This window comes from Accipiter gentilis, chromosome 1, assembly GCF_929443795.1.
Source record: "Accipiter gentilis chromosome 1, bAccGen1.1, whole genome shotgun sequence".
NCBI lineage: Eukaryota > Metazoa > Chordata > Aves > Accipitriformes > Accipitridae > Astur > Astur gentilis.
Window position 1 is genome coordinate 38,335,645 of NC_064880.1, and position 127,274 is coordinate 38,462,918.

A 127,274-nucleotide genomic window follows, 5' to 3' on the forward strand; every position below is an offset into this window, starting at 1 on the left:
CAGTGAAGTCCAAGGCACGAAAGCCAGGCTGTTTTGGAGGGAGTACTGAAGGCATTAGCCCTGTGAGCACTGGACCAGTCACCATTCAGTCAAGTCAAAGGACAGGATTTCTCAACATCCACCAAAACTCTCAGGTCTGGGGACATCTCAGATCACCCACACCTATCTTTAACTACCTTGAAGAACAACTACCTTCAACCAACAAACCAACTTTTGGATGTGTAAAGAGAGGTGTGATGGAGCCTGCAAGCATAGCTAGTTAGGGGGTACAGGCTACTACATTGATTTGGAAATCTTACAGGACTTTCACTGTGACTCCTCCAACATCTTGCAACACTGCACTTGAAATATGTTCAGATTTAGGAAGGTTTCAGTGGACAGTGAGACATACAGTACAAGGTCTGAAAACTTTGCCTGCTCTTTGAAAAGATGAGATTTTAAGAGGCAGACAAGAAGGTCTTCAAGAAGGAGATGGATAATCAGGCAATGTACCATCCATAGACTTGGAGACCTCAGAAAAGCATCAAGGATCTGGCAACAAGTAGTGACTTCAGGCATAGCTAGAGTGGAGAGAATAGCTGCAGGAGCCAATCACCTGGGAAAGCTGCTACAGTAAAATAGCAGAATCAGGCTGTCCTGAGGGATTTCTGCAGGAAGATTGAAGAGGCTGCTGAAAACTCCAGAAAAAGAGTGCAAGTGGGCCATAAAAATGAAAGGAAGTGAGAAGCTTGATCTTTCTCCTTTGGCCTAAATTTGTGCACAGGCTTTTATTCACAGATGAAGTTCTTGTCCTGAGGAAGAATCCTTCACTCTGGTATATGAATGTCAGCAGAGTTTGCATTATTGCCATGATGCTTGTTTACTGTGCTGCTTCCTAATGTAGCATTTCAACACCAAGAAAGGGCTCTCCAACTTTCTTATGCTGCAGGAGAGGGAGATCCCTGTTCTTCCTCCTAAGTCTGTTGTAAACTGCCTGCTCTTCATGGCACTACGTCCTCTAAGTCGACCCTGTTAAAATGGTCCACATTTCTCTTAAGCCCTTAACCCTCTGTTGCCCATTTTGTACACACTGGTTCAACCCCAGGCTCCCATCTGAAATGTAAAAATTAACCGCCCTAGAGGAAGCCCAATGTCTTAAGGTATCATTTACACTAGACTTGCTCCAGACAGAAGGGATGATGACCAAAGGTCCATGGATCTAAGTGGAATGTGAGGCCCACAGCTACAGACAAGCTCTCCTGGAATTTCCCTTCATAGGAGGGCTTGGCTTCCTTGCCCTGTTCCCATTACCCTCCTCTTGCCAAGCAGCACACAGTTGGCTGGTGCTTTCCCAAGACTGTTGTGAGAAGTGCCTTCAAAGACGCAATGTCATGTGTGCCAGAGCATGCCTCCGGTCTGAGTGAGTTCCTGTCAGCCTGATGTGCGGGGGCAATACTGAATCAATTCCTGATGCCGTTATATGCATCACAATACGAAGATGTCACCCACTGGCATAAGCGTATTGAGTCACTATGTTTCCCCAGGCTGCAAAAGCACAAAAATCATAACCGTTTCCCAGCACAGGCCCATGAGGGTGCTGGCTGCTGCCGAGAGACCCGTGTGCTCCGCTCAACCTCCCAACGACTTTCCCAAGGAGTTAGCACCAATGCAAGGCACAAGCAGATCTGTATTTCCCTCTCCCTCTCTCTCAGCCTACCATGGCATGGCTGTGAAAAAAAAATAGGAATAGTCCAGAGAAAGCTACGTGCCTGCCCCAGGTTGTGAAATTTTGTTCATATGAGGCTGTGGAGATTCCTCCCTCCAAAAAAAAAAAAAATAAAAAAATGGTTTGGACCAAGTTCAGGCCTTTGATGTGTGCTCTGAGTCTGGGAGCCCAAGAGACAGTTGTACGTTTAATGCCCCACTATTTCTGTACTGGGCACAGACTCTGTTTTCCCTCACCACCTCCTGGATTGCATCTGATCTTGTTTCAACTACCTTTTTTATGCATATGCTTTAATACTACTTTTTATTATTTCTTTTAATATCAAGTGAAACAATGATAGGTTTTACAGGCCAGTCTCAACCCTATGGACCAGTGTGTCCCGGGGCTGTTCATCAGAGAGTGGCAAGGACTCTTGCTGGGTCATCTGTGAACGATGCTCCACTCTTTTGGGAGGGCCAGCAGGGCAGAAATGGGAGTCAGGATGCTTCCTAGGGAAAACAAAGTGCAAGAGAAAGGATGTCTTGTTCACAGGGCGAAAACGCCTCCCCTCACCAACAAGGCAAGGGAGTTAGGGTAGCAGACTGGTAGAGGGGCCCTACAGCTCTTGCTCTATGTACTTTTGCTACTACCACACAAGAAGGACAACGAGGGGGACCATCGCCGCAAGACATTTGTCAGGAGTGCCAGGGAGATCTGTCCCTGGCTTACAAACACCACCCATGGCTCTCTGCTATGATGACTATGCCCGTCTATGTTAAGGAAGCCGGTAACTGGAGAGCAGAGGAGGATGACGGAGAAGGGGAGGCAGGAAGGCTGTTGGTCCTGGACAGACAGACAGACAGATAATTATTGCCTTTAGGATCCTGGGGGACAGGTAAATTGTAAGGGAAGCTGTAATATGCCATAAACCAAATATCTCTTGTTGGGGCTGTGATTTGTCACAGCCAGGAGAGTTATGAATTTTAGTTCAAGAGTCAGTATTATTTTAACTTACCCTTGAGGATCAGGATTCACAGGCTGGAGATGAAGTGAATGTTGTATAAAAATGTTTCCCCACTGGTAAGTGGGTGTTTCTGCTCTTCACTGAGTGGTCTGCGTGATAAGCAGTTTTAGGGAGGGCATTTGGCATAAGGCATAAAATATATCACATTACAGGTGAGAATACGTGGGATCCAAAGCTTTTGATGGGTCTGAAGTGAGACAGCTCTGAAAATGCAGATAACTGGGTCAATGACAAAATGTGTTATTTTAATGCCTTTGAGGTTTTGCTTCTGATGAGAATTTGGGTCCCCACACCTCTGGCTTAGGATAGGAGAGGGGGTTCCAAGCAGGAAATGTCAAGCAGAAGCAATGAGAGGAGATAATAACTTGGGCCATGGTGCAAGGGGGAGACTTGCCAGGGATCTCAGCACTGCAGGAGACCGGGGAGGACAGTGGCCTCAGAAAGAGGCACCAGAAGAAGGGGCTGCTTGGAGGAAAGCCAAGTGCCTTTTGACATCTCTGCTCTCTTCCCTAATTGTTACACCCATCTGGATAAATCAGTAACGGTCTGACTCACAGGGGCTGCTCCGAATCACCGTGTTTATCCCTTAGACTCATCCACACAAAGGAATGCTCCCAGGAGGTCTGAATGAAGCACAGCTCAGCCCATAGCCAGGAGACGGCATCCCTTAATTCTTCTTTGCCTTGAGTAACATCTTTAGACAGTGACTCCCAGTCCTGCATCCTGCACCCTGCCTCTGCCATGCTCCAGACTGCCAGGGGATTGGGTTAGCGAAACATGGCACTGAAATTTGGCCTCACAGGAGGTGGCAAATTGGCAAGCCAAGCTAGGACCCATTCGCAGGAACAAGATCTGCCATCAAGGGTATGAAACCATCTGCCCTCCCTGCACATGCACATTGTCCTCTCCATCCCACTGGGGACGGAGGTGTCCCAGCAGCAGCTGCGAGTCACAAAGGACTTGTTCTAGAGGAAAAGCAAAGGCTGAAATGCGCACACAGGTTCCCCTGCAAGAGCTGATCCTCCTGCTTGTCAGCAGTGTAAGCGTCCGGAAAAGTGTAATCATTGTAAATGTAATTAATAGTGATCTGGGAAGATTATAACTTTCTCTCTCTCTTCTTCTTCCCCCCTCACCTCCAAACTTTCTGGTTGTGCTTTTTTTGGCAACCCCAAAATAGTAATTTGATGCAAACTCTGGCCACAAATCCAATGGAGCTTGATAGGCTTTAAACAAGGGGAGGGGGGATAGGCAGGGGTGATTGCTTTAATAACTGTTCTTGGAGAAAGGCCATTGCTGTGTTTTCATTACTCGGAAGAAGAAGAAAGCCAGAAAGAAAACAAGTGGCAGGACAGCCATTAGAGAATAACTATGAATAATTACAGAGTGGGGGTAAAGGGAAGTCCAGGGAATTACTTCAGGGATATAATCATGAGCCCACATCCAGGCCAGTTATTGGTGGCTAAGAAAAGGATGTATCCAAGCAGTGTTTAAGGGCCCCTCTGGTTTGGGTCTATCTCCATCCAGTCTTGCATGAGCCTGCATCCCCATTACAGAACCTGTTGTCCTCGGTGTCTCAGCAGGACCCTGAAATGCTACACGCATTCCTGAACTTACAGTGCTCTGCAGACCTTCAGGGATGGGGCTCCATGCATGTGTCTGGGACAGGATGGAGACAGCATATTTTCCTTTCACAACGGGGAAGCTGAGGGTCTAAGCTGCAGCCTGGATTAGTTTGGTGAGGCGCTTAATTGTCCTTTGAATGATACCATTGCTCTACTCATTGTGGGTATTTAATGAAGGAGGCCAGCAGAAAGCTCTGCAAGAAATCGAGGTGTGATAGTCAAAGGGAAGAGAAAGGAGAGTTTTCCTTAGTCAAAAGGACTATAAATGGAAACAGCCAGTTTTTCCCATTCCCAAATCCCAGAGTAGTTTGGATGTCCCTGGGAACTTCTGTGGCACCTCAGCAGAAATGACAGCCTGGTTTCTGAGCGCTCTGCAGAGTCAGGCTGTAGAGGTTATGTCTCCTCATCTCTAGAAAGCCTCCAAACCATCCATACCCACTCCTGTCAATGGTGCAGCCAGACACCCACCCATGGGGCTCTCCATGAAAATTACACCTCCCTGCCTTTTGGAGAGGGGTTTTGGTGTATTGCTGGTGGTGATATCAATTCAAGCAAGAGCATTTCCAGACACGTGGCAATACAAAAGGAGATGAAAAGCCCAAATCCATCTTGGCTCATGCACAGAGCAGGAGGGAATCCAGAGTGGTTGAAAGACAAAAAAAGAAAAAAGAAAATCATCAGGGTGCAAGAGGTTATTTTCATGCCAACTCCTCGGTTGCTGTGCAAAGGTTCAGGAATGAACGTGCACAGCAGGCTTGGAGGGAGGTGATGGTCACAGCCAGGAGTCATCTCCTCCAGGTAAGGCACTGCTTACTGCTGCTTCGCAGGGCCAGGCAGCAGGTATGTGATCACAGAGGCAAAGGGCATCCCACGTCACACCCTGTAAGGGGCCTCTGGATTCTCGGTCAACTCCAAGCATATTTTCTACCCTAAATCATTACCCTAATGCTCACAGCAGAACCTGCAAAACCCTACAAGGGCAGAAAGGACCGTCCTTCTGAGGACAACTGCTTCTTCCAGAAGACACCCCTCTCCCACCACAGCAACAATCCATTGTATTTCTGGGTCACCCATCACCATGGCATCCCACTGCACAGCAAGGTTTCTAAAGCTCCTTAGTCTGTGCCAGAGAGACGCAGCAACCCCCTGTATTTTATTGTGCTACAAGGTAAATAATTAGACAATACCTCCAGAAGACAGCAGGCTGGGGCATCTGTTCAAGTTTCCCAGAGACCATCTGAATTTATACTCTTCCTTTTATTTACACCATTTTTTCTTCTGGTTATTGATGATGTTTCTCATTTGTTTTTATTAGATGCAGGTGTTTTCTGCACTTCAGCTGGGAGCACTTTCCCTTTTCAGCCAATTCCAGATCTACTTTGTGTCTCAGTCACCTTTTGACTGTGATACTGGAGAGGCAGAGAAAGAGAGAGAAAAAAAGAGAGAGATACTGGGTTTTGCTGCCTCAGCAGATGTGCATTAAAGTGTTGTAGTGATTCAGTCTGCCTGAGGCCAAAGGAGAGGCATTGTCTGAATCTAAAACAATTAATAACAAAAAAAGAATGTGGGCAGCATGGAGCGGGGGAAGGTAGAGGTGGAAAGCGAGCGAATCACAGGGATATTTCCAGCTTGCAGAGCACCTCGACAAGATCTCCAACCACTTTCAAAGACAGCCCTTTAAACCCACCCAGTCCCCTCTGAGATACAGAAGCCTCATCGGCCCTGTTGCACAGAGAGGCGAAAATGAAGCTGCTTTTGCAATTCATCCCCAGTCATCCAGCACCTCTGGAAGAGGGCCAGCCTCCTCCCCAGAGCTGGACTGCACTTTCCTGATGCCCCAGGGAAGCATGACCCCATATGCAGGCCCATGCCCGTGGCACACGTGGCCGGGGGGGGGGGGGGGGGGAGAGTTGCAGCCCCCACTCGTTGCTGGGCCTCGTGTGTGTGCTGGGAGGGACACTGAGCCGCTCGCCCCATACCCGGGGACCGCTCTCAGGTCCTTCGAGAGCCACCAGCAATGCAATGACCTCTGGTCTCTGCTCTGGCCGGGAAGATGCAGAGGGGAACCTCTGTTGTCTGCTCATGATGAAACATCTGTCTTTCCCCGTTAGCAAAAGAAACTAATTTCGTCTGTGCTCAGGCAAGAGGAATTTGTTCCCTGAGCCATTTCTGCCTCTATCATTTAAACATCCAGTACAGCCTTCACGCTTTGGTCCTTGTGAAAGACTCTGAGGACCTCCTGATGCTCAGGATCTGATGTCCCTCACCAAATCCCCCCACCTTGCAAGCTGACTCGGGTGGGCCACAGGGAGATGGAGGCACCCCAGTCACCAGTCACCGCTGGAAAACTTGGCAGCCAAGCCTTGATAATGTGAAACAGAGCCAACACAGCCCTGCAGAACACCCAGGCGCTGATCTGGTGAGGAGAGACTCCATTTCTACAAGCGGTTTAAAATTGATACCCCCATGAGGCATGTTAGAAAGCAAAACATTGATGCTGTCTTCACTGGAAGCATCGGTTGCTTTGTTTTTTTAATGACACAGAAAGCTGCTTGCAAAGAGATAATTTCATTCAGCCTAGCCCTTGCTGGATGTGGAAGTCCTTGGAGGTGACTCTCCAACGTATCCAGTATGCCACCTAGCCCTCGCTAGCTCTACTACACTCACTGCTGCAGGACGGGCTGCTCACTCCTGCTGGAAAGGGGCTCCCAGCATGAAGCTGTGAACACTTGTTGGGGTTATCATCACAAGTAGAAAGGCACTGTCCAAGGGAAGGACAAATATCTTGGGAAGAAATCGCGTTTTGCTTCTGACATTCAACCCAGTCTCCATGCAAAGTGAAATATTGTGTTGATATCTGCACCGCCTGCTGTTGCTCATCTTTCCTTTCTGCACAGACTTGCCCCATCAGTTCCACTTTTGTCACTTGTCATTTTCCCTCCAAGGATGAAGTATTGGCTTTTTTTCATAACGATGCTTCAGGCACCTGATTTCACAGCCTGTTGGTGTTTTCTAGTACTTGCACATGAAAAAAAACCCAACATTCTCCTGTATAAGCGTTTTTTTGCTAATGAATTCCAGATCTACACAAACTGGACAGTGGTTTTGGAGGGAGAAAAAGAATATCTCACTCTTGTATCTCTGATTCAGTTCTTAATCTTTCTAGATTGCCTGAACTTGTTTGATGTTCTAAGTGCCTCCAAAACACACAGATTAGCCCAAACTGATTAAAGCATATGTTCCATCCTCTTTATCATACCCAGGAAAGTCAGTGCTTTGGCACATTACAGAGAGTATCATAACGAAGTGTGACGTATCTGAGATGTAAAGAACAGTAACTGCTTTCCAAATAATTATTTCTCTTTTTTGCAACAGAGCCATATGTAACACATGAAGCCTATAGCAACGAAGTATATTAGAAGACGCTAACAGAAACCTTGGTTTCCTCTGGATGCTCTCTGTTCACTCCCCCCAAAAAAGAAAGCATGTCTTTCTTATAAACATAAAACATGATTGTGATCTCCCTTGGAAAAGCACAAGCCAGGAGAAATGTGATCTTTGTTAGCTGCAGAATCTCCTACAGCTCATGACCAGCCGTATGCTGCACACTGCCCCATTGCTGTCTCACCTTCCCAGGGTAGTGCGGTTTTTTGGTGTCAGCAAAAGGTGCCAAAAAGACAGCCCCTGTGAGGAGCATGGACGGCACACACCAGGTGGTCATCTGCAACTCCATCCCAGCTGCCGGGCTCAGTGGTTCAATACGGGTGGTAGCCCCAAGATCCCCATGGCTGAGACCACTTTCATGATGTGGGAGAAAACCTGCCATCAGGGCACATCTCATGGCTAAAATCTTGTCATCTTCTGGTTGAGGATATGACTCCGTTTCCAGGCACGCTTTTGTGGATGAATGTCCTCACGGCTCAGCATAGAAGGGAAAAGAGGGTGGCCGCAAGACAACTTCACACCACCTGCATTTTGGCCTGCTCTGAAAGCCCAGGAGAGAGTTCCCGGAGAGCCCTAAATTAGAGCAGCTTCCCCAGGGATCCCTCGCACGATCTCTGCCCCATGGCAATCCAGCCGTGCTCAAGACTCCTATGCCAGGGCTTGCAGTTAGGCTCGACGGAGGCAGTTCTCTACACGCCTCACCATTTTGTGTCTCGCAGGCTGGAGTGGGAGTGAAACCTCTCCTCTGCCCCTCTGGATACTCTTGCTGTCTCTGTACCAGGTATTAATATCTGAGGCACACTGTTTCTTAATGGCTGTAGGAGAGAATGAGGAAAGCAAATTCTCTCCTGCCCTAAACTCTCTCACAAAGTGCTTCCAGATCTCCACGTGAACAGTGCTCGCTCTCTGCCTCGTGCTATTTCCTGCAAAGCACCCATTCAGACCAGCGGCAGATTCTCATAAAAATCAGCAACAGGATGCAATTAATATGCTGTAAAAGTCATAAGTGTCAACTGAAGAAACCATTTTAAAACACTTCTAGACAAAATCCTAGGGGGGTTGCTTTTCTTACCTTAAGGGTGCCTATTTTTTTACAGTTAACTGTGATCTAAGCAGAGATTCAGGTAGTGTTAAATAAAACCTCTGGAAAACGTCTTGGTAGAAAGAGAAGCTAAAAAAACCCACTTAGAAATGTGGCTTTCTTCTTTGAAGGGCAGGGGGGGAAGAACAGGAGGGAGTTGATCTTTACTACAGAGTCCACATGGGGTAGGAAGGCAGTAAAACAAGGAACACCTGAGAGGAGCAAAAAAAAAAAACCCTTAAGCATGGAAATTTTGGAGAAGAAGGAGTTAACGCTTTTAAGCAACCATCCGTCCTCTTACCATAGATAAGGGTGCATTCTAGTGGCAAAACCCATGCAATGCAGCTGCATAGACGACCGATCTAAAAAGAAACCGGGGAAATATGAGGTTTGGAGGAGTGTGTGCGTATGTGGAAGGGGGGCGGGGGGGGGTTGACTTGAATCACACGTAAACCTCACCCAGAATTGGATGATCCCTTTTAATTTCCCACTCCTCTGGTAGATAACCCTGTGCTTGCGCTCCTGAGTGAACTCCCACCCCTTCGCTCAGCCATTCCTCCCGGCCGGCTTCAGCTCATCCTTCTGCTCCAGGTGTAACATCCCGGCACACAGCTGCCTGGGCGGGCCACGGGGCTGCACACTGCAATTTTGGAGATTCCCTTGCCCACGCTTCCAGCTTCCCCGCTCCTAGCAATGAATGAGCACTAAGGGAGGCAAGTGTGAAGGACCACGGCCCGGAGAGCTGCAACCCTTAGGAATGCAGCGGTGGAACAAAAGACAACAAACCCCAAGCTGTCTGGGACAGAGGATGAGCATTGCAAAGCGCCTTTTTTTTTTTTTTTTTTTTTTTTTTTTTCCTTCTCCCTCCCCACTTTGTGCAGGGCAAGAGGCAGAAGAAGAATGAGCTAAAACGTGCAAATCGGACTTCACATGGCAAAATTCCGCTTGTATTCTGGCATGCCCTAAGCAACAGCGAACTTTTCCAAAGAGGAATCTAACACAGTTCTTACAAGCAGCCCAGCCCTCCCTCCTGCTCACTGTCCGGCTGCGTTAACCCTTGCTGTTTGGGGGTGTCAGGGGCACTCCCTGGCACTGGGCAAAGCCTCGCTGCGGTTTTACACCTCGCCCAGGGGCAGAGGGGCAGGAGAGGAGAGCTGGGCGCCCTGCACGCACAAAGGCTCCTTCCCGGACCAGGGCGGGCGAGAACGGCTCCTTGGCGTGCATCCAGCCATCTCCCTCCTGCGCTCACCTTTGGAGCTGACCGGTAAGGTGTGTGCACCGGCTCCCCGCTCTGAGGGTCTCCAGCCCACCAGCTGCCCGGGCAGCGGATGGGGGTCCCTGCCCCACCAGCACAGGGTACAGCGCGCAGGATCAGGCCCTGCTAACTCAATCCCCCCGCCTCCTCCCCGAACTCAGAGCCCTGACCTCTCCCTCCCAGACTCCCTGCAGTCCAGGCTGCCGTGCAACCCAATTGCAAGCACTTTTCTCTTTTTCTTTTTTTTTTTTTTCTCTTTTGCTAAAGCCACGAAGATCTGAACTTCCCCCCCCGTCCCCCCGTCCCCTCCCCTCCCCATCCTCGGCTTCCCCTTCCCCCTCCTCCTCCCCCTTGTCTCTCCTCATAATATTATCCTTGATCACTGCCCGGGGTTTGAAGCCCAGAAGTCAGAAGCTGTGCACCCCACCCCCACCGGCTCGAGTGTGCACTGATAGGGCCCGCGCTGCTGGCACCTAGTCAAGCTGAGGTGTCATTGGGATCTCAAATTGCAGCTAGGGGCTGGCAGGCAGCCAGAGGCAGTCTATTTAAAAGACAGCCTGTTCTGCAGTATTCAGTCTCTTTAGAAACTTCTCCAGGGGAAAAGTGTTGGGAGATCTACAAAGTGGATTTTTTTTTTCTCTCTTTTTTTTTTTTTCCCCCCTTCCCCCTGTTTTTTACCGCTCCTCTGCAGACTTTGCAACAAAACACTCCAACTTTGCAGAAAACTTTTTTCTTTTTTTTGCCTTTTTTTTTTTTTGCCTTTTTTTTGCTTTTTTTTTTTTTTTTTCTCCGCTTTTTTTGCCTTTGCAAATCTTGGAAGAGGAAAGCGGGAGGGTTGAACAGAGCCGATCGAAACACAACTTTGCTTCATACCAAGCTTCCCAGCAGCTCGCTGCGTCGGGAGAGACTTTTTCTCCTCCTGCAGAAGAAGAGAGAGGGAAGGGGAGCTTTGCATCCCCTCTTCCTTCTCCTGCGTTTCCCCCTCCCCACCCCACCCCCCCCCCCCCCGCCCCTTGACTGCTTTGATGCATTAATAGCAGGACACTGGTTTTCAAGGAACTTTGCTCCCTTCCCAACCTGCCTCCTCCCAGCCCTTTGGGAAGAGTGTGTGTGTGCGTGTGTGTGAAATCGCCGTCCCACCTCCCCGAACCCCCCTGCTCTTCCACGCCTCCCCTTGCAACCTGTAGGCTGTGCAACCCCTGCAGGCTTTTCTCCCTTTCCCCCCCTCCTTCCCTCCCCCTCTCTTTTTGCGCTCCCGCGGATCGCGGTGCGAATTCCCCTTTTCGAGGCGAGCAAAAGCTGAAAGAAGGAGAAAAAGGAAACAAACAAACAAAAAGACAAAAAAGCAAACCTAGACACCCCCTCCCCCCCCTTCCTAACGCCAAAAGCAAAGCAGGAAGGTCTCGCACCCCGAGAATAAACCCCGGAGCGGGGCGCCTGCAAGCAGGGGCTGCGCTTTCCTCCCCTTTTCCTTTTTGATTTTTTTTTAATTTTTTTTTTTTTTCCCCCCGAAGGGGCAAGCGGAAAGCAAGCGCCGCCCGCCCGCCCCCCCCCCCCCCCCGCCCCCCGCCGGCGGCAGCCCCCCGCGCCCCGTCCCGCAGCATCCCCGCCGCGATGCTGCTGCGGCTCCTGGTGCTGCTGGGCGCCTGCCCGGGGCTGTCGCGGTGCCTGGGCTCCTTCGTGCAGTGCGAGCCCTGCGACGGCAAGGCGCTGTCGCTCTGCCCGCCGCCGCCGCTGGGCTGCGAGCTGGTGAAGGAGCCGGGCTGCGGCTGCTGCCTCACCTGCGCCCTGCCCGCCGGCCAGCCCTGCGGCGTCTACACCGAGCGCTGCGCCCGCGGGCTCCGCTGCCTCCCGCGCCAGGGCGAGGAGAAGCCGCTGCACGCCCTGCTCCACGGCACGGCCGTCTGCCTCAGCGAGAAGAGCTACCGCGAGCAAGCCAAGGCCGGTGAGTGACCCTCGCTTCTCCCACCCGCCTCCTGCCCGGGTGCTTCTCCGCCTCGCCGGCTCCTTTGCCATCTCTCCGACTGCCGTTCCCACCCCGCCGCCGTCTCCCGGCTGCCTTTTCCCTCTTTCCGGGGGCTCTCCCATGCCCCTCCGCTTGCTTTTCTGCCTTTCCGGCTCCCTTTCGCTCTTTCCGCCCGCTTTTCTGCTCCCTCCCACTGGCTGCTCTTCCCTGTCCCCCCCCCCGGCTGCTTTCCCATCCTTCCGGCTGATTTTCCATCTTCCAGGTGCCCTCCCGTGCCCCCGCTTGCTTTTTCCTCCTTCCCGGCCACTTTGCCATCTTTCCGCCCGCTTTTCCATCCCCACCCTCCTCAGCCGCTCTTCCATCCCCCCCTCCCCCGCGGTGTGCTTTTCTGCCTTCCCGGCTGCTCTTCCATTCCCCTCCACCACCACCAGCTGCTTTTCCATCTTTCTGGCTACTTTTACATCCTTCTGCCTGATTTTTATCTCTCTCACAGACACATACACACGCCCCGGCTGCTTTTCCATCTTTCCAGCTATTTCCCTGTTCCTTCCCCTCCCCACCCCCTCCACCGGCAGCTTTTCCAAGCCCCTGGTTGCTGCTTCTCCACCACCACCACTTCCCCTGGCTGCTCTGCCATCCCCCTATTGCTTTTCCACCTTTCCAGCTACTTTTCCATCTTTCCGGCTGCTCTTCCACCCACCTCCCCCACCCCCAGTTGCTTTTCCGTCTTTCTGGCTGCTCTTCCATCCCCCCCAGCTGCTTTTCCATCTTTGCGGGTACTCTTCCATCCCCCTAGCTGTTCTTCCATGCCCCCCGCTGCTTTTCCCATCCTGCTTTCCATCCATGCCCTGGGCGAACCTCCTGTTGCATCATCTCACAGTCGTCCTCACCCTCCCTTCCATCATCACCTCGGGGTTGTCCCATCCCCAATGGAAAGCTTGTCTTCCCCCACCTCCCAGATGCACCCTCTTAGCCACAGCTGCATCCCAGTCCTTCCCCAGTTGCATCCCTTCCATCTTTCCTGCATCCCTTTCTTCACCCTCTCCCTGACCCCTTTCCCTCACCATATCCTCCACCTTGCTCTGGGGCCCGAGCTGGCCTCTGCAGCTTGAGGTACAGGGGAGGGCAGGGCACCTCCTTGCAACCGTCTGCCCCATCCCCAACGTCCTCAGCCACCCTGGGGTTTGTTGCTCAGCCTCCCACTTTCTCCCTGAAATCGTTGCAGCCTGCTCCTCCTGGCTGCCCGCTGCTGGACGTCTTTGTTGGGCAACGGGGTTTAGCCCAGGGAGGTGAGGGGAGCAGGTGCATTAGGGACAGGGAATCTGCAACTGCAAAAAATGATGATGGTGTTGCTAAGAACCATGAAGAATAGGTTAAAAGCAAGCATGAAGGCTGGCATGGTAGCACCAGTGCAAAAAGCCAAGCTTCTGAAATGTTTGCACCTTGCACGTGACAAAAGCACGAAAGAAAGTGCTCCTTTACTTTGGCACTCATTTAACTCCCATTTCTGGATCGTGTAGCTTGTGCAAACACACTTTCCCTGTACTCCTCCAAATACATCTGTATTTCTGCCACAGTGTGAAGGGGAGGCAGGGAGGGTGTCTGTATGTCCAGGGGACCGGGGAACCACTTGGCAAAAATACCCCAGAAACAGGCCCCCCACTTTTTTTTGGCCCATGAAGAAGTCATTTTTGCTTGTTAGCAAGCTTCTGCTTATACCCACGCAATGGGAATCCATTTCTCCTTCCTAGCACCTAATAAATCTTGATGCTTTTATTATTTTTCCCCTTTGCTGCTTGCAGGCAGTGGTTGTGTTGCTATGCTCCATCCTTCACAGCAAAACCAAATTCCGTGTGTATAACCTCCCCCCTCCCTCAAATGACAACAAATGTCCAAACTTCCTTAAAATCAGCCAGAAACAGCAAAGCTGAGCTTGGTTTTTTGAAGGGGAGCTGGAAGGGGTGAGGGCTGGGAGGGGACCTGCGCAGGGAGCTGCGGGTGAAGCCAGGAGCCACGTTCCTGCCGTGGAGCCCAGGAAGCTGGGCAATAACCCGCTGGCAGTGGAGCTATGCGAAGTATCCCGGAGCGCGTCATCCCCGGTGTTTATTTACTCTGCGCGTATGTGTGCGCGGCCAGGGGCAGGCGGTGTGGTCGGGAAGGCAGAGCTATGCAGCTGAAACCCAGCGGCAGCTGGGAGAGCGGGGCCGATCCTCATGCCCATGGTGAGGGTGCCCCATGCAGACCAAAGGCCCCCAGAAAAGCTTTGGCACTTGTCTCCCCGCTTGAATCTCCTCTTGTTCCACCTGCCTCGCTCTTCCCAAGGAAGCTGGTCCGTCAGCAGGTGCTTTGCCTGAAACTTTGGCCGGTCCCCTTGTAATATCGCTGCTTCTGGTTTTCTTGGGATAGGGAGCACCCGTTGAATGAACAAGGAGAGGGATAGGAAAGAGCTTGCAGGTTTGTTGCAAAACCAACCCCTTGGCGTTACCTGCACTTCCAGTTTGGACTCCCCGAGCGCCGCAGGGGGCTCTTTTCGACAGGTTTTGTTCGCAGCCGGGAGATGAGCCTGGATCGGAAAAGCTGCTGCAAGAAGCCGCGGGAGACCGGCAGGCTCCTCTTGAGATTTGCACGATTGCAAAAAAGAAATAAAAAATAAATCAGGAATTCCTGAGGACAGGGAGGGAAAAAACTCTCTTGGCATTCGAGTGGTAGCGTGTGAGAACAAAGTATATTTTCATAGGCGTGTTTCTAAGCAACAGGGCAAGGAAAGAAATTAAGTTTGACTTGAACTTTCTGGCCTCTGCCAGTTTGGCCAGCAGTGCAGGGACCGTGTGCTAGGGAAGCTGGCCTGGCCCTCTGATCTGTCAATGACCAAAATTGGCCCTGAGCTGCGAACCACTGAGAAAGAATCAGCACTCTGCAAAATAAACTATGTGACAGCAGCGAGGACTAGATCAAACTGCTTTTCTATCTATTTCTGCTCTTGCGCTGGCTGAGCTTAAAATCGCAGATGCTTTCCTCCTTATAGTCGAGGTGGAGATGCAGCAAGCGGTATTATAAGAGCCCAAGCCTGGGAGGCCAGGCTTGGCTCTCCTGTAGACCAGAGATGTCTTGCCTGGGGGCGAGATGCTGCTGGGTACCGTGCCTCAGTTTCCTCATCTGTAAGCTGGGCACAGCAGTGCTGAGAAACGCTGGAGCTACTGGGCAGAATGTGCTCCTGGTTTGCTGAGAGGTCGGAAATGAAAGCAAGTGTGGGATTAAAGGGCTTTGCTAAGGCTCGTTTTAAGTACACGGATGTGTAGGTACTGACGGGACGGTCTCTGTTAGTCCTTCCTGGCACAACAGTCAGACACTGTCCTCTACCGAAAGCCAAACATTACGGCTGTAATTGACTGTTCCTGGTAAAAAACCATGAATGAGCTTCATTTATGGCACAGGCTGCAGGAATCTGGATTTTCTCTGTTTTGTTTAGGTTTCCTTTGAAATACACCACGTCTTTCCATTTTTCTCCCCCTGTGCTCCCACCAGACTTCTTCCTGCTGAGACAGCAAGGTCAGGCCAAGCACCGGGGAGCGGAGGGCACAGATTGGAGCCTGCTGCCCTAAAAAGGCTCGTGGAAAAACAAAGGTTGTCAAATATTTCCTTCTCCTCTCTCATTCCTGCTCTCTTTCTAGAAAGCGAGCAAGACTTGGCAAGTTTCCTCACGAAACCGTGAGCCAACGATAACCAGGAGGGGAAAGGCGGGGGTTGCAGAACTAGCCCTAAGAAAATCGTCTTTGCTGCGTCAGCTGGAAGTAGGCGGAGGAGGAGTGCTGCTGAGCCCAAGTTTCCTGCAGCTCGTGTTCGGTGCAGCCCTTTATCCCTCCCTGACATATTCCCCCCCTACCCTGTTTCTCCTTCCCGTGCTCTTCTTCTGCTCCCCGTTCAGGGATGCAGGGGCTTCAGGGGCGAGCGATGGGGACGCGGCGGGGCAGGTGGGCAGCCCTTCGCCAAGGTCTGGGGCGAGGGTGAGGGTTAGGGCAGGGGTTTGTGGGAGTGGGGTTTGGTACGTGCCAGCCTGCAAACGTGTCGCTTGGGGAGGGACCCGGCGGGTGCAAGCGGCAGGTCCTTTGTGCGAAACAGCTCCCGAGCTGTCAAGGCAAAAGCTAGTAGCAACAGGCCTGCAAAGCCTCGGATCCAAAACGGGAAAATCTCCATTTTTCTTTTGATCTGAAGTTTCAACAACAATAACAATATATTAAAAAAAAAAAAAAAAAAAAAAGAAGAGGGTGAAATCCATCAGGTGCCAGCAAGAGAGCCAGGTTTCTGCGGTGTGTGTGTATGGGGGAGGGAGGGATGGGGTGGTTCAAACAGGAAAGGAGGGGCCTTGGCTGGAAAGATTTTTCGGCAGTCTGGTTTCTAAGGAAGGAGAGAGAATATTAAGTAGTTGATACAAATGAAATTCCTTCTGGGTGCCAGCAGAGTTCACCGGAGAAAAGACGTGGCTCTATGCGTGTGTGAGTGCATGCGTGAGTGATAGAGCTGGTCCCAAGCTCCCGTGCAGCGCTGTCAGCCTGGACCCGCTCCAGGTGAACGAAGGGAGCCCCTTCAGAGCGTGTACCGCTGCAGCGGAGATCGGGGACTGGCCTTAAACAGGAGCCTCTGCAAACCTGAGGGATGTTGGAAGAAGGCTGTGTGCCTCCTCGTGTCGATATTTAAGCACCAGCATCCTGTGCCCAGATGACCGTCGTGGCTTTGGCACGTCGGTGGCGTGAGCGCAGTTGTGTGCGACTGGAAGTGTTTGCATGACTGCGGGCTGAGTTGTCCCGTCAGGCTCGGAAGAGAGGGGTAGGAGAGCTCGGGTACGTTTTGCGCCAGCTTTGGGACAGCTCCTGGTTTCTCTTGGTCATGTAGTTTGGCACACGCGTGTCAGGGCAGCCGGGGAGGAAGGAGAGGAGGATAAGCAGCGAGCGGGCGCTGTCTCGCACAGAGCGTGGTGCTCTGCTTCCTCCTAACGTCCGCTGGAAGTTTTACCCACGCTGGATCGAAAGGCGTCGCAGAAGTAGGAGCAGCTGCGAGAGCTGTTATAGTGGTGGTGGTTCCCAGCGCTCTTCACCCAAAATGGAAAGCCTGGGAGCAGTCTGGGAAGGGGGGCAGGAACCTCAGCCCCTCCGGGGCTCGTCCTCCTCTGCTCAGTGTGGCGAGCCGCTAAGAACAGTTGCAGCTCGTTTCACCTGTGCTAAGTCACAGGGGAGATAAAAGGGCCCACGGCACAGCAAATCCTGCCTATTTCTTACCAAGCACTTAGTAGTGCAAATTCAAGGTCGGAGATAAATAAAAGCGGAATTTGGCAGGAACACACCTGCCCCTCGATGTGGGCTGCAGAGCAGCAGGATTAATGTGCACGAGGAAGATATGCATGTGAGCATACACACACATGTACCCATATTCACACGCCCACACACGCCTGCACAAACATTTAATGTGTGCAGACACACACATGGAGCATTTTTGTCTCTGGGGGAAGAATGGTTTCTAGGCAGCACACACAAACCTCTCTTAGGTGCAGTAGTTCTGCTTATGACTGGCACATTGGTATTTTGCCGTCAAGATCAGATATTGGCGTACAGACCAGCCTACCCTATCCTCCCACTGAGGGCTGAGAAATGAGGTGCAGGAGGTAAGCATATCAAACAAGAGGAGGCAAGGAAGGAGATAGAGGCAAGATATTCCTCCCAGCCAGCTGTGTGGATCCAAACTCACCCCCTCCATGTTTGGAGGTGGGTTGTATCTTCTGGATGGACTAAGTCTACGTTAGTTAAATACCCTGAGAGATATCCCAGTGAAGGTGCGGATTGGTTGTGGCTTCCAGAGGGACGACGATCCTCCTGCCGCATGTCGGGGGCTGGAGGGCACGTGCGGGGGGCAGTGGTGCCTGGTGGCATTGGTAGAGGACATGGTGCCAGGGGCACTGAGTGTGCTGGGGCCCTGCAAACTTCTGTTTGCCCAGGCAGCAACAACTGGCTTTTGGGAAAGTGGGAAAGAAGAACTGAATTGGGAAAAGATGGCAAATTTGCTGAAATGTGGCGAGCTGAGGGCAGGAGAAACAACCTCCAGCACTGAGGAGGAGGAGGCAGCAGGACTTGAGGACATGGTGCATGCAGAGGTCAAAGATGACCCGAAGAGTTTGGCCTGCGTGAACTCACTGGCAGCCAGCATAATAACCACCTAGTCATTTGTAAGGAGATTTTCTACAGGTAAAAAGATAGATATTATCTGATTATCCTCAGGACGGGTGTAGCTAAAAGCACAAGGAGGCTTTGCTGGCGAGGAGGAGAGGGAACCCCAGCCTACATGCTGCAATCCTTAAGACCTGGACCCCCCAGGCCCATTTAGTGAGAGCCTCCATGCCAGGTCTCCCTGGGGTGATGTGCAGGGCTGCCTGTGGGTCACGGAGTGGCGTGGCAGCTGTGCCCACACTCCCAGACCCAGGGGAGCTGCCCAACTGAGATCACTGGGCACGGGTCATGCTTGATGCCTCTGCCCATCCAGGAAGGGCCACGTCACACCTGGTGATGAAGGAGTGAAATCCCCCATCCTCTCACCACTCAACCCCCGCAAGACACCGTCTATTCCTTCAGCTGGGTAGCCAAGGCAACTCTCAGCAAGATGTTGGTTTTGAGGTGGGTCTTTGATGCTAGTGATCAGAGGGGTCCTCCTGGTATTTGTGTCAAGCCATGGCTTGCCGTTAATCCCAGCAGAAGCCAGTGTAGTGTGTTTGCAGAATTTCGGGACTCTTGGTGGTTTGATGCAGGAAAATTTGCTCTTAAGGAAGCAATTTCTCAGCATGTTTTGGTGGACCTCCTGTCTGTTTATGTTTCCAGGAGAAGTGCGCTAACTAACCATCAGCTTCTGGCTGCAAGACCACACCTGCCTTAAACTATGGCTGCAGGAAGGTCCAAGCCTCCCTGGCTGCAGGGAGGCTCTGGTCAACAGGCTAAAACTCGAGAGGAGGCATCTTAAATTTATGCCTGTGGAGTCAGTGGGCACTTCTGTGTGTTTGCATAAAGCCTTGCTCTCACTATTGCCCTCATTCTCCAGACCCCTCTGATATTCCCATCATTTTTCCCTGTGCCTCCACCCTTTTGATACTGCCTCTTTCACACAGAATGTGGAAATGGGGAGTAAATACCCCCCACAGCAAACTGGTACATCATTCCCTATTAGCTTGGCAGGGCTTGATCCTGCAAGATGCTGAGCACCTTTTTGCTAGGCCCAGAGTATCACAGGCTTTCAAGCACCTAATCCTCTTCATGGGAGACAGCTACCTCAGTCCTGGAAGGACTCTGAGGCCAAAGCTGAAGACACTGTTGGCTTCAGTAGGATTGGAAAGCTCTTAGCAGCTGCCTGCCTTGAGGGCTGTTATTGCAGTTTGGTTTGTTTGCTTGTTGGATGGACACAGCTGTCTCACTGATGGAGATAATTGTTATGTTGATGGAGGTAACTGGTCTGGTTGCTATTTAAGGGCAAGAAGGTAATCCTGACAGATACTTAAGGAAATGATCCCCTAGCTAAACAAGAGAGGGAATGTATGTTAAAGGTAACTTTGGGGGAAAAGTTGGCCAATAGACATAATTCTTTTTGTAGAAAACCAGTAGAAATACTTTATTTTTCTAAATGCACATGGGATTCACCCTTGGAAGACAATTAAATCAACAGACCGTTTATTATTCATGCCTAAGAAATCAGATGTTATGCATTGGACTAATGATGAAGATCTAGTAATTAAATAAGCCAGTGAACAACTATGGAACCTGGCTTTCACTTTTTAATTTAAAGGAGATGCTGGAAAAGAAAAGAAGTTCTATTAGGGAGGGACTGCATGTCTTATACCTGTCCAACAGTCAATTATGGTGCCGCCAGCCACATGTATGTCTTAATACATCTTAATAATGTCTAAACACTAAGTGACATACAGTCACTTTACTTTCACTTGTGACTCCTGCTTTCCTGAAGAAATAGCAGAAATGGGTGAAATTTTACCACATCATGTCATAAGCATTTCAGTATTCAGTTATTTGGTTTTGTAATAGCAGAGGCAGCTTGAGGTTGCAGGAAAAACAAGGAAGTGCAACAGGGATTTTATCAATCCAGAAAGGCTCTGGACTGTCGTGGTTTAACCGGTTACTAAGCACCATGCAGCCGCTCACTCACTCCCCCTACCCAGTGGGATGGGGAGAGAATCCAGAAAAAAAAAGGTAAAACTTGTGGGTTGCGATAAGAACAGTTTAGTAGAACAGAAAGGAAGAAACTAATAATGATAGCAACAACAATAATAAAATGACAGTAATAATGAAAGGATTGGAATATACAAAACAAGTGATGCACAATGCAATTCCTCACCACTTGATGACCAATGCCCAGTTAATTCCCAAGCAGTGATCCCCAACTGCCCCAGGCCAACTCCTCCCCGGTTTATATACCAGACATGGCATCACATAGTATGGAATAGCCCATTGGCCACTTTGGGTCAGCCACTTTGGGTCAGCTGTCCTGGCTGTGTCCCCTCTCAACTTATAGTGCCCATCCAGCCTTCTTGCTGGCTGGGCACGAGAAGCTAAAAAATCCTTGATTTAGTCTAAACACTACTTGGCAACAACTGAAAAAGTCAGTGTGTTATCAACATTATTCTCATACTGAACCCAAAACATAACACTATACCAGCTACTAGAAAGAAAATTAACTCTATCCCAGCTGAAACCAGGACACGGACCTGTGGCAAAGGGTGATCAGCTGTCTTTCTTGGAGTTTCAGACTCCAAAATTGAGATCTGTACCCTTTGCTCCATCAAGGGACCCGTGATATTTTTTTAACATTGAAAAGCGTCTTTGTATGGTGTGGGACCAAAGGGGTTTGGTTAGTGTATGCAATGGTACAGTGCAAGGAGGGAGATGGCTAGGAGAGGCAAGAGTGATCCGTTAGGATCAAGCTTGGGCAAGTTTCTGCTTATCAATATTGTCAGAGTGTGAACATCAAACTTCTGGTACTTTTTTGTGGGACTACTTAGGTGGACTGAGAGATTAAATAATGGCCAGGCCTACCCCAGGCAAAGGCTTTCTGAGAGAAGGAGCCATTAAGAAAGTAGAAGAGAGTCCTGAGGGCAGAGGTGGAAATCTCATCACTCGGAGCTTGTAAAAGTCAGGTTGGACAGTACATGTGATGATGTGTCATCTGGTGCTGACACAGAGATGAGCAATGGATGATCTCACAGATCTTTTCCATCTGGTTTAAGGCAGAGCTGTGAAAGTCAGGCTGAAGGCCTAGAAATTAATCCAGGCTAGGCTGGAGGCTGCAATCACAGTTGCACGCCTGAAATACTTGTGGTGTTGGAGCAGTTCTCATCTAGCGCCTGACACAGGTGCATCTCCAGACTCCACCTGATGTGCCTTCACCTCTTTCTCTGGGGCGGGCAAAGGGTTTGGCTTTCTTGGCTCTTCCAGTTAACTGGCTGCTGTTGAGGCTGACGGACACCCTCAATAACATAAGCGAGGATGGATCTTGTGATGGAGACCACCAGCCTCCAGTGGGAGCAGCCTCTCCCAGATTCAGTTTCAGTAGGCCAGTTGTTAAAAGCTTCTGCTCAGTATGAAACTAAATCAGATTCAAAACCCTGACTAAAAGGCAAAAGCCACCTTCATCTATAAGCAGGCCAGAGAGCTTAGCATGAACTGTAGCGGCTACATCTCTGGTAGGACATCCTCTTCTCGGGATCATCTCCTTTAATAGAGAGGTTTCCTCTTAATTGCATGTTGTTCTCAGGGTAAAACGCTACAATATCCACAGTGACATCCCAGCTTTTGATGGCTGCCAGCAACACTCTTCTTGGTTACGGTTCTCTTTCTAAGGCCTTCTTAGCACCTGGCTCTACTATGATTTGTCATGTTTGGGTTTCAGTGATCAAGAGTAGCAGCATCCTGGCAGCATCCTGCTTTCAAGCCCAGGTTTCTTGACATCTTATGTATATTGACACCTGCCTTCAGCTGAGTTTTGGAGACGGGTCCCACATAGTCCAAGGGGGCAAAGCTACCTACTCTTCCTCCCTGGTGTCATTTCTTCCACTGCTGCTGTTGAGCTAACTCCATCCAAAAAATTCCTCCTTGTGCCCTTCTTTCTCATACAATAATGATAGTTGATGGATGCTCTTAGGCTTCTCTTCCAACCCATCACACCTCCATTCCTAAAGACACAGCAAGACTTTTTTTCAGGTGATCCCTTCCCACCTGGTGGCCAGATGAGTGGTTCAAACCCTTTTATTTTCATTCAGAAGACCTGAAAATGTGTTTGTTTTCTAGGAAGGTTTTTTTCCGTCTTTCTGCCACAGATAAACCCCACAGAGAAACTGCTGGTAAACAATTAAATTATGCTTATCAGGAGCTACTTTAGATTTTCCTCACCTTTACTGTCAGTTAGGCAGAGACTGTCATGCAATCTTCTTCCCTGAGTTTTCCTTCTTTGCTCTTTTCTGCTCTTAGTTCCTTGGCAGCTGGGTGGGTTTTTTGCCACCTTTATTACAGGCGATGGAATCTGCCACTAGGGTGGCTTTGTTGGAAAAGATGCAAGACTGAGAAAGACTGAATGATTTCATCCTTTCCAGGAAGGAAGAATAAGTCTTGGTCACTATGATATTGAAAGATGTTTTATTTTGATTTCTCTGGGTTTTATTCTTCAATTCAGCTCTCAGCTTCTTCTGCAGTTTCAGCATATGGAATGGGAAACATCTGTAGTCTCCAGATGATATGAAGGAAATATGTTTTATCTTCCTATCATCAGTGCATCAGCAACAGGAGCTTTTTGATGTAAATCTAATCCTGAAATACTTCCTTCCCTTCCACTTGCCAATTCAGTTCCCTGGAAGATAACTTTGTTCAGGAAATGTCAGGCTTATGCAAGCAGCTATCTAGAAACAGAGTGCCTGCAATTTTGCAAGATGGCGCACGTCGGCATCATTTAATCGTAAAGGATGGATGTTTGTTCATCATCTTCCCAGAGGGAGAAACTCTGGAAAGTTTCCCAACTCTTTTACTGGTTAGACATTTTGGGTTCCCTCTTGCACTGAAATGGTTGTTGCTGGGAACCCCAAGTCTCTGGCCACACTGCCTGTCCACCACAGGCCGAGACCCTCACCTGAACTTGGTGTGTCCTGTATATGCATTGCTAGCTCCCAAGCCTCTGTTGAGAATGGATTGTAGCCTGATTTAGGAGCTCTCCAGAGAGAAAGAGACAGGCCAAAGACAACAGTGAGCTGCCGTCCTTGCTTGTACATCCCAGGTCAGAACCAGCCCAATCCTCCAGCTGGTGCCCAGACTTGGCTCTTCCAGCACAGCATAGATGGTTGAAGCCTGCTGAACTAACAGCTAGCAACGTGTAGGGAAGGAGCTTACGTCATGGAGATCCCCATCTCTAAACCTGCTTTTCTCCATGCTCTAGAGAGTTGCTCCCAGGGACTTTTATTTTGCGGCTGCAGCAAGGAAGGGCAGCTCAGGAAAAGTATCATTTGGCACACAGCAACGCAAATCCTTCCTTACGGTTCAAGTTCCCATAGCCATACCTCTCCCACCTCTGTGGCACTCGCTGGCACTGCGGAGAAGTGGTGCTGACCCAGAGATCCGTTCCTACAGATAGGCCCTGCACTTCCAGAGCAGACCAAAACATGAACTAGTTCCCTTGAGAGCTCCTTTCCCACATGCTGAGCTGCATTTCTCCCCCATCAGCTCTGTATGAGAACACTGAGGTCATCAGACCAATGATCTCCCTTTCCCATGAATCCTTTGTGAACCTGGGGGCAGCCCAAGCACCTGATATTCATGCTCCGCAGGTGAGCCCTGGCTGATGCAGCAGAATGTGCATCCACAGGTTTCTGCTGAGGAGACACAAATCTCCTGAGAAAGAGCTGGTCTTCCAGGCTAGTTCAGAAAAGCCCAAACAATAACTTGAAAAAAAAAGGCCACAGTATAGCACATCTCTCTGCCATCCATCCCCGCTCTCCAAGGCTCTTCTGGTATTCCTGAGCTGTTCCCAAGCATCCTACTGGGCCTTGGCTTAATAAAATGGAGATAAGTCTTAACCTAGGGTTGAGTCCTTCCAGCCCCCTGGCTGCTTTTCCATCTCTTCTCTGAGCTTGGTCCCACTGATCCATACCCTTCTCTTTAAAGGTGTCTCTGTGGGATGAGACCGTGAGGTCCCAGCAACTTTCACCATGCTGTCGCAGGGATTTAAGGTACTGGGATACCCCAGATACCCACCCCTTCCAAAAGCTTGTGTGGACTTTGGGCCATGGACTATTTGGACTCTGATCATATGTCTTTGGTAGGGGACTCGGCATGGTGGGGCAGAGTGGGTGTTTTTGTGGGTGCTCCATGATGCTTTGGCTGCTAAAGACTTCCTTCCACACCCTGCAAATCACAAAGGTGATTTGCTGCCTTCAGCAGCCATTGAGGTACCTAATTCCCAGTGAAGGAAATAGGGTCTGGGTTTTCTTACCGCTGCTCCCGTGCCTATAAAACAGTTTGGCACTGCCGGCAATGAGAGCTGCACCACAGGCTGCAAGGGGACCAGTACTGAAGAGATGGGGGGATTTATCTTTCTTAACTTCACACCTTTGGAGGCCTAAGGGAGACCACTGGAGTCACAGGAGGAGAGACTGGTGCCTCCAGAGATATGTCGTTCCACCCTAAAATCGGTGCCCAAGCCAAATGATGGGGCTGGTCACAATTTGGAGGGTGCAGCATCTCTGCAATGACTTAGACATGGAGTCGAGCCATCCAGCGAAGCCCCAACACCTCTGTGTTAGCAGACGGGCATTACTTAACACAGATCTGTCGTAAATGCCTGTTCCAGATCGCTGGGACTTGGGGGAGGTGGGGTGGCAGTCCAAGCACGGCGGCTGTTTTTCTGTCCTTCTCGGCGTGTGGTGTCTCCTCCCAGGCTGTCATCGCCCGCGAGCATCACCAGCACGCTCCCTTGCCAGTCCCCTCCAGACCGGCCGCGCCGGCCTGCCGTCGAGTCCCCACCAAAGCACAAAAGTTCGTCGGAAGTCCAAGGCACATTGCAGCTGGCTCTCCCGCAGCCAACGCCCTGGGCTAGCGGAGGGACTGGCTGGAGCCTGCATCCCCGGCCCTGGCTGCTCCTCCTCCGGTGGGTGCCAGACGGCCTCAGGCTGGGCGGCCGCCTGAGATCACCGCCTGACTTCACCGGGGCGGTGGTCTGGAGCAGTGACTCTGGCCCTGGGCATCGCCTCTGAGCCAGCTCCGCTGCCCACCCCCGCGGAGCTGTGACGAGGGGCTGGGGGTCGCTCACCGCCACACTGGGCGCTTGTGCCTGTGACGGGAACATAAACGAGCTGTTCTTCATTAGGGCAGTGAAAGCTCCCTTCTGTCTGGGCTGATCCCGGCAGCCTCTGGGGAGCTCAGGAATGCTTTTGCTCAGTTGTGCTCTCCAGCTGCCAAAGGGCGCGAGATGAGATGACCCTCCTCGCTCCGCATCCCTTCCCTGCCTGCATTTCAAGAATGCAAACGCAGCAGCTGTCCCTCTGTGCTGACCAGGAGGGAGGGAGTTTTATTTTCCCGTCATGGCCACAGGTGTAAGTCCAGGCTGGGGAGGAACTTGCCTCCATCCCAAGAGGTTTTGGTGTAGGTGAGGCACGTCCCCTCCTCTGGAGTGAGGACAAGTGGGGAGGGCAGCTGGGGGAAATGCATGATGGGGGTTTTTACCAGCCAGGGACCTGAGCACAGGCTTCCTGTATAACAGCCAATCTGAAGAAAAATGGGTACATCTCTAACACGATTTACAAGTGCAAAAGCTGTTTTCAGGGACAGCACCGATGTTCCTTCTCTCCCAGCCACAGGGTGCCCAGGGAAGCTGTTTTGCATTGCCCAGCAAGAACCAGTACCATAAAGGATAGGGGAGGAAGGAGGAGTGGGAGGATCCCGTCCCTTCGGCAGGTACAGGGAAGAAGACAAACATTGATTTCAGCAATCATTGCCTTTGCCTGCGTGTGCGTGTAAAGTCCAGCAGGAAGATGTAAGAAGCCAGCTTGGGGCTGGGCAGATAATGGAGCCGCCGTAGATAGCAGTCTGCAGCTGTTTGTGCCGGAGAGGTGTTGTTATGGGTGAAGCTTTGAGGGAATGTCCAGATCTGGCTCTGAGTAGCACTTCGGGGTCCTGATTGATAGGAACTGCAGAAAAATCCCTCCCTCTCTCCCCCAGCCTCTCCCATAAATTTTTCCCCTTTTCTGTTGCCAGCATTGGCTGCCTAGGTGTCTGATCCCAAAAAGTTGTCCCTCTCCCCCAAAAAGACAGCCAAGGTGTCAGAGATCACCTAGCTAGGTTTGGAAAATGCCACATTGTTGTAAGCGGCAATGGGACAGAAACTGGGGTCCTCCAGAGACAGCTGCCACCAAGGCCCAAAATCACAAGGAGCCTGTTGGAAAAGCAGGGTGGGGGTTCACTCATGGAGTCCTGCAGCTGAGGATATTTTCTTCCTGGGAATACTTGGCGGTAGCTCTTCATCCTGGGGGTAAATCCTCCTCTGGTGGAAAGCAGAGACGTTGTGCACTGTTGCACTGTGCTGTATAGTGGGAGACACTGCTCTCTAAGCAGCAATGTTTCAGCCTTGGGCAATGTAAGCCTTAATTTCCATCTTGCAATGAGCACCTCTAAACAGAGATGGCTGAGTATGGGGGCAAAGGAAGGACAGGGCAACTTCTCAAGGTCTCCACCAGTGACATTTGCTGTCATTCGTATGCTAGAGGTTTAACTGAGCTCCCCATTAAGTCTTTCTCCAACACCTTCCTGCTTAAGTGGTGTATTATGCTAGTGCTCATGCTGTAAATAATAATAATCATGATAATAATCAAGAGGGCTGTTTAACAAAGTTGTGCTATGGTTGTGCTTGTCCTTCTTAGGTGCACTGTGGCTTTGGGGGCGGGAGGGGGGGGGGGGGGGTGTTGAACAGGACAGCAAGTCCTCTAGCAGTGGGCTGTGGATGTAACAAGCATGGATCATTAGCAGCAGCGGTCAATAGATAACTTTTCCTACCTTCCTGCCAGAAACCGATGAAAATGCATTACGAAAATTCAAGCCTCCTAGCCATTTGGAACAAGCTTCCTGCTCCTCTCCGTAATGTCAGCAAGCAGGGAGGTGGTGTTCCCACACGCCCCACACCCACATGTGTATGCACACACACGCCCTGTGGGGACCTCACACGTGTCCAAAACGTCTGGAGTACAGAAGCACACAGGCTGGGTTTTGGCCTAGGTGCAGGAAGGTGCACAGACTGCTCTGGGTGATGTCTGTCAAGATCAGCAGGGAGCGGGACAGGAGCAATTTGCAGTTTCCCAGAAACTGTGCCTGGTATTTTGCTACTCCGTGTCCCTTCTGTAGGGGCAGGGTGAAAGGGTTGAAAATGGCTCCTGCCAGGGAGCTCCCTCTGGCCAGCCTGGAGCGGGGAGAGGGCACTAAGCCCTCAGCCCTGAGGCAGAAAACAGCCCACACTCCGCTATGGGTATTTTCTACCTCCCCGGGCTCAGGGGACCCTGCATGAATTAGGACATCAACATCAGTCCTTCTGGCCTGACTTGTGTCGGGAGCATCTCCAGATGCTCACCCCTCTTTCCCTGGGTCCTCCAGGGGCACCACAGCATCAGACCAGACACAAAGCCGTGGGGTGGCTCTGAGTCGAGTTCAGTCTTCTGCCTTGGCTGTAGTGTCAGCATCTCCTTGAGGTGGCTACAGCCCAGGTCTCACCTCCAGACTAGCCAGACATCCTCACTTTGGCCAGCAATGCCATTCTTCTGTGTGGCCAGCGAGCCTGGGACCTCCGCTGAGAGGTCACCTCCTCCTGAGGAGTGGGGAAAAGGGATGGAGAGGTGAAAGCCAGCCACCTCCTGCTTCCCACTGTCCCCTGCCAGGGGACACGGTCAGTAGGGCCTTCCTGTGTATGCCTTGTGCCCATAGCTGACATACGGAGATGCAGCACGCTCTGCCTCTGCAAATAGCCGCCTGTCCGAAACCCAATCGCCGGGTTGGCAAGGTGGAGGGGAGTAGGCGGGAAGGGGCTGTGCGGCGGGCCAGATCCTGACAGTGAGGGAGGAGGAACTCCAGCCTCCTTCCTGAGTCTCAGACAGCCACAATTAGGGCTCATTTGGGGAAACTGGGCATTGCTCCTGCTGGCATCTCTTCGGGAGCAGAAGTGCAGCGGTGCCAGCGCTGCTTGCCACGAGCCAGCCCCGGGGTGGCAGATGGAGGTTAACGAATGAGCTGGTGAGCGAGGATGGACAGGCGGGTGCAGGGGCTCCGGAGATGCTGACATGGGTGTCTGGTCCTGGCTGCAGCAGGTGGCTGCAGGTTGATATGGATGAGCTGGCCAGGACGCAAAGCGGGGGGACTGTGTGAGTGCCGCCTGCCCCAGCTCTGCCTTTCTCTCTTGCGTTGGGACCAGGAGGGTCCCCCACCAGCTGCCCATAGCTTGTCAGGAGTTTGTGTGTCAGATACCTATGCCCTTCAGTTTGAGAAAATTGTCTTGATAGTATCAAATTAGAGAACAGATAGTCGAGTGCATGAGCAGGGGCTGCTTCAGCCTTGTTGCTGAAGGAAATCAGGCTATCAAAAACATCAGCGAGTGGAGGAAAGGCATCCCTCCAGGGCATCTGTGGGGTTTTCACTGGGAAATAAAGACCCAGACTAGACACCACTGCTGAGTAGCAGATGGTGGACGAGTCCCACCACAGCCGTCCCTTGTTATACGACCCGTGTGTGCTGGGGAGGGCCAAGGGGGTCGGTTCCAGGTGCTTTTTCGCCCCTGCAGGAAGCACTGGACTTAGGCTGGGAACTGGGCAGCTTTCAATGCATGCTGGGCCCTCGGCTCCATCTGCTGAGCACTGGGCTCCTGTGGGTCCCACGTCCCCTTGCCGAAAGGGCTCCACGTTAGTCCCCAGCTGCCAGACCGCTCTGGCTGGCTGGCAGCTTGCAGAAAGCAGAGAAATAAGGTGTTTGCAGAGGCTGAAGCTGCTGACTGTCTGAGCAGGCTCAGCCGCTGCAAACACACATTGCACTGCAAGTCCTGGGAACTGGACACCCTGTGCTGTTTTTCTGACTGAATCCTCATTGCTTTGTCCCATTTGTTTGTTATTTTAGGTTTGCCCAGGTAGCTGTGCCTCTCATGTTTGTTATTGCAGGGGTAATGAGCTGTGCCCCTCTTGTGTTATTGTAGGGTTGCCTGCACTGGTGTGAATCCTCCCCTCCCTTTAATTACCTTGGGGGGCAGCCTGGGGAGATGCGCTGGCTCTGCTGCATCCAGCCCTGGCAGTCGGTGCCAGAGGGGATTCCTGGGACAGGTCACAGTGTGTTTCATTGCCGTGGAAGGGCTTAGTCACTGTGGATGTCTCCAGTCTCCTTTCAGACCTCGAACTGCCACAAAATCTTTGTGGCAAAGGATGCTCTTCTACTGCACCTTCTACAGTGTCATTTCCTGGGGTGACAAGATCATTCCCTATTTAATCAATTCCTTCTCTATCCCTTTAATCTGTCACCCCCTTATAATAGAGGAGCCCCAGCCTGTGGGGGCCTTTGAGTCCTGCAGCAAGAAAAAAAACCCAAATGTACAAGCATCATGGGGCAAAATGGCAAGAGAATTCCATCCTGGGGATATGTGCGAGTCCTGGGGATGGTGCATGGGATTATTTACATTGCTGTGGGCAGTTAGGAAGGTGCTGAGTCTGGGATGCTGACCCAGCTCTGTTCTTGTGCAAAGAGACAAAAAAAAATATGCTGCTTTAATAAATAAGTAGCTGTGGAAAACTTTCCAGTTTTGCTGGAAGAGGGCAGGTCTGCCTTGGCAAGGAGGAAGAGGAAACCAGTAGCTGTGGCAGGCCTGGGGGTCCAGCAACCAGCCTGTCCCTCAGCTACCCCCAAGGCCACCCAGCTGGGGCTGTGTGTGACAGGCCAGTGCCACCATCTGCTGCTGAGCAGTGCATCCATCCCCTCTTGCCAGGCATCCCCTGGGCACCCCTGGGCAGCCTGGTGGGGCAGAGCCATCCTCCTCACCCCTGGGGTGCATCTGGGCTCCAGGGAGCTGCCAGTCTGCAGGGAGACTCCTGTTTGCCTTGTTCAGGGGTGTTTATCCGCTTTTATTTTCATCCTGAGCCTTTTTCTTATGTCCCAACAGTGATGTTGTGATTGGTTCCCTGCTACCTTCACCACAGGGTTGCAGGAGGGGATGAACGGGGTTCACTGGCATCGAAGTCACTGGAGACACCCTGCAGGGAGGGATTCCAGCCACTCTGATGCTTTTCCTCCCACCGCAGTGGGTTGCCCCATGCCTGCTCGCTGGCCCCAGCAAAAAACTGGCATGAGCGCAGGGCTGCTGGGAACCAGGGACTGGGAGACTGGGAGCCTCTGGAGCCTTAAACTCTGTTCAGATTTAGTCCAGAAATAACCCTTTTTCACTCCAGTGGCTGTACTAAATGTCACAAGTCATCTAAGTTTAGACTGTCACCAGCTCTCTCCTATATATAACCATGCAGGGCTCCTGACTGCATCCCGCTGGCACAGGTCACACTGGGGCAATCCGGGGGGTGTATAGGGAGGCGACTGCCATGAGCAGAGCCTAAACGCTCTCCTCCCTTGTCGTCGGTACTACTGGTGGCAGCTACGGTCAGGCAGCACTGCTCGGCAGCGTTACCCCAGGCTTTGCCAGCTCCTCAGTGGGTGGCAGCGGACAGGGGCTGGTTCAGTCCTGTGAGTGTGGGGCTGCAGACTGAGGACCCCGGAGATCCCAGCACTTGTCAGACGTGTCTTTGGCATCACTGCCAAAGAGTCTGCCCAAACACATGGTGGCTTTGCTGTGGGACTGCCCTTGACTTTGGAGTTGTCTCATCTTTGAGCATCCCTAGCTTTTGCTCTTGCATCTGCAAGGCATGGTGGGGTGTGAATTTGTCACTTCAGCTTCTCACCATGGCTAAAGAGGGGCTACTCTGCCACATTTTGTGCGTCATCTGGTCCTTTCTGGGTTTGGGATAAGCCATCCACCAGTCCTTCTGCGCTGACACACTGCAAACAATGGTGGCTTTATATGTAGGAGCCCATCCTGACTCCCAGCTCCTCCATGCCCTCAGACGTCTTCCTGTCCTGAGCTCGGGGGTCACACAAAAGCCATGCCAGGTCCCACACAGTGGGATAAAGCCAGGGCTGTAGGCAGCAGCTGGGAAAGGGATTTCTTTGGTCATTTGTTCCCGTCCCGCCTGGTGCAAAGATGTCGTCTGGAGTCAGGCAGGAGGCTCTCTGTGCAAAAGAAAGCCCCAGTCAGCTCATGGAGACCTGACGGTTTGGTACCCCTTCCCTTCCAGAACGGGAGTCCCGAGAGCACGAGGAGCCAACCACGTCAGAGATGACAGAGGAGACCTACCCACCCAAGGCCTACCGGCCCAAGCACGGGCGCCTCTCCGAGCTCAAGGCTGAGGCCCTGAAGAAGGACCGCCGAAAGAAGCTGACGCTGGCCAAGTTTGTGGGCATGGCGGAGAACACGGCGCACCCCCGCGTCGTCATCCCTGAGCTCCGGCAAGAGTTTGAGCTGGTGGGTGCCTTCGCCTTCCCTCTGCGGGGCTCCTGCGGGTGGGGGGGCTTTGCCCGCTGGGGAGCATGTGCCGGTGAGGGGGGACAGGGGACCTGGGGGCATTTGCAGCTGGAGGCTTGCTGCAGGGTGCTCCCCCTCTCACGCTCCATCTTCTCCCTGCTCGCAGGGTCCCTGCCGCAGGCACATGGAGGCATCCCTGCAGGAGCTCAAGAGCAGCCAGCGGATGGTCCCACGTGCCGTCCACCTCCCCAACTGCGACCGAAAAGGCTTCTACAAGAGGAAGCAGGTAAGAAAGAGCCCCACAGAGGGATGCTTCCCATCCAGGGTCTGCTGCCCTGGATGGAAAGGATGGAGGTTTTTCCTCTACTGGACCGGTGGGGAGGGTTGCTGTGAGCATCTCCAGGCACAGTTGGTGGTGGGTGGCCTTGCTGATGGCTGCAAGTGCCATCTGGCCTGAGGCAAGCATCCTGAAGGAGCTGGTGTGGGAGGAGGAGAAGGCAGAGAGCCCCAGGCTGGGGTAGCAGCAGGGATGGAGATGTGCTGAAAGCGGGGAGCCGGAGCTAGGTCCTACCCAGGGGATTGCATCACTGGGGTGAAAGGGGCAAAGCACAGGGCTGGTCCTGGTACCAGTGCGAGGAAGCCACGCGGCATCTGGAGGTCATCTCCTGATCTCTGCCCTTGGGTATCTCCCCAGTGCAAGCCCTCCCGAGGCCGGAAGCGTGGGTTGTGTTGGTGCGTGGACAAATACGGCATGAAGCTGCCAGGGACTGACTACCTGAGCGGAGACCTGCAGTGCCACGCGTTTGACAGCAGCAACGTGGAGTGAAGTCGCATCCCCTCCCTCTGCCCCATCACTACCTACCCAGGCTCCCTTCCACCCTCCCCTCCGCACCTCCCCGTGCCCCGGGACTCCGATTCCTTTCATCTCATGTAAGAAGAAAAAAAGAAAGGAAAAGAAAAAAGAGAAAGGAAGGAAAAGAAAAAAGAGAAAGGAAAGAAAAAAAGCAAAAGGGAAAGAAAGAAGTAAAGAAAGGAAAAGCAAAAAGAAAAGAAAGGAAAAAAGAGAAAAGAAAAAGAAAGAAAAAAGAAAAGAGAAGAAAAGAAAAGCAAAGAAAAGCAAAGAAAAGCAAAGAAAAGCAAAGAAAAGCAAAGAAAAGAAAAGAAAAGAAAAGAAAAGAAAAGAAAAGAGAAGAAAAGAAAGGAAAAGAAAGGAAAAGAAGAGAAAAGAGAAAAACAAACCCTGAAGAAACTGAGGACTCGGAATCTACAGCAGCCTCTTGACAACAAGGACTCAGCAAGGAAAGGACAGAGCCAGAGACAAACCAGCTGCGGCCACTCCACCGTCCCGCGCCTCCCCGTGCCTCTCCCCAATGCCACCCACGCACCCTTGCCATGAGCAGAAGCCACCCTGATGTAGGAAGCTCTCCGAGTTGGTGATTTTCCAGTATGGGTTTTGGGCAGGTTAATTTTCTTTTTTTTTTTTTTTGGGTTAGCTAGTTGTTTTCTAAAGGGTCTCAAGAGAAAACCTTGTGGCCACCAGCAATCCCCCTCCTCGCTGCGGTCCTCCGGAGTCTCCTCCCCACATCACTGGGACTCACTCGAGTCAATCTGACTTGTCTTCAGCCTCAAACAAACACCCCAGATCCAGGTAGATTTTGACACGTTGGGAGGAGGAGTGGGACTGCTGGCTTCGTGTCTGGAGATGAGCCAGGGAGGGAAACACAGCTCCTGCAATAGCATGAATACTCCCCCAAAAATATTTGTGGACTTAAAAAAGAAATCATCCAAAAAGGAAAGATACCCTTCTCCATCTGTTTCCTCTCAAATGGGAGGTCAGAAATCTTTTTGGACAAGCGGGACTCTAACCATTGTCCATCCAGGTGTGGAAGTGTTTGTCATGTGCATGTGTGTGTGTGCACAGATGTGGCTTTTCCTCCTTGCAAAACTTCGCCTCAAAACCTGCAACCTGGAGGGCTTAACTGTAAGCAGGGAGAGAGATGCTGCCTCCCCCCCAAAAAAAACCCCAAACCATTAATAACCTGCTGGACTAAGCACGGGAGCAGAGTTACAGAGGAGCATCGGTGCCTGCGGGATCAGGGCCCCGCTGACGCCAAGGGCTGCATCCCAGCTGACCCCACAGATACTCCATCACCGTCCAGACTGAAGCATCCCTATGTGGGAACAGGGGGATTGGGGCCAAAACTCTTCACCACCCTTTGCTGCCACGAGGAAGACCAACTATGGAGATATTTTTTTTTTTCTTTTTTTCACAGCCAAAAAAGTGGTTTGCTCCAGGGGAAAAAATATCCCAAACCTACTCTTTGTTTTGTCTTGGATTTTTGTTAAAGCTGGTTTATAACCTTTCCCATGGGTAGGAAAACGCTGGTCTCCATCCTTTTGCATTGAGGATACTGCTCACATTGCCACGGCTGATTCCTGCCAACCTACAGTAAGATCCTGTGATGGGCTCTCACCTTTAACGTGGGACCCAGCTCCTTCTTGAGTGACAGCAGCCACCATACCGCGGAGACCCACTGCCTCAGGCATGCTAGGACAGCCCTCGGCTGCCTTCTTGACTTTATTGTTGGTTTTAATTTTTACATTTGATTTTGGGACTGTTGCCTCTCGTTTCCCCATGACAAGGGTCTCCAGGATGTTGGCGCTGGGAGGAGATCCTGCAGCAAAGGAAATGAAGGAAAGGAAAGCGAGCTGTGGGGACTGGGTGCTGTGGTCCCAGTGGGCAAACATGCACCCGCCAGCTACCATATCCCACTGCCACGGCTGGAGATGGCAGCTGGAGCTGGTCAGAGGACACAGCTGATCTCAGGTGGAAGGTTCTTGCACCCCTGAAGCCCCTTTGAGCATCCCGGAGCCAAGCAGAGAGGAAAGGGGGTCTGCAGCACTACTGGGTCCCCACCAGTGGGGATGGGGCACGGGGGATTTGACGCCAAGGGGTCTGGTGGAGGCTCCTCTCCATCACCAGTCAGGCACCCTCATAGCCTCCCACGGCATGGCACCACTCCCCCGAGCACCCCGTGGGGCCCCCCACCAGGACGCTTGCCCTGATCAAGGGCAGGACTGGACGCCCCGCAGTTATTTCCCTCGGAGTTGTGGCGGGGGCAAGTTTTGCCAATGGACTTCCATGGAGACCTGGTGGGGCATGTTTGGAGCTGGGGGCGAGGTGTCTTCCCTTGCTGAAAAGAAGGGAGAGTGCCACCAAATGCAGATCTGCGCCCCCCCCCAAAAAACCTGCCAGAGCAGTGTGACCCCGTGTTGCTGGAGGGGAGCACAGCGGGTGCTGGGGGAGGGACCCCTCTGGGCTCTGCAGGGCTGATGGAGCAGGGTCGGTTTGACCAGGGTGGTGGGTTAATGGTGCCGTGAAGGTGGGGTGAAGAATGGGGTAAAGGGGGCAGGTGGAGGAGGAGGAGGAGCTTGTGCCATCCCCAAGGGCCACAGGTCGCCATTGTCACCACTGTCTCCCGTCTCCTCCGCTCGCCAGTCCTCGTGCAAAACCTCCTGACTGTTATAGGCCAGTACCACCTTCCCCAGGACCCTTCTCTCCCCCTCTTTCTTGCTTTTTGTTCATTTGTTTGTTTGTTTTGTTGTTTGATTTCCCAAAACTTGAAAGCCTTTGGCTGCAGAGAAAGGAGGCGTGCCGTTGGGGCAGGATGGGAGCGGGCAGAGGGATGGCAGCTCCCCACAGACCTTAACTTTTGGGGCTGGTGCTTTTGCAGTGTGAGGGTCAGCTCACAGGGCCCGGTGGCGTTCTCATGACGTGGCCACCATGGTGACACTGGGAGGGGGACACAGGGTACCTCCCTGGCCTCGGCCTACAAAGCAATGGCCCCAGGAGCCCAGAGCAACAAAATCAATCCCGCACAGCCTCCCCTCCCCACCCTGCACATCCAGCAGTGGGATGGCACTGTCTGTCCTATCCCCTCCAACCTGGGGGGAGGAGGATGCAGGGAGAGGGCTGCACCACGCTCGCCCCCCCCAAGCCACCTTGGCTCCCGGGATGGGGCACCGACCACCCACACCCCCCCCCCAGCCACCCGCTCCCTTGAGCATCCCTGGCAGGATGAGGCTGTTTGCAGGCTGCACTAATATTTAGGACTGGGGTTGGAGCCCGAGCGGATTCAGGAGGGGTTGGCCCCCTTCCAGGGGCAGCAGTGACGAGGTGTTCCTGTTCTCAGCACCCAGCATTTGGGGTGAGAAAACCAAAAGGGCAGATTTGGAAGCTGGGGAGGGCTGGGTGAGCAGCGGGGTTGGTCGAGGCACATGAGGAAGTTCTGGCAATTTGTGCATCAGGGAGAGGCGTGAGGCTTGGGCGTCTCCGGCCATGGTCTATGCACCGACCCCACGCCGGTACCCGGGATGCTGGTTGGGAAGGAGAGGACAAGGATGGCGCAGGGGTCAAGACAGCCCTTCCACCACATCTCCCTGGGGAGCGGCGCTCGGTGGCTGGGCTACCCCTTGTCTGTACTGCAGTGGACTTCGAAAACCACTAGTACAAGAGCATTTTGCACTATTTCTCTGCTCTCTCTCCCCCCCCTTCTCTTTTTTCTCCCCCTTCCCCATGAAAACTCTCTTTTTTGTTGTTGGGGTTCTTTTTGTTGTTGTTGATTTTTTTTTTTTTCCCAAACGGAGCATTGTATATTTAACGACTGACAGTTCACCTCGCTTCCAGACCGCTGTCCTGGCACTGGCTAGGAGCCCTGCCTACTGTGCCCCCCCTCCCCAGCCCCACCAGCCCCCCGCCACTGCCACTGGGACAGACGTCACTGCGCACGTTACCCACCGTTGTAACACAGTTGTTAAAACACACCAGATTCCGAGTTTCCTGCCTGGTTTTTATCTTTAAGCAATATTCACTACACATTTTACGGTAGCTTTTTATAGCTTTACATACATACGGTAGCTCTGTTGTTTCTTTTTGTTTTGTTTTTGTTGTTGTTTTTTTTTTTTCCAGTAAACAAGAAATACTCATAATCTTACTGGTGGGAAAAAAAAAAAGCAGTTTGTGAAAAACTGACAATGGAAGAAGAGCTTAATGCTCTGTTTAGCATTTTGTACTTAAAAAAAAAAAATCTCACATTTTATTAAAAAGTGAAGATTGCTGTATACTATTTATTCAACTTATAATTTATGTTACTCTTTGATCTTTGTCTTTTCTCATGACAAAGCATTTATTTAATAAAGTTATGCATTCAGTTAGCTTGTGCCTGACCCTCGTGGAGCGTCTGCATGCCAGGGCCAGCCAGCGAGCTGCTCCGGCCCCAAGCATCCCCTGGCCGGCTGCAATGTGCCCCTGGGGGCCCAGCCAGACCCATAGGGGTGCTGGGGGAGGTACAGGTCATGGGGTAATGTGGCGGCAGCGGTTTAGGAGAGCTTTTGATACTGGAGCAATAAGGCAGCGGTAAAATTGCAAGCTTGAGTTTAGAGCATCCATAAAGCAGAGCTGCCCTATTTATTTTAGTAATTGCTTTGCATGGATGTGGCAGTGGGGCATGCAACTGGGTTATGTGGGAGAGAGCGCCTGGCTACTGGTGATGCTGAGCCCCCAGCTGCTATCCCAAACTGAGCCCCGCAGTTTGTTATCGGACATGACGCTTGAGCCTCAGACCCCTCTGGGCAGCAGGGAGATTTGTCCCAGTGTGCGGGAACATCCCTGCGCCATCCCTGCGCAGCCCAGCCAGACCGTGGTCCTCGGATGCCTCGTGGTAGCCCTCGGTGGCCCTTCCCACTGCCCCGTGTCCTCCCTGATGCCGGCTCTGGCCTCCCCCTCCACCCACACAGCCATCAGCCTTCATCCCCCCACAGCCCCCCTTACGTCCCTCCTCCTGTGCCCCCCCCCCCGTCCCCTCCATCCGCCCCCGCTGCCAGCATCACCCCATGTGCCCAGAGCGGGGTGCGACGCAAAAACGTCTTCTTTGGCCAGGAGTGTGCTGAAACGTATCCCCCACCCTGTTGCCACTCCATTACCCCCCCCATGCCACCCCACGAGGGTGGCCCCGCTCCCCCCGGGCACCCCCCAGTGCAGGAGCCGCACGGCAGCACCAGGCGGCGCGCTGAGCCTGCCGGCGCTGCTGGCGAAGGAGGCGTTGCTGCCGCTTTCGGCCACACAGGCACTGAAAATAGGCTTTCCACCCAAAAGGTTAGTGCTTTCTTTTTTTTTTAACCCCCAGCTAGTGGGCTAGCAGGTCATAATCCTCCTACCCACAAGCTAGAGCTATATGCATGTATATAGATAGCTGTAGCTGTACACAGATACAGTCTTATACTAATTATATTATTTATGTTATACTAGTGCACGGTGTTTCTACTATACTAAAACTGTAGTTTGCTAGCATAGATAGTTTTGTGTGTGTACACCAGAGCTGCTGGGGTTTCGGCTAGTACCCTGCGTGCTGCTGGCCAGGTCCCAATGCCCGACCGCACACCTGATTACCTAGAGTACAGGAGGCACAAAGGTAGTCCAGAAGAAATCCCAGAGCCAGGATCCAAGCAGTGACACCCATCACACACACATGCAGCCTTCAAGGCTGCATTGCAACCCTGGGGCAACCTAACCAGAAGCTCTTTGCTCCCCCTGCCTTACTGCTATGTCTCTGCTGCTCTGCAAGGAGCCTGGCCGTCTGCAAGCCCCTTTGCTGGGCTGAGGGCTCCTGTCCCCTTCAGGCTTTTGACTCAGGAGCATGGCCCCAGGCATGGCTGGGCTCTGGCACCTCTGCCACCCCCAGCCCTCCCTGGGCAGCACCTGGCTTGGAGCATCCTCGTGCCCCACAGTGCTACTGGCATACATCCCACGGTATCTCCTGAGCTGCCTTCAGCTCTCCCCAGGGGCACAAACCAGGAGGGTATTAAATGTTAATTTTGCTGCTTTTCTCATGTTCTCCAGCTTATATCCCACCCTCCATCTTTCCTGTTTCCCCCCCCCCCCCCCCCCCCGCCCCCTTCCCTGCAGCCCCACACACTCACTGGCTCCAGTTCCCATACAGTTTCATGGTGCTCCCCACCACTGCCCAGCCCGTCAGCATGTGTTGATCCCACTCAACATCCTGGCACAGGGTAGGAAAAAACAAATGGGGAAGCAGCCCGCTGGTTTTGCCTTCCTTTGGGGAAGGCAAAGGGAAACCGCAGTTACCTGAATGCTGGCAGTCAGGGGCCACACAGGGCCTCTCCTTCAAGGCTGCGGTTGAATGCAGTGTGCATTGGTGGGTTTTTTATTATTATTGTTCTTTGCCTCCCCATGGTGCTCCAAGCACTGAGCTGTGCCATCATGCTCCCTTAGGCAGCACCTCTCACCCTGGGAGAAGGTGCAGGACCTTCAAGGGACCTGCCTCCACAGCCCCGTGAATTGAGCACCTCAGCCAAGCCCTGATCCCATACGCAGCCCAGGTCCCCCTGCACCTTCCCAGCAGCCTGTTCTGGGCAAAGGCTTTGCATGGAAACAATAAGACTAGCTTTTCAGCTGGCTCAAATTTTTCTCTCCTTCAGCAAGCAAAGGGGAGAGCCCTTGGAGGGTTCCTCCATAGAAACCCATGGAGGGTTTCTCCCTGCAGTGCCCCGCTCAGCCAAGGAACTCTTTGCATGGGGTGCAGAGGAGACCAGAACCATAGCGAGATGCTTAAAGGACCCTGGATGACAGGGAGGACATGTTCATGGAGAACAGGTCCATCTGCTGGCTAACAAACAGCACAGTTAGATGCAACTGCTAACTCAAGAAGCCTCTGAAATACCAAGGTTGGGAAGCTGGAAAGAGCAGAGCTCCCTTCTTCCTGTAGCCTTTGCCCAAGTGTCTACCAGGGTCCCTGAGGTCCCTGCACTGGGTAAGAGGGACCTTGCAAAGCTGCTCCCCTGCTCGAAGAGCAGGAAACCACTGCTCTCATGCAGCCTCTCAGCAACTCAGGGAGCTTCATGAGCATCACGCTGGACCTGGACAGGGCATTCATGCTGCCACCCTCTCTGCCCAGCAAAGCAGGACACAACCACGCTTTTCCACCCAATCTAGCTGCTGTCAGGCAGGGAGATGCTCTCTGCACATGTGCTGGCCAGACACTCATTCGAGAGAACTTGAGGGCACAGTTGCATTTTGCAAACTCAACAAGGTACCAAGTGTGGAGGAGGAACACAGCAGGCCAGTGGGCAAGTGACACCCGTTCCTCCCTGCTCATAGAACTGGGACCAGTAACGAAGCCCAATTCCAGTTGCCACTTGTTGGGCCCAGCATTTACAATACCCCCAGCACAAAAGCTGAACAGGCCCAAATTTGCGTGTGATGCATCCAGAAATGTGTCCTATGAACAGAGAAGTGGGGAGGGTGAATATGACAGTTTTCTGGCATCCCATTTAATTTATTCCAACTTTATGCAGCTCAGCTTTTCCAAAAGAAAAAAAGAAAAACACAAAAGAAAACTTCCTGATTCCTAAACAAACCAAAAAGTACAAACTGCAGATGAGAGCCAGCATGTGCAAGGTTTACATGAAAAAGCAGAACACCCTCAGATGTTAACAGAAAACAGGTAGCATAATTTTTACAGTTACTTGGCTTTGCATGCAGGTGTGTTCTCTCTCTCTCTCTCATGCACTCTCCCTCCCTCTCATACACATCCACATGCACACACCACCACCCCTGACTTTCCAAAGGGGGTTCTTTCCCTATCTCCTCCACTACCACATCCAAAGTCACGTGCAAAGGGCTTAATTTGCAGAGATCACCTGTGCCCTTCCCACTTGAGATCTGAAATGTGGGGCCAAGGGGGGGGGGGGGGCGGGGGGCACAAGAAAATCTCCAGAGCTCCCCTTCCCCCAAAGCCCACTAGTCTTTTTGCTTTTCCTTCTCTGGACCAAAGTCCACAGATGAGGGGGTATCAGCAGTAGGGACACCAATGTGATGTTTCTGCAGCACCATTTGGTGTTTCTGGGGCATGCTGGCAGTCTCCAGGGTCTGGTCCCATCCCTGCAGGCCACGGTCAGTTAGCTTTCCTGCCTGGCCCCCACCATGCAGGCACAGGGTGCTCCCAGCCAGCACCCACACTCACCAATGAAACCGCTTCCTCCATCCTATTCAACCTAACCCTGCAGAGGACCTGGGATCTGGAGGCTGTTTGCTACTCAGAAGCATTTCCAGAAACTGGGAGATGCTTTACTTTACTTCCCCCCCACCCCCCTTAATTTCATTTAAGGAAAACCTGAGGCTTTTTCTGTAAGGAGAGGATTTTTGCAATTGCTCTGCAAATGGTATCCGTATTAAAAAAAAAAAGGGGGGGTAGAAAATAATAAAATCTCCTTGCTTAGGCGACGGGGAAGTTATTTATTCTCAGCTTCGGTGTGTTCTGTACAGAAAGAAATCGACAGGTGAAATAACAGCAGAGACATCTCTCCTCAGAGCGGCCTGGAATCGCTTGGATTTAATCTGTACAAATGTGTGTGTGGGCAGAGGGGTGCGTGTGTGTCAGGGCCTTTACAAAGCAAGATATATACTGTAATTCACTTACAAAAAAAAAGTGTGTGTTGAATAGCAGATGCTCACTCAAGTCCCAAGCAAAAATGGAGGGACAAGGGCAGCTGCTTGGGAGTGCAGGTTTTAGATGGGTTTTTTCTTATCTAGAAACAAAGAAAGAATGAATGAGAGAGAGAGAGAGAGAAAGAGAGACTCTCTGGCTTGTTATTCTAAATCTACACAGGCATCCTTCCACCCAGCCCCAGCAAGTTCACTTTAGCTCCCTCAGCATAAGCTGATCCTAAGAAATACTGGGCAATAGCCCTTCAAATTCCCTAGTAAACCAAGCATTTAGCTTCGCCATCACCCAAAGGCCCCCTCCTCCCAGACCAGCGGCCGGAACCGGGTCCCTGTGAGGCTGGCTGTGCCCCACAGCTAGGAAGGGAAGCACACAGGGGTGTTTTGGGGTGGGGGGAGCTGTCTCGTCCTTAGCCCTTTCCCTCACTAATGCCTCCTTGGGGGATGCATCCCAACCGCACCAGCATGTTCCAGCTGGGAAGCCAGGGACTTTCCTCCTTCCCTCCCTCCCACACCGCATCCCATGCCAGGACCGATGGCTGGGCTGGGGCGCAGGGGACCGGCAGGACGCAAGAGGCAGGCGACAGTATTTACAGTCTTTGGTCTTGGGGAAGGGAGGGAAAGAGGGGGGAAAGGGTGGGGTTTTTCCTTTGTTTTTTTTTTTTGTCCCACTCCTGCCCATGGCAAGGGGTTTTGTCCCCAGGAGGTGTCGGGGAGCACACGGCGCTCTGTGCTGGAGGGTGTAGGAAGATGCCGCGAAGCAGCAGGGAGGGCAAGGCTGCGGGGCGAGGAGCAAAAAACACCAGTTCTCTGGCTTACGTTGGGTGAAAGACTATAGGAAAGCAGTCCCTTCTCCTTGCAACCCCCCCACCGCCCTTCCCCTCCTGTTATCCCTCCCCTCCCCGGGAGCTGGGCAGCAGGGGAGGAGGGCAGCACGCAGGACCCAACCCTAGTCTCTTCCAGAGCCTAAAGAGACACGCTGAAACCCATGTAAAATCCAGCACTGGGGCCACGGCAAGCCGCCTCCAGCGAGCAGGATCACGTCCGTCTACTGGCTCCGCAGGGCATGTGCTCCCCGGTCCTCCTGCTCATGGGCTGTGTAGAAGAGGTGGCACTCAGGATCCCCGCGGATGGTGGGTGCACCCTGGATCACCTTCCCGTGGATGGGGTCCACGCACCAGCACTCGCCACGCTGCCCATTCACCGACATCTTGCACTGCACGGAGAGGGACAGGGCAGGCATCAGCTGAGGAAATAGGGGGACAAAACCCGCTTCCCAGCCCCACCAGCCCAAAGCCCAAACACAGGGAGAGCTGGGGTTTCTCCAGCAATTTGGCACTAGTTTAGATTTAGGCAAGATTCAGGGATTCTGTACTCAGACACCCCAGGGTTTGTGCTGTACCAGCACCACTGCTCCAGCAGTCCCGGCTGAGGGCTGGACCTCTTCTCCCAGGGGCTGTGCCAGGGACAAGAAAATGATTTTAATGAACCACGAGGACAACTGTCCCTGAGATGCGTCGCGCCCTGTCAACTGTGGATGAAAGCATCCATAGAGTCAAAAATCCCTGGGGGAAGAGGGATGAGACAGACTGACAGAGGAGCCGTGTAAGCTTCTTCTCACCTGCCACTTGGGCTAAACAAACTGAAACATGAGAGCAAGGCTCCCACAGCCAGACACAAACATGTTTCCAAACAGGCTTTCACTGTCTCAGAACATAGGTAAGGACCATGGTGCATCTGGACCTGGACTCTGTCTGGTTAGAGAGAAGTTTCTTGCCCTGGAAGGGCTGCAGGCACTTTGAACCTGAAGCTCATCCCTCCCAGCAGATACGTCTCTGAACAGTGTAGTGGGAGACACAGAGGTTACTCCAGCAGGCCAGTCTCCGCATGCACTCAGTAAAGCTGAATTCAAGCCATTTTCTGCAGCTGGACTGAGGTCAAAATGCAGCCTTGTTCATGGGAATAAAAACCACAAAAAGAGAAAGAAAAAGCCTCCCCAGCAGGAGAGTGCATCCAGGCACCCTCCACCCGAGCACTGGCCCACAGGAGCTGGGAGCAACTGGGAATGCTTTTGTTGGCATCTGCTTTCTAGCAAACGAAAAGGAGCTGATGCTCTACTCTGGAAACCCAGATAGAGGGAAACGGATATCACTTCACATTTGCCTTGTTTGCCCTTAACCAGGGCAGGGGGTGGGGGAAGAAGAGAAAGCAGTTTTCGTCCCCTCTCTTTTTCTGTAGCAGTGACCAGTATGTCACCCGTCTGCACCCTTCAGTGCAGGCTAGCTTGTTTCCCAGGTACAAGAGCAGCAGAGACTCTTCTTTTGTAGTACACGATGCATCATTGCATTGCCTAGGCTAGTTCCCCAGACACAGCTCATCTCCTTACAGGGAATTCACCAGCTCTGCTCCATCCACTCCCTCCAAGTGTGTTCATGCTGGGGGATCCAGCCAGCCCATGGGGCTCTTCAGGGGGAGGTGGAGGGCGAGGGTCCAGGCGGGATAGGGAAGAGAAGGGATGGAGGGAGATTATCTCAGAGCATCCTACTTTTTTTTTTTTTTAATGCTCCTGATCAAGGTGTAGAAGTAGTCCTGAGAAAAAAGGCTTAGCCATGAAAACAGCAGGTTTTCTGGGGTCCCCTCCAAAGGCTCAGCTACACATGGCTATAAGGGGTGCTCATATCCAGGTACTATTCACCCATAGCTGCCAGTCAACCCTGGACAAGCTGGTGTTTTGCTGCCTAAGAGGTTCTCCCTCGTATTTTTTTCCCCGTACCTCATCTGCTGACACCTGCTGGTTTTGCATGAATGAAGTCAAGAAGTCGGAATTCAGACACACATTGAGTCACTTGAGTCCTTTTGAGTCCCATAAATAGTTTCAGAAGCATGCTGCACCCCAACACCCACCTCACCTGGAAGGAATGCCTCCTGGAGCCATAGGACCAGCCTCGATTTGTGGAGGAAAACCAGTAGAGTGTGCTAGAAACCTTCCTGACCCCAGGAGCAGTGCTTTCTGCTTCACCTGCAAGACTGGCCAGCATTCAGCCCCTCCCTGCTTCTCCCCTCTAGCAGGGCCCAGCCAGGACAAGACCTGGCTCAAGGCACATGAAAATAGACCCGGACAGATAAGGAGCTCTCGCAGGGAAGAAGGGACTCTGAACTAAACAGATTCTTCATCTCTGGGCTGCCCACAGCCACATGTGGAAATGGGTCTTGCATCTCCACTTGCTAGCCCATGTCTGCAGATGCACCTGGGTATTACTAAACCTGTCCATGCCACGTGTGGTATTTGCTGTTTACCCCACACCTCACACCATGTGCGTGACATCAGCCCGGCCCTGAGCTGTGCACGTCCTCTGTGCCTGCACATGGTGGGGACGCACGCTGAGCCGATGGCTGCTGCTGCGAGTGCAGCCAGCCCCAGGGCTCTGGCTCTCCACACTTACCTGTTTGAGATTGTACAAGCCGTGCTTGTCGCAGTTGGGGATGTGGAGGGAGTAGAGGTGCTCCAAGGGACCTCGCTCATCTGGCAGCCGCATAGTGGAGATGCGTTCCAGGACCTGATCCAGCTCCTGCTGACAAGGGGTCTGCAAAGAGCCCAGAAAGCAGAAAACAAAACAAAACAAAAAAGTGAGGGCAATAGGACCATTCAATGTCAACACTTTGGACAGCAAAAACACCAGTAGGGATGAACACCTGTGTGCACCTCCTCGTGACACAGGTTTGCTACTGGGTCCCACTGCCAACTTCACCTGCAGGCAGCCAAAATCGGAGTGCTGCATGTCCACACATGCTGATGTGTGGAGATCCACATAGGGAGACATGCACATCTCTCCCATATGTCTCGTGTGGCCAAGAGCCAACATGACACCAGGTCACAGGCCCTGGAGACACAGAGGAGAAGCCTCACAGATGCTCCCATGGGTCCCACTGGCGGTGACAAGTGATATGAAGCAGGACTAATCCAGACAGACCAGGAGGGTTTCCGTAAGCATAGCCCAGTTCCCACACCTGTGATGCAGTTTTGGCCCACAAGTGCAACACAAAGCATGTGAGACCCCACGGGAGTGGAGGGGAAGCCCTGGGAATGCAAGCGCCCAGCAAAGGCAGCCTCTGGAGGCATCCCTCTTGCTCCACAGCAGCCCCAAGCCAGGGCCGTCTGGTCGAATTACGCCTGATGTGAGCCAGAGTGAGTCCACACCTCTCCGCTTTTGCAGTTGCTGGGTTTCCGCCCCCCCCGCCGGCAAAGGAGCAGCAGCAGTGTGGGAGCTCTAAGTCGACGGTGCCCGCACCTTATTTTGAACCTTTGCCTGTTCTTGGAGGGGATGAGGGCTCTCTTTTAAAGCCCCTTTCTGTCTCTACGCTCCCCAGATATAAATACCTTATATGTTTATAGAGGTATGTATTATGGACCTTTTGGGGTGGCTTTCCATCCCCATCCCATCTAGCTGCCTTGACGAAGCTGCCCACTAGAGGGAAACCACGGCCAAGGACTGGAGGACAGAGAGCGAGAAGAGGCAGGGAGGACTTCAGTCGCTCTCCCTGCTATGTGACAGCCCCACAGCCCATCCTTGGGGCCTCTGGGCCTCCCTCTCAACCTGGACTGGTGCTACCCTGCAGCAGGCAGGCAGACGTCCCCCTCACCCCCGCCAAATCCCCTTGAGCCATCCCTGGCACTTGCTTCTGGAAAAAGGGTGTGAGAAAGCTGGTCCATGGGCAAAGGGCACGCTCACACCCCTGCGGAGGTAGGTGTCAAGCCAGCGGGACCCCCCTTCCCCAGCCCTGCTGTCAGGAGGTGAAGCTGCAATGAAAATAACACCTCCTCGCCAGCACATCAAAGTTCATCAGATGGTGTGTTCAGCCCCAGCTTCAGGCCAAAGCAAACATTTGCTTTTCCTTTTTTTTCTTCTCCCCCCTTTTTCTTTCTCTTTTTTCTTTTTTTTTTTTTCCCTAAGACAGTTTGTTGCAGATGTCACTAAGGCTTTTTGCGTTCAGTGTTTCCTGGCGAGCCCACAGCTGCCTCCGTCAGCTCCCCATGCCCCCCTGCCCTCTCACCCTGCCCGTCGACAGCCGTGACTTCTTTGAGTCCTCGTGGTTGTGATGGGGCTTGCCGACTTTGCCCATCTGCCGCTGCTGCTCGTTCACCTTCTCCCTCATAACCGCCAGCTCCTTCATGCCTGTCTTCATGGGCTTCCTCCCACCGGCTCCACTCAGGATCCCTGCAGTGCCATCCACATGGTTCTCGGCAAGGATGCTCTCGGACCGGTCATCACCGTTATCTGCAGGAGACAGGGAAGACAAGGAAAGGGTCAAGCTCAGCCAGGTGCTCTCTCACATGTTCATCCCATCCTGGATCGCTTTCAAGCATGGCCGGTTACCAAGCCATAAAATCTTTGCATGCAAAAATTTTAAATTGCATTAGCCCTTTCATCTGGAAGGTGAGAATAGATCCTTTCATTCTGGAGTTATTACCACACTAAAAGACAGTTTAGAGAACAGGGGAAATCGCTGCTGGAGAAGTTCTTTCTGGTTTTTCTTTGACCTTCTAAATTACTTCCCGAAGAATGTAATTTTCCCATCAGAAGTCCAGTTGGGTTAGGGATGCCAAGTGTACTTCGGCTCCAAAACTTAAAACCACAGTGATTAGTAACAATACCTTGAGTCCATCTATCATCCCCCAGAGTATCTCCAGGAATACTTACTCAATATTAATGTGCTAAAATAAATTCTCAGGCCTGCTTTCAAAAATACCTTGCCTCTGTTTTATGGCCACCCTAATTTCCCTCAGAGATCCTGCCATTTCAGTGATCGTCCTTGCCGTATCGTCTTTCACATCGTTTGTCATACAGCACATTACTCATCTAGCTTCTACCTACTTCTGCATTTGGCCACTTCTGCTGACCGTAGAACAGCCCCACGTGTCCTGGGCCCAACTCTGCCACTGCTGAAAGCCACATGGCCCCCAGCTAACTCAGCCATTTCAGTTAGCAGTAATGTGGGGATAAACACTGGAATTTTTTCACCTCCTCCACACTGTGCTTTGTTCATTTTCCCAGTTCACTGGGTGCCGTTTCTGAGAGCAATCCTTGCCAAAGTAGGACACAATGGTCGCGATGCTGCAGACACCAGTCCCTTTGGACTTTGCGGTGGCAATGAGGACAGATCTCAATTCCTCCTGCTTGCTCCAGAAGCCCAGAAGGTGACAGCCGACTCCTCCTCGGTGCTTGGTCTGATCTGGCTGAGCGAGCACATTTAACACTGTAGCTGGATCTAACATTGAAGCTGGCCCTGCTTTAAGCAGGGGCTTGGACCAAGACCTCCAGAGGTCCTTTCCAGCCCAAATTTTGATTCAACCCATGCACACACATCACCTCTCACCACAATAACCCAGGCCAAGTACGTCTCTGTATCTATCTCTGTTTATAGGAGCTCTTTAGCAGCTCCCCAGGTTCCACACCAGTGACAGACTAGGCCACTCTGGTCCTACAATGGTGGCAAACGTAGATGTCTTTTAGCATAGGCCAAAGAGGAACGGTAGCACCCAGCCTCCCAACATCAGCATTCTCTCTGGCACCTCTGATTTCAGATTTCCAGCACTCCGGAACTCAGGCACTTATACAGAAGTAAAGAAATCACATCAAACTGTGCACAACAGAGGGCAAGCAATGCTTTAGCTTGTGTAACAATGTTTAATTTATGGCGCTCTCCTGCTTCTTCAAAGACCAAGCACGGAGACCATTTACAGATTTTAACATTTCCTTTTCAGAAGCTGCGTATTTTATCAGGGCATAGCTCTACTGTCATGACAGAGCGTGAAAAATCATAATAGTGAGTGTTTTATTTCTGCCACAGCTTTTCAAGCTCTTTTCAGGTGTTACAACCCCAGGCTCACACAAGAGAAACTGCAAGAAGAGTGTTGTCTGAACTTACCCAGCAAATGTGTGGCTGCCTGCAGACTGATGGCAAGAGAATGGCTCAAGTGGGCTGGATCAAAGAGCCACCCCAGCCCAGCATGCCATCCACAAGAGACCATCAGCAGCTGCTTGGGTATACACATCAGAAGGACCATTCCCAATCCGTGCTGCAGACCAGCAGTAAAGGCACTTGCATGGCTGGAGAGTGTATCTGACCTACAGGGTTTAAAAGCCACCAACAGACCAAGCCCTCAATGGATTTGCCCAATATCTTTTTGAACTTCCTCACCATTTTGGCCTCAAATCTCCCAATACCAGGATTGTCCCACTTCCCAGAAATACTAGATGCGTTTGGTCTGCAGGTTTTTAGCTGCTTAGGTAGCAACTGAAAAGCAAACACGGGGCAAAACCAATCTGGCATAGTCCATGACTTTCCTCAATACTGGTTCCAGATGAGAACTAGGACCAGGTTTGATAGCCAGACGGGCCAGCTCAAAGTCTGGGCTGCTGCCTGGCGATTGCCGTCTGGCTGTCATCCTAGGAGCTGGACAAGGAATATTTTGAGCAGGAATCTTCTGTTTATACACCAGTCTCCCCGTTAATTAGAAACACATAGTGAGACAAGAGAAGGCCATGAGGCCGCCTTCAGACAGGATCAAATGAAAAAGCACCATGCAAGAGACGGGCAATGCTGGCCAGACTCTGATCCTCAACGAGCTGCTTCAGGAGGGTTTTAGCCTTCCAACATCTTTTGTGCTCCTCTCCTTGGTGTCCCACCACGCTGTCAACAACAGCAGAACCAGCGCAGCAGCAGGGCAGCATCTCAGACACGTTGAAGTACCCTGCTTAATTCAGAAAACCAATGGTACAAACTGATGGAAAAGCAGCGAACTGGAAGCAGCGCCTTCCCCCATCGATTCTTGCTCCTTCCTGCCTCCAACTAAAATATATAGACATCTGCCCAAATAAGCACTGTGCTAGTAAATGAAGGCGAGCTGGTAAGCCTCTTGTCGGCTGATTCATTCACAAAACCTGCTTCTGATAATATTTTCGCTCATTTTTCTCACTTTCCAACGCTAACAAATATCAGCCCAAAGAAAACCACTGATGGGAGCAGAGTGTGCAAGCCCATGTGCATGAACACACCCAGGGACAGGAGAGATTGGTCTTGGCTCCCTGGGCACCATCACAGGAGCAAGCCTGGAGCAGAGGCCAGGAAGGTCTAGCTGCTATCGACTGCAAGCTCTTCTCTCCAAGGCCAAGCCAGCCACGGTGAGCTATACCTTCACCCTGCTGCCAAGCTGGACTGATCCACCTGGGGCTGATACCAGAGCCCCATCACAGCTTTTCCCTCTCCCAAATCCAGTGCTGCTCTAAGGAGGAGCTCTCCTGACCTGGGGCTCGCAGGGATGGCTCAATCAATGGGGAAGGGAGATGGGACAGAAGAGGTTGGCCCCATGTGCAAAGCACCAGCGTATCCTTCACGGACAAGCTGCACGCATGGGAGAAGGCTGAGCATCAGGTGTGATGGACCACATTGCAAAGAGCAAATGGGCCAGGTAGCAACAAGAGTGGAGACATCAAGACTCAGGTCAGGAGAACACAGAGCATGCCATGAGCCAAACAATGCCTTTTACAGCCAGATAATGCTTTTTAACGCTGCCCAGAAGGGAGTTGTGCATACTTGCTTATGACTACCCATGAACCAGCTAAGCCACCCACCAACCTACCAGCATGGGATGGGCAGGTATGCAATTGCCTCAGATACACAATCCTAATTTGTTTGTCATCCTGGCAAATGCCCTTTTGCTGACCAATTTCAATTCACACTAAATATAACTGTGAACAGAGAGGTGCCAAACTCCGAAACAATTATGTTTTATAGTTCTTCCATTTTCCTATGGCATGTGGAAAACATCTCCTGTGCTATTTTGGATCAAAAGGTAGAGAGCTTTGTGCAGGGCGGGACAAGCGTGGCAGGAATCAAAGCAGATAGCTGAAGTTCTCCTGAACACTTATGTGGAACCCATGAAACACTTCTCTCCATGCCAAGAAAATGATTTCTTTATGGCCTTTTTCAAGGAAAATTCCCATTGGCTTCAATGGGGCGAGGACTTGGCCAAGGTGAAAGCATGTTCAAATAGCCATCAGCTAACATCTGTAGGGAGCTGTACAGTCTCGCCAACATTTTCAAATGCGGCTACCAATTTCCAGCACTGAAATTTTTGGGAATCTGGTCCGAGATGTCTAGGCACCTCTGCTGAGACAGCTGAGAAACAAGAGGGGCTTAAAAACAACCTGCCACCTCCAGAGCTACAAGAAGAAAAAAGCACCACAGAAAAAAAGTCAGCTGTCTGAAGTTAAAAATACATCTTTATCCCTTTGAAGAGCCCCGAAGCGTATCTGGGCTGTGGGACGGGATCAAGCCGGTAGCACTCACTTAGCACGAGAGGGCCAGCCTGTATCACGGGGAGCACGCACCATGCCAAGGACCACAGCCGCCTTCTCCAGCACTGCTCCCTCTTTGCACTTGCTTTCCTTCGATGACAGCTTTCGCAGAGGTTTCACATGCATTTGCTTATCTGCCTGGGGTGTTTGCACAGTGTTTAAGTGCTGATTAAGGTCCCAGACCCACAGAAAGTTTCATTCAAGTGGCCTTCAACGCCCTGCCCGGAGCTCTGCTAGCCTCAGGTCCTGGCTGTGTCCTGGGCTGGACGGGGCTTTACATCTCCCTCCCACAGCACTTGTCCTTCGCAGCCTGAGAGCTGACACAGCCTTTAAACCTGACCTTTAACATGCACAACAGCCGTGGCCTGAGAATTACTCACAGGAAGGTGGGGAAAGAGCAGACAAACCCTGACCACAGCCCCGGTGACCTCTGCCTCATCACTCTGCAAAGTATTTCTAGGAGAGCCCTGGGCGAAGGTTCCTGTGCAATAGCTCTAGTGTGGGTGTTGTTGACCTGGAGCTCGGATACCTCAGAAAACGTTTGCCAGCAGGGATTATACCGGCATTGCAATTTCCTCACAGCAGGAGCTGCCAAGAACAAAGTCCCCCCCAGGCCCTCCCTACCCCAAAAAGGACCCAGGGTTTGCTGATTACCGCTGCCAAACTGCAAAAGCACTGAGCCACAGCACAGCATCTGTCAGCGCTCAGCAGGCGGCAGAAGGGAAATGCAGGGGCACTGGTACATGGTCTGGCCCCAGGTGTAATCAAGCTGGGCTGGATGCAGCTCTCCAGGGACAGACGAAGCCAAAGCAGCCACTCAAGTTTCACTCTTCACTTCACATAAAAAAAAAAAAAAAAAGCACGCCCAACTGGGGAATGCCACAAAGGGAGCATGAGCAATGGGCCATGTAGGAAAGGAGGCGATGGGAGGAGAAGGGATGCAGAAGGGAGGTACAGCAGAGAAGCCCCCCTGCCTCACAACAACTCTCTCGGAGGCCAGCCGTAGATACTCAGGAGGAACAGAATAAAGGACACAATTACAGGGCAATCCCCCCCCAGCTCTCCTCCTGGCAATCAGCAGTTCAGGAGCCAAAGGTTGCATCCAGATTAGGTTTAATACCAACTAGACTGGGTTTAATACACATTGACAGGCCTAACTGGGGGGAAGTCATGCATGATCCCTTTCTGGATTTAACTATAGGGATGACCCCCCCCCCCCCATACCTCCTCCTGGTCCCCTGTCCCCAGCCAGGAGCCTGTTCTGCTTAGCCTCATCCAGTTCTGCACAGGTGACATGTGGATGTTTAAGCACTTGATTTGGTTGCAGAGGACACACAGCCAGCATTCCTGGGCAGCCCAGGGGTGTCTGTACCACCCAGTTTTTGGGAGGGCTGGCAGGAAGGCTGGTCTCCCAAATCTCTTGGAACCATGGGCTCCCATGAGACACAGAGATGGAGATCAGGTCAGAGCATCTCTCCACCTGCCAAGATGCTCCTCAGGGTGGGTTCCCAGGATCCTCTGCCTGTCTGCACTCCCCAGGGTTATTTCATCACACCAGCTCGCTCAGTAACAGCAAGGCAATTGCACACCACAGCCAGAAAATTCCTGCATCGGTCTCCAAGAGCGTGTTTTACCTCTCCGATAAGCTGTCCACAAAGCATTCGGATACTCTGGGGCTGAGAGCCCCGGGGCTCTGCAAACACCCTTTATTTTTGCTGTGAGATCTTTTCAGCCCATCTCTACCAGCAGGGAGGGCAGGACTGGGGAGGGAACGGCATGTTCTGGCCAGGGGTTGCTTAGCAAGCTCCTCTCCCTGCCCTGAGTGGCTGGCACCGAGAGGTGATCCAAGGGGCACCCAGTGCCTTCTTTTGGTTCAGGCATCCTGCAGGAAATGCTTTATGCTCTTCCAAAGTGCCAGGGACATTGACTCAGGGCAGCGCAGCTTTCAGCAGCCTGCTTCGCTCTCTTTTCTCTGCCCATTCCTGGTGGCTGGAGAGCAACTTTCCCTCCTCCATCCACCTAGGTCCAGAGCCAGAGGAAAACCTCCTACCCACTGTGCAGTGCCCTAGAGTGCACCTGTGCCCCATTGCACACAAACTCCTCTGGCACCCTGGAGCAAGCACAGAAGTGATAGTGAAATGGAGCTGATGTCAGGTGAGGAAAGAAGAGGGACTGAGATGTCCCCTCCTCTGGGCTTTACTTCAAACATACTTTTTTTTTTATTATTTTAAATCATGTTTGTAGACTGGTTTCCCAAGGATACAAGGCTTGTGCAATAACACAGCCTGCCTCTATGTGTTTCTGCATGTGCATGTGTTTGCATGACCGCCTGTCTCCTATTAGTCCTCCTCCACCTCCCGATATATCTACAAACACATCAACAAATGCCAACTACATCTCAAACAGGAACACAATCCTCAAAAATAGTAAGTTTCCACCATTTCATGGAAATGTGCAGCCAGGCTGGAGAGAGATAAAATAGCAGGGTTTGTTTTGTTAGCTTGCTTTCAAAACAATTTGACTGATGGGCCGTGTAGCACATCACCAGCCCACTGTGTGTGGACCCAGCAGAGCACAAACCACTGCTGGGGAAGGTCTGGTCCAGCCCTCCTCCTGCCAACAGCGAGCCTGCAAGTGTCATTTGCAACATCCTGTTCCCTCCCGCGCCAGCTGTTCACGGCGTGCCAAGAATGATAAGGGAAAACGCCATTCAGGTCCCTCAAAAATGCAGGGGAACGCTTCAAGTCCCCTCATTTACCCAACTTCTTCCACTTGCAATCCTGCTTTTCTTTCACCCACTTCTTCCCTCGAGCATGGGGCTGCTGGGCATCCCAGTGCCCGTGTACAGCAGAGACCCTCCAGACTCAGCTAAAAGCTGAGGAGCCAGAGGGTCTCATCTTGTGCAAACCCACTGCCATCAGCCACATGTGCTTAACATCAATGTGCATGAAGGCAGCCTGGTCAGGGGAAAGACCTTAACATGTTGCAAAGGTTTTGCTGAGTGAGGCTCTCCAAGCTCCCTGCCACTATAAAAGCATTCCCCCTTGTTAGTGAACCATATCTCAGCCCTTTCAACACACTTCTCCGATTAGCCCTCTGCAAAGCTGCAACCTTCCCAGCAGAACCAAATGAATTAACTTGAAAACACTTCCAAGCTTAAATTAATTGCACTGCAGCTTCCCGATTTGACCTTGACCCCATCTGTAAAATCCAGAGTAGTGGCTACTTAGCCATTAGGGGCTTACGCCTGAGTAAAACAATCCATTAACCTTATCAGGCCAAGTCTCTGCTCTCCTTCCCCAGTCACTCACATGTGTCTGTGTGGTCTTCGGTGACCCAGCTACCCCAAAAATCCTGCACCAACTTCTAGTATAAGCTCAGCTCCTAAATCCTCAGTTCCTATGAATTTCCAGAATGAAAACCAGACCACAAAGCCACATCATTCATTTCCTACAGGTTTTATTGCTGTGTTTGAATTACCTTTATTTCCCCCATTTGTTTTAGGAAACACAGGCTCATCTCTGACCCCGAGTCCAAGCCCATTGGGGCTTTTGCATCCCACAGTACAGACCACATAAGCACAGAAGAGCTCTCCTTACTGCAGCCTCCATGAAGGTGCCTGCATGTTAATTATTATCCAGATGATCTCTGATGCTGCACCTCTTTCCTGCAGGGGAGCCAGAGGCTGGCAGAGTCACAGCAGCTGTGACTCTTAACAAGGCTGATTCCCAGGTGTGACACTCTGCAGCCCACCAGAACAGGCTGATGAAGGACTGATGGACACGGAATCACAAACAAGAAACTCTTGTCCAAATTCACACTAAACATTTCTGCCTCCCTCACACATTTTTTGAAAAAGTATATTATACAGGACCTGTTCAGACTCTTCTCCTATTTTAAGATGACTGCCTTTCTAGGTGCAGGCAGTGACAAGCAAAGACCAAGTTAGCTGGAGACAGACTGTCAAAAATCAATTTGAACCTGTACCAAGGAAAGATGTGCTACTGGAGGAAATGCTCACATCTGTCCATTGGGGTCTTCAAACCCACATAACGTGTCTCTTGGATAGGGTGCTTTAGCCAAATACAAGACATCTTGCTCCAAGGACAGGTGGCTAAGGGAAATTTTGTGGTCTTTATCATATGAGAAGCTAGGGAAGATAGTCTTGGAGTTGTTTCTGGCAATGCTCTCCGCCTGTTCTGGCTCCTCAAGGATGGCTTAGCTCACCAGAAAGATGTCCTCTGGCTCTGGAAGCCCAGCCGTGCCCTTTGGTGCCTGCTCACAACCCCCATTGAGATCAACAGCTGGTGGGGAAGCAGCTCTGGACAGGGCACAACCAGAGGAGCCTACAGCAGGGTATTTCTGCACACCTTTTGGCCACTCTGCACGCAGCTTTCCCAGAAGTCTGACCTTCTGCCCTATAGAAAGGTGCAAAAGCTTCAAAATCAGGACAAAAATACTAGAAGTAAGGCAAAAAATACTTGAAACCCCCAAAAGGTCAGGGCAGTGCCCCACCCTGCCTGCAAGAGCTGTCTCTCGCCTATCTCCGGTATTGCTCCACTCCCTTCTCAGACACATTGGCTTCTCTGGTTATTATGACTATTGCATGCAAATGGAATGAAGTTCAGCCATTTGTATTATTAGTTTTTAAATAACATCTCACTTTTCCACAGTCGATTTTCCAGACAGCAGCTCAGTCCAGGGCTCCCCTCACCACCCACCCAAATCTCATTGTGCATTTCCTCAAAGTCTGCCTTTTTCAAAATGCACTATTATTACAGTAATTCCTTCCTACCGTCTCCTCAGAAACCCTGCCAGAGCCCAATGGCAATTACCACCAGTGTCACCTTGAGGTCTGCTGGACCTACTGTCCCCATGCACCCCTCTAGCCAAGCACCAGCCTTTGAAGGCAACCCTGCATCTGCTTTTCCCCCAGGAACCTGCATTCCCCAGGGACAAAGCACAAGCCTCCAAATAAAACCAGAATACTGAAGTGTAGGTGGAAAGAGACAGTAGCTGCTGTAATTTAGTTGTGAGTCTCTTCTGCCCACCAGCATCTCCCAGCTGCCTCCAGCACTCACATACATTATCCTTCCCTCCTCATGGGGCCTATTACCAAGTTGCCATATCCTACATTTAAGCCTCAAGTTGAGCTGTTCACAGATTGTGGGTTTTTTTTCCATTTGATGTGCAAGCTAAACACCATTGCAATTGTTTCAGGTTATGTCAAAACACTTTGTTCATCTGTTCTTAGGGCAGTATTCCACTTAGTTTTGCAGTTACTTTGCTGGATTTCTTTAACCCTTGTTTTAACCTTCTCTGAGGTAAGGGCAGAGCTGAATTTGAACCCTCATGTTAGAGTACACCATGAGAAGGGACTGAACCTGGTCTCCTGTGTATATTTATTATGCACATTTACTATGTATCTTACTATGTGCATTTACTGAAATAAGGCAACTGCCCCTCTCTAGGCAGGAAGTCTTTATTGATACAATACTGCTATTGAAATAAACAGGAGTTTTGCCAAAATTAAGACTTGCGAATTTGTCCCATGGCTGAACGACACACACGCACATGTAGCAATGCCATGAAGGGCTCAGACTCATGGACAGGCTACCAGAAGGCAGCAGTTTACTGCAGATCACCTGATCTGTAATAACTCTTTGTGGCATACAACAGCCATGCACATGCAAGTAATGCAAGTTACCTTCATGGTCCTTCAGTGACTTCCAACCTCCAGGGCCTAAAGCCTGGCCAGATAAATGTCACTTGGCCTTCAGAAGGGGAAGTTTCCTCCCACACAGGTGGGAGGGAAGCAGTGCAAGGCAGCATGCTGCTTTGCTCTGCTGTCATTGCTTTGGTCTCTTGCCTTTATAGAAAAAGGGGCTGGATCTCACTTTGCAAACGACTCTGTATTTTGGGCCACCCATGAAGTTGCCCAAGCTCCAACCTCAGGAGTATGCAGACTCCCGCTGAGCAAAAGGCAGGAAGACAGAGTCATAAAACTGTGGTAGAGGAAGGAAGAAAAGAAAGGGGAACATCAGTCAGCTGCATTCCCAAGGAGGAGGGAGGCATTGCAAAGCTTAAAAAACAGACCACCACAAAACACAGAGCGATGGAGACAGATGTGATAAGCCAGCTAAACCACTGGAAGGGAAGCTCAGATGTGCAACAGTCAGCTTTCCACTCAAACAGCTCCAGAAAGCATTTCATGTATGTCCAGCCAGGATGCTCAGCACCAAGTGCCCTGGCGTGTTTGCTGTGCACCTGATCTACACAGCACCCCTTTCCTGGTGGGAGGATCTGGCTACCACCTAAAGGCTTGGAAGATACACAGGCTTGTGGCAAAGAGCCCTTTAAAAGGGGGAGCTGCTGGTATGGGGGGGTCCCAAGTTAGAGCACACCACCCATGTCTGTGTTAACAAGCCAAACAGTGAGCTTCTGCAAGAAAATGCCAGGGAACCCCCTGGCTTCAGGAAGGATTGACATTCACATGGAGTTTACCCCCAAATGCTGGACAGCTTCAGCTGGCTTGTATCCTTCTCCAAACCATCCCTGCACACGCATGGTCTAAGCGTGGCCCAGGCGAGCCTCCCCAGTCAAAACCCAGCCAGCTGCTCTCCAGCAAGCAGCACTCACACTGTACATTGCAGGCATTGTACAGCATATGAATAACAGGTTTCACCTGGCCTTTATCCATCTTCTTGCAGCTGAAAGCATCTCAGCTTTCTGCTGTATATTTGAACCCCCAAATTTGCAAACAAAATGTGGCAGTCATTTAAGGGCATGTAACTCCCCAGGCATAGGGTCTGCAGAAGGAGCACATCAAGGAGGCCACCGCAACCTCCCAGGAGCACTAAGGTGGGAGGCTGTCTTTAGATAAATTGCCCTGGAGTGCTATAATTAACCCACCCTCACTGCTCTCAGACAGACCACCGCAACTGAAAAGCACTGTAACCGCAGCCATCTCAGGGGCAAGGGGGCAGGAGCCGAGGAGACAGCGGGAAACATCAGCCCCGAGCACCCACAGACCCTCTGAGGGCTTTCATCAGCCCCCAGAACAAAAGCGCTGCTGTGCCATTCCCGTCAGGAAGCAACAGGCACACGCACCCGCCTCCATCGCACTTGGTCCATAAAACTCCACTTCATTACAGCCACTGTTGCCACATCTGTTAGTGCTTTAAAGCACGTACATCTGGCTTAATTGAGCACTTGACTTTATTGCTGCTTTATCTCCATTTTCTGAACAAGGCCTTGGGGAGAGGGTTTTGTGCATTTGGGGTTTGGGTTTTTTCCTGCTTCCTTTTTAAAAAATTTTCCACTGAAATCCCACCTGAAGCAGGAACAAAAGCCCCTGTGACAGATGCTCACACGCTGGGGGCTGCTTTTGAGAAAGTCTCCCCTCTAGACAATGAACCCCATCCTAAATATTCTGGTTTATGTGCTCCAAAGCTGCAGAGTCTCGACACACCAATCCTTCCCTCCTCCCCCTGCGCCCCCCCCCCCCCCCCCCCCCCCCCAAATAAAAATCAGATACTGGCAGAAGGTGTTGCAGTACATGCCAGGGAGAAAAGAAAGAAGAGAAAAAGGATCTTGCTGCCCCTGCAGTCTCTGAAACTTTGCTCCTGCCAAGTTACAACAAACAGGAAAAGCAGAATCAAAACACAGCCCCCACGTCCCCCTCCATCCACCCAGCACAGGCTGCACTAGTGCCAGCTACCGCTCACAAACAATCACGCTGCGAGCCTCCTCTGGCACATCCTTCCAGGTGGCCTGAACAACAGAAAAGCCCAGCTCAGGAAGCCTGTATGCAACACACGGGGCGATTGAAGTCCCTTCCAAGAAGCACAAAGGTCCTTCCTGCCCCCAGAGAGAGGGAGGTTACCTGCAAGCCCCTTTGCCAGCACCTGTGCTGGAAGATGCTTGTGTTTCCCTGTGAACGGAGAAGCCAGGCACGCAGTAGCTGGGAACGGAGAGGAGTACTGGCTGCAAAGTTGGCTGGTTTTCCACTAAGCCACCCAAAGTGCTTCCCAGCCACTGGGAGAACAGGACAGGTCCCTCCTGCGGGAAGGAGTTGGGGCACCGTTGCTGGGCTGCAGCATCCTCCCAGGGACCCGTGCCCAGCATCTTTCCACAGCTTTCAGGCCATGATCTGGCATAGGCAGGTACCAGCAGCGTCTCCGAAGCCTGGCTTTAACACACTGCCCCAGATAGTATTTCTCTTGCTGCAGACTGCAGCTGGGACTGCTCAGTGGGCAGCCTGGCTTTCACTGAGCACCAAATGCACAGCAGATGCATTATGCTAGTTGATGCTAACACGGGATGCAGCCCAGGAGCTTTATGCCTGCTAAAAGCAGGATGACCCACTGAGACCAGGACTACTGCAGCTTCAGGGTAAATGGCTACATGAAGAGTGATGCCTCATCACACCACCACACATCATGGCTGTGATGCAGCAATACCCACAGTCTGTTTCACTCAGAAGCAAGCTCCTCAGTTACACCACTTGCTTTTTGTGCCCGTCAGGCGTGCTCCTCACCCCCACCGGTCATCTCCCCAAATGTGTGCCCTGACTGTCAGCTACTGTTCTCCTGCCCCCCACCCACAAGGGAGTCCTGTTAAGCCAGCGTCACACCTCGTAAGCTCTGGCTTTCAACTCTTCAATGGAAGCAGGCGTCGATGTCCTGCCTGTCCCCCTTCCTACAAGAGTAAGATATTCAAAGCACTGTCAGTTTTCCCAATGCCGTGTTCCAGTTTGATTTCATGCTGCAGTGCCGAGTCCAACCATCTTTTATCCCCACTGCCTAGTATCTTTTCTCAGATGTCTGAACACAAAAGCCACCCTTGAAGCGAGCAAAAAGCAAGGCATACTAGCAGCAGCCGAATGAGCTCCCCTGGTCCTTCCTGCCCCAGTCCAACAAGACTTCAAGCCCAGGAGAAGAAATATCTGAATAGTGAAGTGAAAGAAGGTCAAAATGTAATTAAGCTCTGCACTTCCTATCCCAAACTGCTAGTGGGTGTTGCTGTGGGTTTGAGAATTACTCAGGCACTCTTGTTTCACTTGAGAGGAAAACAGTCCTGTCTTTAACAAGACAAGCTCTTCTGGATTCCTTGGGAAGAAGGAAGTAAGCAAATTACAATTTCTAAATCTCCCCCTGTCTTCTTCCCTTCCTCCAGCAAGGCTCATATGCACAGGACACCTATCTTTCCTATCAAAAAATCCCTCCTTAGGCTTTCCAACTGAACCCAGCCAGGCTCTACCCATGGGAAGACCAACCCAAGTCGTCCTCACAAGGACACCCCATCTTCCAAAGTTGGGGAAAGCAGAGAATTTAGATACTGCAGTGCATAAAAACGTAACCTGCAACCGGAGCCTCTGACTTCATGTCCTCTGCTCAGGGCCCACGCACCCCATGAGCTGAGTACGGCTTACGTGCAACCCGAGTTAACCTGCCTTCAGCTGAGAGCCATGGAGAGGGGACAGGGGAGGGCATCTGCAGCGATGCTTGCCAGCAAGAGAGTGAGCGGGCTGTGGCAGTTCCTTGTGCAGAGACCAAACCACTTACGAGTCCAAAATACAAGCTGACCATGATGCAGAGGCTCATCCACATGGAGGCTGAAGGAGGAGCAGAGCAGACTGACCCATCCAGCTGCACGCAGCTGTCTGAGGCCCCGGCACGTGACTCGTCCTCATGTCTCCATGCCAAGGCACCAGTATATTCTTCCAGCAATGGGCTGCTCTCTCCATGATCCACGAGCAGCTACAGCTGTAGTCAGCAACACATGTTAGGAAGAACATAAGGACTGATCTTTTCCTCTGCTTCTGGAAACCAATGGCATAGGGACTTCCTGAGCCAGAGGCTGCACATGGATCTTCATATTTCATAGCCAGCCATCCCTCCTATGAATTTCTATACTTCCTTTTAGAAGCCATTTATATCAAGAACATTTCCAACTTCCTACAGCAATGACTTTTATGGTTTAATTCTGTGCCCTGCTCCTCCAGATGTGCTGCTTGATCTTTTCATGGGATGCTGAATGAAACTGAAAAATAGTGTGAATAGGGGGAGGAATGAGAAGATCAATTTCATAGCTCTCCGTCTCAGCCCACAGGAACAAGTCAGCAGAAAGACCTAAACACCAAAGTGCAGCTCTTCATACTCTGTTGAGGCAGGTTTTGAAGACCCCTTAATCAAGGGCTGACCTTCAGAAAGCAACGTGCACCTGCTGTGTACCACACACACCTCCATCACGCTTCCAAAAATCAATCGCAGACCTCACAAGGGGCTGAGAGCCAGGACACCTCTTCCTTAAAGAGAAAGAAAAATGCCCAGCCTTTTCACAAATACAGAAGGCCTTGGCACAAGCTGAGGGCACAGGAACAAAGCCAAAGCACATGGAAAACAGCAGCAGCAGCAGTTTTTACTGCTGCCTGTCTAACTGGAGAGCCGGGACGCCACCCCAGAGCGAGGGATTCATTGCAAGCTCCTGACAAGCTGCGCAGGGCACCCTGACACAGGGAGAGACCCCCCCAGTGCCACCCCCATTGCCGCTCGACAGCCCCAGCACATCGGCACTCACTCTTGTCACGCTCTTGCTGCTCCTCCTCAAAAGCCCGAGAAGCATGCTGGCTGAGCCCCAATGAAAGCACCTTCTAATGGGATTTTTTGGTTTTCAAGGATATCAGTGTCTGGCACAGGCTGAAGTAATTAAGAGGACGTCCAACAGACGATCTGGCATTGATTAACCGGCTATTTACCAGTGAACATTACAAGTCCCACTCTAAAACTCTGCACCAAAACACTTGCTTTCCTAATTGTTTTCTCCTTCGCCCCATCCTGCCTTTCACAAAGCCCAGTTATGGCCTCTCTCAAACCACTCCCTCAGCCTCACCATACTTTGCCTTGCTGAATAAACCATGATGGTGTCAGCCAGGCTAAAGCTGGAAGGCTTGCTGAAGGTTAAAGGGAAAAGTGTGTTGCTCTGGGCAAAGAGATAAACCCAGTTTTCACTGAACAGGCCTCAAGATGGACAGCCACATGCGCTTGCAGTCATCATGTTTGCATTTGACTCTTCCTATTGAACACCAGGGTAAGAAAATCCTTGGGCTGATCTCATTTCTACCAGCTTCACTGGCCTGGTCCCTACACAGCCACAGATCTGTTTGTCCTCAAGTTCTTCCAGACCAGAGACAGCCCTAAAGCTGCAAGAGCTGAGTTATAGACTTATTTCATTACATCTCCCTCCTACATCACTCAGAAAGCGTGCCTGGAGGAACAGCAAACAGGTAGCCCTGGAGGGAAGGGTTTGTAGTCAGCAGTGAAGAGTTACTGGTCCCATTTAACACCTCACAGGAGCAGTAATGCAAATTCTGCAGGGAGAGAGCACTCAAAGACAGGATTTGTTACAGCAGCCAAGACAGCAGAATCGGCAGGTCCAGTTTCACTGGAAGCAGGCTGGGTCCTCTGCCCCAGCAGAGCAGGACCCCATGCAGCAGGCTGAGCAAACCCTGCCAAGTTTGTCAGCGGGTCTCATCGTGCAACAGCCCAACAGGCAGAGAACAAAAAGATCGGTGGTTTTTTAGCAGCAATTGCTGTTTCCATACACAGAGCAGACCGCATAATGCACAGGCCACCTCTTCTAGACATGCCAAGCAAGTTATCAGAGTACTTCCATTCTCTCTGCATGAAATATCACCAGTAGGTATGTCCTCCCCTCTCTTTGAAGAAGCAGGAAGGTCTTCCATTCCCAGGGAACTCTAAGGGAGCAAAGTGCACCCAGCACCTCCAGTATTTGGGTCCTCCCCAGCAAAGCTGTATCATCTCTGCTCCCAATGCCCCCACAGCAGCATGCGAGATGCATGGAAAGACCAGAGGTCAGTGGGGCAAGACTCTGCCTCTTTTGGGATCTGCAGAATACCATGTAAGTTGATGAGGCAGCATAAATATTTATTATTAAGGGAGTGTAAGAGGAGGAGAATGGAAACTGCTAATCAATAATGAAAAGCAAAACTGAATAAAACCTGCAGAGAAAATTCCCCACAAGCTTCCTACTATTCCTAAAATACAACTGTAATGGAGTGTGACAGAAAAAAGCAGGATAAATTGGTCAGATATTAGAAAGGAAAAAGAACAACCAGGGAAAAATCTCACTTCACCTATAGTTAAGTATATGAAGACCAAAAAGGAATAAACAACTCGTGCAAACACTCAACTGTTACCGAGATGAAGACTATTTACTAGATGAGGCAAACATGGACGATCCAAATAATTAGCCACTCGCACAGTTTACAAAAGGGTTATGATAGCATCTCCTGTTGTGAGTGGTTTTAAAGTCACAACTGAATGGTTTTTGTAGCGCTCTAGTCAAAACAGTAATTCATACAGAAAAAAATCTGTGGTCTGAACTGGACCAGGAGTCAGGCTTGAGGATGGGACACCACCCTTCTGGCCTTAAAGCTGTGAAAAATGAACCTGGGAGCACCAGAGATGGATGCACCTGGGAGAAGGCCTGGCATCACATGGGCTGACCCCTAAACCAAGTACCTCCACCAAAGAAAAGGGTAGCGCTCAGATCAGACCTGCTACTGTGGAGCTGGTGAGCATGGGATAGAGGTCTCCAGATGATGATTCCTTACAAAAGTGGTCTTGATCGGTTGCCACGACTGATGGGGTTAGCATAAATCCTTAAATGGGACAGGAAACAAGGCAGCATCGATACAACGCAACAGCCCCAGAGGCGGACAAAGGAACAAACTCTTAATAGAGCATCAGGTGGTGGAAAACGTGAAGAGTCATTGCAGAAGTCATCCAGACAAATTAACTGGAAAGTGGCAGAAGGCTGATGACTATTTGGCACCGAAACAGCCATCAGCCTCCCTGGGATGTTCCCAGAATGAAACTGTAGAATGAGCCATAAACAGTCTGAAGCGCATCTTGCTCCTTTGCCCCAAAGGCAGCACGGCCATGCTGAGGGACCTCAGAGGTGGGGAGAAGCAAATACCTAAAAACCAACCCTCACCGAGTCATAGGAATAAATCATACTACAGCAGTCTACAAAGGACCACTGTAAACTGGGGAAGAGCCTTCTGGAGACTTTAAAGGCACGTGACACTTCTCAATTTCTCTTCTGCCAGCCTTTGTTGCATTCGCAATTAAGGTATCAGAGATGCCAGCTACCCTTTTCCTCATTTCTGTCAGGGCTGTTGGCCTCAGACAACGTACCTGATACCTCCTCTTGAGCAACTGAATCTTTCTCAAGGGCTTCTTAACTTTACCACATTATCTAGTTATTGGCATTGTACAAGGGCTTTATTTTAAAGTCTTGTCCCATTCCCCCATTGCAAATATTCACTTTTTGAGCACCTGCCATTTCTCCATTCCCCAAATCCCCTTTCATTGAAAGTTTAAGGTCACAAAGTACAGATTTCCTCATTTCAGATCCCCCCAAAGCTGGAGTAATTTGGCTTGGCTGCAGGGCAAACTCTAGAGCCTAAATAAAATAAACACATAGGACACTTCTGTTACCCTGAAATGCTGAGCAATAAAATCTCAGTAAATAAATAAATACATGGAAACTTGCTTTAGGTCAGAGCATGTCATGCTGCTTGGTTTGCTACAATTAAAAATAAAATCTATTTAAAAAAAAAAAAGAAAACAGACAGGCAGACTGGGGTCCTGCACCTAGAAAACAGTACTAACAAAGACAGCAGAAAACCTCTACATCTCCATTCCCTTTGAAAATTCAGTACAGTAACTTATTGTGAAACAGGAACACTGCTTTAGCCTAGATCCAACTGCACTTTGAACCAGACACCAATTCTGAGAGCACAATTTTATTTTGAATTTGGTGGATAAAGATTGAACTTTAACAACCACTCTCCCATGAAAAAACTTCCCTTTCACCAAACTGAAGGAACATTAGCATGGCACGGTTGGCACTACAGTTCCCTGTGCACTGACAAAACCTGCTGGGCCCACAAACAGAACTAAAAAATGTTAAAAAATTCTTCTTTAAGGAAAAAATTAAATCCTCCCTGGGACTAGTGCAAGGGCCTCCTGGGGCACTGGCCATGGGGCTTGCCATCAGCCACATCGCACCACCCTCCTCGGTGCATCTGCCCTGCCCTCCAGGTTTCACCTGGAGAAGATGTCCTAGAAGGACAGTGCTCCAGCCAGCAGAAGATGCTGTGTTTCCTAGACGGGATATTATTAGGGCAGAGCTACGGTATGCCGTCCTTGTGCCTGCACTCTTCTCTAGCTCACAGCGCTTTCTGCTCCCCATCTTTGTTCCCCTCCTGTACCTCAAGGGAGCAGCCAAGTCCTCCCCTGCCAAGCCCTCCCAGTGGCACATGCTCCCACTCCCCTGGAGCTCGTCCCTGCACCTGCGCCTGCCCACATCCATTTTTTTCAGGCTCATGACTGCAGCAGAGGGCTTGCCAGCTGTTTTCAGAGGGGTTAACACTTCCCTCCCCCAGTGGGATGCTTCTCTCAGGATATAGGGTAAGCCTGAGTGGTTTTTGCAAAGCAGGACCTGAGTGGCAGTCCACTCTCACCCTGGGATCGATTAAAACATACAAGTCTGAGTTGTCCACTGAGAGATTTTGCTAGCAAAAGTCCTATTCGTCAAAGTCTCCAAGCCTGGTCTTTCACTGCCCATCCCAGCACTCTGTGCTACTCAGTTTTATCCCATTCCTGACCCATCACCCCTCCACACCACTCATCCTAAAGAATTTTCCTGAGCTTTCTCCCTGCATGACAATGAACCTAACTCAACACAATCACAAGTATTCAACACCTTCACACCTACAGTTTCTATGAGGGCCATCACTGCAAACCCACAGCCAGGTATACCTCACTTCTTATCCCTGGGGTCCTCTGCAGCCAAATCCCACCATTCCCACACAAGCCTCTGTCACACCCTCACCACTTCTCAAACTGACTCCCCTTGTCCCTGTTTTAAGGAATGTTTTTTCCCATGCATTTGTATCTACTGCACAGACCAGATAACTGACTTTTCTGAAAAGTGCCACGTATCAGACAAAAGCATTGGCTCAGCCTGGCATGATCCACTTTTGCTTCATCTGCTTGGTGTTTACCTTCAAGTCCTTCATTACTTTGTCCTCCAGATCTGCCAGTGTCATCCACAGCTGAGGTTGGATTAATGGGTCTGTATTTGGCTGAATCACTGCCTCACCTTTGGCGATCTGAAATACTGGGTCCCTGTCTCCTATTTACTAACATGACCTAAAAATCTTTATAAGTGACACAGTGATTTTTTTTTTTTTTTTTTTTTTTTTTTTTTTTTTTTTTGGTCCTGGTCCCTTCAGAAACTGGAGCCAGTGTTCCTGGCCTCTGGTCTCCAACTGATTTCAATCAGTTTAATTCTTTGACTTTTGTTCCCCCACCCCCCCACCCCGTTCTCAAGGTTTCCATGCCTTCATCCCCTCCAACTGTACAGAACACTGAAGCAAAGTTCGATTAATACTGGAGCCATACCTAGATCATCTTTAATCTCCAGTTGGTCCTCACTGCACAGCGGCTTCAAGTCTCTTTTTATTTATATAGCTGAGAAACCTGTTGCTATTTGTTTTAGTTTCCTCTGCCAGGCCTAACGCAGCTTGACTTTTGGCAATTCTCATTTTATCCCTACTCCTCCTGACCTCTAAGACATTGCTTTTTTGCCGATTAGTCTTTTTTTCCATTCCTTACAGACTCTCTGTTTAATCCCAACTATCCTTTTTAAGGTGGCTATTCACCAGCTTCAGCAAGGAGCCCTTTCCTGCCGTGTTTTCCTCCTTTGCTTGGGATGCCTGGTCCAGACAGTTTCTGCATCTCTGAATTAGAGAGAGGCTCTGCATCCTCTGCATTCAAGTTCTCATGCTTCTCTGCCCAGATGACTTCACCCACCCGCTTTTTTCATTTTTCAAACTTTGCCCTTTCAAAGACAAGTATCCTAGTTCCAGACCCACTTTTGTTTAGGCTTCCATTTAATTTAAAAGGAATCCATTTTATGAGCACTAAGTCCAAGATTCCTCTGTACAACCAGGCCCTCCTGTAACATCAACACTAGTTACCAAAACAAAACCTAAAATAGCACCTCCATTTGCTGGTGCTATTACTATTTAGTGAAAAAAATCTGAGCTATCGCATCCAGGAATATCTGTGTTTTACCTTATTAATACAACGTGTTTGCCAATGTGTATTCCTAGATATTAAGATACATTCCTAAGTTCGCACAGCAGTATTATTTTGGTAACATTTATCTTTCTAATAACATTACAGAGATCTATCCACACAACCCCTGCCACCCCTCATTTCACAGTCTGCAGGTCTATCTGTCCTCCCATGGCTATTTCCCAAGGTACTTGGATGAACTGCAGACTTCTAACATATTTTGTTAATACCTGCAAGTGGCCCTATCAACCAGGATGTCTCTCAAAACCACCAGCCTGTCACAGGAACAACTGTACCAGCTCAGACCACAGGTCCACATAGCCTCATCCCCTACAGTAGACAAAAGTGGGTGGAGATCAAAGACTGTTTGAGGGGATTTTAACTTCCATTAACTTCCCCAGTCTCCCCTTGAGCACTCAGAAATTTTGAGTGTTCACAGCATCCTCTAGAAAGTAGTTCCACAACTCAGCTACTAATGCTATTAAAGGGCACATCCTTTTATTTGGGCAGCCTCCGATCTCTCATCCATGGTCCTCAGAAGAAACCCATAAAACACCTTCAAAAGGAGAGCTTGGAAACAAGCATTTATAACTCTGCTAGATACTAGAAATCCTGGTTTCAACAGGGAGATTGGCTTTATTGCCTGCTGTAGTTCTGTCCTGCCTCCTCCCAGCTAATCCCATGTTCAACAGATGGTAAATTCTCTCTCTTCCCCATAGAAGCTAATTTCCTTAATTTCACTTTTTTTTGCTAACACCCCTCTCATATGCAGGTATGAATTACCTTTATCTGCAACAACCTACCTGATCAATCTACCCCATGAATCTTTGAGTATTTGCTCTCAAACTGAATGTAGCTTTGAAGATTGACATCTCTGTTCCAGACTTCAACTCATGTACCTGAAAGCTTGGCCACCAGCCTAATAAGAGAGGCTTCCCCACAAAGCTTGCCTTGCCTATGTCTTTAGATTACTACAGCTAGGACAACACCACTAGTACTCCACATAGTCTACATGCTAGTGCTCGGGATGTCACTGACTCTGGGGCCCTTGACTTCTGATCACAGCCACCCAGACCCTCCTCCTTTCCGAGGATACTATTAAAGAAAACAAAACACACCACCACACAAACACACCACAGAAAAAACCCTTCACTGAAGATCATTTAAGTCTTTGCTACTGGTGTCCTCATCTTTGCTCTGTTTGAGATGGAGTCAGGAGCATTGTGTCAATGTGAGGGACTGTGAATGGACTTGCCATGGAAGTCACAGGCTCTGGCATGTTTCTTCATCAAAATCAATGTCATCCAAAAAAAGGGGGAAATGCAAGTGAAAGGATGAATTAGACTAAGACAAAAATGGATTCTGGTAGACAAAGAAAGTTCCAGTGCGCATTCTGTTACTGACTCTAAGGCCAAAGATGTTTACTTTCAGTACTGTCTTTGTTCCTGCTCCCACTCCAATTTTTGTGCACTGTGTTTCACAGTACAGTCCTTGAATGCAGCTAACGTGGCCCTGGCCATTAGCTGCTTAAGGCAGTTTACACTGGTGCAATATAGCTGACTTCAGGGAAGTCAATCCTGACACCAGGAAGGTCCCATAAACAGTCTCAGGGCCAAGTTCATGAACTGGGATTCAAGAGAATTGAATTTGAGCCCTCCTACCCTGCTTCCCCCTCCTTAGGAGACCTTGAGGAAGTAATTTTATCACTCTACCCAGCAGTACACATCTATAAAAAAAGGGATCATAAAAATCCCATCCCTGACGGAATGACTGTTAGCATCAAGCCAGCAGATAGAAGAAGTCCTTGTAACTATGGCAAGGACAGCCATATACCCACACTGAATAGATATTTAGGTACAAGTCCCTTGCTCTGACACTGACCATGTTTTTAGTGCCACATAAATAATTCCACTTTACTTTGGCACACTGTGATCTCTACACATACGGGTTAAAGTGAAAAGGGGAGGGGGGGGGGGGGAAAGTCAGGTTTCTTTCTCTTCAAGTCCTGCAAAGGCTGGAGCTGTTTAGTGAAATCCGAGAGGAAAAGGATTGTGATAATTACCTCACCTGCCTCTCTCCAAAGATTGCCTCTTCACAAAAAACTTCATGCACTGCAGCTGCCCAAACTGAGACAACCCCAGGCATTAACCCTGAGCTGTGCATCTGACTTGCTTTTTATCTCAGGCTATGCAGAATAAGCAAAGCTGACCCCAAGCAGAAACCCAGGAGAAACAGCTGCCTCTGGATGCTTAACCTGACATGGCTCCCACCCCAAACAACCCAGCAGGGTGGGGGAAATGCAGCTGTTTCCCAACAGCACCAAACACAATCCACCTAACCATACCACCTTGTTACCTGCTGAAAAACTCCTGTTCTTGGTTGGCACCAGGAACTGTGATTACCAAGTGTGGCAGAGGTTGGACACTCCTCAAACTCGGGACTTTCAGGAAAGGTTTGGGTGCGCCTTTTTCCCCCCCTCCCTTACAACAAGAATCAGCAATTTTGCAGAAGTGATTTGCATTTTCTCAACCCAGTCATTTTTCATATCAAAGAGGTGTACGTGCCAAAACACACGTGAGCCTAGGCACGTAAGAGGCAACAGTAGTCTCCAACTTGCCCTTGAGAAAAGTCAGGCAATAATAAGCTGTTTACTCGTGGGGAAAAAAGTTGCTCCCAGTCAAGTGAACAGCTTCAGAGGAACCAAGGTTTGGTCCTGAAAGTACTGTAAGACCCTGGGAGCAAAGGTCAGACTCTGCCTCCTAGAAGAGATAAATCTAATTCTACACCTGAGCCACTTCATCAAATGTTATTATCACTTAAGATGAAAATGTTGACCTGACGTCTCTTCAGGACAAGAGAGTCCCAGCATACAATTTGCTGAACAAACCCATTTAGAGATAATCTTGTCTCCTAAAGACGTCCTCATCAAAGAAAAACAGTTAGGCTTTAAGGGAAGAGCTGAGCACCCCTAATCTCATTGCTTCATGACTGGATTAGCTAATATGGATCTTCAGGTTCAGGTTTGAGCTCCCTCAAATCCACCTGCTCCTGCTGAACCTCCTGGGGCCTGGCTGACTCAAAGGCTGCAGTAATCAAGCCACATTATGGAGAAGTCCTCCATTCCAGAGCCTTCACTCTCTTTAAATGCATCAAGGTTTATAAGTTCTCCGACATCAACACTGCACCACTGCAATGCTTACATACAGCAGACAGGCAAGCTGGAGCAACTGAGGGTCATCTGCTCAAGATCATGCAGGCATCAGTGGCAGAGCTGGGAATAGAGTCCCAGGCTCCAGACTCCAGCCCTTGTTTTTTCCACAATGGATAGCGCAACTCCAGGATTAGGCAACTTGACTTGCTCAAGTCCAGCCTGACTGCTCCTCCCACCATAAAGAGCACTCTTGACTGCTCTCCATTGTATGGTCTGGATGGCCATGGGTTTGGAAGGGGGACAAAGCAAAGGAACAATACAGCAGTATAAGACAGCAGCTGCTTCTCCCATGGTGCCCTATCTCCTCAGCTGGTTATAATCTCTTCCACAAAATGAAATAACAAGGGGATGACTAACAACTGGAAATCAGAGCACCTTGCTGGAGCAACACAGCAGGGCAAAGGACCCTTGCCAAGGGCAGTGGAGAATCTTATTTCATTGCCTCTATGAATACAGCAGCCATTTACGTACCTTACCAGATCCCATCATGCCTTCAGTAGGCTGCTGCAATGAAAAGAAAAAACCCAACTGTTATCTTCCACTGAGTAATGCCCCCAAATCACCTTAGTTGCTCTGAACACATTTTCCCTTAATGAGCTAGGCCAGCTCTATGCTCTTCCACCACAGCTGTTCACAAGCACCTACTGGAGATCTCAAGCACCCAGAGAAAACAGCATGAACAGGACCAGCCAGGAAATCCCCAGATGGCCTAAGGCAAGGGAAAAAAAGCTGCATGATGCAACCTTGTGCTGAAATAAACCTGCCCTAACCAGTTCCCATCCAGAGTAATTTCTTCCCAGGGCAAATGAATTTCTTCCTGAGACAGCTGTTCGTTCATGTACAGATGTCCGGAGGCAGCTACCTCCATGTTTCTGTTGCCTTGTCTCCACCACTTGTGCCACAACATCAATTATATGTAATGTTACTTCACTCCCTGCTTTGAGCAAAACCAGGTCTTGTTTCAGGTAAGGACACTCTTTTCCTCTTTGTTTTCCCTCCACGTTTCTACATCTTAGAGGTCTTTTCCAAACTTAATGATTCTATTCTGTTCTATCTTGGACCAAGCCTTCACTGCCTTCCGAGAGCAACATTAGTTTCTGAACCTGTCCTTCCTTCTGCTCTGATGCCAAATAAGCACTAGTTGAAACCCATTCCTTAATGAGGATTCCCACCTGCATGAACCTCTGGGGACTACAGCAGTTTCTGTAGCAGCTTACTCTGAACTTGAGGGTAGCGTTCTGCTGCATGATCAAGAAACACTTGGAGAAAGGGAATTGGGCTCAGGGAGCTGAGGAAGGATAGATGTTTGATAGACATCAACCTGCCAACAGTAGGGGTGGAAGCAGCAGCAGCTCACAGAAGAATGCGGAGAACAGGAAAGAAAAGGTTTGACAAGCCAAAAAGGAACAATTGCCTTAAAATGGCCAGATTTCTACCAGAATACTCTTGGGTTGGGGGAGGATGAGGCCAGTTTCAGCATCTCTGCTGCCCAAAATGACAATGAACCTGTGGGTCCTCCAGGGAGCCAAACCAAGGAGGCCAGCTGTCCAGGGGACCAGCACAGATGAACGCTTTCCATGTGGTTCTCTGACATCATAGTACTAAAAGGGTCTCATCTCTGCCAATTTTCACAAAACGAATAACAAATAGTTTAAATGGCTTCAAAGATTATTACGCCAGGCATGCAATAGAACGACTGAAACATGGGGGATGTCACTACGTATGTTTAAAAACATGCTGAAAAAAATCACCCACAGGACCTCACTCCCATAGTCAGTCTAGAAAGACTGACAAAGAGACTATACGTTTGCTTACCACCAAATCTTTCCTTCCCGAGCATTACCCATCCCCAAAGTCCAGCCTAGCATGGAAGCACCCAGAGTCAAGGTGGGGCTGGAAAAACTCCTGGTGCCAGACAGTAGCTGTGTGCCACTGCAGCCGGACAAGCCAGAGAACCAAAAAGGACTTGGCACATCCAACTGATGGTGCAAGACAGGTCCATGAGTCTCCAATGAACATCTCCCCTCTAAGAGACATAATACCTGCAGGAAATGTGATAACACAAAGTGGTCCACAAGGTTCCCCTTCCAGTCCCCTGCTTTAGCTCCTCACACTCGCTGCTGACCACGTGATGTTCATGAGGGGAGCAGAGATGATGCTCACCCCAGGATAAGCTCCAGAGAGGCCCAGAAAACAGACATCCCTCCAAAGGGAGTCTCAGCAAGTCATCTCCCAGAGCCAGAAACACTGACTAATTAGAAACATCTTTAAATCCCCAACTGGGGAGGTGCCTGAAAAAAGCCAAAACATAATAATGATGATGATATTTGTAACTGCTGTTACTTGTTATCTTCTCAAAATGTTGACAGCAGCTCTTAGCAAGTACACACCAGTGAATAGCTTACATGCACTAATTCTCTCTTAAAAAGCACATGTTTAACCCTCATCAGAGAGAGCACTTCTCCATCCCACATGCAACCTTAGGGATTGCCAAAATGATTTAAAACCCTAGCACACAAGAGCTCTTGGAGGCGATAATCAACCCCCTCTTGCCCACACTTGACTCTCAAGGTCTGTTTCTCATGCTCTACAGTTTCCAGCTGGGACCCATCAGCAAGCTATCAATTGCCCCTTACATACAGATGAACAGGTAATTAGTAAAATGACCTAATTAATATTAATACACTGGAGTGATAGAACTAACAAAGCTTGATTTTTAAGGGTTTGTGTTTTGTTGTTGTTTTTTTTTTTTTTAAATGTAGCTCTTTCCTGAGACTGTGATTGAGAGTTGGTTGTTGGTTCTCGGACATCTAACACTGGCTGAGTTTCTGCTACAACCCATCAGGAGATGTGAACAAGGTACAGTCCCACCACCCAGCAACTATTTTCATAAAAGCTGTAGGAAACCAGTATCTTAGAGCCCCATCCCTCCAGTGAATTTTCTGGTTCAAAAGTTTTCAGGGTAGCCATAGAGACAAAGATAATCCACACGTGCCCACACACAAGGCTTGTTTGGAAGAAAGCCAGGCTCAAAATGGGACAGCCAGTACATTGCTTTAAAACAAGAAAGAGAAGTCTTTACTGAGTGCAAGAGCTAAACAAGGACCACATTTGCACTTTATGCCCTCCCGACAGTTAATATTGCATGGCACGCTGCAGAGATATTAAAGGGGAAAGATCTGCACTTTGACTGTAATCAGATGCTGTAGATGCATGAAGCATCCGTGCACGTGACGGGGATCAAAAACGTAAGATTTGGGAATTTTAAGGGGTGGGGGAGAGACAAAGAACCAGCACAGTGAACCCAGCCTCGAAAAACACATGCACGCACTCGCCTGCACTAAGCAAAGACGCCAAGAGCTTTGGTGTCAGGTCCTGGAGGAGCACGGGGGATCCCACCCGCCCTCCCCATCCCTGGGGCTCAGGCGGCGGCACGAACAAGCGGGGACAGACGTGTTATGGAGCAGCCCGCGGGGAAGCAGAAAGCCAGTTGCTCACCCCGTAAAGCCTGCAGGCAAGGCTTGCTCACCACCTGCCCCCAGCTGCTGCGGCAAGGAGACGTGGTCCCTGCGTGCATGATGCCAGCGGGGCAGCTCCACGTGGAGGAATGGGATGTTCTGCTCCCAACACCATCCAGGCCTGGAGGGGTTCCCATGTGTCCGTGACTCCAGCACATCCCTTGTGGAGGAAACCCAGGGACAGGGCTGGATCAAGCAGGAGGAATTAAGCTTGAATTCGCTTAAAGCAGATTTAGGACCTGAACAAAATACAGCAGGTCAGGGGGACCCTGCCAGCTGGCTGGGCTGGCCACACTGCAGATGAAGAATTCAGGGGCACCTTCTGCAAAATGAGAGCCCTCCCAACTCCGGTGTCTGCAAGGAGCAGTCTTAGCCCCTGTGCCACATCACCCAAGAGGCCATCAAACTAGTCAGCAATTCAAACATTCTCACATATTTTCTGCTTTCCTCAGGTCGGGACAGTTTTCAAGAAATGTTGTCAAGGCTGACGTACCCCTAAAAAAGCCCCACCACACATCACATCCCCAGCCTGAACCCTTCAAAAATGAGAGATGCAGAGGGAGAGGAGTGAGAAAGGAAAAAGCTGTGTCAGGATGGAGAACACAGCACAAAGGATGCAAGCACAGGCACGTCGACAGCCCCTGGGAAAGGGGGGGCAGGAGGGCTGAAACACAGCCCAGGCCTGCTGCTTAGCAGCTGGGATTTTAACACTTGTTGCAGCAAGAGAAATTAGTAACAGAAATCAGCACAGGGAAAGATGGGGGTGTCGGGTTCGAGGCCTGTGCTGCACCAAGGGAGAGCAGCAGAAGTGGTCTTCAGGGAAGGGTTGATTGGGTTTGTTCTGCTTTGTGTTATATTTTTTTTAAACAGTTCTTCAGACTCCTGACCCCAGCTCCAGGAGATGTACACCCTCCCTTAGATCTTCCTATTCCACCATCTTGGTGGATCTCCAAAGGCACGAAGAGCCTGGAAATGAGAACAGCAAATGATTTTTATTATTTTCTCTGCTGGAGCTTTTAGGGAGTCGAAAGAAAATGCTTTTGTGAATGGCAACAACCAGCTTTGTTATCTGCAGTCCCTTCCACTGATCCTTGCAAAGTATTGAATGGGAGGAGTAAAATGAAAAAAATAATCCACATTACCCTGTCTCACAGCAGTTCAGCTCCAGCCCACATCCCAGACATCTGCATCGCCGCCATGAATCAGAGCCAACACGTGTGTCGGTGCTGCCCGGGCATCGCCCACTGCACGGCTCCTTCAGTGCAAGGCCACCCCACAGCTCGGACCCCCCCTCCCTGGGGCAGGGGAGTGAAGGTGACCAGGAGCCACGCTCGCCATTTTCTCAGGATGATCCCATGCCCATATTCCTGCTGCAGATACTCTGCAACCACTGGGCCCTGCAGCAAGAGCAAGGGCGGAGGAGGAGCCCTCCCTGCCGTCCCGTCAGGGTGCACGTGCGCAGGATCCCCCGACCCAAGAGCAGCACTGGTGCGAGTGCATTTGGGGCACCACAGGGCACTCGCAGCCCGCCCGGAGCAGCCTCCCGGGCCACCAGCTGAGCCACAGCGGCCACCTGCCTGCAGTGCTCCCAGGAGTCTCAACACATCCAGCCCCTCACTTCCACTTCAGTCGGTTCATAAGAAACTCAAGCATCTGGGATGATTTAGGCTAAGTCATTTTGTTCCACAACTGGAGTGGAGGAAGGACAGGCTTGTGCTCAATGGCCCTGCTTCCACCAACAGGAGAAACCTCTGCCCTGGAAGATGATGCTGCTGCTCATGCCTACACACACTCAAACCCCTCACAGGTTCCCTGGAAGTGGAGGGTTATTTCTACATAGAACTAGTGAAGCAATAATCCGTTCCAAACTATGATTTTTAAACTGATGCATAGCACAGGTAGGCTCCGATTTGAGATTTAACAGGTACCACCAGCAGCTCAGGTTCCTATTGCAAATGGCAGAGCTCTGCTACGTCAGGGTAAGCAGTGAACACCTCCATCCCGCATCTGAAATTGTTTGAGCAAAACAAAACACTGAGCTCAGCTGCTGCCCATCTGAGCCAATATTACCGAAGTGAAGGCTCCTGAGCTCTTCCCAATATCCTTGTGCAGGGACCACGTTGAAGTTATGGCTGCAGAGGATCACGCAGTCCTCCGCTTCCGAGATTTCTTCCTGCAAGGAATGCGAACCACTTGGAAATGCTAGCAGCTTTCCCACACAGATGCAGGGAGGAAGCTGAGACACCAGGCAACCACAGCCTCTCAGAAAAGAATTCATGATGAAAAATGATGGCTTTCCCTCCTGGCGGGGGTAACCTTAAACTGGGAGAGACTCTAGACCCACATTCTGCACCGCAGCCACTTGCTCCAAGCAGAGATCTCAGAGCACGGAGGGTTGCCGGATCAGGACTGCACCTACACATTAGCACTCTTTCTAAAGCATGTCAGTCAATGAAGAGACTCAGCAGGAGCCTAGCTGGGCTGGTGGATAAAAGGGAGGGGGCAGGGGAAAACTGTGACAAATTGAAAATTCAACATGGATTGCATAACTGCATGAATAATTCCTTTCAAGCCAAAAAGGATTCCTGCAAAAGAGGTGGCTTGCTGCAGTCCCTCAGCTCCACTTAACGAAAGAACCCCCAGTCAGTTGGGTGGGTTTGTGTTTTGGTTTTTTCTTTGTCTGTTTTGTTCCCCCCTCCCCCCCCTCCAAAAAAAAAAAAAATGCTTATAACCCTGTTGCAAGCTGTAAGATGCAACTGATCTTCCATCAGCAGAGAAGAGCTGGGGGACCCAACCAAACAGACAACACTGGAAACAGATTTCCCTACCCTGGCTGGACGAGAAATTTGCTTGAAATGGCAAAGATGCTCATTCCCTTTTGCTAGAGGCAATTTTTCATTAATGAAGACAATGTAAGAGATATTCATAGGAGGGGGGGGGGGGGCAAGATCTGCTGACAAATACTTTCTCTACAACACTAAGATTTATAAAAGCATGGGATCACCTCCCAGCAGGAAAGAGGAATTGATGAAATGAAGGAGGGAAGGCTGGAAAAGCAGGAGGAAAAAAAAAAAGTCCCAACAGTAAGATCTACTCAAGTTACTGAGTGGCATGCCCAGAAGCGGGAAAGCCCCATCTCTCAAGCTATAGGATGCAAACCTGGAACCACCCAGCATGAGGAAGGGCCCCCCACACTTCCTGGCTGCCACAGCAGCATTAGGCTCTTTCCATATGCAAAATCTGAACCTGCGAGAACCTCTTCTGGCCACACCACCCCAAGAAATACCGGTCTCACTGTACTCCCATACAACCCTAAAAGCAGCCAAACTAACCCAGACCAAAGGCCCATTTTTGCCCTGCATCCTGTCTCCTACCAGGGCCAACTGAGATGCACGGGAGGGTGACCATACCCTGCAGGACCAGCAGCCGCTCCAAACCCGTGGGGCTGACAGTAACCTCTCAGCAGCAGCCAAAATGACCCTTCCTCAAAAGCAGCAGTCCCCAAAAGGGGAGAAGGGGATGTCCAAAGCATTTCACCTGGTGAGAATAGGAAATTGGGAGGTGGAAGAAGGGGGTAGAGGCTGTCCCTGAACTAAGGGGAGACCTTATCGCTCTCTACAACTACCTGAAAGGAGGTTGTAGTGAGGTGGGTGTTGATCTCCTCGCCCAAGTAACAAGCGATAGGACAAGAGGAGGCAGCCTCAAGTTGCACCAGGGGAGGTTTAGATGGGATATTAGGAAAAATTTCTTCACTGAAAGCATTATCAAGCATTGGAACAGGCTGCCCAGGGAAGTAGTGGAGTCACCGTTCTTGGAGGTATTTAAAGGATGTGGCACTTACTTAGGGACATGGTTTAGTGGTGGACTTGGCAGCATTAGGTTTACAGTTGAACTCAATGATCCTAAGGGTCTTTTCCAACCTATAAGATTCTATGATTCTGGTGCAGAAAGTGCACTGTTTCCCAAAGGGAGAGCCAGCCATCCCAGGCGCAGCGCTACCCCATTGAGTGCATCTTGGGCGCTAGCACCCACATAGATGCCCTGATGTCTAATATGGTAGTTGAAGCCACACTGCAGCCTTCCTCTTCAAGCAGGCACCTAGCAGGGCCCTTCCTTCTCTACCCGGTCAGTGATTTTCACCAAACTGTCAGGAGGGAAATCATCAGACCTCTGCACCACCCGACCTGCAGGGAGTTGGTCAATGGATCCAAAAACTAGTGGGAAAGGGAAAACCTTTATGGAAATCAGGCTAAAATGCATTCTCTCCGGTGGGATCTTTAGGAGCCAAGCCCACTGGCTTTGGAGCTTTCTCCTTAAATTCCACATCATATTTTACACCGTTTGCCTAAAACCAGATCCCCAACTCCCTGCCAAGCCATCCCAATCCATTGGCTTCAAGGCCAGGACTACAACCCACTCTACAAGTTCCTCCTCCCCTCTCCGGGGCAGCCCCAGCTTCTCCTCCTCTTCCCTGAAGACCAGCCCCACAACTGCTTATTCACCGTTTTCCACCTCTACCCCAGTTCCCCTTCCTCCCTCTTCTTGCTTCCCACAGGAACATTATGAGCCCTAACTGCCCTCCCAGCCAAATCCAGATGCCATTTTGCTCAGGAAAGCCTGGGTGTCCATCATGAGCTCCAGGACCAGGCATGAAGACCAGAGAAAGGGACAGGATGGGAGGTTGGGTGGTTTGGAGGCTGCTGCTCATTGGGAGGGTGGGAGAGCACCGATCCCTTTCTCCCTGCCTGTGTCCCTATTTGGGGGTAGGGATGTGTGAAAGGGGTTCAGGACTGCCTCCTCCTCTAGGCCCTTGGTCGGAAGAAGCAATTTTGCAGCTCAGCGCTTCACATCTGCTCAGGATGGCTCTGAGCACCCACAGTGCTACCAGGAGATGCTGCTCCACGTGCTCCCAACAGAACCCCACCCAGGACGGCGCTCCCGTGGCAGAACAAAGCCTCGCCACCCTTCTGTCTGGCTCGGCTGGGGCACAAGCTGCAAAACCCACAGGCTGAGCCCCAGCTCAGGAGCAGCTGGGCTGCACAAGCGCTGACTCAGGTGTGAGCAACACCAGCACGAGGGCATTGCCTGCCCTTGCCATCCAGCGCCCAGACAGCCCGCAGCTTCAGCCCAGAACACGCTCTGCCCCAGTGAATCACGCACCAACCCTGGCAAGTCCTTTCAAGACCCATCAGTCACCAGAGGGGGAAAAAAAAATTACATGCACACAAAGTAATTAGAGGTGTAACCCTCTCCCCTCCCTCTGTGCAGGCTTAATACTCCCTTTGTCCGGGCATGTTTCCCTCGCTAAGTCGTGCCTCAGGACAGCTTTCTTGACAGAAAACAAAGGTTAATTAATAAAAAAAAGAAAAAACACAAAGAGAAACCCCTCATTAAAATGGCCACCCTCTCGGCACAGCTCTCTATCCAGACTGGTCCTTCCTGGAAACAGAGCACTGACCCATGGCTGTGACCCCTACAAAAAAAGCCAAATTACACACAGCCAACTCGGGGCCGTCTCCAGCAACAGAGGGGTGGGAAACCAGCCAGCAGAGCAGAGACACAGCAAGGTGCAAACCTGATAGTTATCCACCTCACTCACTGAAATCCTAGCCTCACTGACCGTTTGTCTGCAGTTAAATTAAAGCCTTCCCCGGTAGCTTGGTGGCACGCCTCCTGTGACCTACTGTAGCTCTGCTACCCCCCTGCACCAACAGCTCTTGGGAATACATTACAGAGGATGGGATATCAACTATCAAAGATGCGCTGCTCCCATCCCTCCTCACCTAAGCAGCTGAAACCACAGCAAACCTCACCTCCCATTTACCACCTGCATTATCAAATGCTTCACCTCCACAATGGAAGTCTCTAATTACAGCACAGACACAAGCAACGCAGGTAAAAGTCTGCTTCAAACCTGCACTCTGCAAGTGCAAAAACATCTCTCCCACATACTTATCCAATTTACCTTGCACACACGAGCACTCCTGATCCTGTTAGCTAGAGAGAGGTGGTGAAAGCACACACGCACGTGCATGCTCACCAGCCAGCTCATTAAGTCTAATTAGACAGTCTTCCACAGGGAATTTTGAAATGCCTATCCAGCAATTGCTGTGCACTGCTCTTTCCTCAACCCTCTGGATGTGTGAGCATGATTACTCACCACATGAAAAATAAAAACTAATATGAAACTTAAGGGAGCTGCCATACTTGCACATCAACAGAGGCGCACTGTAATTTAATCAGTCTTCATACTTAGAGACAAATATGGTCACAGCAATACAGGGAAAGAAGAAGGCCCAAGCCTCAAATTTGGATCCAAACCTCTCCAAGAAACTGACAATCCAGGAACAGCGGAAGTTTTCCCCAGTAACTTTATCAAAAATTTACCCTGTTGACATTCTGGTGTGTAAGGTGTGGAGCCAACACACATGTGCACAAGATCACCAGCACCATGAAAACCGCTAAGCCAAAGTACAAGGGACTGAATTTTGAGGGACTCAAGGAAAATGAAAAAAACTCTCCATGAGCGTCTGGTATAGGAAAATTGTGGCTTCAGACTGATATACCATGTATAGGATATATGAGGGCTAAGCATTGAAGTGGAGGGTCTAAGGCATTCCCCAGTGTTCTCCATCCCCAGTTCCGCCAATGTTGCCAGGCAGGGGCAGTTAATGTCGGCTCCAGGGACGTTCCCTGTGCTCAGGACAGATGTCCTTTACAATTTCTGCTTCACTGCATCAATTCATCACACAACAAAATCCCTCAACTGGCTTGTTTACACAGGGGAAGCTTAAACTCAATTCACTTTCACAGTAGAGTAGCTAAACTGTGTTAAACATGCCAACTCAATACAGAGCATCCATCCTTTGAGTTTGCCTTCTTTTTTGCAGGGAGCATTCTGCTTACTTTGAACAAAGAGCATTTCAATTCTCAGTAAGTGTATTGCATTAAACCTTCTATAGATAAACTAATCCAGACTATATGCACATCATTAATTCCTGAGAGTCCCTGGGCATCCAGACTCAGCAGCCTCCCATCACGCCTAATCCAGTAGATCCCAGATGGGTTTGGTAAACTCCCAGTTCCCTTGCTGATGTGAAAGCACCCCAGCAGGTTTGACCAGGAGATGTGTAGGGATTGGCGCTCGGAAGATCTCGCGATGTACGGAAAGAGAAGGGTTAAAGGAGGCGGGATGACCGACAGACAGTATATAAGGGCATGACGCAGTTGGATAAACGCCATTTGCAGCATCCTCATATTGGTGTCAGTGCTCTGTGGCCCAGGGTATGGTGGACCCTGTGCCGAGTCCCACGGGGTGATCAGACGAATGTCTACAGAGATGCCAAGAGCATTGCTCCACTGCAGCCGCCTATGGAGGGTACTCAGGAGAGAAAATAAGCATCTCTTCTGGAGTCCATCATTTCTCTAAGCTATGTTCTTTGTTAGGGTGATTGGTCATCTAGGACTGCTCTACTGAAAGCAAAGAAATGGTGTCCATTGAAACCATTTACACACATGTAAAATATTAAAAATATATTTCTTTTGCATTGCAGGGGTCATAGTCTGGTCTCTCCATGGTCAAATCTGAACAACCAAACCCAGGCAACACACGACTTCAGACACAGAGCTGTTACACACCTCTGATCCCAGCAGCAATAGGAACTAGTTTTACCTTCAGACCTACCTCCTTTCAGGTGAGTTTTACAAATGCTTTTAACACATAGGGGTCACAAACAACTTTAAACAGATATGAACCACTGGAAGTTGAAGAGCATTTGGCGTTTCAAACCCCACCACACAGTATGGAGCCTTTCACTTCGCCAAGCCATACTCCACTCCTGGTAAGGGCAATGCTGAGCTTCTCAGAACAGTTTTGCATCAGTACAAGGTCCTGGATCAGAGGCTACAGACCTCAACTGCTGTTCCTCCTTGAAAGAAGTTGAAAAACTCGCCCTTGCTGTATCTTGAGTGCTCTGCCTCCAGCTGTCCATTCCCTAGTGGCTTTGGATGAAGACAACCCACAAACTCAGCACCCCCAGACTGCATCACCTGGCTGCCCAGTGAGCAACATTGGGGAAAAACCTCTTATGATAGTGTGTAGAGCCAAGACAGGCTCCAGTCCTCCTCTCCAAAACCTTGCACAGGACCAGCCTCGCGAGCAGGGGACAGTCACAGCCTGGCCACGCTCAAGGAGCAGCTATATTTGATGGTAACCACAGAGCCATCAGCCTTGGAAGCCCCCAGGGCCAGCACAGCCCTTCTGCCACAGTGCAATGGGATTGTCCCAAATCCAGCCATATTGATGCACAGAGACATCTGAGTGCATGCAGGGGTATAAGCAGCTGTGTGTCCGTCTGGGCATGTGACACTGGTAATTTCATGGCAGACACCCTGAAAACAGGGACACAGATATGACAGACACAAAAGCCACATACCACAATTGTGTAACAAAAAAAAGCTTCCCTAATCCTTCTCAGATATAGTTTGAGTTAAATCTTGCTGCAGGCAAGGATGGTGGAAAGGCTCCCACTGACCTTCTGGGAGTTGGATATGATCTTCATGTAGATGCCCTCGCACAGGGCACAGCTGGTTAAGGATGGTATGTTCGGTGAATTTGCAAGCTTGGCAAGTGAAGCCAAAGGGTTTGCAATTTCCACAAATCAAGCTGCTCCCAGTTTTCTTCACCCTTGCTCTTTCGGGTCTTACAGACAAAAAAAAAGAAAAGAAAACAGATACACACAAAAAGCTCCTACATTAAAGTAGGAAAAATCAGGGAATACAATGGAATAAAACAACTGTCAGTCATTCATATGGATGACATATCCATAGCATTTACCTCTGTTTTTCTTGCTGGCTAGGTATCTAACTTCTATTCCTGCTGTTGACAGTAAGAAGTGCAAGTCCTAAAATATGAAGGATGACATGTATCCAGCTAGGGTTAGTGCACATGGCTGCACTGAGCTGTTCAAATTTTATGATTATTCCAATGATACAATTTTGTCATAGTCACTACAGTTTCAATTTAAAAGATATCACAAATTAACTGTGAACTACAGCATATAAAGCTAGAGAATAGCTAGCTGTCAAAACAAGACAAAAAAACCCAAAAACACTTTCACCAGTAAGACCTTTCAGGAGAAAAATCAAGATTTCAGCAAAGTGATACAGCCAGTAAGTGATGGAAGGCAACTGTACTTAAAAATTGTAGTAGATTGTAGCAAAGACTTTAAATAAAAATAGAACCTGTAAAAATTGAGACACAATGCAACCAAACAGCTTAGCTGTATTACAGAGCTGGCTTTGCTCTGTAAAAAGTGTTGTTTCAGCAAGAAAACTAAAAGAAAAGACAAGACATTTATTCCAACTACTGGAAAATACAGATGTTAGTCGTAGATTATATCCTGTTAAAAACAAAAGCTATGGGAGGGGAAAAACTTTTTTAAAGTATTGGAGTCACAACAGCTTTTTCACAGAGACAGAGAGAAGCAACTTGCATATAAATAAGTGTCCAAAATAGGTCAGCACTCTTTCCTTGGCCACTAAAGTTTGATACTTTTCACTTGAGGTTAGCCTGGATGGCAGTGGCACACATGCTGCAGGGACGGAGGCTGAGCCCATGGGCAGCTCCTAGCTTGGTGTGAGCCCCAGCACCCCAAGCACAGCCCCACAGCGATGGGTCAGAGCTCGCACGCAGAGCATCACCAGGCACTCTTAAGGCAACAGCCACACACTTTGCAGCGGTACCCGTGTTTCCCCTGATTATACGGGTTTCCAGTATAACCTCAGTCCTTTTCCAGGAGGGTTTTGAAATGCTGTGTGTCCGCAGCCAGTTTTGAGCTTATCAAGCAAGGAGCATAAGAGACAGGGAGGTTTCCACAGCCCCTGCCAAGCTCCATGCATTTCCACCAGCTCCATGCATTCAGCCCCGAGCATCCCAGCCACAGCCTGGCAGGGAGCAGCTCTTTGTGCCAGGGCAGGATTGGACCCTGCACAATCCAGCTACTGTGGGCAAAGCCACTACCTCCCTGCCAGAGGTTACAACCCCTTAAACCAAAGCAGAGAGCAGCTTTAGACCCCAAAATCAGGCCATGAGATGCAGAGCATGCACCTCAGCTGCTCTGCTGCTGCTTCCATGGGAGAGGCTGGTGGGAGCGGTAACATCAGGCTGCAGGAGAGTCACAGGTTTTCTCTTTTTTTTTTTTAAAGGAAAAAAGTGAACAAGTTATTTCTATAGTACTGAGAGGCAAGCCTGCCAGTCCAGCCTCGGCAGCATTCCTGCCTAGCTTGGATTGTTTACCACCAATAAAAAGCCTATTAGTTGCACAATGCGCCTGTTAAAAATAACTCAAAAAAAATCATCACTGGCAAATTAGTAAGACATCAGGACGCGCAGACACCTCAGCGTGGTGTTATGGAAACCACAGAGGAGTCAGACTTCCCTCAGGAGCTTTTCCCAAGGAAGATGAGACCTAAGAGGTCTCTCCCTTTGAGTGGGCCCAGCTAATTTGAAGGGCTCGGGACCAAAATACAGCAGTCACCCAGCCAAGCAGCCCAGGGTTTCCGATCAAGTGACTTCCAGAGAACATAAACTTGCCAGGCTCAGATGCCACCGGTTTGCGCTAATGAGAGCACAAGGTCCCACTCGCACAGGGGGCAGCCAGCGGAGGAGGCTGCAGCGCTCTGGGGCTTCCCCAAAACTTCACGCCCCTGCCCAGGGTCTGATACAGCAGCAGCAACAGGTGCTGACTCAGCACTCGCCCCCTCCCTGGCCACCCAAGGATCCTGCTTTAAAAGCATCACTGGTATAAAACCAAAAGGAGGCACGGGGTGAATCATAAGCTGCCCTCCTTTAGGGACTGGTCACTTCTCACCAGACACCTGTGGGCATTGCTGGCACAAGGAGAAAGGCCTACATTTTCCCTATATATTTTAACATAACTGCCAGCTCCCAGCTCATTCCTTGACCAAACAAAACACAAAACTTAGCCTTGCCAGCTGCCATGCACACCATCGCTCTCCAGCTAAGTAGCCCACAGCGGCACAACTCAGACCTTGGAGACAGGGCTTAGAGTGCCTTTTCTGATCACTGCCCCCCAAATTTGTGCAATTCAGAGGTCACTCCAAAGCTGATCTCGGGGTTCACATAGGCAGTGGAAAGAGTGGAGACACTGTCCCACAACCCTCCTTGAGCACCCAGACTCAAGGACACAAGGGGAGAGAGAGAGTGAGCCCAGTGGGTTGCAGACAGAAGAGCTGAGGGCTTTTACAATACTGTCCCTCTTAGCAAACCCCTCTGGAGACTGGGCAGCCCTGGAAGCTGCTCTAAACTCAAGAACCATGTTGCTTTTCCTCTTGAGCCCAGCTGACTTACATGGAGGCTGCCCCAGCCGAACAGCCCAAATCCCTAGCATTGCTGCCAACCCATCCATTAACTAGTGAAGGAAAACCTGAAGATACCACTTGGCATGGATGCAACCTGATTTTATTCACTGTCTCTCCCCACAACAGTGTGGTGCCTGTGACTCCTCTGCAATTAGGGTGTTTCTGCCTTTTCCCCATGTGAGCACTCACAACCCCTTCTGTGAGCCCAGCCGCTCCTCTCCACAGCCCCTCAAGAGGAAGCTCCTTTGGGAACGTGGCAAGCAGAGATAGATACACATTGAGGACACTGCATTTGTGAAATAGGATGAGGATCCCCTTCTGCTCACAAGGTGGTAAGAGGGCACTGCAAAATCAGCTGCAAATATCCAAGGTGGTGATTTTGACTGACCTTTTCACAGGACAGAACTTTCTCTTCCCATGCCCACATTGGAGAGCAAATGTGTTTTTCAGACACGCACTCAATCCTCCAGATTTGTAAGAATGAAAATGGGCTGACATGCGCAGATGAGCAAGCACCGGGCTAAAGCCTGGCTGAAAATCTAATCTCTGGATATAAGAAATAAAAACATCTATCAGCACAGAAGGTCCAGAGTATCTGCATTACTACTGTTACTAAGAATTCTCCTACAGAGCCCTCAACACTGAAAACTCCCAAGCAAGACCCAAATGCCGTGTCAGAAACACTCACCATCCTCAGACTGGAGGAAAACAGTTGGGTAAACCACTCTTAACAGACTTACACCCAGAGAAAGAAGAGCTCCTCTCAGCCTCAGAAGGAAGACTTTGGAAGACACTGAGGAAGACTGTGGCCTCTCAAGGTCCCTACCAGATCTGTTTTCTAACAAACAGTGAAGGAGCTTCTTCAAAGCCACCAAACCATCGTGCGCTTCAAACACCTCACAGGGGTGGAGGTGGATGTGGCTACATCACAACAAGCCGCAGCAGAGCTTTGCTGGACCACTCTCCGCATGGAGACCTCATCGGCCATGGCTCGTGCTGGTGTGCCATCACCACCAGCCCCACCAGAGTTACGTATTCCCGCAACATTTTAACTAAATAGCTTATGTCGGGGTTTCTTGTGATGCTAACTCCATCCTGAGGGTGCTTAAAATCAGACCCAAACCAAGCTGGCCAGTGACCGGCTCCACGCTCATCCCTGCTGCATCCAACGTGTCCAAAACAATTTCGGGGCAGAGGGCAGGAGGGGCGACTCCGCTCCGGCAGATTTCACGCCAGATAGAGTATCGCCTCGTCTGCGCCGCTGTAACGTGACGCCGTCAAGGTACTGTCAGCCCTGCCGCGGCAAGGCAGCGCGCCAGCACAAACACCGTGTCGGGTGCTCCGGCTCGTTCCACAGCAACGCAACCGTATCCCCGGGCCGGATCCAGACCGCGGCCTGCCAGCCGAGCCGGACACATGCATCTCCGGTGCCAACGGCCACGGAAACCGAGCTTCGGTTTGCCGTCGTCAAGCCATTTTTGGGTGCGGGGCTGCCCTCTGAGCTGGCGCAGGGGAGGTGGAAGGTGCAAGCCCTGGGAGTTTGCAATAAAGGAGATCTGTGTGGCTGGCGAGTGCGAGGTCTCCTGGGAACAGCCCTTTTACTGGGTTCCAGATGCTGTGGAGTGATTGCTTATATGAAGGCGGGGGAGGCCCCTTTACTGTTTCTCATTTCCTCCTTTTTTGCTTCCCCCCCCCCCCCCACCGATTTCCTGGTTTTGTTCAGAAGCACAAGAGAGTCATTCATCATTTTTCTTCCAGCACAAGGAGCGCTCTCACCTCCCCCTCACCCCTAAATCCCTCCCCACCAGAAAAGGGCACACGTTCGGCAGCCAAAAAGGCTCGCAGCGGGGAAGGCAAAGCTCCCCGGCTCCCGCAAACAGCTCCGGCACAAAGGGCCACATTCTCAGCTGGGTTCAGTGGGTGCCAGCCCCCAAAGGGTGAAGGCCAAAACTCAACAACAGCAGAAACGCTAAGTCAGAAAACGGATATCGGCGACGGAGGAAAGCAATTTGCACCGGTTTGAATTACGGGGGATGCAAAGCAGAGAGGAATTTGCATGCTGAGGAGACAGACAGCGCCTCAGGTAACTGGAAAAAAACAGCTGAGGGATGAAGGTCTGCTTCCTTCTCAGCCCACATGTCCTGATGGTCACTCGACTCGCTGAAACCCGGGAAAACTTTCCTTGCGGAGTTGCCCCTCCGCCCTCTGGAAACTGGATGGGCACCAGTCCAAGTGCAGTCCAGGCGCTGGATTTGCACTGCTCTACGTGACAGCAAGCCACCAGCCCCAGCTTTGGGATGGGCTTCCAGGAAAGACCCGTTCAGTTTGCAGGAGAGGGGAAAAGGGGTGGCTACAGGTTGCAGACATTTAACCCATCTGGAGGGTCAACGACAACCCCAGGAAAACCTCATTGTAAGGCTGTGCTCCAGCACCTCCAAGGGCCACTTGGGTTCACAGTCACACTGCGCTCTCCATAACTTCTTGACAGCTTTCTCCTTGCCCCATCTTGGAGGGTGAGAACCAGGACTAAAACATCTCAGTACAGCTGTAACAGAGAAGAGAAGCTCTCTCCAAATGCCCTTGAGAAAGAGTGATTAGGAAAACTCTAGATGGGTTCAAATTCTTGCACACTTATTTATAAAGCAACTGTTCATTTGTGTGAAAATCAGGACTGTGCAAACACCTGGGGTCTGTTTGGGGCCTTTTGGTTTGGGTGATGACCTGGACAAAAGGAAACAAAACTGGACATATAGAAAATGTTCCATGTTTTGGGTTTGTTTGGGTTTAATCACGGTAATAACAGCAACCAAGTCAAAAAGGTCTGCTTATGGTCAAACCCAAGGCTTCCTTTTGGTGCTTTTAGAAGGAAAGGAAACAGAAAACTGCGGTCAGTACTGGGGCTGGTGGAGTGGAGCCTGCGTACCAGCAGCTCCACCAAAGAGGTGGCACAATTTCAGCAAGAACTGGAAAAGCAGTGAAAACACAAGCCACCAAGAGCCTGGCCATTTGGGACTAAACTCTTCCACACCGGCTGAGCCAGAGATCCTGGGGCTCCTGCAGCTGCTGCTCAGGAGGCTCACCAAGCCAAGCAGGATCACTGCGCTCCTCCAGGCTCTCCCCCAAACACCACTAGCTGCTTAGGTGAGCCGAAATGTCATCGTTTGGAAAGACCCAAGTGTTACAATACGGGAGCCCAGACAGCCTGTGTTCACGTCTCGGGCAAAGGAAGAGATTGGGGCCACTTCTCACACATCCTGGCTGACTAGGTAAACTGGTGGCATGCTCTTTGGGGACACTTTTGAGAGTCTGGCTCTTCATTCCCTTTGCTTTCTTTAACATGCTCAAATGGAAAACTTTTTGTGCTGCTGGTCTCCCTCAACATCTTTGCAAGCTTCTTTTGAGGTTCCTTTGTGCTCCCAAGGAGAAACGCTAATATGTCAAAGTTATCTGAATAAAACCTTATATTTTGCTCTTTTTTTCTTTTTTTCTTTTTTTTTAATGGTTTGGCAGCCAAACCAAAATGATCAGCCCCAAGCAGGAACCAACATGTGGACTTCATCGTACTCCAAACCCAGAGCGTGTCACCTCCACAGCTCCCAGACGTGCTCACGCAGAGCTCTGCACCTGACCCTCCCACCCCAGCGGGATAGCCCCTGACAGCTCCTCTCTCTGGAGGAACAGCAGGTTTCAGCAGGTCTTCACCGAGCCAGACCCATCAAAATGAGCCTGCTAGCACCCCGATGAAAATATGCAAAGTAAATCAGAGAGCAGGCATGGGGAGAGAAGGTGAGGCTGGCAGAAATGCAACAAGAGAGAACAAGAGGAAGAAAGAGAGCGCAGCACTTTTATAGCAGGAAAAAAATAAAACTGTTGACCAAAAAAACGCAATGGGAAAAATGTACAGGGCTCTAGGGAAAAAAACCAGCAGCAAAGCAAGGTGGCAAGAGAGGCTGGGATGAACACCCTGGCCTGAATGCACATGGTCAGTATTGGTATAATAGTGCATATTTTCTTCTCAGCACCAAGGAGATCCCAGAGGGCCCCCAAAAGCCTTTTGCAAATCAGGACCAAGCTTCTCCTGGGTGCAGCAGTTGCTGGATCATTCCTTACCTGTTGGGCTCTTATCCCACAGAAGTCCAGGCTTCTGCTATTGGAAAGAATATTAAAATAAACTCAAAAAAATCACCAGGGGATTTTGCATTGGAGCCTTTCCAGTGTTTTCCTCACCCTGGCATCTTTAAACTAGGCAACATGCGGCACCATCATGGTTTTTGTAGCGGTCATCACTGGAACAACTAGCAGGCTGTTCAGTGCAAAAAACTTGCTCTCTTGAGATACAATCCCATCACTGGGTCTCCCAGGACCAAAAGGATAAGTATCCCCAAGAACAACACCCCCAGCAGGACCTGCCTCAGCTTCCTTGACTTCCAGGTGGGGATTCCACAGTGCAGCAGAGGCCAAAGGCAGGTGCCCACAGCCCGTCTGTGCCTGGGGGCAGCAGAACCACAGTCGGGAAGGATGAGATTAATTACATGAACAACAAAAAGCCGGATGCCAGCCCCCACCTCACGCAGCTCAGACAGCAGCACAGGGGATGCGGGAGGGAAGTGAGCAGCTCAAAACCCAGACAAGCTCCCAAATGAGGCCAGTCTTACCCTATTCGAGCTACAGACCTGCATCTTGGCCTTCACAAGGGCCAGGAAAAGTCCTGCGCATTTTCTTTAGAAAGGAGCACAACAGTGAAAAGCCCCCAGTAGGAGAGTTTTCCTTTCAGCCTGACCTGGACCGTCCTGTGTATCCGCCACAAGGGCACGGCCGCCGGGAGCCAGCTCACCCGCTCAGGGAGGAGAAAAGGGAAGTTAATTCTCGCAGCCAAAAGAAAATAGGGAGTTCTTTTCAGATGGCAGGAATGTAACCGTGACGTTTAGTCACTTGCTATTTCTGCTTCCCGGGTATGTCTCTCTACAGGAAAGCCCCTGGATAGAAGTCTCTACAGGCAGCATTGCAACATGCGTTTGCCCAAATTTTGGTGTCTAAACCCACTGAGGTCCCCGCGCCAGCTCCTTAGGGAGCTGCGGGGTCTTCGGGGAGGTTCAGTCTTGCCCGCTCTGTGCCTTGGCTGCCTTAAAGCAGATGCATGTGTCTAGCTGGAAAAAGAGCAAACCTGCAACCCTGGCCTAAGGCCGCCCAGGGTCTGACTCACCAGCTGAAAAGGGCAAAGCCCCGCTCTCCTTGCGGCATGCAAGCCAGGGCACGACGGCAGCACTGCACTGCACGAGCCCCTGCGCTGCACCGGGCTGGGTGCGGGGCAGACGGAAACCATTGCTGCGCTTCCAGCTCTGAAATGCGGCCGTTCACCACCGTCACGACGGGGAAATCGCATGTGCTCCACATTGAGCTGCAACGGTGAGTGACCCTACCTCATGGCATTGCTCCAGCGGCGAAGATAGCAGCCCTAGCCAAACTCCCCAGCTCCATCACAGGGACGGTGCCAGTCCCTGCCAGGCTGTGGCTACGTGCCCTGCGGGCACCACGCATGCTTCCACGGTTGGGGAGAGAAGAGAGCAACCTGTCTCGGGGTTACTCCAGTACAGGGCAGACTGCACGCCTTGCGCAACAAGCCACAGGTGCCGGCATCAGGCAGTCAGCTCAGCTCAGGTCATGCCACTGACACTGCTCAGCCCGCGATTTCAGGGATTTCCAAAGCACAGCCCCAGTCTGCCAGCTGCTCACAGAGGCACCTTCTTCGTTGTGTCGCTGCACTAACTGCGGTCTTGCACTGCAGACCCTTTCTGCCGCACAGCCTGAAGTCCCACCCATTCACAGCTCGCTCTTGGACAAAATTTGGGGAATTTCACCCGTTAAAAATTTTCTTAAAGCTGATGGGAGTCCACTGCTTCAAGAGAAGAGCTGCAAAAGCTCTTCTGAGAAACTACAGAGTTTCTCAGGATGTAATTTGTATGGCAGTGAGCAGCCCACAGTGGGTTGTAAACACTCCCACAGGAGCATTCACACACTTAACACTGAGCTCAATGTCAGTCTTGAACATGGGTAATAATGATGGGAGACAAGCAAGATGCATAATTTAACTGCCAAAAAAGCAGCTTCATCACAGGACGCCATGGAGGGGATATGCATTCAGTTGACTATCCCCACATAGGCAGGGAAAATAAAAGAGAAGAACTGGGGAAAAAAAACCCAGCAAAAACAAACACAGTCTCGGTTAAATATTTATAAGGCCCTGCTGCATTTCAATTGCAAGCAGTTTTTTAGATCAGCTGGGACATTTCAGCTCTGCTAGGGCAGATCAGTTCCAAGGGACAGGACACTGCCGACAACCGCAACCTGGAGGCTGAACTCTGCTCGTAACTCGGGGGAAAAAACAGACCTGGGCAAGGTTGTGCTTCCACTGGGCACAGCCCAAGTGACAGGACCTCCCTTCTCACCACGGCTGCTGCTCCCGGACACACGAGGCAGCAAACTCTATTTGTAAGAGCAGCCCCAAATTGGCCTTGTACGTGGAGATCTTCCTATCCCGAAGCCTCAAGACACCGCAGTGATGTACACAGACAAGGGTTTGCTTGCCTCCCCCAGCACTTGAATCCCCACTGCTAGAAGTCAGATGGGCAGCTCACACAACGAAGAAGGTGCCTCTGTGAGCAGCTGGCAGACCGGGCTGTGCTTTGGAAATCCCTGAAATCGCAGGCTGAGTGGTGTCGGCAGCGTGATGGGTTTCCATAGCACTGTTCCCACATCACAAGGCTCACTCCATACTCTTTTCATAAATTCCCAATTTGTGCACCACTGGGTACCACCTAAGGCAGGGTTATGGGCTTGATGGACCTTTGGTCAGGTTGGTCCACTGCCCAGTCATATCTGCACTGCCCAGGCACTTTCAGCATGGTCTGAATTTGCAAACATCGGTTTCAGCATGTGCAGGACCAGCCTAATGGCCAGGGGTTAAGGTAACAAACCCTTGAAACCAGCCTGATAAAAAGAATAAACAGAAAAATGGAGGAAAGCAATGACTGAAATCAATAACAAACATTACTAGAAAGACAGAAGCCTTCCAACTGTCTGAGAGTAGAAGAATCTATGTCCGCATTATCATTTTTTCCCCTTTTTTACCAGGCACATTTTGTTAATGCTGAAAATTTTGTGTTTCAGCCCTTTGTCAGCTCAGCTGGCCTTAGTCCCTGTAGGATGAGGGTCACGGTTCCCAAGAGGGCCGAGCACCAAGCAAACCATGCTTTGTGCAGTGGGACCTGAAGGAAGTTTACCACCTCCCTAGCCAGCTTTGCCATGTTGAACTCACTTTGTCCAAAACAAGGGGAAAAAAATGCAAACAAGTCAAGTCCTAGTTCACAAAGGTGGGGTTGAGCAGAAAGGAGAGGTTAGACTCAAAAGGAGAACCCCCTGTCCAAACACAAGTATCTGAAGCAATATTTGTAAAGCAAACACTGGAACGACCAGCAAGCAGTGTGAATTTTGCACACCTGCCCCTTACCTGCAGGCAAATCTCCAGACAACATCAGCGCTTCTAAAAAGGGATTTAAATAAAAGTACACTGAGTCCATGGACAACCTTTGTTTAAAAGCCACGTGAGAGATGATAAGTTTCTATAGGCTGACTCCCCACAAATGTAAGCAAGGGAAAGTTACCAGCTCTGAGCTCCCAAAGTATTTACTCAATCAGTTATTCTGACTACTCTCGAGCAGACCTTTCCGAAGTCCCATGCTGTCATTTTTATGGCATACCCTTGACCAAAACTCAAATGCAGAGCACCCTTTCCCAAGGGTATTTCCAAGCACTTTACTACCAGAGAAGCAAACAGTGTCCTTGCGAGGGAGGAACAGTGCTGTGGAATCCCATCCTGTGGGGAAAGGAGGCTGAAGGTGTGCAGCCTCCACTGTGCAACATCCAAGGGTCAGATCTGAACGCTGCATCAAGCTGAAACTGTGGGAGTAATTAAGAAGCGTAGATGAATGGCTTAAGCTGAGCAAGGGCCAAGAAGCTGAGAGAAGACGTGGAGCAGGCTGGGGCGTTTTAGTGGCTGCAGTTGATCTAAAACTTGGGTTTATATCGCATCTGGCCAAAAGCCACAGGTTGGGAAGCACGTCTGGTGGAGGATGTCGGTATACTCTGTGTGTTTCCTCACAAAGGCTTGGGATACCAGTTCTTATTTTTAGTACTATTTTTATTTCTTCATGTAATGAGTTCAGTGTTTCAGGCAGCCCTGGGGGAGCAGGAAGGACATGTCCTGTAATAAAACTAATTAATTCATGTGGAATTTCTAGCCATTATTGTGAAAGTGGCCAAATTCCTCACTCCTGAAAAGCTGCCAAAATGGCCATTAATCTGGCTGTGGTCACGAGCAGGATTCCTGTGGCCTCCTGCAACACCCGACTGGCCCCCGGGACAGAGACTGCAGAAACCAAAGTGGATGTTGTTATTTCCTCACATCAACTCCCACAGCCAGAGTTTTACTAAACAAGACAGTTGCCTCAGAGAGCTCCATGCCAAATTCCTCCCATTGCCCCCAGACCAAGCATGCCCTAGTCATGTGCACAGAGGTCCGGACCTTCCTAGACCTCCAAAATCAGCCCAAATCAGGCATTTCGGCATTATTCAAAGCTCTGTGGACCAACCGTTTCCACCTGACCAGCCTCGGACATGCTCTCAGTGACAGGTGCCCTGAAGGGAGCAGGGTACTGAATTTGTCTGGGAGACGTCAGAAGTTGTATTCCCACCACCCAGCTGGGTGCATTAGGAAGCCGAGCTTTTCAGGTCCCATCTGCAGGCAGTCGGAAGCCAGGCTCCTCCACAGAGAAATTCCAGGCAAGAATCTCATCAACAGAAATCCCTCAATAATGCACAAGAATTAATGGAATCTGTCTCACTCCCTGCAAGCTGGGGGTGACAGTAGGGCCTGGCAGGAAAAAAAAGCATGGAATAAACTTATTTTAGTCACCAAAATCAACAACAACAAAATGACTCAGAATACCCACAGGGAGCTGACCTGTTGTGTAAGAAGGCACCATTTTGCCAGAGTCTCATTTTTCTCTCCCAATTCTGGACTGCTTTTCAAATTCCGTGATGGATTAGAGGGTTAGCCTTGAAATAGTACCTCTAGTGCTGTCCCACCATCCAGTCCCAGGAATGGTAATATTCCCTGAACACCACTAGAAATCCAGACCTTCTGCCCCAGACGTCCTGTGTAATGGACTATCTGTGACAACCTGGATTTCTAACAGTCTAAACGAAATCGTCCCGAAACCACCTCTGCACAAGCCATGGAGGCAGCACTGTTCACCATGGCCAAAGGAAGAGCTCCCCTACCATGGCCAACCATTGCTTTAGGCCTCCTCATCCCAGTTTCCATCATGGCAGGTGATTTACCCGTCCATTCACACCACAGTCAGATCAAGATGGTGCAGCAGTGATTTCCCTGCCTTTATATCAATCTGGTTCATATGATGTTCAGAAGAAGGAAAAGTGCCCTCTGCACATCAGGGGTTGTATCAAACTCATGCCCACTGGTTAGTGGTGGGCACTATGCTAGAAAAAGAACAACTGTTGGAGCCCAGCAGTGCAGAGAGAAAGAAGGTTCCAGCACAGGAACGTTGTCCTTGACCAGCTGGACTAAGAGATGCCTTTTCAGAGTCTGGGATGGAGCCTAGAGCAGTTCTTCCAACCTTCAGAAAGCAGCGGTAAGAAGTTGGTGATGGTGAGGTAAGTTGTTATAGTGTTATCACTCAGCATTTTCCTCACACGGGTTCAGCTCCAAACCTAGAAGAGCAAAGCAGCTACCGTGTGGAGGGTGGATTGCAGCACCCCTGACACGTGTCCCCAGGAAGCAAGACATAATTCACCAATATAACTGGAATTTCTCTTTAGCACCGGCACTGCAGCGTGAACGAGGAGGACCAGGAGGAACAAAAAAAAGAAAGCCCCAGGGCCGTTGGGTTAGCCTCACCACGAACAGACACGCGATGGTGGCCAACCACTCCGACCCTACCAAACTCTCCAAGCGGCCAGGACCCAGAGGACACAAACCAGGCACCCCGGGGAGCCCTCGAGCCAGCCACCTTGGATTATCCACAGCCTCGGTAGCTACACATCCCTGCCGGGGATACGGGGCAGAGCCCCAGAACCAGCTCTGGGCTCCAACGGCGGGGGAGGATGGAGCCCCACGCCAGCCACCCCTCCCGCTCCTCCTCCTCCTCCTCATGCCATTCCTCTTCGCTAAACCTGAGTTCCTCTCCCCATTTCTGCTTGCTTTTGAAGTGCCAGATGAAACAGCACCAGATGGAGGCGAGCCGCTCGCCCGCTGAAAGCAACAGGAGACGAGCGTTTCCACATGGGTTGTGTGGGAGGGCTGCCATCGCGCCGGTCCCAAACCCTGCATCTCCCCCCGGCTCAGCTTGCAGCCGAATGGCGCGCCGAGCACCGCAGACAAAACCTCCCGGTTTCAAACAGAAAATGACCCCCGAGCAACTTTCCAGATACAAAAAAAGGTCAGATTCTGGCCAGTTTCACTGCTTCTGCTCTTCCGCCTTCACTGGGGCCACTCAGGATCTGTCCTGCTCCCCTCAAGAGCAAAACCTGGGACTTCTAAAATACAGGGCACTCCCTACCCTACAGGAGACAGGTCACATTGGGGGACACGGACCTGATCTTTGGAGGTACCGAAAAGGTCTTGGAAGACACCCAGAACGATAAAAACACCTTCAACAACTTACTGTACCCACCAGTCCTCCCAGACTGAACAGCAAGCACTCCTGAGATGTGGACATCAGGTGCCCACCCTCTTCTAGTTTTAAAACAGCAAGAGGAAAACATGGGAAGGTTATCAGACAACCTCCTCACCAAGACAAGTCCATTAGCATGGACTCAGTCTTCTACAACTAAAAAGCTGAGAACAGACCACCCTGGCTGAAGTCTGGAAAGCTAGACCTTACGGGGAAATCCTGCTGTGGTCTGAGCAAAAATTCTGGGCAAAGCTTCAAGAATTTTCCCGACATTATAGGACTACAGGATGTCCCATAGATGATGCCATGCAAGTGACTGCAACAGCATGTCACTGTTGTAGGCAACCTGCAACACCTGGCTGCAAGGATAAGCTGCAAGGAGGCACAAAAACGCCTCTCTAAAATTGCCTCCAGCCAGTAAGGTGTTGGAAATGTTATTAATTTCAAGGGCAGAGCATTAGAAATCCCCTCGTCCCACCTGAGCTGGTTTATCTGCAGAAAATTGTAAGGAAAAGCAGGGATTTCAACACGGTCCAATTCCCACCAGTGCTTTGTGTCACTCTCAATTACAGTCCAGAATGAAATACCAAGAAATCGTTCCTCGCGGCCGGCAGAATTAATGGGATCTTTGACTACAGAGAGCACCAGGCAGTGAACTTGTTCCCTTACCAGCCAAGAGGCACAGTGCAGCTTTCTTCAGAATAAAAGCTGCAATGTCAAAGGATAGTTTAAGGCTTATAAAAGTGACCTGATGTTTCCCAGTATTCCAGGCCGTAAGAAAGGCACATGATTACTGACCCTTTCCCTTCTAAAACAATTTATTCCTACCATAAGCTTTTGCAGCAAGAGACTTTATCTTCCCACTGGTATCCAGCTAAATTATGTGTGAGGTAAAACACTGAACAGAAGACAATCAATAATGCAGTTAGAACAAGCTGCTGGGCTGCAGCAAAGCTCCGATAACTGTGCAGTAACCCCTTTCTCTTAAGCCTTTGCCTAAGATAGCCACCACATCACGTTCGCTCGTAATTAGATGTCAACGCGCACATTTAATGAGGTCACGCTTCGCCAGTTCGTGAATGAGAAACACCTCGAAGCTTGCTGGCAGTGACTGCTGAAAGTAGGCAAAGATGTTTCAGTCAGACTCAGCCTGCTGAAGGTAGTTTGTGGAAATAAGACTGGATCTGCGATCTGCTAAACTGGCAGAAAACTCATCCTTCCAGAATGGCCCACCTATCATGGCCCACCCGTGGTCCAAAGACCAAGACCCGTACGACGGAGCACAAGGATGTGCACCAGGACAGGGAGGGAGTGGGGCACGACTGCCACGAGCTCAGCTCAGCAGGGATGAAAGGCAGCCAAGAATCATCTGCACAACATTAGGACCCCCAGCAAGGATTTTTCCTTCTCTCCCAAGTCCACGCCAGGAGCACGCGCCGTGGTTAGCCTCCAAAACCCATAGCGCACTCAACACCCATGAGGCAGCATGTTGTTGCGCAGCACACAGCAAAAGGACACGTAACCCAACTCCCTCTCCCAGGCAGACGTGGGGCACTAACGCAGCTTTCTCCACAAGGCTAATGCCATCAGGTAAAGCCTCACTCTTCCACTGAGGACAAACCTGCCTCTTCTGGCAGATGCAAACAGTTAGCAAGGACAAATTGGGAAGCCAAGCCCAATGTGTTCAGTATGTGCTGGTAAAGGACACCCTCAAAAGCTGTCACGCACGCACTGATTCAGGCAGCACCTCCCCAAGGAAGAGCCAGGGGTGAAGACGGGTGGAAGCGATAGTGGAAGCACATGCAATGGCAAGGGCTTTACATCCCTCTGATATGGAAAGGGTCTCCTAAGCAGCCACTGGATCAAAGCTATGTATTTCACCCTGATTCAAGGAAAGAAACCAGGAATTCTTACACCTGGAAGCTCAGTACACCACCAAGCTCAGCCCTCCTCCTGTAACAGGAATGTTTTAAAAGCGTCTTTACATTTTACCTTGGCCTTCCTCTTACTCTTGTCTGCCTAGAGCAAAAGATTACCCTTGAAGGAATCAGAGCCCCAGCAGGGAAGGCAGATGTGGCCATGCTCAGAAAGCTGGAATTGCCCAATCCAAGCAGAAATGCAAAAAATCCACCAGGGAAACTGCTGTTCCTCCTACCTCCTTAGTGCTGAACATGGAACTAGGAAAAGCAGGTACAGGAGTGCTGCTGGCCACTGGGATGAAACCCTGCCTTCATAAATTCAGTGGTGTTTGTGGGTTAACAGTGACAGCTGCCCATCGGGCAGATAAATTAGCCCCAGCTAATACTGCAGCCAGGTCTAGTACAGAGCCATACACAAACACACCTCTCACATTCCAGTTTTCACTGTTTTGCCTCCCGAATTGTTTATCTCGGCTCAATTCCTGGATGTGGATAAAACAAACGACATGGACTTTCTCACAGACGGGGCTTCTTGCCGTTCCCTTGACAAATACCATGCTCAGCGAGTATGAGCCTGAAACCCAGAGGAAAGGAAACAACTGCAAAGGGCAAGAAGGAAACGCATCATTTGCCAAGGGACAGCATGAAAACACATTTCTCCTTTGGGCCAAAGCCTTGAAATCTTCCCAGGCTTCCCCCTCCCTCCAAATCACCGTTTTCACACCACCATCAATGCCACCACAGCAAACTCTAGTGGGACTGGGGCAGGGGGTAGCATTATTTTCAAGGTGTTATTTATTGTCTTAATACTTAAAGATGACAGCCAGCCCAGGGCCCGACCAGGTTAGCTCTTGACCAGACACAGCTGCCGTGAAGGAGCTTGGAGACCTGGTCCACCTACTGGCAAAGCCCCAGAGGCAGTGAGGACAGATGAGTTGTGGGGTTTTTTTTCATTCACCTATCATCCTTAGAGCTGTTATTAATTGCATTTCATTTGCAATAATTTCTTCCAAGGAGCTCTGCAGACGTTCGGTTTATCCTGGGCAGAGCCACGGTAGTGGCTGTGGGCATATTAACACACTCCTGTGGATTTGGTTCTTGCAGTTGGCTTCTCTGGTGTCTAGTAATGTCCAAGCTTGCATAAGCCAAGCTGAACGCCTGGTTGCAGCACTCTTAACTAACCTCTCTCTTGCTCACGTGTTTCTGCCTCAAAAGGTGTCTAGCACAGGACAAGGGGTGCACTCATAGCCTGGCTCTCCTCTACCCCTCGCCCACTTTTTAGCAGCACAGTGCCTTCAGGACATCCACTGCTGCGTTAGATCTGGCCAACTTGACTGACAGGGTCAGAAGTTGTGGGGGCAGAAGGACAGATACACACATTCACATGCAGATCATGATGGATGCTTCATTTCCTTATAAAAGCAGAAGTCTTCCTGGCAATTCAGTGGACGTGAAAAATGCACTCGTAGCATTACTGGCATGGTTTTCAAGTTACTGTTAAAATTCCACTTATATTATGCTACCTCCAACCTCAGAGTCTTCTGTGTTTTGGAGCAATACATTAAACTGTCTTTTAGAAGCTGCCTGCCAAGGGGAAATGGAGGTTTTGACATTTGACCCATAAGGAAGGATGTGTGGCATTTGGGGCTACCCAAATAAGGATTTTAGTTGGATGCTAAAACAAGCTGCGTTTTTAACAGTTAACTATTTTGATGCTGTTTTTGTATCATGGGAGTTCAAAGTGGAGTCCCTGACCAGGTGAAGGAGGCAACCCCAGCCCTGCCAGTTCAAGTTTGCCTGAGGCCACATTCTTTTCTCAGCTCTCTTTCCATTTGGAAAGGTTACTTCGCACTGGCATGGACTAAAAAAAACACATTTGTTTTAATAAAGAAGTGAGATTCCAAAGCAGGACTCAATAGCCAGCAGTGGGTTCTGAGGCAGATCCCCCTGAATTAGTACAAATATCCCAACAACAAAATAAAACAATACTGCAAACCCAACTGAACTGCACTGGCAAAGCGAAAAAAGATTCCCTTAACTGGTCAGCTTTGAACAGTGACTCAAGAACCTTTTTTTCAGAGTGGAATAAGTTTTACTCCCAGGACCTTGTCTCCATTAGGATAAAATGGCTGTTCTTCAGCTACTCTCATCACTTGGGCAAGATAATTTAGGACATTTGCTGACATCGCTAAGATCTGTCCTGCTCCACCTCCTAGGACAAGTTCCCACCTTGAAGCAGCACTGGCACCCTGCTGCACCTTGAGCCACTTCAGGTCATCGATGTGACAGAAAACCACTGACATTGTTTTCTGGGGCTGACTTTCTGCAGGATTAGCTCCTGAACCAGCCTACTCTGACACAAGGCGAGAGCCAAACCCATCAGAAGGAAGGGAGAAGGACACTGCAGCTGAGAGCTGGACAAGACCACGCAAGCCCCCGATTCCAGTTCGTGATGGCCAAAGCAGAAGGCAGCATCCCCACCCTCCGGCCGAGGCTGGAGAGGTTGAGAGACCCCAATGGTACCTGAAATGCCTCTCAAAGCAAGTTATGTCTCCAGGACCCATTTGGTCCCGGGCCACCCTAGACCTGCTTGGAGAGAAGATGGCTCTCGGGGACCGGGACATTATCTGCCAGGACACAGAGTGCTAACAGGATGTACAGACAGCCCTCACTCTGCTCCCTGTGTCCTGGTGGCCCTCAGGCACACATCATTTAGTCCACCTGCAAAACAGCATGCCGATCTCACTGAGGTGCTGAAAGAATACACACACTCGAGACCGGCATGAACTCTCTGAGCTTTGCGCACACAACAACAGCCCTCTGTCCCCAGTTCAGGCGGTGCCAGTCAGCAGTACGTGAAGTTTGTTACGCGATGACCTGAAATACACTGTAGAAGAGTGTGGTCCAGCGGCATCGGAACTATTTCAGAGGTCCTGATCCCTGGAGGTGCTGAGCCTCCGTCTCGCTCCCACCACTGGTGGGAGTTTGTGCACTCGCCTCCCTGGGGGGGGTAGACGTTCTCAGCCTGATTTCCACAGACTGCTGCTATTTTGTTCCAACATTCCCAACATCTTCAAAATACCCAAAGCCTCTTGTGCAATGAGCAACATCCCCTGCTTCCTAGCTACATGGTGGTTTATGTTACTTTCCGCCTACAATCATTTCAGGATTGGCTTTACAGACCTAAGTGGAAGACTAAACAATGCTGGAGCCACAGCAGGACAATTTGCAGAGTTTTATTCCTTGTTTCATTTGGGCAATCCTTCTGCCTCTCATCAGGGACAAAAAAACTTGCCAACCTCTTAATTTAGGAATAGCACGAGCTCTGCATTCCAGTCCTGAATCAGCCAAAGGAGCCTTTTCAAGCTGGAAAGGGGAAAAAGGGCAAATACCTTTAAGCACATTAAAAAAAAAAAAAAAAAAAAGCCTCAACACCTGCCTTTTGCAGGCAAAAACCTGCTCTCAGGGCACTTCTGAAACTAGCTTGACATCAGCATTTGAAAGCAAATTCCAATCCCTGCTCTTTTGGGTGCCAGACTGCTTTCCCTGTCACTGCTTTAAACGAAAAGTAAACTCTCCCTCCTGTATGTTCTGCAGGCACGCTGCAGATGGAAGCGACAATGTGAGTCTGAACAGAAGAGTATCAAATGAAGCTGGCAGATTTGGGGTTTGGTTTTGTTGTGGGTTTGGTTGTTTTGTGTTGTTTTTTTTTTTCTAATGGCTACAACAACCTGTTAAAAGTTTTGTAATCTGAAGACAGCAAACCCTTTTCTGGATGTCCAAGCTCCTCTGCCAAGACATGAATTTTCCAGCTGCATGTTTCACATCACACTGGTTAAGGATGTGCCAGTATTTTTATTATTCACCCCCTATGGACAATACAGAGCACCACATACATTAAAGTGTTCTTGAACTGTGCTATTTATGTGTGTGTGTATTACACACAGAGACAGGCTCAAATAAATCACATTCATTGTAAAGGAATAAAGGTAATAAAATCAAGCAAAATACCCAGTGAAGTAACATAATTCTGAAATAAAGTTCATAAAAGCAAAAAAAGCAGCATTAACTCAGAAAATCACCTCTCAAGCCATCACTGCAATGCTCTCCACCCCCCCTCAACCTCTTGTAAAAGCATAAGCCTGGAAGGCAGCGCCAGATTCCTGAAATCTAAATGCCCTTGGCTTCTTCTGGAGAGTGTAAAATTCACTCCCTTGATGCTCATATTCTGTAGTAGAGCAAGATTTCACATCAGCGTGTTCTCCAGACTCCCGGCTCTCCACAGCCCTTCGCAGCTGGGCAAAGGAGGGGGGACAGGAGTGGGGACAGGCGTGGGGACCGCAGCAGTCGCAGCCTGGGTGCACAGAAGCAGCAGCTTGCAACGTGCAAAGTTTTCCCCGCTGCTGGATTTTCTTCACTCCCCTCTCTCCATCTCTTCCCCTCGGGCAGAGCTGCGTGCGCAGGTACCCAGAGCAGCGTGCACAGGTACCCGGCTGTGCTCCCATCATCCCGGGGAGCGAAGCCGAGAGGTATAGCCCGGTTCAGAGCGCTTTTAAATAAAGCCTCAGCAAGAGGGAAGGGAGGGAATTCAAAATCGTGCTGCTGAACTCGTTATGCAAACAGGGTCAGAGCCCCGCTCGTAGACATGGGAGCAAAACTAGCAAGGAGGCAGAAGTCAAGAGGGGGTGATTTCAAAGGAGACAGTGCTGGTTTCTACTCCCAGACCTGATTCGGCAATTTTCAACATCCCACGGAAAGGGAAAGAGCTTGCGGCCGATCACAAGGGAGAGAAGGCAGTAATAAAACCAAGCTCTGCTGTATCGGCATCCCCAGGAGCGCTCCCTCCCACAGCAATCGCAGCAACAGGTCAGGAGCCTGTTGTCATCCCTGTCCTCGGGGCTGTGCCCTCGGGGGATGCTCCTCTTTCCCCAGCATGGACGAGGGGGGCCAGAAGGGGCCAGAACCCCCCCGGCAGAGCGCAGCGGCCACCCCAGCTCCAAAGTGGGCTCTGCTGGGAAGGTAGCCATAGGGAACGGGCTCCCCACCTAGCAGGGCCCTCGCAGCTCCTCAAGCCACCCCCTTCCCACCAGGCAGCACATGGTCCTCCCGCACTGCCTCTCCTCGTATCTTTGGGGCATCCGTCACCCTCCAGGGTGATTTTCCTACCCCACCAAACCCACATCTGAACCTCCACTTCCCTCTGCTCCCCGAAGGACTCCCCCTCCCCTCACCTGCATCTCCCCAAACGTCACCCTTATCTGCCCCCCGTCATTCTTCTTCTCTAGCAGACCCCAACCTCCACCCTGCCCCCCCCGGGGCAGTCCCTGCATTCCCCCTCCCGTTACACCCCACGCCTGGGGTTCCTGCCTCGTGCCAAGGAAACTTCTCTAACCCCCGGGGTAGCCGTACCCCCAAATACCCCATTTTCCCCACACCCCCAGGGACGCACTCGCACTCCTTCCCCCCACCCTCCACCCCCCCCCGCGCCCCTCTCATTCCTGCCCCCGTTGTCCCTGCCTGGACTCTCTCTCCCCCCACCCCCACCCCCACCCCCAGCCCCTCTCCCGCAGGGATCCCCCTTCCTTGCCCTGCCGAGGGGTCCCTCTGCCCCGCGAGGACCCCCTTTAGGATCCCTTCGTCCCCTGGCCGTGCCGGTGGCCCGCTGCCCCGCCGCTCGGTCCCGCCGCTCGGTCCCGGGTGCCCGGCGCGCAGCGCACAGCGCCCCGTCCCCGGTGCCCGGTGCCCGGAGCGGCAGCGCCCGGTCGCCAGTACCGGGTCGCCGTCGCCCGCTCCCGCTGCGCGGTGCCCGGTCCCTCGCAGGCAGCGCGCCGCGCAGGGCGGCCGGTCGGTGCCCCGTCCTGGGTGCGCGGCTCTCCGTGCGGCCGCGCCCGACCCGCCGTCCCCGGTGCCCCGTCCTGGGTGCGCGGCTCTCCCAGCGGCCGTGCCCGACCCGCGGTCCCCGGTGCCGGCCGCGCGGGGGGCGCCGTGCCGGGCGCTGCTCACCTGCGGGGCGCTCGGCGCTGGCGCCGTACTCGGCCGTGTCGCGGCGGCGGGCGCAGGTGCCCTGCCCTTGCACCAGGGCTTGGAGGGGCAGCTCGGCGCCGGGGTCGGGGTAGCAGCGCAAGCCGGCGGCGCAGCGCGGCGTGTAGACGCCGCACGCCTCGGCCTCCAGGCGGGCGCACACCGGGCAGCAGCCGCAGCCCGGCTCCCGCACCAGCTCGGGGCAGGGCGGGCGGGCGGCCGGGGGGCAGGCGGCCAGGCGCTCCGCCGTGCAGGGCGGGCAGCGGAACAGCACCTCGGGCAGCGCCGGCCCCGCCAGCGCCAGCGCCGCCGCCGCCGCCGCCACCAGCAGCCGCGGCCAGGCGGCCCGCGCCGCGCCGCCGCGACCGACCCCGCCGAGCGCCATGGCGGGACTGACGGGCGGCGGGGCCGGCAGGTGGACACGCCGCTCGGCCCCCCGGCGGCGCGGCGCGGCGCGGCGCGGCACGGCGCGGAGAGGAGCGGAGCCGAGCGGCGCGGCGCGGCGCGGAGAGGAGCGGAGCCGAGCCCAGCCGAGCCGAGCCGAGCCGAGCCGAGCGGGGCCGGGCGCGCCGCGGCGCCGCCGGGTCCTAGAGCCGCCCCCGCGCCCGCCCCCCGCGGGGGTCGGGGCTGCCCCGGAGGGGAGGCGGGGGGGGGGGGGGGCCGCCCCGAAGAGGAGAGGGGATCAGACCCACAGGGGGTGGCGGGGGCTGCCGCACAGGAGGTTGGCGATGCCCCAAAGAGGAAATGGGGGGGGGGGGGTGTCTGTCCGACACGGGGCGAGGGCCTGCTGCAGTGGGAGTCAGGGTCTGCCCCGCGGGGGATGGGGGTCTGCCTCGCAAGGAGGCTGGGGTCTGCCCCGCTGGGTGGAGCGGGGCCAAACCCGGAGGGAGTCGAGGCCTGCCCCACAGCGGGGGATTGGGGCCTGCCCCACTGAAACACCTGGCACGGGGAGGGATGGAGAGCCCACCCCACAAGAGGGTTGGGGTCCTGCCCCGCAGGGACACCCAGCGCTGGACGGGAACTGGGTGATCTCTGCACCCCCAGGGAGAGGTGAGAGGGGGCCTGGGGGGCAGGTGGGGGCCCACTCTCTCCCCGCTGCCCCAGAAGTGTCAGCCAGGCACGAGCAGCCATGTTTTGGGCCAGGGCCCACCATGGGGACGGGGGGGGGGGCAAAACCTGGGCTCAGGGACAGTCCCGCCATCCAGCCCCCTACCAAACGCTGGGCCTGGGAGCCACCGTGCCTCTGTGGGAGCGGGACCCTGAGGTCGGGTGAGCCCCCTTGGAGACACAAGGCTTCGTGCCCATAGGGCTGCCCGCATCTCCAGCCTGGCTCCCCACCGGGCATTTGCACCCCCAGACCAAAGCCGTCTGCGGCAGGCTCAGCGCAGCACTGCCCCGCGAGGGTGCCCAAAAGCCAGGGTGCAACTGGGGGCGCAGAGGCAGAGCTCTCCAGGCTTTGGGGTTTTGGTGTGAAATGCCCATTTCAAACCCTATCACACTCCTCTCTCTGCTGCCCGACTGTCACAGGCTATGCGGGGGATTTTAAGTACAAGGGGTATTACATAGAGGTGACCTTTTTTCACTGATAAAAAAACCCCAAAGCCCAGGGAATGCTGACGAGCTAATGAAGCTGAAAAACTCAGTTAATATCGTTGTGGGGTTGTATGGCTAAAGTCAGGCACTGAGGCAGCCTGAGTTCCCTCAGCCGCAGGAATGTCAGCTTTGGGGCACTTAATGTTTGCTGCTGTAGTTTTTTTGTTGTTTTGGTTTTGGTTTTTTCAAATTAAGAAAAATGCAAAATGCTGCTGTTGATGACTCGTGCGGCACAACTTTCGGCACAGGATTACTCATGGCCCTGGAGTTATACAACAACATGTTTGTTTGTGGGATCGACGAGCGCAGGGTGGGACAACGGTCTGCAGCGTTCAGCATGCTCCACGAAATCCCTGTGATACATCCTAGGACCAAGCACACGCTCCCGTCCGGGTCCCTGGGTCTTCCCAAGCAATAACTCGGGGTTTACAAGAGTTTAATCAAGCATGGTCCTTTTCTCTGGCTGCCCATCACGCTGTGGATACCTCATCCAGTGGAAGACCTGCCCATTTACTTTACTTTTTTAAATGTACCATTGCTTGTTTGCACCTCGCTCGAGCTGAGTGGTGATTTTAACCACCCCTGTTTCACTTCTGGGGGAATCCAGTTAGTTTTGGGGTCCCTGTGAAGCAGCACTCATTGCTGCTTGCAGCACTCATTGCTCTGAGTGTAGGGGACTCCGAAACTCCAAGCCAACAAAAATGAAATTAGAAGCAAATAATGAAGATATTTTTATTCCACTTCACGTTACAAAATCCCTTTTTGTATTACCAAACCCAAATTTTAGCCTGAGTGACTCAAGGAAGTCTCTTCAAGAAGACAACAAAAAATATGTAGAAAAAAGCCCAGCACAGACTTTGCATTTGTTACTCCCACAAATCGCAAAGTGGGAAAACGGGATGCACAGTCCTGCACACAAGCAGCCCCTCAAAAGCCTCCCTTTAAAACAGATTTGCCAGCAGATGTTCAATAGAAAATGGAGCGAATTATTTTCACCACATACTCACGACTTCTTGGGGATGGGGGGGAAGGAGGCTCTCGGTACCTTTTTTATGATCTGCCGTTGACTTCACTAATGACTCACATTTGGTTCCAATGAGATATTTTCATATGACTAATGAATCTATATTTGGAGGCGTGAGAGGGTTTGGCTAATTATCTGTTGCAGTCAGTTAAATATTCCAAGTATTCAAAGTAGGTTTTCTTCCAGTGGCAAATGTTATGCCCCCACGGTCTGTCTTCTCCTGGTGCTTTAAAGCAGCCCAGCACTTTGACTAGTACCAAGCTGACATCTGGGTTTCTGCGTGTGTAAGCACAAGAGATGGCCTGAACTTAATTATACAGCGAACCAATCCTGCATTTTTTAGGTGACCAATAGGTCATTCCCCAAGGGACGATTTAAACCCGATTTTTCAACACGCACTTGATGCTTGCAGCGGCCCGTTTTGCTGGGGGCATTTACTGGGGTGCCATTAATAACTCCTGGCAGGGGCAAATTCCTTATGAGCACCGTTGTGTAGGCTGCTTGTGCACAAATCATTTTTCCACAGGGAGGGCTCGAAATCTGATGAGAGAAGGGAAGGGAGAGAGGAGGGGGAGGGAAGGGGCTCCGTCGGCTCAGCTGCCCGAATTGCAGGAGGACATTAAACGTAATGATCCTGGAGGGAAAGAAACCGTATGCAGCTCGGATGTGGGAACGAGCCAGAATTTCCTGTTCATATGCCTCTTTAGTAGGTGCTCGGGCTGTTCTCCTTCTTTTATCGCTGTCATTTTCTTTGTCCGCCACCGAAGCAATAATGCTGGTGCAGATACAATGGCTCAGATGTTCCCCCTGCCCCTGCTGCTGCAGCCCTCAGCCGGGAGACCTCTCTGTGCCGCTCTCCAACTCGAGCAGAACAATAAAGAAGATTTTACAGCTGTTGTGAGGATGGGGGGAGGTGGGGAGGCAGAGGGAAAACAGCTTGAGTGCCCGTGGCCAGCTATAATTTCTCCAGTGGGTCTTTGCTGACAGTTTTAGGATTAACAAGTGAGCTCTGTTCCCAGGCATTTACCCCTCTGGATAAGCTGGCCTGTTTGTTCTCAAGGGTTTATTTTACCCTACAAAATATGGCATTGCCAAACAGATGTAGGCTTGTTCCTAGAAAGGCAAGTTATAGCTGAAGCTGCATCTCACAGAGGCTTTAGCCCTTGGAATTGTTTGGAAATGCTACAGTATTCCTCCGACCCTTTTCAGGGCAGTTTTTTCCCACAGACGTGCTGGTCGATTCTTTTATGGCTCTGTCCTTTGTCAAGGATGAATTAGGAAAAATAAACTCGCAAACAAAAAGTGGAGGCCCAGCACAGAGATCCTCGTGCTTGCAATGATTCAGACATATTTTACAGCTCTGGGTGTGGGGAGGGAGAAAACAATGTGTCCTCCTGTGTTTTTCTTTCCTTCATTTTTAGCTCGGTGGGTAATGGCGGGGGGGGCGCGGGGGGGGGGGGAAGAGGAGAAAAAAAACGGCAAAGAAGAATAAAACAGTCTTATTGTTTTTAAAGGCCTCCTTTTCAATAGAGTGACATGAAGTGCTTTATGGCAAGTGGTGGAGAAAGCCTCCTGTCTCCCAGAGCTGGCACGGCAAGGGGCAGGTGATGAGGAAGGGAAGGCTGTGAGGAGGAAGGCTGCAAGGATGCGTGCTGGGCCTGATGTGAATATTTGGTGGCCAGCACCTTGCTTTCTCCCTAGAGATTCGGCAAACTTCGTCCATGAGTAAAGGTTCCCCAGGGTGGGACAGCGAGGGGTCTGCCCTCCCTCACCCCCACCCCTCCCCGGGGGGTGGCAGGGGGACATGCCCGAGGTCAGGGTGAGTTGGTAGTGGGGTCTGAAGGAGCTCTGCACCAATCCCTGTCCTCTGCAGGGAGGACCCCGGCTCCCCCTCAGAAGGAACAGAATAGCCTTAAAACCCAATTATGGAGGTGCCAAGTCTCTTCACGAGACATGTGTGCGTTCGTGGTATCGGGCGATGCTCTGCCCTTGCCGGCCACCACGTTTTTCCCCTCAGCAGCACGTCAAGGATTCTGCTGGGGCTTTGGAGCTGGATCCCCCCCTTGCACACTCTTGGAGGGAAATCCCACCTCACCCACAAGCCCAGCTCCCCTTCCTTACACTGGCATTTGGGAAATGGCTCCCTGTCCCCCCATACATGCTCCCTAGGAGTAGGTCCCCGACGCTCCAGCTCCATGCCACCTTGCCCCCCGGCCACAGGAGCAGGGAGTGTGAAACTTAACCTGCTTCCAGACAACCCAGTTCAGCAGCTTCACCCACCAAATCAGGGTGGTGGGACTGAGCTGAGCAGGACGCTGCAGAAAGGAGGGAAACACTGCGAGACCCACTTGATCCAGCCTGCCCACGGTGCTAGCTGCTCCCCAAGGCAATCACGCTGAAAATGGCAAGCTTTCAAGGAAATAAAAGAATAGCCCAGAAATAAGTTGCCGGCATCACCTCTTCTTCCTCCTCAGGGTTAGGTGCCCAGAGGTTTTGCTGCAAACCTTACCTGTGCTTCCAGGGCCTGCAGGAGGGAGCAAAATTTCAAGTCACGCAAGACCAGATTTTGCTTACCCACCGGGCTCGGTCAGCAGAAGTGGTTGAACAAGGAAGCAGGAATGGCTCTCATCTGAAATGAAGCTCATGTTTTCTCACTTGGAGGAGTGAGCGGGCACGAGGCAGAGACAGAGCTGCACCACCTGGGCTGTTGCAGGTCTCCCCAGCACACCCTCTGCCTGTCCCTGCCCTCCAGCCTTTGCTCCTGGTGGTGACTGGCTTTTGTTTGCCCTGAGGTTACACCTCAGCCTCTTGTCCTTCCCCACCACCAAAACTCATCCAGCGCGTTTCATGCTTCCCTCAGCGCTTGCTCTCTGGAGCTTGGTTGGCTCCGGCGTGAGGAGCACGGGTACCCCATGAGCTCCTGCGGCTGTGATCCGCACCCTTAGCTCTTCTGCTCCACGGGTCACGCTCAGAGGCAGGTCTGAACCTGCCTGATGCCCCAGGCCCCCCTCTCCATACTCAAATTGTTTTCCCAGGGTGCATCAGCCAGGCCAGGGTTCAGATGTCAGCAGAAGGGTCAATTATAGGCCACTTTCTTTACATTTACCCTATCTGAGATATTTTTAGAGCAGCCCTAAACACATTATCTATGAGCCTGATCCAGTAATTACAAATGCTTTGTCCAGGCTAGTTTGTTTAGGTTTCTCCAGCACTGATTAGAGATTAGCAGAGCTAAAACCACCCATTAGCTGGAAGGCATAAAGCAGTGGTGGTTTTCAGGCTCAGGGGCCAGGTGCTTCGTACCTGCCTGTCTCCCAGGCACCACCGCTCTCCAGGGAGGGTGCAGGGGAGGGAGGCAGGGCGCTGCGAGTTTGTCTGGTCTGCAGTTGCCATACACAGCAGAGGCTTGTAGATTTGGACACCCTGGTAGCCAAACTCCTTGCTCATCCCTAAGTGTCCTTCACAGATGCTTTCGTTAGCCTCAGGTGTACAAAGCAGTTTGAAACCAAGCAGCTGACCAGGAGGAGATGGTGCAAAAAGGGTTAAATATTGACCTAGGCTGGTCAGACAGAGCGACTCAGCTTACGGGGATGCTAAAACAAGAGCAGAGAGGATTTACATGGAGATTGTCCTTGACTTCAGCAGGTACCAGCTTTAATTGCTGTTGGAAGAGGACCTGGTGAGCATGAAGGAGAGGTAGCTGAGGGGGGGGAAGGAAGAGGCTTTATCTCAGCCCAAGGTAGGAGCACATCTTTGCAGAGATATTCCTACATTAAAGAAGTCTCTGTTTGAAGTGGGCCTTGGGTGGCTAAAGGACCTGGTACTACCCAGAGCTTCTGTATTACAGTTTCCCAGTTGCAGTCCTCAGGATATCAGCAGAAGGTGACCTCTTTGCAGAGACTGTAAAACTTCAGCACTTCTTCAGACATCACCAAATCCCAGCCCTAACCTATAGGGAATGGGGATTAATAATCTCTGGGTTCGATGGCTAACAGGCCTAGATTCTCACCTGAGGACCTGCTCCTCTGGCCTCAGAGACCTTCCCTCTCCGGGCCACTCAACCCTGATTTCCCTTCAGTGGTAGGAGTGCTCCCACAAACTCTGGTGGCCTGGGCGTAAAAGCCACCACATTGCTTACACCGAGTCTTCCATTGTGCTCCTTGGTTTTCATGGGGATTTAGATCCCCAGATAAAAGTTAGATTCAAAATCCCTTTGTTTCAGTGAGTCCAAATGCTGTCGGGTCTGGCCGCTGGGAGAAGGCTGGAACAGCCTCCCAGCCCGGCGACACAGTGGGAATAGGAAACAGGCAGGATCCCCCTGACAAATACGAGAACCAAAGATCCCTTTGACATTTACGTTGACAGGCTTTCCTTCGGTGTCTGGTACCCCTTGAGCAGGGCAGCGGGATGAAAGCATTTCAAAGCACAGATAGATGCTTAAGAATTTTATTAGGAGCATCAGCCAACATTTCCACTTGCTTTGTATTTGCTGTTGGAAAAGTAATAACAGCTTTGGAGAACCTACTCAGGAGAGAAAACAGCTCTTTCCTAGGCACCACGCTGGGATACTGCTTTGAGTAACAACATTGCATGCAGGAATGGAGTGGAAAGGGGCTGCAGCCCCAGGAAGAGCAGGGATTGCTTACATGAGCCCATGGAAAGTGCTTGGATGCAACAGGATGAAGGAGAGGAAAGTGTGGTGCGACTACATATCAAGAAAAACTACAGCTGCTGGTCTCTAGCTGCCTATGTCAAAGCCTCCGCGGGGAAGTAACTTTATTTGTCTCCTGGGACAAATAAAACAAGTACTGGAAAAAATACAGGGAACAGTCTTGTGTTGGCCAGGGACAAGACAAACCATTCAGATCTTAACCCAGAGCACAGAGCTCTCCTAGGGCAAGAGAAGTATTTGAAGGTGCACTGAATACTTACCTCTAACACAAAGGAAACCCCAGGACCCTGCAATCTCCTGGCTGTTGAGAAACAGAAACTACTCCAGGACTAGGGAACACGCAGGGCTGTGCTGCCTTTGACCCCCTACCAAGTCATAAAACAAGAATTTCCCCAGTCCCATTTCCCTGGTCCTGTGTCTGCACCTCTCTTGGGTCTGACTCATTTCTGTGGCTGAGGCAGAGGGAGATGGAGCCAAGCACTGAGGGGACAGAGCATCTTGCAGAAACAGATCCCCATCTCACAGCTACCTTGGCCTCAGACAAGTTCTGTCCCACCTCTTTCCCTGCTCAGTGGTAAAGGCAGAGACCGCTCATAGGGCATCTTGGGACAACACCAACTCTGCCTTTCTCCCTCGAGATAAAAATCCTTGCCTGCCTCAGCAACAGCACAGGAGAAAGGCTGAGGAACCAACTTCATATAAAAGTGTCCTTTTCGGCTAGCAGAGGAACATCTCTGGTGGGCATCATGGCCATTCAACCAATAATGGCACTTCTTAACCAAGTAGCCAGCAGAAAAACACAGGGGCTCAACTCAGAATATTTAATCATATGCTTTAAAGCATGCCACCTGTCAAGGCAGGTGTGGGCAGGGGTGATCTGGATGATCTCACTCCAACGTAACATGATGAGCCCTCCTGCACTGTTGCAGCCCTGCTGAGACAGCCAGGCAGCTTGGCGGGTGGGTTTCCCCTTGCAGGTCATTCCCACAGTAGCAAGTCTTTCCATTTCTTTAGTATGTTTCTATGTACCAGCCTGTGAACACAAGCAGTGACATACAACCCACAAGCAAGACCTCTTCCGCAACGTTCTGCCCAAGCATCACTTCTCATTTCTGGCTTGCTCCTCTAGACCCTCACTGATTCCTGTTACACAGAAGGAGCTGGACTAACAAGCTCTCCTTTTCCTTGCTGACATGGACACCCTGCCAGAGAAAATGCATGACAAAAGTAACAAGGAGGGGCCGCCACTGCCCAAGGCTGTATATTCCTTCCACCCCAAGAAAAGATCCCCTGGTGACCCCACAAACCAGTACCTCCTGGAGCCCGCCACGACAAGACAACAGATGCCGTGCAAGGCAGAGGGTTTGGCTAGAGATCTCCAGAGGTCCCCTTCAGAGCTGGAAAAGGTTGTTCATGGTCTGTTCTGGTCCAGTTTTTAATATCTCCAGGGTTAGAGAACCCACAGCCTCCCTGGGCTAAACCACTGTCCCTGTGAATTTATTTTCTTTTTATCGAGACAGAACTTCCCTCGCAGCAGCTTGTCACTGTTGCTTCTTATCCTTTCGTGGTGCCCCTCTGAGAAGAGACCTGCTCCATCCCCTCTAAAGCCTTCCTTTGGAGAGTCAAATACAGCAATTAGCTGTTGCCCTGTCTTCTCCAGGTTGAACAAACCCAGCCCGCAGCCTCTCCTCATCACTTGCTATCACATGCTAGTTATTAACCAGACCTTTTATTAAAGTTTTTAGTAAAGATACTCACTCAGCAGTAGAGAGTGATTTTAGGTTTATAGCTCTGTGTCTATTTCCAAGAATATTTTACTGGCCTGATGTACAAAGCTACTTAAACCTTAAAATGAAGTCATCTCTGCTGCAGAATACAGCTTACTAATTAATCCTTCGCAAAACACTACTAAGATCTCAAAGCATGAGCACCAGCATAGCCCAATGAAAGGGCAGAGGCTTTTAGGAAGATAACAGGAGGGATCCAGATCATGGGTTAGCCTGGACATCAGAGCTGCATGAGCCAAGTTCTATCACGTTGCTTTGAAAGCAAGCAGCCATTAAAGCCAAGGATGCTCCCACTCAAATAAACTAAATTTGGATTTTAAGCGCAGCCCCACTCTGCAAAGCAGCTCTATAAAAATGTCATTGTGGGACTTCCTGTTTATTGTCTCTCAGACTCCAGATGAAACCCATCCCACCAAAGAGAGCTGTTTTCTAACGAGCTTTCTGCAAATGCAGGTTCTTCTCCCTCACCCACCAGGTCTAAAACAAAGGGTCCAAATCTACCTCCCCAAACCCTATGCAACACCCTGGCTTTTGGGACATCCACCCAGCCAGAACCTGCTAATCTGCTTTCTTGCTCTGTGCTGGATCCATCCTTCTCCTCCAGTATCCACCTCTCCCATGGATCACTCTGTCCTGGTGGGTGCTGCTGGTGTGGCTGCAGGGGGGTATGGGGAGTAGTCAAGAGCAAATGCAGCCCTTATCTTAGGTAATAAACCAGTTACTCATTTCTTACCTACCAGAACAGCTGTGAGCTGGAGTAAAGCCTACTTATCTTCACTGCTGAGATTTTTCAGAAGAGTCTAAGAGAACCAGGAGCCTGTGCACTACAGGCATTCAAAGGCAAATGAGTACCTGATTTCCTACAGCATTTTTAACTCTTCCACCCTGCAGCAAGCACAGCCCAGTTTTGACCCTTTAAAGGAAGCAAATGCACAACAACTGGTGCTGTTTTTCCACAATGTCTTTTGAGAGTTGAACAACACTCTAAATCGCTTTGATGGTGCACACACACTAATTTGTCCTGAGAACAATGAGAGAGCATCCCCCCTCCAAAAAAGACAGAAATATCTACTTTACTTCCAACTTGCTTCTTTTTAAATTTGCTGGTTAAATCTTAACTCTTAAACCTCAGCCATGTCTAACAGTGAACAGTGCACATCCCCAGAAAGAAGGGGACTTCAGGAAAATTCTGTCCTGCAGCACGTGGGACTGTATACCTGCCAGCTGAAACAGAAACAGGTAACAACAAGAAGGTATGAATGCACTCTAGCTGTAGCGGAGCAGCAGGCACAATTTGAGCAATGTTGGTGCACACCTTGGGCAGAACTGTTCCTTGCTTATAGAAGCCAGGATGGGGAAAGGGCAGTTCTTCCAGGGAATCAGCTTTCAAGACCCTAGGGCTTGTGCTCCAAAGTAGACCAAAAAAAGAGGAAGATGTCTTCCAAAACAGCAGGAAACAGACACAGGAAACAAAACCGTACAAAAAAAAAATACTTTTTGTATCTAGCCATACTAGTAAGGCAGAAAAATAGCTAAAAATTTTGAATATAAGATGGTGCCAGGACCAATCAGGCCACCAATGTAGCAAAGAATAAAATATGGTGTTACTGGCCAGGAGAAATGGCAAGATGCAGCCAGGTGAAGAGAGGGAAAAAGGTTTTGGAAAATGTGATCTTGTCTGCAGAGAGCCCAAAACAACCCCAAAGGATCTTTCCTGAGCAGTTTGCTGGATTTGCTGCTCTGGGCCTGATGTGAGCAATGCAGGAGGGATCGCAGGACAGGATTGCTCTCTTAGCTCGCTTGCCCTCTGCCGGATGCCAGGAGCTCGGCGAGCCCAGCCCGGTACCCAGAGCACCAGGGTTAAAGTCAGCTTTTACAGTCCAGCGCTGCATTTCTGCAGGGCTGCACGCACTGGGAACTGCAAGGGGAGGGAAAAGCTGAACACAAGGTATGGCAGAGCTAGAAACTGCAACGGATAGAGAAAGGGATGGAGGGCAGGTTAAAGAAAGAAGAAACATCTTCCTCTTGCCACTTGTACCTTTCTGAACTGCCCACTGTCTCAATGAAACAAGCTTTTTCAAGCTCAGGTTCTCAAGATTTGGGCGTCTGTCTTCCTGAAGGAGGTTAACACTGCTTTCTAGTGCTGCACTAATGAGCCTAGAAGAGAAAGAGGTGGATGTCAGGAGGGTACTGCCATCCTTCTGTCCAAGCAGGACTGCCATGCCCCATGGAGAGGAAGGAGTTGAGGCATGGCTGGTGCTATGAGAAGATGTCCAGCTTTCAAACTCCTCCAGCCACTTAGCTACTGCAGAGACAACCCCCAGCCCAATGGCTTTTGCAGGCCAGCCCGACCCAGCAGAGCATAAACACAAAAGATCTCCTAGGAAATAATTTCTGCATCTCTTAATTTCATGGAACAGGGCAGGGCAGGGAGCTGCATGGGAGCCAGGCAGGATTCCGGTATACACACACCACCAGCAGCCTGCACAAGAGCTCCCACAAGGTTTAAATCATGGTCTGTGGGAAAACATCAGCTTCTCTAGGCAAACTATTCACATCAAAAAAATCAAAGGTAGTGATAAGCACCTGGAGAGGTTTGACAGCAAGCTCGGCATGATCTACATGGCACCTTAATATCCGCTCCTTCACCTGCATCCTCTCAGACAGGTAGAGTCTTTCTTAGGACACCTTGCAGATCCTCCACTTCTGGCAATTCACTTGAAAACCCACCCTGGTGTGGCAGAGATGGGGAACTAACCGTGCGGCTTCCTATACCCAACACTGCTGCTAGCAAAATCGCCACGGTTGCCCTCTACACCCGCTTTTCTCCCGCAAAAGCAAGTAGATGCTCACAGTCCAGCATGACGGTAACCTCTCACATGAGGACAAAGGGTGCCAAGTGTCACTGCATGGACGTTGCCATTTTGCCAATAAATACAGCCATTACTCAAAGAAGGGCAAAAGCACAGTGAACAGTATGAAGTGCTCGGTAAACCGGTTCACCACATTGGCCTGAACTGGGAAGAGCTGTGAGAGATCAGCCTGCCAAATCCTCCGCTGGAGTCCTTCCAAATTACCCAAGCCAGCCAGGACAGCGCAGCTTGGCTGGGAAGCTGATGGGATGGGGCGTTTGCAGGCAGCTGGATTTCCCCTGTGTCTAGACTGACTTGGGGAGGGAGGGTGGTTGCACTCTGTGACTCACCCCAGGCACCTGGCAGCATGGCAGTGGCCTCTGCTCTCCCCCGCAAAACCCAGCAGCCGGGGTGGAGGAGGTTGTGTGCCTGATCCCGAGGAGAACCAGTCTGCAGCTGGGCCTGGGTGCTGAGATGCTCCGGCTGGGGACCAGGCAGCCTGGCTGCAGCCTCTGCGCCTGGGTCTGAGAGCACAGGCAGACAAACCCGTCCCGTCGCTGCTTCTGTCCATGCCCTGGTCTGTACCTAACTCGTGGAATCACAGGGGACATGACTACTCTACCTGGGCTTGTCCCCAAAATGGGACTCGTCTGCTAGCTGCGTTACTTGCACGTGAACACGTGTCCCACATGAGGCCTGGAGCCCTGCAGCCAAGATCCAAGACTTGGTTCACGTGCTCTGGGTGATCAGAGACACTGCTCTGGTCCTGGACAGAAACCCAGAGCCTGAGCCCTTTGGCAGGTCTTTTGAACATGAGCAGGTCAGAGCTCTGGGTATCTGCTTTCAAGCCCACCGTTGAACTGGCAGCATGGATGTCACAGCTAGCTTGTGGTTGCCACAGCCTAGTGTGAGCCCAGAAAGTCTAGCAGGGCTGTACTTCACGCTGGGACAAGAAAGCCACCGTCCCCTGGGATGGCAATAAACCGTCCCCAGAAAAGAACAGCTCTGCTGGCGTAACTGCACTGGGGACTTCAGTGAGCTTAGCTAAAGCCACTCACAAATCACATCGCCCCCCCACCCCTGACCCACATAGCTCTGCAGGCAAAAGTCTGTACCATTGCTCTGGCCAGAAACATTAGACATAACAAATGTATTTTTAAAACAAGGGGGAGGGACATTTTTCAGGCCTAGAGGGTAGAGGATGTTGGCTTGAACTGCGGGAGAAAGTTCAAGGTCAAATCCTCCTGCATGCAAACTAGCTCCTCCAGCAACGCTTTGCAGCAGTGCCAAGTATCAGCCCCTATTCTAACATCTTCCACACAAGTACCTCTCTGCTTTGGGCACAAATATTTCTGAAAAAATACCAGGATGTAAATCAGTTCTGCTCCTAGCTGGTAAAGTCCTCAAGGTAAGGACAGTGTCCAAGTAATACTTGAAAACCACGTGACAGAAAGCTGAGTGATGCTGCCTTTCTCACACGAAAATGTGGGTGCATCAGCCCGTGCTTCTCATTCAGGATCCCAATGGAAGCTTTGGGCTTCATAATTCTTGTTATCACCTCTCTTCCAAGACTGGGACAGACAGATGGACAGGTAAACAAGCAGACCATACATCAGCAAAATGGATCACATTTTGAGCACCTCTGACTTTTCACCATGGCTTCTTCCCACTGGGAAGCCAACCTGAAGGACCCTGGACCACTCTCAAGGGACACCTATCCAAAACTCCTTTCCCAACACAGATTGCCCAAAGCCTTATTATTTGTAGTAATTGTCCCAACCAACCGAAGGGCTACTTTGTGGATTGAGCTCCCGTCGGTTGACAAAAGCAAAGAGCTAAAACCAGACTGAAGTACAGTCTTGGGCCTCGCTGCCAACAGATGTAGTTTTATGAGCTAGTTTTGTTGGGTTTTTAAGTATTTTACTCTCCTCCTCATTGGAAGAGAGGCAAGTGGTTGACTGTAGAGAAGGAAGTGATGAAGCCCACCTCACTCACAATGTTTTGTTGATCGCATTCATCTCCCCCAGCCTGAGCCACAGCAGGTACTGTACAAGTTGGATTTGTAAGGCAAAGTTACCTCTTCGAATATGCTTAGTTTGGCATTTTGGTGAGCAGTATTTCCTGCAATGAAATCTCCTCTTATAGGTATGCTTCCTTCCCTGAAGAAATGTCCTTGTGTACAGCAGATTAATTGCTGTCCCCTGGGCATGGTGTTCCTTCATTTTTATTATAGTAAACTATTTTCAGGAAGAATACTGCATCAGGAAATTAACTGTGCTACAGATGCTAAAAAAAGTATCTTGTATGGCTCAAAGTAATCAGCATGGTCATTTTTCTGCTCTACCCATTTTCAATTTCTTGCTACCCTTAAAAATGATTGAGGAAGGTGCATAATAGAGGTGCTGCAATTTTGTCCTGTGGTCTTTACTTGCTCTTTAATTTAGCTAAATCCTCAACAGAGTTATTTTTCACGTGCCTGTCCAAAAGCAGTCCACCATTCAAGAGCCTGACCAGCTACCTGTGATTCCAAAGCACTCTTGTTAACTGCTCTCTTTATAGTGTTCCTCACCGCATAGGTGTCCCACACATTCCCCATAGGTTTTGGGGGGGCAGTCACCCTGGGGCGGCACTTGGCAGCCCCTCAGCAGGGCTGAGCAGAGCCCCACAGCTGGAGGGAGAAGCTCCGGACATCTCATGGGAACACGCCGTCAGCGCGGCAGCACGCCAGAATCAACACTTGTGCTGACCTTCAACTGCGAGCAAGAAAATCCCATAACAGAGACCGTGCCACAAACATCTGTGCTCTCGCCGTGGCCAGGTGAAATTACTGTAATGGGCTGCTAATTGGCCTCTCCCTGAGACTGGTCCAGGGGCAGCAGTGCTGCGGATTGTGCAGTACAGGAGGAGAAGTGGTTGCACTCCCCAACGTGCTCCCCATCCAGGCCTCCCTGCTTCTGGGGACTATGTGTTCACCAGCTGGGCTTGCGATGGGTCACCTTCAGGCCTCCCTAGATCAGCCAGGGTCACGCCATCTCCAGCAAGGTCCTTCACCCCAGGGCTCTTTGCTTGGAGGTGATCTGATGGGCTGAGCCACCCCGTCCTCCAGGCTACCCACAGAGACCCACCGGTGGCTGGCTGGCCCACAGGGAACAGATCCTTCCCTTGACAGCTCACCTTGCCCTGCAGACATGGATCTCCTCCTGCTGGTGCCTGGTGATTAGACAGCGGCTCCTGGTGCCAAGTTCTCCTTTGCTGCCTGGCTGTATGCTGGGATACGCTGGCTTCATGTCCAAATTTTTCAAATATTTTGCTTTGTGGTTTTTCATGCAGCGCTCAAGATATTTTGCAAAATGCACCTTATAAATTGACTCAATAAATACACATAAAACACCGTGTTTAATCCTTCCTTTCACATTCTTCTTTTCATTATTAAAATGTCCCCAACCTACTGACTCCCTCCCTACTCTGTGTTTAGGCCAGTCCAGTCCAACTTGAAATACTTTTGGCTTCTACAGGAAGACTGGAAAATGACAATTTTATTTCAAGGAAGCTTGTTTTGGACTAAAATCAGGCCTTGCAAATGGTCAAAGCAAAGAAAGACTGTAAGGACTATCACATCAGGTTCACAAAATAACAACAGCATGGTGGTGTTTTCATGGCAAGAGGCCCAGTACTGTACGACAAGACCTCCACTCACCAGGCCTTCCTCATTGGGGCATCCTGAATGGGAAAAAGTACATACAAAAGAAGATCAAATTCTCAGGGATAGAGAGGCTAAAGGACACCCAGACATGGAATGGGTTGATCAGTGTTGGGACAGGCAGGACCTGCCCACGCCAATGGTGGGACTGTCTCCCTTGTATGGGTCAAAAATGTGCCTGACTGCAGTGATTGACTCCTAAAAGGCGGGTTCAGCCCCTCCAAAAGGCAGGTCAGATGGGCACTGGCTTGGAATTAACTTTAGAGGAAGATCCATCACACATGCTTTGGTTTCCTTGTTGCCGTAGTGTTTGCATCATATCCAGCACCAGGGATGCTCAGCCACCCAACAGCTCTCTGCTCTCATCAGCCTCCAGCTGCCATCTTCTCCTTGCAGCCCAGCTCTGCTCAGCACCAATGGACCATCTCCAGGCCCTCCATGCATTAAAGAAGTAATGGGACAAAGCAACAAGGAGAAGAAGTGAAGGTCAAACTGTGACGACAGCAGTTTAGCCTGCACTGGCCCATGCTCTGCACTTCATAGGTTTCCTCCAGCAGCTGAGAGATGGAGAGAGACAGCAAAGTACTAGAAGGGCATTTTGTACACCACCATGTAACACCTGTGTGTTCAGGATTTCCCCTGTCACCAGGTGACAGAACCTCATCTGAAAAATGAGAAGTAAGCTTTGTTACCTGCATCACAGCCATGGGGCACAGGGGGAGACTCATGCCGTCCATGGGGACAAGGGGGCACCTTCATCTGACAGGGCTCTGAGTGACAGGCCCCAGAGGATAATATCCATGCTCTTCAAAAAGCACAAAGCTCCTAAACAGGGTCTCATCAGCCAAGAGGTCAGAGTGGCTGAGAGACCACACTAGCCCAGATTTTGTTCCGGGAGCCCTAACCCTGCAGTTTAGCTTTCTTAAGATTCCTTTAAGGATCACAATGTTCTGGCCAAGAGACCTTTGGGACCTCTTGGGTAAACGTGGGCATTTCTTGTATTCATTACCAGCCTCTGGCTGCATTAATACCTTAGCTATTTCATCACAGGCCTCTCATGCCTGTTAATATGTCTTTTGGACTCATTTCAGCCCACAAGCTTCCCAGTTCCACAGCTTTGCTGAACAGCTTCGTCCTTTTTCAGAAGGAGCTGAGCACTGTGGTTCTGGAGGTTAAAGCTCTGGAGGCCTGTGCATGGGATGGCTGGCCTCCATCCCTGGCTCGCTGCAGCCTGGGCACCCCTTTTACCCTTTCCATCCCTCTGAGCCTGACAGAGAAAACCCAGCAGCAGCAGGGTGACCTGGCCTGTGGTGTTTGCGGGAGCAGGAATTACCTGTGCACAGCACATTCGTGTGCATCTAACGTTCTCACTTCTTCACTGATAACCCAAAATGTCATGGCAGCAGTGAGGCCAGGCATAAATCTGGGTCTCCCAGCTGCGTCCAACACTTGTGAAGCTTTACTGCAAGACCTGAAAGGCAGAGAGATCGGGCTGTTTTGTCCGATAAATGAAGAGATAAACCCAGCTTTTGACACAACTCTAATTATCTAAAGATGGCTGCAGGCCCAAAGTGAGCTTTGTCATCAAGGTCTAAAAGGGAAAAGACCCTAGAGTCCTTTTCATGGGATTTGTCTGGATTTTTTCTTTGCAGAAATAGTTTGGTCCAGGTGTCAGGGAGAGCCTGCAAGCAGAGCCAGAGATAGCAAACCCAAGCCCATGTGCTCAATGAAAACCAAGCGTTGAGAAGTGGGCATGGTGATGACCCTCAATGCCTTCTGCAGGAGGAAGATGCACAGAGCAGATGAGGACCAGAGTCCAGTCCCTGCTCTGTGTGCTCCTGGTGGTTTTCCTGCCCATCTCTCAGGACAGCTGTCCTCACCCCCTTTCCCTTGGAAGTGCAGAAAAACTGGAGCTCATGTGCAACCTGGGGTTTCTCACCTCTGTGCAAATGAATCCCACCGGGGCCAAAACCCCAAGGCTTGGGTTATGGGAGTTGACAACTAAATGAGTTGGGCTGGCCAGCTTGGACTGGCAAGGTTGTGGCACTCTCACCAGGCTGTTTCAGAGGGACCTTCCAGGCAGCTGGCTTTGGTGCTACCTAAGCATGGAGGTTTTGTTCCTCTCTAAGGCTTTCAACAGTGGTTTAATGAACAATTAGCCAAGCTGGTCAGGAAGAAAGGTTGTTAAAATGTTGTTGCTTTTCCCTGCTAAAAAATGTCATTATCCTTGACCTCTTTTTAGCATGTTTCTCAGGTTTAAGATGAAGAAACAAAACCTCCAAGGCTTTCAGTAAAGAAACAAAACCTCACAGGCTTTCCGCAAAGGCCCATAAATTTGCTTTAAAGGAAAATAACCTCAAAGTTGGGTCAGTTTCCTATGAAAAATCTAGGAAAAAATCCTCAGAGAGAGATGTGTCCTGTTGAAATACTCAGTTTCACACAAAAAAAGACTGGTCTTCATTGTAGAAAAACAATTCTGTAAGAAAATTAGAAGCACGTCTGATGAGATAGTTCATACAGGATTGGTTCAACAGGAGCTACTGGATCTGGTATTCTTATATTCTTACCCTGTCACGCTCTTTCTGAAACTGTCAGTAAAGGAACCTGCATCCTATAAACAGGTAACTAAACAAGATTGACATGTCTTTGCTCTTTTCATTATAGACAGGGATTTGTTGCTCTTGAAGGCCCTTAATTTGCAGTATTCAACAGTCTAACAATTTCCCCATGCATTCTGCTCATTAATTGCATCAGTGAAAGGAATGCATTTGATTTATATCCATCTACGTCAAAAACCATCATGAGTGACACTTTTTAACAGGAACAATGTATTCAGCAATAAGAGAAATGTCACAGTGCTTTCCAGGATGACAATACACTGATAGATCTTGGAGTTTTTAAAGCAGGGGTAAGGTAAATTAATTTGGATTGTTCCTCCTGGTGCCAAGTCTGAAGCCGGTGCCTTGCCAAATCTACTAAAGAAGTGCAAATTGGTGAGGAAAAGCAATGAAAGATATGAACTTGTCGCTTACTCTCCTGTTGCTCCAGACAGATCTCAAACCACCTTCTCCAAACCAGCGGGCTCCATGGCACATACATCCTACCCAAACAGAAATTCTTGAATAAAGTCTTCCACCACAGTCCACGCAAACACCCCTTTTTTCCTCAGCCCCCTTCAAGGGAGTGAATACAGGTCTCTCCTGAGTGTGAGCTGCAGGTGATGACTTCAGGGACCTTAGCTATGGGTAGGAGAGCAAGGAAAGAGGAACTGGAAGGATATTGATGCTTCTGCAGGCCAAATGAAACCTATCCAAAATGTACAGCACCCATCCTGGCCCCGCATTTAAGGACAGAACCAGAGGCTGCATTAGGCAGACAACGTCTGGTTCAAAAGAACTGTCTGACCATGCTTTTACCTATCAGCAAAGCCACAAGATACCCAGATCTTCTTGCCTTTCTTCCCATAAATGTTGTTGTGCAGGACTGATTACTGCAAAGAGTTCCACACTGGTGGCTCTGGAAACTTCATCCATTTGTGCCTAGAGGAGAAGCCGGCCAGCTCAGGCAGCACAAGCTTCAGTCCAGCCAGGAATAGAGAAAAAGGAGCCTGTCTTTTACCAGTGCCTTCTGCAGATAGATTTGTTGGGCTGAGTTTTGGAACTGGGGCTGAAGTATATGGGAAATAAAATGACTGACAGCAAAAGATGGAGGGGGAGGACAGGTTCAGAGATGTAACTTCACTCTGAAAGTGTGACATGAACCATTCAGCCTGTCAATGACACAACCCCAGGGTGACTTGTTTGAGGCAATAATTATGCACATGGAGAAGGGAATGGGTAGACAGGGGTTTTTCACTCTGACAAACTGCACCATACTGTGATCCATGGTATAGCAGCAAAACTGGCCAAATTCAGCCTAGAAATAAGCTTGGTAGAAGATATCGCCCATTGGCAAAACTCACTGATGGCTGTGATGGCTTCTCCATCACTAAGAACAGTGGGTGGGTATTTCCTTATGAGATCTGCTCTTGCAGTCCTGAAAACTTCTAGCACTAGGCGTATTCAGGAGACTGGATGATCTTACCTGAGAGATGGCTCAGCCAGCTGCTGTGAACCACTTGAAATGACCAAGACAATCAGTTCATCAAAATGAACTGATGACCTACATTTCAGTGAACAACTCTCTGCTTCAGCACCAGGCTCCTGAACAATGCAGCTTGCTGGCCAGATATTTCTTTCCCTCTGCCTAACCCATCAGCTCAGAAACCAGCCAGAAGAGACCAAAACGATCACTCAGTCTCAACTCTTGCACAAAACAGACCACAGAGCCTGCCCCAGTAATTCCTGCATGAATACACTGCAGTCCTCCGGAGCCACTGGGAATACAGGGCTGGAAACAATAGCTTCAAAAGAGCAAATCAAACTTATAAAACAAAAAAAAAAAGAGGGGGGGGGGAGCAATAAAAGTCATGATGAGTCAAGGAGGTAATTATGTGTGATAGCAGGGTTTCTCTGGCTGGAGACCAGCAAGAGACACTGTCTGCATCCAACCCCCGGGATGAGCATGACAGAGCAGTTTGTGCTGCAGAGAATTAAAAGTCTCCAGACAGGAGAAAGGTGAGGGAAAAGGCAGCAATCCGAGATGGGGCCCAGCCTAACTCAGACACGCACAAGTCATTAAGCTAATGTCTCTTAGCTAATTGCACACACGGAGACATATCCTGCAAGGAAAACAGCCTGAGAAACAGCCTCATGGAATGGGCATTAAACAAATGCATTAAGCAGGGGAACAGTAATCCTTTTTCGATGCCAGCAGGGTGTGAGGCATTTCTCATCCACAGGACCGCAGCCATTAAGTCACGCTCAGCCCACGGGAATCCCACAGAATCAAGAAACTGCAAGAATCTACAAGCCCTCCCATCACTGCTTCGCGTACAAAGGCTCAGGGCAAAGAGGAAGAGATCTGGCTGATGATACGTGCATACTGTTAAACGTACCTCCCTGGAAAGGACTGCGAGCACCAGGTTTAGATTTAGTAATAAAATAGTGAAATGGGAGCAGAGGAAGGAGGCCAAGACTTCTGGGTATTGTTTGCAGCTCTGCCCGTGTTTGCTCAGTGATTCAAACCAGCATTATTGGGTCTTTTAGAAACAGGCCATGAGTCATCCACACCATTGCTTCCTCCCCTTTCTAGAAAACCCCCAATTCAGGAGGGTGAACATGGAGAACAACATTTTTCTTGATGAAATCGCTCAGCCTCCCAGGCTCCCCTATCTTTCCACATGCCGGGTATCTGTAAGCCTCAAGTTCCTCCAAGCAGAAATGGAGGATGCATAGCCTGATGACTTCAGACATCAGTGCTTGAAAGGTAGGCCCTGCTGTTTTTTAAAACAAAAACCACAGGGGACATCAGGAGGACAGTCTGCTTTCAGTGCTCCAAAGAGTGTCAGCTCTCCCAAAGCCACTTCTGACAAGTGTTTACCTAATCTCCAACTTGTAACTTCCAGAGATGACATTACTACCACCTTACTTCATCACCATGTGGCCATCCTTATTGCAAGGAACTTGTTCCTATCGCAGAATTGTAGAATTTTGTAGCTGGAAAGGACCTCTGGGGGTCTCTGCTCCAACCCGAACTCAAAGTAAAGCCAACCAGACCTACTTGGCCAGATGTTGTCCAACCAACGCCTAACCTGTATCTCTCTTGCTGCAGTTTCAACCATCACTTCTTGTCAGGTCTGCAATGGATACAGAGAACCAATGAGACCCTTTTACCTTGCAGCAAAATCTTTTGTGTAACTAAAAAAGCCTTTTCCTCATAGGTCATGTTGTTGAGACCGCTGATCTTTTATGCCTGCCTCCCACAGACAATTGCTAGTCTCCGGCCACACAGATCCTGGAGTTGCCAACATCATGAAGACTACTGCGGCTGTAATGGGAAGAGTTAGAAGCACGTGCCTCCATGGAGAGGAGAAGACAGAAGAAAGGCAGGCAAAACAGAAACAGCTGATAGATCCTCTGAACACCAGCCTTCCCTTGGGCCCCTTCTCCTCACGTCTCTGACAACCTCGAGCATGAAGACGCATAAAAATCCCAACTGCTGAGTTCAGCTGTTGATAGCTGTGGTACTTCTTGCTGAGCCAACAATGTAGCATGCCCCAGCTCTTCCCCAGGGCTAGCAGCATAAAAGACTGGAAAACCTAACTCACGAGACATTACTGTTATTGTTTTCTAATGGGGCCATGCTAAAAAACCCTCCACCCAGAGGAAAGACCTTTTGTGTCATGAACAGGCCAATCACAGTCCAACTGCTGACCGGCAGACTGGGAGGAGAGGCTCATGCTGAGCTGTGTTCTTCAAGATCCAGAGAAGTTAGCACCAGGTCTCCTTTGGCTGTAAGTCCACTCCTGCGTATCCTCTGCTCTGCAAACCCCTTAGCTGCATCACCCCATCCTCTTCCCAGTCCTGTCCTGGGAGCTCTGTTTCACCATCCTTTCGTGCTTCACCAACCACAAGAAAAGCCCTCATTCAACTTCTCTTTGACCTGCCCTAGTCCCACATTCTCCCCATGTCCTCCCCCTCCCCAAACACACGCGCATTTTAGGGCTGAGAAACTCCAGTCAAACAAGAGGTGCTTTAGGAGAACAGGGCTTTGAAAAGAAAGGGCCTTGCCATGTTAACTAGAGGCGCCTGCCAGCCAACAGCCCAGCCTCTGAATGTGCAAGGAATTTTGACCTCACATAGTGAAATTTCCTAGAACTTTAAACCTTTGTTGTTGTTGTTGTTGTTGTCGTCGTCGTTTCTTTGGCTCTCTCTTGCTTTTCAATTTTCCACTTGGCAATTGCGTTGAAATGATGCAAGGAAGTAGCCGCTGCTTAACTGCAAATTATTAATTAGATGCCAAGGAGTCTGTGCATGACTGCACGCAGGGCAAGGGGGGCTGTGTCCTACATTACAAAATCAATAGCCTGACTTGGCATTGCTTTTCTGCCCAGAGATATAATTTAGTGGCAAGTCTCCATTTGCTCTAGAACTGATTCCTAAAAGAGAAGGCACTTGCACAGTCTATTGAGGGGAAGAGGGGGAGGGAAAACCCCCAAAAAACCCCACTCTTGGTGACCAAGGGCTGATCCCTTAGCTGTTGAAACTCTTTCCTAAGAGCCTCAATCGCTGTTAAAACAAATACTAATTGTTCTTAGCTGGGAGCTGGCTATAAATAGTCTGGCTGAAGACGTTTTGCTGTAAAATGCCAATCTGATGAAATTGAGACAGACTTCAGGTGCTCAGAGTTACCCAGCTCTCTAGGTTTTCCTAAGACTTACTGCCATCCCAGTGGGAGCCGACACCCCTCTGCTGAGACAGCGTGTCTGGCCACACGCGTCCTCCCGGACTGCTGCAGCGCAACTGAAAGTAGGTTTGCACAAGCTGTGGCTGAAGGCACTGTGGTTTTCAGTGTTGTACATACACTTTGCCCTAGACACGTCTCTGCTCAGAGGACCTCATAGTTTAAATACTCAAGACCAACAAACATCCCAGGGGGGATCTGTTCCAATGGGTAATTACCCTCATTGTTAAAAATTAACAACAAAACAATAATCGTAGACAGCTGGGCCTTTCGTGCCTTTTATAGCAACGTTCCCACAGCTCTGTGAGAGACATTGTTTGGGATTCACAAGTAAATTTTCACCCCAATTCAGGATAAATCCTTAGTCGACTGTTTCAGATGCTTTCCCAAGAGGGAATGGCCACTTCCCATGTGGCTCTAGCCATGGCATACCTTCCTGCATATCCCGGGGCCTTCAACGCTTGTAGGAGCTGAGTTCCAGACCATGCTTGTGCACCCAGAGTTGCTGCATCCCTCATTTTCTGCATGTTTTAATGCACAGCATTGCCTGGCCTTGACACTGACAGAGACTTGGGAGCCTTTGGTCACCTCCTTCCCTCCAAGAGGTTGGCCGGTGGCAGATGGCCCAGGGCAAAGGGAGGCTTGAGGAGAAGTGCAAGTATGTAAAAAGCTGCAGCCAGCTCATCTTCAAGTGGGTAGGCAGAGGTGACCAGGAGATGGACTTAAACTGAGCAGAGAAACAACCCCAGCTCCTGCAAGCCAAGC

General features: G+C 50.6%; 2 protein-coding genes across 2 annotated transcripts; one reads left to right on the forward strand and one right to left on the reverse strand.

Moving 5' to 3' along the window:
• Window positions 1-10,678: 10,678 nt before the first annotated feature.
• IGFBP5 (insulin like growth factor binding protein 5) lies at window positions 10,679-36,646 on the forward strand. The gene is made up of 4 exons (XM_049815616.1): window positions 10,679-12,055; window positions 31,455-31,681; window positions 31,848-31,967; window positions 32,376-36,646. The coding sequence occupies exons 1-4, from the start codon at window positions 11,725-11,727 to the stop codon at window positions 32,505-32,507; spliced, it is 810 nt and encodes a 269-aa protein (XP_049671573.1). The 5' UTR covers window positions 10,679-11,724; the 3' UTR covers window positions 32,508-36,646.
• Window positions 36,647-40,008: 3,362 nt separating this feature from the next.
• On the reverse strand, window positions 40,009-104,064 carry IGFBP2 (insulin like growth factor binding protein 2). The gene is made up of 4 exons (XM_049815604.1): window positions 103,520-104,064; window positions 46,254-46,477; window positions 44,645-44,785; window positions 40,009-42,417 (listed from the first exon to the last, which is right to left on the reverse strand). The coding sequence occupies exons 1-4, from the start codon at window positions 103,920-103,922 to the stop codon at window positions 42,250-42,252; spliced, it is 936 nt and encodes a 311-aa protein (XP_049671561.1). The 5' UTR covers window positions 103,923-104,064; the 3' UTR covers window positions 40,009-42,249.
• Between the last annotated feature and the right edge of the window lie 23,210 nt (window positions 104,065-127,274).

Coding starts and splice junctions, on each gene's coding strand:
- IGFBP2 (XM_049815604.1), bottom strand. CDS start 103,922: ATGGCGCTCGGCGGGGTCGGTCGCGGCGGCGCGGCGCGGGCCGCCTGG. Junction 44,786..46,253: donor CACGGCTGTCGACGGGCAGG/GTGAGAGGGCAG, acceptor GGCTCTTTGCAG/ACCCCTTGTCAGCAGGAGCT. Junction 42,418..44,644: donor GCTTGTACAATCTCAAACAG/GTAAGTGTGGAG, acceptor CTCTCCGTGCAG/TGCAAGATGTCGGTGAATGG.
- IGFBP5 (XM_049815616.1), top strand. CDS start 11,725: ATGCTGCTGCGGCTCCTGGTGCTGCTGGGCGCCTGCCCGGGGCTGTCG. Junction 12,056..31,454: donor CCGCGAGCAAGCCAAGGCCG/GTGAGTGACCCT, acceptor CTTCCCTTCCAG/AACGGGAGTCCCGAGAGCAC. Junction 31,682..31,847: donor TCCGGCAAGAGTTTGAGCTG/GTGGGTGCCTTC, acceptor CCCTGCTCGCAG/GGTCCCTGCCGCAGGCACAT.